The 144,179-nt window shown below is 49.1% G+C and overlaps 1 protein-coding gene across 1 annotated transcript; it reads left to right on the top strand.

Annotated features, from left to right (window-relative positions):
- The first annotated feature begins 44,781 nt into the window (after positions 1 to 44,781).
- Sh3pxd2b (SH3 and PX domains 2B) lies at positions 44,782 to 128,589 on the top strand. Its single transcript, XM_052196177.1, has 13 exons — positions 44,782 to 44,926; positions 72,540 to 72,620; positions 83,676 to 83,751; positions 90,396 to 90,472; positions 97,244 to 97,335; positions 97,831 to 97,856; positions 105,068 to 105,202; positions 109,175 to 109,279; positions 112,688 to 112,805; positions 115,563 to 115,789; positions 117,419 to 117,468; positions 118,638 to 118,763; positions 122,556 to 128,589. Exons 1-13 carry the CDS (start codon positions 44,852 to 44,854, stop codon positions 124,092 to 124,094), a joined length of 2,727 nt encoding a protein of 908 aa, XP_052052137.1. The 5' UTR covers positions 44,782 to 44,851; the 3' UTR covers positions 124,095 to 128,589.
- The last annotated feature ends 15,590 nt before the right edge of the window (positions 128,590 to 144,179 follow it).

Genomic DNA, 144,179 nt, shown 5'->3' with positions numbered 1-144,179 from the left:
TTCACAGTATACAACCCAAGGCCACACACGGGTGAGCAGGCTAGTGTCAGGCCTAGGTGAGCGCCACTGGCTCTGGAGTTCAAAGCTGTGGAACCGGCCAGACCTGGCTGGCTGGGTGGACGCCAGTCATGCCCGGAGACATCAGATTCCAAGCCCAACTTGGGAACAACAACAAAAGATCTTGGGCATCATTCTTGACTGATTAAAAAAGGAATATTGATCCCTGCTCCAAGCTGCTCTGAAGACCACTGGAGATCCCCCACCACTGCCTTCCAGGGTTGCAGCCCGTGCTTGCCCAGTTCCTCACCCACTATCTACTAAGGATTTCCTTCTTTTAAGGGACTAGTATTGTAGCAGATTATTTTAAATTTTACATGGTCATGAGGATATAACCATAATAACATGAGGATATAGCCATCAATAAAAGGTCGCTGTGACAGCCCACACAATGGAGGGGGCCCGTGAGGCAGAGGAGAGGAAGTGCTGGAGGCCCCTCCCGCCAAGCCGCCTCAGTGAGCTTCCTGCCCTCCTCACGCCTGTGCTCTGAGTGGAAATGCTGACTGCTGTCTCCTGGCCCTCTCCGCAGGAAGCAAATATCCTGGGGGGAAAGCTTGCTCACCCCTCCAAAGACAGAAAGACCGAAAGACTTCCCCGCACAACCCCTGGTAAATGTGTGTTTCCTGCCCACTCTCTACTGACCTCCAGTAAATACGACCCGTGACACACGACATACTGGCCTTGCGACATTGCTCCTGGCAACTGTCCTGAGCCTTCTGACACTGAGTACCAAGATCCTGACATACAGTGGTTCTCAACCTTCCCCTCTCCAAAGAGGCCGAGATCCACACGTTGAGAACTGTTACTGTAAGACCTCTCTAGTTCCATACTGCAGGAGCATACACATCTCAGTTTTCCGTCCACTTGTTCATGGTTACCAAGGTGTATTTACAGACACCCCCCCCCCCCCAGATATAACCCTCCTCTGCCTGTCCTGCGGGCTGAAGACCTTGAGGCAAGGGATCCGACTTATCTGAGTCGAAACTGCAAGGAGGCAGAACTACAAGATTGACTTATCAAGAGGGCGCTCAAAGAGGTCCCTGTTTCCAGTGGCTCGAAGGCTGTGTTTCTTGTGGCGATCAGAGTGTGCCCCTCTGATCTGGACTAATCCCCGCGGCTCTTGCCTCTGTGCCTTCTGAAAGCTTTCTTGGAATTGCCCCCTCTGTGTTTCCTCCTTTTTGTGGCCCTGTGCCGGCCTAGTTCAGCACTCAGCTCAGTGCCCTCCTGTAAGAGAGAAACAGGAGTGTTTCTCCTGTAAGAAACTCTACTCCCATACCAGATTATGGACTCCCCTCCCCCCAGCCCCATGCCATCTCCTGGTCAAATAGCCCTTTCAAGGGACTTGTCCTCTTTCTTACCTGAACTATAGCTCCTGTGGTTTGAACTGTGTCCCTTGTGTTCTCATGGTCACAGACTGTCCTACAGATCCCAGAACAAGGTCAGAGTCCAGGAGACTGGTGTGTAGTTACGACACCAGAGCTTGCCAGCCTCAGGGAAAAGCTGCTGCAGCCCCTTCCCCTCCTCCCCATAACTTGCTGATGGTCCTTCAGAGCACAGGCCTCTCTGTCCTCTCCTCTGAGGCTCACCCATCTCATTCCACTTAGAATGCTTTCCCCTGTGAGGCAGACAGGACAGGTTTCATCCCAGTCACCAGGAAACCCAGGTCAAGGAGAGGGTAGGACTTACCCCAGGTGCCCACACCCGAAAGACACAGGGCCATAAGGCAACCGGGTCTCACGAATCTTGGGTGAAAGATTCATTCAGCATTGGCCTGGGTTTAGTAACTGACCCCTCCTCCCAGGAGCACTCCCAGAAGCACAGTGCCTCCTCTTGCTTAAATTGTTTCTCAAGGCACTTCACTGTCCTGCCTTCAACCCCTCACCGCCACCCACCCCAACATGGCGGTGCCACCAGATGCCACCATTCCTATTGTTGAAGAGCAGCTGGAAGCCCCAGGAGCCTGAGTGACAACCCCCACAAGGCAGGGCTCCTAAGCAGCAGGTTCTGGGTCAACACTGTGTCAGATACCACATCTGCCCCAGCATGTGCCACAGTCCAGTGTGGCCACCACTGAGAGGCAAGGGACTCCAACCTAGTGACAGTTGATGCCTGTGTACTGGCTAGTTTCGTGTGTCAACTTGACACAGGCTGGAGTTATCACAGAGAAAGGAGCTTCAGTTGGGGAAATGCCTCCATGGGATCCGGCTGTGGGGCATTTTCTCAATTAGTGATCAAGTGGTGAGGGCCCCTTGTGGGTGGTTCCACCTTTGGGCTGCTGTTCTTGGGTTCTATAAGAGAGCAGGCTGAGCAAGCCAGGGGAAGCAAGCCAGTAAAGAACATCCCTCCATGGCCTCTGCATCAGCTCCTGCTTCCTGACCTGCTTGAGTTCCAGTCCTGACTTCCTTTAGTGATGAACTGCAACATGGAAGTGTAAACTCAATAAACCCTTTCCTCCCCAACTTGCTTCTTGGTCATGATGTTTGTGCAGGAATAGAAACCCGGACTAAGACAGCCTGTGTGTCCCTTAGAGTTATACCTGTACCTGTCATCACAACTCTGAAGTCCCACCCCTTTGGATACCTTTAGCTTCTTGTTGGGATCCGGGCACTAATCACAACCTCCCAGCCTATCCTTCATGCTGAGATAGACAGTTTACATCAGCGCACACTGGTTGTACCTGCTTCTCTGGGGTTTCTTATAGGTCCTCAAGGCTCTGCCTTTGTCTTACGCTCCTCTGAGCTTGTCCTCATTCTGGAGCAGACAAGATGAGGGCATGCTTAGAAACAGTAGCCCTGGGGCATCGGGTAGGGGAACCCTCCCATCTCACCCTCTTTACACTTTATGAAGTAACTGGGCTGCTTGAGGTTTTACTGGGGGGCCTCAAAAAGATCATGAAGTGGCCACCAACTCCTAAGTCCTCTTTATCATGATATGTTTGGGTGTGTGATTTTACAGGCAGCTCTCCCACTTTGAGTTTGTCTATCTTCCTGCCTCCAAGTATGCATGCATGTATGTGTATGTATGTATATGTGTATATGCATGTATTCATGCATGTATGTTCGTGGTTTTTTTTTTTTTTTGCGATAGGGTCTCAGTATGTAAGAGAGATCATCTTTAACTTTCAATCCTCCTGCCTTTGCTTCCTGAGTGCTGGGGCCATACATCTGTATATCCAGCCTGGCTCCAAACTTACATTTTTAAAAGATGTGGCAAAAAGCCATTTTTTTACAAATTGTATCTATATTTTATCTGTCTTGAGATAGGGAGAGGTGACGAGTGAGCCGATAGGTATGTAGAGGCGTGATGGTTAAGCCGATGATGTCAGATGATTGATGGACATGTGACAGAATCCCTGCCGCCAGAATGCTTATCTCTGTGCATATCTCATGATTTCACCTGGACAAATGCCAAGATGGAGAACTAAGGTGTGGCCCAGGATAACGGAACAATTTAGACCTTTGTTCGGTTGCTTGCTCATTGATTCTGCTTTTGATTTGGCAGGGTCTTGTGAAACCCGAGTTAGCTTCAAACTTGCTGTGGATCAGAGGCTAGCCTTGAACCCTCAATCCCCCACCTCCACTTTCCCCTCAGCCAGGATAACAGGAGCATGACACCTACTCCTCAGTGGCACCTCACTGGCACTGGAAGCATGCCCCTTCTATTCTCTGGCTATTTATCTGGTGCTAGGTCGCAGGTCACAGGTCATGGGACTCTCATGGAAACTCCCTTGGAGCAGAGCCGTGGCTCCCTATCAGAGACTGATAGCACTAATGGTTGGTGGGCTCTGAGGTCCTGGGACACACAGCAGAGATGGGTCCAAGCAGGCCTATCAAACACCCTTCGCAACCAAGGGACCATTCTCTCTGTCTGTAGCTGTGTGACCCCTTGTAAGTGACTCTGGCAGAGCTGAGCCTGGGATTTCTCAAGCATGAGACAGGGTGGAGACCATGTGATGTTGCACCTCATGTCTGGCAGCATTCGAGGAGATGATGGGGAGGGGGAGCCCAGAGAATGCAGAGCTGTGTAATTCCAACCTGCTCTGAACTCAGCTTTCCCCTGCTCACAAGGAACTGCATGGTCCTCCAGTGTCTGTGCAGAGGGAAGATGGCCGCCATGTCACAGGCTTCTACCACTATGCACCATACACAGCCACTCTACAACTCCCCACCTGCATCATACACAGCCACTCTACAACTCCCCACCTGTACCATACACAGCCACTCTACAACTCCCCACCTGCACCATACACACCCACTCTGCACCCCCCACCTGCACCAGACACACCCACTCTGCACACCCCCACCTGCACCATACACACCCACTCTACAACCCCCCACCTGCACCATACACACCGACCCTGCACCCCACCACCTGCACCATACGCACCCACTCTGCACCCCACCACCTGCACCATACACACCCACTCTACACCCCCCCACCTGCACCATACACACCCACTCTGCACCCCCACCTGCACCATACACACCCACTCTGCACCCCCCCACCTGCACCATACAAACCCACTCTGCACCCCCACCTGCACCATACACACCGACCCTGCACCCCACCACCTGCACCATACGCACCCACTCTGCACCCCACCACCTGCACCATACACACCCACTCTACACCCCCCCACCTGCACCATATGCACCCACTCTGCACCCCCCACCTGCACCAGACACACCCACTCTGCACCCCCACCTGTACCATACACACCCACTCTGCACCCACCACCTGCACCATACACACCCACTCTGCACCCCCCACCTGTACCATACACAGCCACTCTACACCCCCGACCTGCACCATACACACCCACTCTGCACCCCCCACCTGCACCATACACAGCCACTCTGCACCCCTACCTGCACCATACACACCCACTCTGCACCCACCACCTGCACCATACACAGCCACTCTACACCCCCCACCTGCACCATACACACCCACTCTGCACCCCCCACCTGCACCATACACAGCCACTCTACACCCCCTTACCTGCACCATACACAGCCACTCTACACCCCCCACCTGCACCATACACACCCACTCTGCACCCCACCACCTGCACCATACACACCCACTCTGCACCCCACCACCTGCACCATACGCAGCCACTCCGCACCCCACCACCTGCACCATGTGCACCCCTGTACCACCCCATCATTTCAGTGCTTTGAGCACAGGTGCCCGGTGCCTCGGGCCTCTGTGCCGCCCACTGCGCTGTCTGAATTATTCAGTGTCCTGCTTCCTTCTGACCGCAGCTCAGGGTTACCTCCTCCTTCTCAGTCCCCCACTGAAAGATCATCTCACCCCTGCGCTGGCCCTGCACTCTCTTCTTCCTCCATTTGTCTGTTTTATTATTAATTAAAAGAAATCTGAGAATTTCATATGAGTTGTGAGTGTATTTGCATGATTTTCTATTGCTCATCTCCCCAACCCCCCACTTCCTCTCAAGTTCATGGCCACTTTAATTATTACACACGCACCTGCACACTATGCAACCCACCGAGTTCATTTGATTGTGCTCGTATGTACACATGCTATGGGCTGACCACTCGGGGCAGGCTAACCTAATGGGAGCCTCACCCCTGGGGAAAACCAATCCTCTCTCGGCAGCCATGGATTGCCTGGGGCTCCTCATCTAGAGGTGGGACTGTGTGAAGTTCCCCGACCAATTGTTGTCAGGCATAGTCACTGGTGCTCTCACCATAGCCATACTGTTGAGAGTTGATGGCTGTGGCTTCACTCCCACACCCAGAAGACACAGTGTTGGAGGAGGTCTCCCAGTCCTCTGGCCCTTACAATTTTTCTGTCCCTCCCCAAAATGTTCGGTGAGGCTCAGGTTGAGTTGAGATGTCCCAGCGGGGCTTGGATACCCCACGGCCACTTGCTTTCTGCACTGATAGTCTCCATCTACTAGGAAAAAAAATAGCTGAGAGCTACATTTATCAGCTGGGTTGGTGTGCAGGCTGTGTGGCCCCAGCCAGGCCTGGGGGTGTGTGGGTGTCACGGGCAGGCAGATGGGCCTGGGTCACTCACCAGGCTGGGTTGGTGCCCAGGGTCCCTTTTTTGCCTCACAGAACTTAATCCTTCTTTATATAACTCTGTGTGTTTATTTTTGCTTGCCTCTTGGACATAGTGTAAGCCCTAGAGGGTGCATGCGGACAGGCTCCTGCACAGGCCCGCCACACTGAGCGTCCTGGGAGGCTCAAGAACTCCTGGGGAAGCAGACTGGTCCCAGGCTGGTCATACCATAGCTGTCACCTCTCTGATCATACAATGGTCTAACCCATGTGACAACATGATGGAGTGGGATATCCTGCTCCACTGTGTCTTCTGGATGTGGCGGGGAAGCCACAGCCATCAAATCTCAACAGTATGACTGTAGTGATGGCTGGCACCAGGGGCTATGCCGAAGCCATCGGGGGAGGGTCTCTTGGGATCAGTCGTGGGCTGAGGCATCACCCGGTTTCTCAGCCCAGCCTTCACCCTGCCCAGTCGGGCTTGCTGCTCAGGCTCCTTAGGGCCTGTGAATAATTGGTGACATGACATGTGGGTCCCTTCAGAGTCGCCCAGTCCCTTTCTCTGTGTTAGAAGAACCTTTCTCTGTGTTATTTGGGGTAGAAGGAACCTTTCTCTGTGTTATTTGGAGTCTCTGACTCCCTCTCCCTCTCTCCCTCTCCTTCTCCCTCCCCCTCCCTCCCCTCTCTCCCTCTCCCTCTCCCTCCCCCCTCTCCCTCCCCTCCCCCTCCCCTCCCCCTCTCCCTCTCTACTGGTGAATCACCCCTGCTAACCCTCTGCTCAGGGATCAGAGATGAGACTCCCAGGACTGTGGGAGGCTAGCTGGCAAAGCAGACCCAGGAACAGCATGCCCAGGCTGGCTTGGATCATTCTAGAAGCAATTCTAACTCACCCTCAGATGGAAGACAGAATCCCCATTCCTCCCCAGAAAGATCCAGACCAGCCCTGAGACAGACTTGTGGACAAACACATAGCCAGGACATCTGCCTGCCCCATTAAGAGCCATGCATGTGTTAGCTCTGGCTGTGGAGGGAGCCCTTACCGTCCTCACCCACCCCTTCCTCTAAACCTAGAGCAGCAGGGTGACCTACCTCCTCTATAGACCAGCCGTCAGAAACACGAACGTCTGGCTTATCACATGGCCAGCAAGGGGCAGGTCTGTCTGCCCCCAACTGTTTTATCTACAGCATCTGAAAGATGACCAAGAATTTAGGCAGGAATTCTGGAAGCCAGATTCAATTCCAGAGGACCCTGCCTGCTCCCAGCCTCCTCACCTTAAGTGAGGGGTGATTTCTTCTTGCTCCTGTCCACAGAAGCATCTGTCCACCCCACTCCCCACAGTGTGACCATGAACAGTCCATCTCTGTTACCGTCTGGATCGGCAATGCCCCGCACAGGCTGTTTTGAGGGTGTGTTCCCATCCCGTGTTTTTGGAGGCTGTGGATCCTCTCGGAGGTGAGGCCAGCTGCTGGAAACAGATCTCGAAGGGCAGGACTTTGAGAGCTGCACCTGTTTCTCTGCTGTGCCATGTGAACAAGCTGGCACTACACATTCCCGTTGCTGTGGGCACTAACTCCCCATGCCCTCCTCACCAACCAAGCTCTCCTTATTTACCTACCATGCCCTCCCTGCCATGATGCCCTGGACCCTCTGAAGCTATGAGGCAAAATAAAACTCCCTCCTCTTAGCTTTCTGTCCAGTCTTTCTTTCACCCCACAGAGAAGGGAAAAATAATGACTACAGCCTCACATTTGGCAGATGAGCCACCCGGCAGGCGTCAGAACTTGCGCATCCTGTCAGCTCGGCCCCTGCTCTGCCAGGCCGGAGAAACAGACCACTTGGCTTCCCTGCTTCCTTGTTCTGGAACTGCCCACTGCTCGTGAAATCGGGGATCTAGATGAGTACCGAAGCACGGTTGTCCAGCCTGGTGTGTGGGACGTCACTGAGTCTGCCACCACGCCTGCGCTCTGTGGGACCATTTCCTACCATTCACTCAGTGATCCTGTGGCCTCCAGGGCAGTGTGGTTTGCTGCCCACTAGCCTCCCAACCCTCAGGCCTCCCAGCAGGCAGGGAATCTCACTAGCATCACTCCACAGAGTCTAGTCATTGCAGGTCACCAAAAGTCAGGCCAGTAAAAGAAGCCAGCTGTCCTGATCTGTCCCACCCTGGGCAGCCTGCAACGCAGGATGCTGCTAAGAGGCACAGCCTCCTCCCCGTGCCCAGGGATGAAGATGGGTATCACTCTGCACACTGCGAGAAACCACACAAGGAAGGGCTGACCCACACCAGTTTCATCATAAGACCTAACTCCAAAAATAGTTGGGGAGAAACTCTAGGGTCCTGGATGAGGTGACCTTCAGGCTGGGGGCCCATGAGTTTTCCTTCTGTCTCTCGCAACCCAAGACTTCTGATGGTTGCTGCATGCGACAGCTGATTGACGTGTCAAAGGGAAACCTGATCTAGTCCTGAGTCCCCTTTACACAGGGAGAGCCCCAAATCACAGAGCAGAGGACTCAAGGTAGGGCGAGAGCCACAGGTTGGGAGGTGGTGTGGCGTGGTCAGGAGGGAGACCGGGGCCCTGCAGGGACCTGGCCACAGTGCAGAGCTGAGGAGGTGCTGAGCCCGGGTGCAGTCTCAGGCGGCCTGATTACCCCATTTCACTTGTCAAAGGATAAAATATCAGTTCCCTTTAAAGGCTTTCATTGGCTTTGTGACGTGCTTCTAGAACTGGACAAACTTCACCTCACAGAACAGCAAGGGTGTTGCAGAGGCTGGGGGGTTGGGGTGGGGCTGGGGGGGGAGGCAGACAGCGAGGGAAGAGCTGAAGGAAGCAGGAACGGAGGACAAAGATGGCATGGCTGTATCGGAGGCAGCTCCTCCTCAAGGCAGGGAGAAGGTGAAGGTTAGCAGAGAGCAGCTGATTGGACAGCACTGGCTCACTTAGGTAACAAGTTTTGTGCATGAGGATTAGGCCTGAGAAAACTTCACTGTCATGGCTGCCGGAATACCTGCTTGGGAGGTCAGCTGTTTTCCTCTTGACTCCTTGGGTGGTGGGATGCCTCTACCTTGGTTTGTGTATTGGTCAGGGTTCTCTAGAGAGACAAACTGACAGAATAAAATTGTGCTGTGATCCCAACTAAAAATTGTGCTCACACAAGCATGCATGCCCACAGGTGCACCTGCACACACAAACACATACATTAAACACACACACACACACACACACACATAGGGCCTATTAGAATGTGACTTACAGGCTGTTGTTCAGCTAGTCTGTCTAACAGCAGAAAGTCCACGAAGCAAGATATCTCACACGGTCTTCAGTAGATGCTGGAGCCCAAAGAAGAAGGCTCTGATGCCTGTGAAAGAATAGATTCACCATCGAGGCCAAGTGGTCAAGGAGTGAGCTTTCTTCTTCCATGTCCTTTATATTGGTTTGCAGCAGACAGTATAGCCAAGATCAAAGGTGGATCTTCCCACCTCAAAAGATCTGGATTAAAGGTGGGCCTTCCCACTTAAATGACTTAATTAAGAAAAGTCCCCAGCTACTTCGGTTTTAGTTGATCCCAGATGTAGTCAAGTTGACAACTGAGATTAGCCATCACAGCTTGGTGTAAGAGTCTGGGAATGACACTCCATGTTGACGTTTGATCTGCTGTGGGGGGGACCCCAAAGAAGGAGCGAGTTCACAGTCCTAGTCCCCCACATTGCTTCCTGGTACTCAGAAGTGAGGTAGCAGGTCTCACAGTCCCTGTTTAGTTGGGATCACAGCACAAAGCTCCTTGCTCCCACAGATCTCCAGAGAAGCCAGGAATGCTAAGCACACAGGATGGGAAAGATGTAGACTCTGTCCTTCCGTCCAGAAAGCTGGGAATGGAGGTGATTAATAGCCAGGTGATCTGTTGGGCCAGGCCATAGCAACCTGCTACAAGCAGGACTGGAGGTAGTTAGTAATCTAAATGACCATCACAACCAGCCCCTCCCCCAAGCTCCCACAACCAGGACCAGAAGAAGTGGCTAATAGCCCAAGTGACCTCTACGCTATCTGTGTGACTGACCCTTCCTTAGGCCTGTAAGCTAGTACAGGCAGCCTATCTCTAGAACCCAATATTTTAAAATAAATGACATGGACCCTGAGTTGAGTCTCAATGTAATTACACTTCCTTCCATACTGGGGATCATATTACACCTGGGAACTTTTTCCCAAATTATATTGTGTTTAAATGTGTTCGGAATAAAGCGTCTGGCATCACACTCCCTGAGTCTTAATCCAGGCCAATGGCATCAATCTAAACTGGGTGCTCATTCCCATCCACCCTTCTGTGGTCCATTTCCCTGCAGTGACCACCTACGGGGTCTCCCTCACCTTTTCAAGATGGCCGACTTCCCACCCTCACTGCCTCTAAATTGACCACTAGATATGCTTTCTACCCCTAGTGAAGCACCTGATAGTCTTCTATTTGGGGTGTGTACTGACTGTTTGCTGGGGACAATGAACTGGGTTCACAGCTTCACAGCCAGGTCTCACAGCAAAGACCCTCAAAGATTTGCCTGCACCCCCACACCAAAGCTGCTGCCTCCTTCCCAGGGCACTCTGAGGAGCCCCCAAGCTCTTCCTTCAGCTACAGAAAGTTCCTCCCTGCTCACCTGCTCCTCAGAGGCCATCCAATAAGGCCACACGGCGCTGGTCCTATACACTATCCTTTCACTGAGATGGCTCTCGGGGTGACAGCCTTCTCTTTCCAGGCACTATCAGAATTAGAGGTAGCTTCTGAGATCCAAAGGTGTGCAGCCAACAGGAGCTGGGGCCAGGCAGACAGTAGCCCCAGGCAGAGAGAGGGCCTGTGGCTACCTACCAAGAGGTCAGGAATCAGGCAGTCTCACAAAGGCAGGGGCCTCCTGGCACCTCTGATCTTACCACAGCAAACCAGAATGACCCAGCATTGACTGCTGACTTCAGTCACTGACTGCTTCCTACCCACAACAGCACAACACAGCCTTGGGAGATTGGTTTGGTTTGACCGTCTGTAGCCCAGGCTATCTTATAACCTGAATTCATCCTTCTGCCTCTACCTGTCCAACACTGGTACGATAAGCCTGTGCTATCACCCACCTGATGTGGAGGTGAAATCTTCCTGGGAATAGCTTCTGTAGGTTCAGTAGAAAGAGAAGAGTCTGCGTGAACCAGTACAGACCGGATTGCTCTTGTCCTTTCTCCAACCATTACAACTTAGCACCCACTTACACCCCGCTTCAGCCTGGTCCTGGAATGTCCCCCAAATTTTCTAGTTTGCTCTTTTAAAAGATTTATTTACTTATTACATATGTAAGTACACTGTGGCTGTCTTCAGACACATCAGAAGAAGGCATCAGATCCCATTATGAATGGTTGTGAGCCACCATGTGGTTGCTAGGATTTGAACTCAGGACCTTCAGAAGAGCAATCAGTGCTCTAACCACTGAGCCATCTCTCCAGCTCTCTAGACTGCTTTTAATTGTTTTGTATGTGTCTCACTTTCCCAAAACTTCTGGAGATAAATCTCTGGGACATAATCTTCTGGGATTTCTCCCTTGAAAAGTGACATTTGATTTCCAAACACATGACTCCCAGTTGTAGGAAGCAGGAGAGAAGCTAAAATCCAAATGAGTATATCGTCCAACCTTCATCAGCCTCTGGTCTGTCTTTGGATCAGCAACAATTGCCAGAACAGCTACTATGACTACATTAATTTTGGGATGTAGCTCCCCGAGGTTGTCTCCACACAGCAACTGTAGGATGTGAGGATCTTCCTTAAGATCTTGGATGTCAAAACCAAGAACAAATTCCTCTAAGGCCACAGGTAGTCATCTGCCACAGGTAGTCATCTGCCGTGGGCTCTGCCTTAGCAGCTGCTTCCAGTGTGAGTGGCCCCTGAGCCAAAGAGTGAACTGCCGTGAGCATCACCGTGATCAGCCAGCCGCTGAGGCTGACAGCAGTTAGAGCCATCACAACAGCCCTTAAATCCGGGTCATTCACATTCAGGCTGATCAATCAATGGATCTGAGCTTTTGGTTGTCTGAACTTTTTACTGTTGTCAGGTGGTGAGTCCTTGTGTATGTCAGCACTATCTCCATAACCCTCTCTGACAACAAAGCCAGTGACGCAGGCAGTGGATTGGCTCCTGCCCTTGCCGTTTCCGAATCTTGAATGGACAGTAATCATCTTAGATATACTTTTCAAAGACCATGGGGCAGTCACCACCGTGGACTTCTTAAATAACCTCTGTCTCCAACTTTCTGGTCTTCAAGCCATACAATAAAGTTTCTAAATTCTGTTTCATCTGTGTGTTAAAGCCAACAGACTCGCTGTAGACCAGGGCCGTGAACTTGTGTTGAAACCTGGTCTTAGCCGCTCACACCATCCCCTCCCACCTGACCTGGGAAGAGGGTTAGGCAGGCAGGGCGGCCGGTGGCACAGAGAGAGCTAGTTTGCTCTCTGTTGCTGTGATAAATGCTACGACCAAAAGCAGCTTGGGGAGAAAGGAGTTTGCTTCACCTTACAGCTTCCAGTTCATCATGAAGGGAAGTCAGGACAGGAACTCAAAGCAGGAACCTGGAGGCAGGAACTGAAGCAGAGGCCATAGAGGAAGGCTGCCTATTGCCCACAGCTTGCTCAGCCTGCTTTCTTAAGGGCCCCAGGACCCACTAGTGCCTAGGGAGGGCACCACCCACAGTGGACTGAGCCTTCCCACACGGATAGTTAAACAAGAAAATGTCCCACAGACTTGCGTACAGGCCAGTGTGCTGCCCACAATTCCTCCACGTCTTTCTAAATAATATTAGCTTGTTTCAAAAAAACCTAACCAGTGTGCTGGTGTTTGGGCCAAGCCTCTAGCCTGGCTCATTGCAGCGGACTTCCCTAGGTGTGGGACTTGGTGGGAGTCATGAGGTCACTGAGGGTATCATGGTGGGGATACTGAGACCCCCAATTCCTTTCTTTTCCTCTTTCATTCATATCCTGCCCTTAAGCCAAGCATGTCTGCCCCATGTACCCATACCCTGTGCCGGGACAGCGCCCCACAGTGCCAAACTCAAAGAGGGCACACAACTGCCGAATAAAGCCTCCACACAGGGAAGCCAGGATGATCTTCTAGCTCTGGGTTGATTATCTCTGGCATCGAGGGTGACTTCAGAAACCCCCGACAGGCCATCATGTGAGCCGCTGTCATCACGGAGCATGCTGAAGTACCCAGGAGCAGAAGGAAGCTCAGGTCAGCGCTACCACTTTCCATCAGGGATGGAGTTTCATCCCAGACCCTGCAGCCCAGACACCAGTCAGCTGAGAACACAGGGAAGCGCTGAGGTCCACATCACTGTTAGATGCTCCTTCTAGACGGAAGTACACAAAGTGACCTCAGTTCCACCTTTTCTTCCTCGGCTGCACCCCCACGACAATGTGCTCTGATTCTAAAATTAATTTTGAAAGAGACTACCAATAGGCGACCATTCTTCAATAATGACCTGTTACTGACATGGCAAAGCCAAAGGAAATTCTGGAAGTAGGTTCACCAAATGGGGTGGGATGGTCACCTTTCTGATGTCTGGGAAAGAGATGTCCAGAGTAGAGAGAGACAGACCAGAAGCTTGAAGAGGAGGCCAGTTTAACCTTCCACACCACAAGGCTGCACCCAACAAGCTGTGTCCTGGGGGCTTAGATGATTCCTGCAAGCCTGAGGCATTCTGGGAATAGGCCTTTTCCTTTAGCATTTGAGCAAAGGGAGGAGAAGCACATTGGTATGTTAGCATTTTGATCCCATGTCTGTAATTTATGAATCTGATAAACACTGGGGGGGGGGGGAGACAGGGCCTGACTTCTGAGAGGAGGCCAGCGCAAAGAAGCCTTGTGACATTTTTAAAAGTATCATATAGCTTGCATTTTAGTGGCACACAAATAAAATAATCACCCTATCAGCTTAGAGGAACCTGATTGAAGGTCACTCCAAGTCCTACTTTACCGGGGCGCTCTAGAAGGTGGCAGCTTTGCTCCCGCCAGAACCTCTCCAGGCCCTGGTAGTGCTTAAGGACTTACTGGAGCAGAGATCCATGCTTTATCTTTTGTTTTGTTTGTGTATCTTGTGGGGGTGGAGGAGGATGCACATAGGTGTGTGGGTCACCTGTGTTCATGTGTGTGTGCGTGCGTGTGTGTGTGTGTGTGTGTGTGTGTGTGTGTGTTTACCCTTACCTATATAGAAGTCAGAAGACAGCCTTTCATGTCGGTCCTCAGACACCACCTTTTTTGTTTTAACATGGTCTCACAGAGCAGGCTGTCTGTCTGTCTCTGTCTGTCTGTCTAAGCGCCCCAGATCTTCCCATCTCTGCTTCCCTAGCTCTGAGAATGTCAGGCACCACGCCTGACTTTTGGACGTGGATTCCAGGGGTTCAAACTCAGGCTCCTTGGTCATGTTTTTTTTAATACCTGTTGTATAAATACATGTGTCTACAATTTGCTTTTCTTTTACCAACATAATCCCCTAGCTCAAGCAAAACAAGAGACTTCTGTTGCTTACAAAGGAAAGCAGTCTGTAGTAATAATTTACAATCCTAATAAGCCCATATAAAAGACACACAACCCAGATATTTTATTTATGAGCCATATGCCGGGATTGGGCAGAGTTGTACTAGCTCACTCCCCAGCTACAATGCCCTGTTACTTGCTATTTCTCCAGGCTGCACGGTTCCTCCTCCTCCTCTTTTTCCTTCTCTCTCTCTCTCTCTCTCTCTCTCTCTCTCTCTCTCTCTCTCTCTCTCTCTCTCTCTCTCTCTCTCTCTCTCTCTTCTCCCTCTCTCTCTCACCTCCAGTCCCACCTTTTCCCCTTCCCTCCCCAATCACAGGCTCTAGCCTTTTATTGACAAGTTAAACTGGAGAGAAGATTCACAAGACATCACTTGAGTATGTGAGGATCTGCTCCTCACAAGACCCACACCCCACACCCCACACACACACACTTATAAACATCCCTGCCTCAGTTTCCCCACTAGTGGCATGGAGGCATCTCTTAAACGGCACGGATGGGTGCTGGTGTGCCCTGAACAGGCCTCCTCTGCTTGGCCTCCGAGGCCCTCCCTGATCCTCTGTGACTCACCCCTCCCCGCCTCCCTGTGGTCTGCTCTGCTGCTTCCACGGCTGCTGAAAGAGAGCTCCGTGGCTGTCTTAAAATAGCAGCCCGTCTCTCTCCCGTGTGCCCCTGGAGCAGCTGCGTTTGGTTTTGTCTGGAACTGTCTGGAAACTGAGACAATGGACCCAGGACACTGCCACCAATCCTCAGACATAGCAAGCTGTCAATCAGCTCTCAAACCAAGAGCTCACGCAGGGATCAGGTGATCTGCACCAGACATCCCTTCACAGGCACATGTTAGACGCCTAAGCTGGCGACAGCCGGTCCTCCCCTGCCCACACCGCCCTGTGGAAAAGGACACTCATCTTGGCTTAACTCTCAAGCAAGCACTTCCCATCCGTGAGACCAGTTAATGTCACAAAGCACCTTTCGGTGCTTTTCTTGGTGCGTGTTTTGTCACTACAGTGTTCCTGAGACTGGGGGTGGAAGAACAGTAGACTTGATTCGGCTCACAGTGCTGGAGGGTGGGAGGGCTGAGAGCCACGGGCCACACGGCAACATGGTGGAGGACCTAGAATATAAGAAAGCAGTAAGCTCGGCTCCTGTCTTATTATAAAGCCAGTGGTGCCACCTTGGGGCCCACTCTCCACTGTTTGACTACCGGGCAGGCGGTCTCCGGGGCGCCCTCTGCAGGTCACTGTAGGTAGGTACAAGGCTTTTCCAGTCACTACCTCCAGCAACACTATGCCTTGGCTCAACCAAATGCTTGTTAAATGTCTCTTTGTAGAACCGCAGTCAGACCTGTGGGATAGAGAAGACGGTTTTGCTCTTGGCGTCACCCGTGTAATTGCGGGGGTCAGTTCAGACACAGTGTCACTCTGGCGGGACTGTAGAAGGCATCTCACTGCCCTTGCATAGCTTCTTGTGTGCCAGGAGAGATTCCGACACCACACAAGGACAAAGATGTGTCAAGAGCTGAACTGGAGCCGTGAGCAGTCCTGGATCTGATGGGAGAGTCATGTTGAATGTGGCAGAACGATTCCGTGGGCCGGTGTACTGGGCTAAACAGACAGAAAGTGGGTTGAGCGCAAGTTTTTTCTGCTTCCAGAATGTCTATACGATGTGACAACCTCCTCTTCTGCCACCGTATCTTCCCACCATGGTGGATTATACCCCTCAGAACTATGAGCCACAGTAAAGCCTTCCTTAAATTGGTTGTGCCCGGTTGCTACAGCAACAGGGAAAGTGACTAATATTGAAAATTGGTGGGCTGGAGAGATGGCTCAGTGGTTAAGAGCACTCACTGACTGCTTTTCCAGAGGCCATGAGTTCAAATCCCAGCCACCACATGGTGACTCACAACCATCTGTAATGGAATCTGACGCCCTCTTCTCGTGTGTGTGTCTAAAGATAGCTACAGTCTACTTATAATAAACAAACAAACAAACAAACAAATCATCTTTCTTTAAAAAAAAAAAAAGAAAGAAAACTGGTACCCAGGATGGGGTGGGGAGTGGAAGTGAGAAACCCAACCTTGAGGGAGGTGTATGGAAGAGCTTAGAATTTTATTCTAGAAAGGCCCTGGAACACCATAAGCACGGACCAAGGAGGACATTTTGATAGGACCCTGGACGACAACAGTGCAGAGACCCAGCAAGGCTTTGGGGAAAACGCTCTATTGGTTAGTAAGTTAAGGGACATTGTGTGACATTCTGGCAAAGGATTTGACTGCATTCTGCCTACGTCCTGAGAACATGAGTGGGGTTTAATTTAAGGAGAACAGGCTGCTGTGTCTGGCAGAGGATGTCTCTAGACAGGAGACCATTCAGGAGCTCGCTCGAGCTGTGGTAAGGTCCTTGCTTGCTGCTCTGACTGAGGCCTCCCACGAGAGAGAGAAAAACCGCATCCGAAGAGAGATGAACTTGAAGTTTGGTTAAAAGAGTTTGTGGGTAGAGGCAGGTGGATTTCTGAGTGCGAGGCCAGCCTAGTCTACAGAGTGAGTTCCGGGACAGCCAAGGCTACACAGAGAAAGCCTATCTTGGAAAAAAAAGTTTTCGGGTAAGATTTAAGTTTCGGGGAAAGAGAGTCGTGTGACGCAGTGGGTGTAACTGTTGAAGAGGTGAGAGATGTTAAAGAGAAGCTGGCCCTGGGTGACAGGAGCGGTGCCCTGGGGGTAGGACCCACCCACCCCTTGAGGACTCCATACTGTGAATATGCAAGTTCATTTAAGAGGAAAGTGTCCAAACTAAGAAAGCCATAGAAGAGCAGGTTGCACCACTCCGGGAAGTGTTTGCCAGGGTCAGCGCTTCAAGAGGAGGCAGAAGAACTTGGTGGCAGCGTCCTCAGGGTGTGAAGAATGCAGGATTGCAAGAGTCAAAGAGCCTTTGCGCCCACCTGCAGGGGAGCCCTGAGAGGCTGCCGTGGAAACCCCAGAGCCATGCAACATCCGTTAAAGAAAGCTGCAGGCATGGCGTGGACCCAAGAGAGAGGCTGGGCCCAGACAGCAGCGCTGGACGACAGGGCTGAGCATGTGCCGTGGAGCTGAGATGTTTGCAACACAAGCCCCAGGCCCAATGTGGAGTTGCAGGATTCGGTGTCGGCCCTGCTGGGTGTCTGACTCACTTTGGACCGAGTTTTCCTTCTGCCCCATTCTTCCTTTAGGAGTGGGTGCGTTCACCCTGTGCTATTGTACAATGGAAGCCTATAGCTTGGTTTGCTTTGTATTGTTTTGGTTTTTTTTTAAGATTTATTTGTTTATCTATCATATATATGTACACTGTAGCTATCTTCAGACACACCAGAAGAGGACGTCAGATCCCATTACAGATGGCTGTGAGTCACCATGTGGTTGCTGGGAACTGAACTCAGGACCTCTGGAAGAGCAGTCGGTGCTCTTAACTGCTGAGCCATCTCTCCAGCCCCTGTCTTGGTTTCTTAATAGGAGGTCATAGTGAAGAGATTGAGTCTCAGATGAGAGTTGGAATTTTTCTCTTTTGAATAGTGTCGAAACTTATTGGCCAAGGGGACTTTGGGGGTTGGGCTGGATACGTTTTGCATTATGAGATAGCGGCATGCCTATAGGGACAGGGAGTGGAAGGTTATGGCTTAAAAACAGTGTGTTTGGGTGTCAGGTTGACAGGAGGTGGAGTTGTGATGGTTTATGCTGGTTATTAACTTAATGAGATTTAGAATGGAAGCAAGCCCCTGGGCATGTCTGAGACGAAGTTTCTAGATTGGGTTAATTGAGTTGAGAAGACCCGCTCTTCTGCATGACCTCTCTGTCCTGGTGGACTGACTCCTTGGAACCGAAAGCCAATCAAATCCTTTCTTCCTAAGCCATTTTGTCAGGTACCCGTCACAGTAGCAGGACAAGTAGCTAGTTCCCACTCACAAATCTCGTTAAAAACCCAGACCTCAGATGGGTATGGTACCTGTAATCCCAGGCCTCAGAGGGTTGGTGGGGGATTGTGAGTTTGTACTGTACTGAGGCAGGAGGATTGTGAATTTGAAGCTATGTTGAACAGAAACAAATGTCTTAGAAACAAGTGAATGAATAAATAAGTAAATAAAAATTTAAAAGAAAAGTTCTGGCCACAAAGAATAGGCTCCCTAAAGCTCCCCCCACCTCCTCGGCCATTGTTTTTAAAGAGAGAGGTTATTTCTCGCGTTGTCTTCACAAATGAAAGGCAGAATGAGGACTTGCTTCAGAAGAAGCCCATGTGGTGAAGAGTGAGGGAAGAGAACCTGGTTGCAACCTTTGGCCACAGGGCTGAGACCTATCACTATGACCCTGGTGTTTTTTCTTTTCTTTCTAATAATTAATTTTTTATTATTTTATAGCATTGGTGTTGTCCTGCATATATTTATCTATGTGAGGATGTTGGATCCTCTTGAGTTACAGACAGTTGTGAGCTACCACGTGTTGCTTGAAATTGAACCCAGGTCCTCTGGAAAAACAGACAGTGCTCTTAACCACCGAGCCATCTCTCTAGCACCCACCGTTGCATTTCTAATTGTTATTGTCTGACGATTTTCACGGTGATTTTAAAATCTCTGCAAGTAAGTTTCTGGGAACAAGTACTCTAATTTCCTTGTGTCGTAGATGAAGACGGCAAAAACTCAAGAGAGGTTAGATCACTGCTCTGTAAGATCACACTGTCTGCTTGGTTAGAGCACTGCTCTGTAAGATCACACTGTCTGCTTGGTTAGACCACTGCTCTGTAAGATCACACTGTCTGCTTGGTTAGATCACTGCTCTGTAAGATCACACTGTCTGCTTGGTTAGACCACTGCTCTGTAAGATCACACTGGCTGCTTGGTTAGACCACTGCTCTGTAAGATCACACTGTCTGCTTGGTTAGATCACTGCTCTGTAAGATCACACTGTCTGCTTGGTTAGATCACTGCTCTGTAAGATCACACTGTCTGCTTGGTTAGACCACTGCTCTGTAAGATCACACTGTCTGCTTGGTTAGATCACTGCTCTGTAAGATCACACTGTCTGCTTGGTTAGATCACTGCTCTGTAAGATCACACTGGCTGCTTGGTTAGATCACTGCTCTGTAAGATCACACTGTCTGCTTGGTTAGATCACTGCTCTGTAAGATCACACTGGCTGCTTGGGTCTCAGTATTCAAACACAGGTCAGGGTGAATTCAGAGTCTAGATTCTCCACAACAGCAGTCATGTTCTTAAAACCCACAAGATAACAACGTCTACCTGTGCAAATGTTCGAAAACAAGACCGAGATTCATTGGGTCAAATGACTGCCCAAGGACCGCGAGAGAGACTCTTCTGACATACAACAAGAGAGAAAGTTTCTTCTTGTAGTTTCTTGTAGCTTTGGGGAAGAGAAAGGTTGCTGCTCTTTCTGCATCCTCTCTTTCAGGATTGAGGCTGGCGACTAAAGCGGTAAAGGGGTGGGTCCTGCCTGACTGCTGTCTCTCCAGACACTGCTCTCCGGGCAAAGACAGGAGAGCGGTGGCACCAGGACCTGGCCCTTGCTCTCGGCCCTGTAAATCAGCCATCCCCTCAGGCAAAGCACCCAGTCGGCAGCTTACAACAAGGTGGGGGCCACTGAAGAGGAAAGCTGTACCCACGTAGACCCATCTCTGTCCTGTCTGCTTGGGAACAAAGTGGCAGGCAGCCTGGATCGGGTATAGAGCACGCTGCAGCTACAGGGGCTATGAAAAGGCGGCGAGCACCCCCGTGTGGCGAGAACCAGAACAACATCGCAGCTCCAAGCAGAACATCAGTGTCACGGCCCCCACCATGCATTTGGCTCTTTGCCCACAGCTGTCTCTCCACCCTTCGACAGAACTCTTCGAAATTTTAGTTCAGGTTCTGGGGGGCGGTGTCTTTTCATCTTTGATATGTGTCTTGCTAAGAAAGAACTGCCACACCCCTACGGATGCTTCTATCTGCAATTTCACAGACAAGTTACTCTCTTTCCATGTATTCAAGTTTGAGGTTTATTTGTGGTTGTTTTTATTTTATTTTGTGTGGTGTTGGGACCTGGCCATACTGGGCCAGAGCTCTACCAAGCTACTGAACCACACCCGAGTCCTGGCTTCTTTATGACACAACAAACATTTTTTGGGTACCAAAATCAAAACTGTGAAACCTGTAGATCCCATCCCCTTGTTTCCCTTCCTGTCCTCCATCCCGTGTCAGCCATTTGATATTTCTAGTCTATTCCCAGGAGGCACTCCTACCTTCCTCAAAAAGGAAACAATGTTACTTTGTAAACATTTTAGAAGCTACTCTACTGGCATTGTAGAAAGCCTCCCCCTTGGGTTGGATTGTTCTTTTGTTTTTTTTTAAATTTATTATTAATGTATATACATTGTACATAGTGCTGAGTTTTATGAAGATAATCTCAAAGATGTCAGGTACTTTAGCCAAACTCACCCTCCCTCCCAGTCTCCACACCCCCTCCCTGCCCTCCCTCCCTTAAAGTGTCTCCTTCTAACCTTCCCGCTGGTGTCTCCCTCCTCTCCCCCAACTCTCCTTTCTGCTTGATGTGCAGGTGTGTGTGTGTGTGTGTGTGTGTGTGTGTGTGTGTGTGTGTGTGTGTGTGTGTGTGTTTAGATAGAGATGGTTTTTGGATAAAACTGGTCAGTGACTGGAGATGAAAGTCAGCAACATAAACTAAAAGAAAAATCACCAAAATGTGTGAGAAAATATGGTGGGTTTTAACAATGTGGGTTTTAAAACCTAGCAACATCAAAGAAATTTTCAGCAAGAAAATAGAGACTTAGAAAGAAAAAACAAAACATAGAAAGGTTATAATGAAAACCCAGTAAATCGCCGGACAGTGGTAGTGCACGCCTTTAATCCCAGCACTTGGGAGGCAGAGACAGGTGGATTTCTGAGTTCAAGGCCAGCCTGGTCTACAGAGTGAGTTCCAGGACAGCCAGGGCTAACATAGAAACCCTGTCTCAAAAAAACAAAATCAAAACCAAAAATAAAATAAAATAACCAGAAAACCCAGTAAATCAAGTAAAAAGCACAATGAAAAATGTCACCAAAAAGCCACCAAGCAGAGGGAGGACATGGGGATGAGGACAAGGCTGACAAGAAATTGCATTCAAACACCAATGATAAAAAATAATTAAAGAGTTTATCATGGCCAGGCATGGTGGTGCATGCCTTTAATCCCAGCACTTGGGAGGCAGAGACAGGCAGATTTCTGAGTTTGAGACCAGCCTGGTCTACAGAGTGACAGGTCTTCCAGGACAGCCAGGACTACACAGAGAAACCCTGTCTCAAAAAACCAAAAATAAATAAATAATAATAATAAAATAAAAAAATAAAAAAAGAGTTTGCCCTGTCACCTGAGCCCTTTGAGACATCATCAAAGGACAAAGCCCAAAGGTCCAGCCAGGAGGAGGACTTGAAATAACACTGAAGGTCGTTCAGTGAACCGTAGCCCGCACTACCAAAACCTAGAGAAAGAAATGGACATGCAAGTCCAAGTATGACTTACAACCCAGACAGACACAGATAGAGAAGTCTCTATCTCCATAACAGGTTACAGACAAGATGCTAAATGACATGGCCAAGACGGATGGCTCCCAGGAAACCACCGGGGTGGGTAACAGCTATCAGAAGACCCTCACCGGAATCCTACCCACAGGAGAGAAAAACTTACACTTCCAGGAGGCTACAGGAAATAATAAACCACATTAGGACAGTAAATAAGAAATGAGAATTTGGAAAGCATCAGACATTACAAAAACTCAACAAAATGGTAGGATTTAATGTATACTTTTTAATTAAAAGCTCTGATGTGGATGGTCTCAGTTCTCCAATCAAAAGATACGAACTAGAACATTGAATGGAGAAAACACGGCCCATCTGTTTGCTGTCTGGAAGACGGCCTGCCGTGTTTGCAGATGGTATGATTCCATATCAGAGACTCTAAGGACTCCACCGCAAGAGCAGAGCTGAAGAGTACGTTCGTCAAAATGACAGAGTACAAAGCTACATCAGTAGCCACTGGGAGCATCTTCTGCCATGCTGGCTTAGTGTTTGTAGCGGTGGATGTTTTCCCTTCTCCTCTCATTGAGAAGGATGCTTTAACAGCCATAGAAACCTGGGCTGACAGCTGCTGTCTCTCACAGTCTGGTGCTACTGACTTAAAGTTCCTATTGAGAAAGTTGCTGTTACTCTGACAGCCTCACTGTTCTATGTAAAGCCGGGGCCTTCTGGGTTCATGACCTTGGCCAGCATAAAGACAACTTAGTGAGCATTTCAGTGTGATTTTCCATAGACAAGTTATACTCGAACATTGTGGGAAAAAATTAAAACTATTTTTGTAATCCCAACTGAACTCAGTAAATGTGTTATAGCAGCAATGACTCTCAGCAATGGAAGACTAATTTCCTCAGCCAAATGAATTACTTATCAGTAGACTGTGACCTTTCTGTATCTTCTTGCTTAGCCTGTGACCATTCTGTGCTATGGTGTCAACTTCTGAGAATTTCTAGGAAAATATAAAAGGTAGCATTCAGGGAGCTGGAGAGTAAACTGAGTAAGATCTATCAGGAGGATGAATCTCAGGTGCTCTTGCCCACGGGGGGGGGGGGGGGGGGGAATATCAGGTTAACCAAGAAGGCAGCCTACTCTCTTAGGATCCAGGCTAGACCTTTAATCACAGTACTCTGGAGGCAGAGTCAGGTGGATCTCTGGGAGTTCCAGACCAGCCTGGTCTACATAGTGAGTTCCAGGCCAGCCTGGTCTGCATAGTGAGTTCCAGAACAGACAAAGCTACACAGAAATACTTTGTCTCAAAAAAACCAAAACCAAAATCAACAAAAAATACACCCATACAGATATACTGCTGGCCTTACCAACTAAAAGCAAATTGCTTCTGATGGTCCTTATAGATAAATACTAAGAAAAAGGCATTAGCTAGATTAATTAGCTAGATCAATAGCTGCTTACTATTTACCAGGAGCTGGGTTAATCTGCTTAGGTAAGGACACCACAGCTGGTACAGCAGCTGCCATTAGAGTCACTACCTGACTGAGTTTCCAGTAGTCAACTCTCGGTCTCCACAATCCATCTGTCTTCTGCAATGGACAGATAGAAGAGTTAAAGGGAGATGTGGTGGGAGCCACCACCCTTGCATCTTTCAAATCTTGATGGTGGCACTAATTTCTGCAATTCCTCCAGGAATACGATGCTGATTTTTCTTCACTGTTTTCCCTGGCAGAGGCAGCTCCAAAGGCTTCCATTTAGCCTTTCCAACGGTAATAGCCCTCACGCCACAGGTCAGGGAACTGATGTGAGAATTCTGCCAACTTCTAAGTATATCTATCCTAATTATACATTCGTGGACTGGGGGAAATGACCACAGGATGAGTTTGGGGACCCAGTGGACCTACTGTGAGTCAGATTTCAGTCAAAATGCCATTAATCACTCCTTTAGCTGGAGGTCACTGTTTCTCGGGATGTCCCAGAATCAGTGACCATTCAGAATCAGTCTCCAATAGATCCTGGGAACTCTGGTTGTTTCCTTTCCCCAGTGTACAGATCCCCTTGTAAAGGGCCAGAGGTTCCTCTGGGGAAGGACTGGGGAAAGGCTATCAGTAAAATTCTAAGGTATTTTATCAAGGTCCTTCCTCAGAGGCGCCTGGCCATCCCTTCCTTTGAGGGATCTCTGAGTCTGCAGACTGGCTCATTTAGAAACTGGCTCACAGCTGAGACCCCCTTCTGCCATGATATGCTTGCTTTTCTTCCATTTGGTTGAGAATTTTTCTGCTTCTGCTAATCAAACAAAAGTTCAGTAGGATTCTTATCTACGTACATCATGCCTGGAGACACCATGATTGATTAGCCGGTACCAGAGGTCCAGCCGAGTCATGCTACCATCCAATCCACTTTGCCTGTGCTGCCCATTACAAGGCAGGGTATTTTGGATGTGGCTATGCCTATGCTGCCCATTATGATAACTACGATCATCTTGCCTTTGGTGAGTAAGTGCTGTCAACTGGCCCCTGCTACCTCTGATATACACACATGCTATGGTGAATACACACACATGCACACAATGTGCAAAAATAAAATTTAAGGAGGAAAGCAAATACGACATCTAACAAAGACCCTTGGCCTTCACATATACATATTCACATACATACACACACACACACACACACACACACACACACACGCATGCACAGAGATGAATATGTAATGTAACCAGTTGAGAGGGGGAGTCATGTGGATGAAGTAGCCTGTATGTGCTCTCTTAGCAGAACTCTTGTATTAGCCTGCACCTGGGTATTTTTGGATGGTTCCACCTCTGGGCAGTCCTTGGAGGGACGTGGGTACAGTATCCCACATCTGGGCAGTCCTTGGAGGGACGTGGGTACAGTATCCCACATCTGGGCAGCCCTTTGCAGTCAGAGAAATGCAGGAGCCTCCCTCTGTGTGCTCCCTCCAGACTACAGCTCCGTTAGATGGTCTTCTAGCTGTCACTGTGAAGGTCTCACTCACAGTTCTCCAAGACCCTATCCACCATCTGCAACTTTCAGAGCAAAGCCCCCTGATTCATGGTCTGGATTTCCATAGTGTGCACACCAGGGAGGGACGATGCCTCTGGAGTCACCAAGTTTCAGATGGAGCAGGAATCTTCAGTGGTTTCGGTACGAAGAAGAGAGGATGCTCTACTTGTGACACCTTCCCACACTATCCCCACCCTCCAACACTGTCCCCACTGAATGTACCTCTGGTGGTACAGCCACTGCACAGACATCCTCAGCCCCACCCACCCTTTGAAATGGACGCATTTCCGAGTCCATGGTTATCCTGGCGCTTCTCGGCCACACCTTACCCTAAACTTCTCCAGCCCACGCCCTTCTCTCCCCAGCGACTCATTCTCCTCCTAACCCTGGTGTTTCAGCCATGTCTGTCTTCTCTCTGTCCGCTCTTTCTTTGTCTCTCTGCCCTCTGTCCATGGCCTCTCTCGCCCCTTTGTCTTCACCCTTCACTCGTGTGCCCTCTCTCTCCTCTCATGGCCAAGGCCAGGCTGCTGGCCAGCTTCAGTCCACCGCTTTCTCTCTGCTCTGGACTCTTCTAGGTGCCTCTGGCTACAATAAAAATTCAAACACATCCCCGACTAGCTTACAAATACATGAGACTTGGACTGCAATTATTTTATTTGGCTTTGACTGGGGTCACCCCTCATATACTCACCAAACTGCTGGCCTGGCTGCCTCCCCAGCAGTGTACCCCAGATCCTTATTGTTCCTCCTGGCCACGGGCTCATGGGCCATCTCCCCTGATGGTGGCTTCCTCCTCTCCTCTTGGACTTCCTCCTCCTTCTCCTTGTCTCTTCTGTCTACTCTCTCTTCTCCACTCCCAACCCGGTAACTCAAAAGTCCCCTACCTCTAATCCCTCCAGTAATTTGCTGTAGCCAATAGTTTTAAATCAAAGAACAGAGTTTGCACAACAAAAGCCTGTAAACATGAGAATTCACTCATACGTCCAAATCTTCAGGTATAGAACTTCGCCTTATAGCACTTAATTAACAACAGACCAAACCGCAACACAGAAACCTCCTACATGACCATTCCTGGGGGGGATCACGTTGTCAACTTGCACATCCATAAGGACAGCACGGAGAAGACCCAGGACTCTCCTCTGTTTGGCTGTCACTTTCCTTTTGAAATCTGCTATCCTCACATCGCTCACCTCTTAAGAGAAGCTGCTCTAAACTGTCCCCAGTCTGTTCCTTGTGTGTGGGTGTCACCCATGGCCCCAGTTTGCTTCTGTTTCTGTAATGGATGCTCTAACCTAAAGCAGCAGGTTTATGGCAGTGCCTTGAAGCTATGGAAGAATGCTGCCTATGGCCTTGCTCTCCCCGGCTTGCTTTCTGTCTGCTTTCTTAAGTGGCTAACTCCAGCCTCCTCCTCTGGATGTTGTGAGCTTCCAATGTGATGATGTTTTACTGTCTATCTTCTCCATATCTGGTGCTCACTATTTATTCATCGACTTTTGGTTGTTATAGACTTAATAAACACATTCATGCACAACCCAAAGCCTGGCTATTGTAGTGGCTATTCCTGGTTGTCAACTTGGCTATATCTGGAATGAACTACAATCCAGAATTGGAAGGCTCACCCATGATCTTAGTCTGGAGGCTGTGAGATACAAATTTCTGACCTGGATCTTGGCTTGGAGATCTTGAGGCATAGTAGCTATGAATCCCAGAGATCTCAGGGAGAGGAGATCTCTGAGTTCAAGGTCATCTGGGATAGAAGCAAGTCCCAAATCCAGGCATGGTGGCACATACCTTTAATCTGGACCACACCTTCTGCTGAAGACCTACATAAGGACATTGGAAGAAGGAAGATTCACTCTTTTCTTTACCTGCTTGCCTTGTGGGACTGAACAACTGCTAGATCCTTGGACTTCCATCAACAGCTGCTGCTGACCATTGTTGGGAGTTGAACTACAGACTATAAGTCACCAACAAATTCCCTTACTATATGGAGACTCTCTGTGAGTTCTGGGACTCCAGAAAACGCTGACTAATACAGCTATCATACGTCACTCTCCAGAGAGCATACAGAACACCAAATGTGTCCACAGCCCAGCAATGTGCTCACGTATTCACTCTACTCTGGGAATACTATAGGGCGTATATCATGTCTGTTAGTCGGGGGAACCCTGGGCCTTAGTTCCAGAGCAGGAGGCAGTTGTGCGGCCATGCGTGCCTTTGGGGAGTGAGGACCCTCGGCCACTATGAGCTGTAGCCCTCTGAGGGCCCCTTGACAGTCACAAGCTGAAGCCCTCCTATGTCCTGGTCCCTGAGCAGGTGCCACACATGGAATGGAGGACTAGCGGATGCAGCCTGCTGGCCAATTCGGATGCAGTTATGGAGAGTAAGTGTGGCGTCGGCGTATGACAGACAGGCCGTGTGGGTACGGACCCCAGCTTCCTGATCTTGTTGATCCTGTCTTTATTAATTTGGCAATTTGCTCATTATTGGGTTTTTTGCATTAAGTTTTATTTTTTTTAAAGTGCTGTATGCATGTATTACTTATCTTCATTTCTGAGGTTTTTTGGAACCTACTTTAAATGCTGTATCTGAGACTCTGTTCTGCTCATGCTGCCCCCATTCCGACCTTATGTGATTATTTAATTCCTTCACAGGTTGTGGAGGGAAATAGCTGAGCTGATACAGGTGAGGAGCTCAGCATAGTTAGCTCTCTTCGGTTGACCATTCCAGAAGCACAAGGAGCAGCCATCAGCATCAGCTGACTAAGGAAGCCCGTCCATCCATCTGTCCGTCTGTCCGTCTGTCCGTCCATCATAGCTGCTGTGCTGATACTCAGCTCAGCGTCTCTATAAAGCCTTCACACTAGCAGAGCTCTCGGCTATCTGGAATAGAGATGCACTTGTGGCTCTGAACACACGGCTTGTGTCTAATGTAATAGCGACACCCTGTCAGGAACACTACAGTTCTTCACTCCCAGCCCAGAGCTCCTTGTCCCTGCCCACCGCCATGCCTTCCCTGACCCTCCTGCAGGCTCTGCTTTCCAGGATCCCCACCTGGTCCAGAGGAATGAATGCTCCTCAGTCACCTTTCATCTCTGCAGTCACACCTGTCTACCTCTCACACAGCCTGCTGATCCAGGCATGACACACAGATCTGCGGAAAGCATCTCTCACCTGCCATCCCAGCACTGAGGCAGGAGCATTGCCTTGAGTTTGAAGCTACCCTGGGGCTGCACAGTGAGCTCCTGACCAGCCTGGGCTGTAGAGTGTCTTGGGAGAAAACAAAACCAAATGCATTTACCCAAGTATTCTTCCAGAACCATCTTCTGTCAGGGCAAGAATGTAAGGAATATTCCCCACCCTGCATGTTACTGATGGGGGCTTTTAACTCGTAGCCATCCATCTTCCAACAATCATTGAATTTGCTCAGGAACTCCCTGAGCTAGCTTGCTTTGAAAAACTCAGCGACCAGTTTCTCCAATTGAATTACTCTTTGCTTTCTTACTCATCTCTCGCCCCCACTTCCGGATGAAGTCCCCTTGCTTCAGTTCTGCATCTTGGTTCTCTATGGCTCCCGGCCTGTTCAGTTCAAAAACAACAGATATTGATTTCCATTTCCGCTTAGGTCTTCCCGGTCATCTCTAGTTCCCTTTAATGGCTCCTCTGTCGAGCCTCCGGCTTCCTGAGTCCATTTTCCTTGTGACTGACTTCACGATGACAGCCCGGTGCCGCTGTCAGCAGCGCAGGCAGGCCTGGCTCCACTCCCAGGCAGCTGTTCCACTCCGTCCTTTGTCGGAGCCTCCTGAGCATCTCAGAGCCCACAGGAAACTCCGTTTGTCCTCAGCTCATCTGAGAAGAGAAGAGGGTTCTGGGACTGGCCGCACATCAGAAAAACCAAGGACCCTGGAATCTGAGACACATTGAAAAAGGTGTTGAATTAAAAATGGAAAAATTTTAAACTATTTGTTATTTGTGTGTGTGTGTGTGTGTGTGTTTGGCGCACCAGCCATGGACAACTTTCAGAAGTCGATTCTCCTACCTGGGGAGTTAATCTGAGAATCACCACTTGAGTTAACAAATCCACCTGCAAAAAACTGAGAGCAACTGGTCAACAAAGATCAGATCCAGCCTTATAGCAGTGCTGTTCACACTGGTCCACACCTGGAGACCAGCACTCACGGAGCACTCCCTGGGGGCTGGCTGTAATGTTACAACACACCAATCAGAACAGCCAGACTTGAAAACACCAACTGAAGAGAAAGTAAGGAGAGAGTTTGGGTTCCTCCTGCTTTGCTGGGGATTGGAATGAGGAACAGTATAACAGGGTATTGTTAAAGGGCACACACCTTAAATCTTGACACCTCAAAGGTGGAGGAGGTGGATCTATGAATTCAAGGGCCAGCCTGGACTACTTAGTGAAATCCAGGCCAACCAGTGCTACATAATGAGACCTTGTCTTGAAGTAACAAAACAGTATGTAACAACTCCAGGCAATAGTTAGGAAATTCTTACACATGATTATAAAATATGAGGATATTTCCATTGTCCCATGTTTGTGATCATAAGTAAAGAAAATGGACATAAATAACAAATAAAATATCATTGATTTTTAAAAATTATGTTAATTATAGATAACACAGGTGTTGTTCCTCGTACCCCATCCTTCTTTTATTTGTTTTTAAATTTTAATTTCTAGACATGGTCTTTCACTGGCTGAAATTTTCTGAGTAGCCAAAGCAGAACATCCAGAAAGCTCCAGTGGTCTGCTTGTCTGCTCCTCAGAGCTGTGACTGCAGTAAGCAGGCATCACCATGCCTGGCCTCGTTCTTGAAAACAGTTGTTCACAAATCTAAGTGATGCCAACAAGTGATGGCGTGAGCAAGCTCCTCGTGCTGTAGTGTCCCCAAGCCATAAAGTCAATTCATTGCTACTTCAAAACTGTAATTTGTCTGCTGTTATGAACTGTAATGTAAATATCCGATATGCGGGGTATCTGATATATGACCCCAAAGGGGTCGTGACACACAGGTTGAGGTTGAGAACCTCTGATCTGGACTCATCTTAGAAAGAAGAATCCTAAGCATCCTTTGGAAGGATGGTCCACATTAGGTTAAGTGCCAGGCTTGCCTGTGAAGTGGTGTCTCGTTTAGGTTGAGGTGGGAGGAGCTACCTTGAGTGTGGGAGGCACCGCCACTGTGCCCTGGTGTCCTGGACTAAATAAACCACCTAAGTGTCCTCATTTATCTCTGCTTCCTAGCCGCACACTCTGGGAGCTCTCATGCTTCTGTTGCCATGATTTCTCTGCTGGGACAGATGGCACCCTCAAACTGAGAGCAGAAACAGACCTTCCCTCTTGTAAGATGCTTTTGTCGGATGTTTCCTTGTTTCAAATTCTTATATTAAGTTGAAAAGCAGTGTTACATTGTTTCCTGTTTATTGGGGGTGTTTGACCAATATGCCAAAATTATAAAACTGTTTGCTTTAATTTGTCTTCTTGATTTGAACGTGATTTGGAATTTCAATAACTGTAGTCTCTTTTGCTTACATATTAGCCTTCTGTAATTTCAGTCACTGTTAAAGATTTGAAACATTGGGCTGGAGAGATGGCTCAGAGGTTAAGAGCACTGACTGCTCTTCTAGAGATCCTGAGTTCAAATCCCAGCAACCACATGGTGGCTCACAACCATCTGTAATGGGTTCTGATGCCCTCTTCTGGTGTATTTGAAGACAGCAACAGTGTACTTACATATAAAATAAATAAATCTTAAAAAAAAAAAAAGAGAGAAAGAAAGAAAGAAAAGAAAATGTCAGTTATTTAAAAAAAAAAGATTTGAAACATTGTGTTGATAAATTGAAGACACCTATTTAACTCACACAAATATATGTTTAGAGCCTGAAGGGGTGGCTCACAGGGAAAGTAAGGACTTGAGATAAGATCACGAGTATCCTAGGAAAAAAGCAGACATGACAACATCTGTGTGTGTAATCCCAGAACGGGGAGATAGAGACAGGAGAATTCCAGGCTTCTTGACAATCGGTGAGCTCCATATTCAGACTGGAGAGATGGCTGAGCAATTAAGAGAGCTTGTTGTTCTTCCAGAGGACCTGGGTTTAGTTCCCAGCACCCACTTGTGGTTCACAATCACCTGTAACTCCAGTTCTGGGGAGAGTCAGCGCCCTCTTCTGGCCTCCTGAATCACTGCATTCACATTCCCACAGACACAGACAGGCAGACACACGCACATACACACAAACTAATAATGAAATAAATCTTTTAAATTAGATAAAGGGGCTAGAGAGATGACTCAGCAGTTAAGAGAGCTGGCTACTCTTCCAAAGGACCAGTTTCAATTCCCAGCACCCACATCGTACTTACAACCATTTATAACTTCAGTAGCAGGGAATCTGACACCTTCACATAGACGTACATGCAGGTAAAGCAGAAATGTACATAAAATAAACATTTTTAAAAATTAGATAAGTATATAAATAGTTAATAGATGATAGATAGATAATAGATAGATAGGTAGGTAGATAGGTAGGTAGGTAGATAGATAGAATCCAATAAAAAGTCTAAGTCTGTAAGGTGACTTGATTTTCAAATTCTAGACAAATTTTGGGTTGATACCATAAAAGACTTGATAACCATCACATGTCACATGTCAGAAATCATAAAAGCTTTCCTACACTGGGTTCCGACTTAGCCATCCTAACTCTGAAAAGCAAATATAACTGTACTCGACATGAGCTCCTTGAAGGTGTCCTGAGCTGGAGATGCGTTAACCCCTCAGCCTGCTGAAGTTCTCAGCCTAGATGTACTTTGCATGATGGTGACTTTGTAAAGACACTGAGCTTTCTGGGAGAGCTACCCAGTGACAAACAGGAATTTGGAGTGCTGATCATGTCATCTCTACTGATTCTACAAGTCTTTCTCCTACACTTACCATCATCAGGTTCACCAGAAACTGCACATTTATATATAATATATGATATATGATATGTGATATGTAATGTGTGATATAGGATATAGGATATAAGATACAGTATATAGAATATAGCATATAATATATATTTCTGTGGTATAGAGATCTCTTGATATAGTTGTATCTTTTTAGAATTAATTTTATTTTTTGTCCTCTGTATATGAGTGTCTTGCCTGCATGTAATCTGGGTGCCACATGCATGCTGGGTACCTCCAGAAGGAATCAAGTCCCCTGGAACTGGCATTCCAAGAAGCCGTGTGCAGTCAGGTGAGTGCTAGGAATTGAACCTGGGTCATCTGAGAAAGCAGCAAGCCCTCTTTGCCGCTGAGCCCTAGCTGTATCTTTCAATGGCTCTCGAGAAGCCATTTCTTCAATGACATCACACCTGCCATTGATGCTTCTGGTAAAGAGAGTGGGTTGAGCCATATGTGGGGTGTGAGTTCTGCCATTCACAGGCAGAGCATGAAATTTAAGATTAGCAATTCTTTGCACCAAACACATGTTGAGAAATACCCCAGTGTCTCCGGTTCATCTGGCTATAGGCTAATGCACATAATATGGGTAACAGTTCTGTGTTGTTTGAACTCCCTGACTCTGGAAGCACACACACACACACACACACACACACACACACACACACACACACCTCAGATCCAGAAGTGTGTGTGTTACATGTCCTCCCAAGCCCCTGTCCTTAGGCAGATCCCTGGCTCTGTAGCTGGAAGAAGGAAGACAGCAAACAGCCCAAGTGAAAACCACAGTTCCCTGAGAACAGTTTCCAGGTAAGCTGCTTCTGGCAGGCAGACGAGTAAAAAGCAGGGAGACACTTGCTGGGAATGAAGGACTTGTCCGGAGGGGGAAGAAGACGGGCACAAGAAGGGGGAGGTATGATGAAAGTATATTATATACATATTTAAAGTGGGCTGGAGAGTGAGGGTGACTAAGGCTTGGAGCTACAGAAGGAACCAAACGGGGAAAGCCGTGTTTACTCTCCTGAGTCCTTGCCTCCTGGCCCCCACTGCACTGTGCTGCTTTAAAATAAACAAACAAACATATATATTCTTTCATTATCTGGGGGACTTAAACAGATGGCTGGCTCTCAGGACTGTTGTTTTGATTTTTCAAATCCTATTTTTAATGAGGGTTCTTAAATGCTTTAACCTCCTTTCTAGCCCACCACCTACCAGAGGTAGCAGAAAAAGAAAGGTTATTAGGATACGATGGAAGTGGACCTGTCTAGAAATTGTTCTTTGGAGCAAATCTCATCAGCTTTGTCAGGAGATCAGCAGTTCAGTTCACAGGAATCAACAGCGGCAGCTCGATCCACTCACAAACACTTCACGGATACACCAGCAGACCAGTTCGGTAGTGTCGGGAGAGAAAACACGAATCCACACCGATGGCAAGGCCTAGCAGAGACAGCCAGGCCTCAGTCAAACCATCATGAGTCAGCAGGAGGGACCATGACCAGCAAGGATGCCAGGAAGAGTTCTCTGCCACGCCCATCTCAATGACTGCAGACCAAGAAGCAGGGCACAGCCTGCTCTTCAAGCAAGTCTGCCACTGTCCGTGGAGTCCTGTTTGTACTCCCTCCAAACATCATGTGTCTTCCAGTGGGTCTTGCTCCACCACCTGTCTTGCCTCAGCACATGAGTCTGAGTTTAGCAAAACTCCACGTGAGTCTGTCTCAGCTGGCAACGCTCTGCCAGTTGACCCGAGTCCACAGAAGCGGCCAGAAGCCACCAGAGCACCACCAGAGGTTTTCTGGTGCAGGTCTCTCTATGGAGTCACGACAGACGAAGCTCAGCTACATGAGGTAAGGCGAACTAATACATGCCTTTCATTAGTAAGGAATCTGCCATCGTGTGTCCTGCTTTAGCAAAACATCACTTCCCTGTATGTGGATCAGTGAACTATTCCTTCATGTGTCTGCCCCAGCAAAACACCATCCAACACAACTGGCTTTCCAAAAAAACCACAAGTTTCTACTTCAGGGGGCCCGACAAGAGAGGGCTGCTGTCCCAAGTGACCCTTGTGGAGGCTTAACCCCAGGGACAAAGTGGGGGGATCAGGAAGAACTGGGTCTGGAGGAAAGAGAAACCCCACCTTGCTCTCTCCCTGCAGCTGGGCTGTGTGAATCTAGATCCTGCCACCCCAGGGCAGAGACATGATCACCTTCTACCACCCGGGCTCCAGGCTGTCACCTCTGACACCAAAGTGGACATGACATTTGAGGAGGAAGATGCTACTGCATCTGAAGTGTCCCCTGCAGACCTGCAGTCAAGTGTTTGTTTGCTTTGTATTTTTTACGTTGTTTGTTTGCACTAAACAGTTCTTTACTATAGAGGTGTGTGTGTGTGTGTGTGTGTGTGTGTGTGTGTGTGTGTGCGCGCGTGTTGAGGTTTTATCTTTTACTGTCTATTCTAATGCTAAGTACCAGCCCCCAAGACCTGGAATCTACAAATAGCCCCTGTGGCCCACCCCCAAGTTAATTCTGATTGGTGAATGAAGATGCCAACAGCCAATAGTTGGGCAGAAGAGACACAGCTGGAGTTTTAGGTTTCGTGGGCTTGAGGAGAGGAGGAACGTGAGGAAGAAGAACATGCAGGAGGGGAGGAAGGAGGAGTTGCCATAGGCTAAGGGTCAAGAGGGCGTGGCCCTGAGGGCTGCCCAATCGGAGTTGAGAGCGTCGAGGATGGACCATAGTAAGTAGTAAGTAATAACTCGGGGTTATCGCGACCATAGTAAGTAGTAAGTAATAACTCGGGGTTATCGCCAGGAAAGTAGATTCTGACAGCATGGAGGGTAAGCAGCTGCTCAGCTATTGTGCTGGTTAAGGCGGATTGTAAACATAAAGGCTGTGAGTGTGTCTTCCATTTGGGACCTCAATAACCAAAGGTGGGGTAGAAACTCTGGGCCAGGATTTACATAAGTTTCTACTACATGTGACCAATAGGCTCAAAAACCTAGGCCCAGGTTCCATATTGCTGAGGGGCATGGATTGGAACCAGATCAAAACCATCACGATGTTCTCTGTAAGGGTGGGTGCTGGCCAGCCAGAGGATGCAGCCCAGCCTCCCCCCAGCTGGAACTGCGGTGAGGTGCTGCTGCTGCACCCGGAAATGGTGGAAAAGTTTGGCTCTACAGAGTACAGACAGGAAGGCGATGGCCTGATGGTCGTGTGGTGGGAGGGCAGCCTAAGTCCTCTGCTGGTCTTTGGTTTTGCCACGCTCCAGATTCTGGTTTGGTTGGGCCATGCGCTCTGAGGAATCAGGCCTGCTTCCCTGAGTGAGACCCTTAGCTGAGTCAGCAGTGGGTGGGGCCCCCTGTCCACATGGGTGAGCAGGACACTGAGGACCAGGCCTGAACATCATGGTCACCCAGCACAAAACATCAACCTACGCTCCTTCCATATCCCTGTCTCTGTGTCATTCACTGAACATAACATACCAATTGAGACTCTTAATCTCAGGGTCATGGGTTCGAGCCCCACATTAGGCACCAAATACCGCTAGACTGTCTCTGTCTGTCTCACCAGCTCTCAAATAATGACACAGAGACTTACATTTGTTTTTGAGAGCTTGGTCTTATAGTGTAGGCTGTCTCCCAACTAGCTTGTATAACGTAATTAGCCCTTTTATTCTAATCTACCGTCTGTCACATGGCCCGTCACCTCTCCTTCAGTCCCGGCACCACTCTTTCCTCTGTGTCCAACTTGTGAATCCCCCACACCTGATTCTTTCCAGGAGCATCTATCTCCACCTGGATTCGCCGCCTTTCCTCTCCGGCCCTGCGATATGCCTTCAGCTCTCTATTAAGCCAGAAGATAGTGGAGAAGAATGTTTGCAAAATACTCAGGCAGGTGACGCTTCATGAAAATAACAATACAAAGTCCAGACAGGCCTCGCCTCTCTGCTGGTACAGAAATCAGCATTCGAATAATACAAAGACAACCTCCACGCGGTGCACAGGACGACCATCCCAACGATTCTCCAGCAACATCACAGTTGCAGTGAGCACCCAGCTCTTAGCTGGTAACACGAGACAGACCCAGGACTATGATCTTCTTCAACAGTCCCTTTCCTTCCTCAGGATATCCACCCACGCTTCCAGAGATGGCGGGGTCAGGCTGTCTGCGGCCAGAACTCTTGGCAGAGCCCAGCTCTGCCTCCAAACCTCTTCCCTATGATACTGTCCCTACCTGGGGACCTCCTGCGTCTCCAGTGCCAGCTTGCTCAGCCATTCACCACCCTCTTCCTCTTCCACCCACATCACAACTCCACCGAGCAACACCAGACCCTCAGGAGGTGAACCTATTGAGCAGCAAGTTTAAAGAGCTGTGCCCAGGTCCCCGTGTAGCTGAGGATCATGAAGTGACCCTCTGGCTCAGAGACACTTGCTGGGGTTCAGGGTCACTCTGGCCACCTACGGTATGCCTTGTATACTTTTATTTTGTCTCTATGAGTGAGGCAGGTCCTTGGTTCATCACTTGTTGCTAATTGCCTGCCTTCCCTGTTAGACTATGAGTCATAGGGAAAAAAATCCCTACCTGTTGCATTTGTTTCTGTCTCCCTTGTTCACCGTGTTCAGTGCTGGGCAGGTATTAAGTTCTCAAGTATCCAGTTGTCAAGTGAATGAATGAATGGCTCAAGTGAATGAATGAATGAATGAATGGGCTCCCAGAGACACCTGCACTTTGAAACCATGCTCTTCTGCAGTGTATCTGAGTAGACAAGGCTGAACCACAGTATGCATAGCCCACGGAGCACCCACATGGTTAGGTTGTCCTGGAAATGTCTAGAATGGGAGGCACTGAGGAACAATTATGAAGTGGTAACAGTTGCTCCTTGGGGGACTGTTTCGTGGACCACCTGGAGAGGCTGCCATCTTGTCTACACGAGAGCCACTCAGTGGCAGGGCGGGTGATGCTCACCATTAAACAGTTACATCTTGCTGCAGTGTCTCCCACTTCTGTAAAGGAGACACTGGTCACCAGGCTTAGCCTCTCAGTGGCCTTTGCAATATGTATTCATTGAACTGAAATGTAACCCAAAAGGTTTTTTTGTGAACAATACCGATCTTCATCTGTGCACATCCATACCTATCCACTCATTTGGTAAATATATCTACCAATCAGTTGCCAATGGCTGGCCACTCTGAGAAGACCCCTGTTCCTCTCGCAGGAAAGGTAGTGTCCATTTATTCCCTTTTCTAGGGGCCTGCAGGACTGGGCTGAACTGGGGATAACAACCGGGATACATTTGCATGTTGGTACATTTTGCTGGAGAGTCATGCGAGAAGAGGTGGCGACGATGCCAAGATCTGTGAAGAAAATGCGCGTGGGAGGTGAAGGAGGCTGCATTAGGAAAGTCTGCAGAAGGAGAGGACACTTAGACTAAAGCCTTAAAAGACAGGAAAAGCATTTCCGAGCAGTGAACAGCATGTACAAATGGATCCATTTCATGAACCGGAGAGAAGCCAGAGCGGATGTAGGAAGGTGTGACAGAGGACGGGACTCGATGAGGTCAGCAGGTCTCTGAAACCAGATTCTGCTAATCCCTAACGGCTGCTCTAAGAGTCTTGGTGCCTTTATCCTACGTGCAGCAGGAAATCACTGGGACATTTAAGCAATGGGAGAGTGGGGATGGGGAATACAATCTGATTTTCATTGGCTAAACACGCTCCTGGCTGAGAATAGAGAGCAGGCTCGGAAACTGCTGCTCACCGGAGGGAGGGAGATATGATATCAGGAAGACTCCCACTCCGGTTCTCAAAGGGACCTTTGTTTCTTCTCGGAGGCAGCCAGAGATGTTTGAGTTCACATCTCAGCAAACCATGCTTCTGTGCTGTGACCCTAGGCACCGTCTCTTAGTTCCAGTTTTATCACTGAAAGGAGAAAATTAATGCGCTGAAGATCTGCTGGGCTCACTTGGATAGGTCTGTGAGCTGGAAGCCATGACCCCCACAAGGCAGTGTCCATAAGAGAGCGAGTCGCGCGGAAGGGCGCCACCTGCAGGAGGGACTGATGTAGTGCTCCTCCAACCTGGTTAGTTCTCTCCAGGACAACTTATCCCTTACAAAAGCAGACGCTCATCCCCTGTCTTTCTGGATGACCATCTCATCAACATTCTGTTCTGCACACTTCCGCTATTGTAATGCCGCTCATCACAAAGTCCTCGCCAGAGGTCGGGGGGGGGGGACCTGACCTTGGACCTTTTGTCTTCCAAACTGTGAACTAAACAAACCTCATTTCTTTATACGCACCTGGCCTCTAACTTCCTGTTGTATATGGACCAGGATAGGTATGTTAGAAACATAGTTGACAGAATTTACATTGTTGTAGGTGACAGCTGGCTGGTGCACAGGAACAGTTCTATCTCTTTATAAAGTGAGGGAAAGGTGAACAGCGTGAGGCTGGAAGACAAAGCAGCAGGAGGGGGTTAGCCACTGCAGCCTCGAACACCAGCTACACTGAAGAACATCTGTGGGCAGGGGAAAGCTTCTGGGCAGGAAAGGATTGCAAGCAGTGCTCCCTTTAAGGAAATAAACTTGGTCACAAGATGGAGACGATGGAAGAGAGGCTGCAGACTCGCTCCCTGTCACTGAGACCACATAGCCTCTTGTCATCCCTATACCAGAACCATAAACCTTCATGGATGCTGTTCTTGTGATAAGCACCCCTATGGAGACAGGCATACAGACAGCACCTCAGAGAGATGTCTCTGTCCCCTCTCCATCCAACCATGTTCTAGAAAAGAGCTCAGTTCCATCCCTGAAGCTGCTGATGAGAAGGCAACAGAAACAGCCTTCAGCCTCCCGGTCCTGCTTGTCTTCAGTGTAGGGACTGGGAGACATACAGCCCGCCAGCTGCACAGTCATCAGAATCACTAAAGGACCGGAAGCTCATTCAAGCTCAATGCGCTGCCCCTCCAGTGCGAGGTCCTTCCTGTATGATCCTGCCACGTGGAACGCATCACTCTGTCGGCTCCAGCAGGGGTGTTCTGTGCTCTGCAGTGCTTGAGTTTGCAAAATGCCTTCTGGAGCGGGGATTTGGAATAGTAGCAGTTAAGGCTGGAGTCTAAGCTCTACCCCTGGCTTCTGCAGACCTGCATCAAAAGCAATACCCTACTCCCAATTGCCTCTGTGAGAAAGAAGAGCACAGAAGTCCACCTAGAGGCTGGTTTGTCATTAGCAAGGACACACTGGCCAAGCAGGCAGCCAGAGACAGACTTACAGAAGCATCTCTTGAAAATTTTCTGCAAGTCTGTGCAGGTGTGTGTGTGTGTGTGTGTGTGTGTGTGTGTGTGTGTGTGTGTGAATGCATGGGGTGTGCACACATCCATGCAGAGACTGTCTGCATCCCTCAGGTCTGAGTCCTCTAAACAGACATTTAACAAGCGCTGGAGTGTACTAAGTGATAGCAATGCTGGGGATAACCACGGTGCAGTTCGCTTTCACACCAGCCTGCAGGGAGCGCCCCAGAGACTTCGTGACAATCAGCAAACTACAGATCACTGGGAAATAGGGCCACTAGGTATAGACCTTCCCTGAAGATTTTTCTTTCTCCTTTTCTGTTAAGATATATATTTTATTTGTATGTCTGTGAATGCAGGTGCCTACAGAGGACAGAAGAGGGCACCAGATCCTCTGGAGTTGGAGTTTCAGGTTATGAGCATCCCTGGTGGCTGCAAGGAACCAGATTCCTGTTGTCTGTAAGAGCAACAAGAGGAGAGAGAGAGAGAGAGAGAGAGAGAGAGAGAGAGAGAGAGAGAGAGAGAGAGAGAGAGAACATTTTAAAGAAGATGAGGAGGTGACTCCACACTAAGGGCCTAAGGGCAGGTTTATTTCAGAGAAAACCTGAGGACCCTGTGGTGGTTTGCATATGCTTAGCCTAGGGTAGCAGAAAGGTGTGGCCCTCTTGGAGGAAGTATGTCATTGTGGGTTTGGGCTTTAAGACCCTTATCCTAGCTGTCTAGAAGCCAGTATTCTGCTAGCAGCCTTCAGATGAAGATGTAGAACACTCAGCTCCTTCTGCACCATGCCTGCCTGGATGCCTGCCATGTTCCCACCTTGATGATAATGGACTGAGACTCTGAGCCTGTAAGCCAGCCCCAATGAAATGTTGTCCTTATAAGAGTTGCCTTGGTCATGGTGTCTGTTCGCAGCAGTAAAACCCTAACTAAGACAGACCCCATAAGAGAAGGTAAGATAATGAACCTCTCTCACAGGCTAAGTTTTTTATTAGAACAGGAAGGGCCCAAAGTAGTCCAGTTGGCCGGTGGTGTTAAGGGTTGAACTGGAAAGTGCAGGAATGGTGTTAAGGGTGTTGGCTTGGGAAACTGAAAGCGTTAGGCACCAGGAGGAGGAGGCAGATCTGTCTGGAATGCTCTCACGGGGTGCTGGGATGGTGTTGCCTCCCAGAGCTGTTCTTGTTGGATCAACGTTCGTTGGTTTCTGTGCATAATGCACACTAGTGCAGGTGTGTCACCACCCATGTATGGAGGGCAGAGGACAACTTGAGAGAAGTCTCTTCTTCTACCACGTGGCTCCAGGGATCAAACTCGGATCAGCAATCTTGACAACAAGCTTCTTGACCCTCTAAAGTTTCCTCACCAACTACCACTTTTTTCCCTTCTCTTTTATTTTTTGTGTGATGTTCTAATTGGTTTTCTGTTTCTATGATAAAACACCACAATCGAAAACAAATCGTAGAGGAAGGGATTCACTTCATCTTCCAACTCCTAGGTCATCCATCACTGAGAGAGGTCAGGAAAGGCTGAAGCAGAGTCCATGAAGGAATACTGGTTACTGGCTAGCTCCCCTGGCTCGCTTTTCATATGCAGCCAAGGCCTAGGGAATGACACTGCCCACAGTGGGCTGGGTCTTCTTTATCCATTAGCTGTCAAGAAACTGTGCTACAGACATGTGCACAGGGCAATCTGATGGAGGCAACGCTTCCATTGAGACTCTCTCTTCCCAGGTGTCTAGGCTTTGAGTCAAGTTGACAAACTCCAACTATGACATGGCGGTGTCTCCCTGGATGTCTAGGTGTGTGTGGGTGCTCTTGCCTGTGTGAGCATTGGAGTGCAGAGGTCCACATATTTTTCTCTGTTCTTCTCTGCATTATTTTTTTGGAACAGTTTCTCTCATTGAATCTGAAGATCACATATTGGCTAGACTGGCTGCTTTGCAAGCCCCTAGGATCTGTCTGTCTCGTGTCCCAGGCCCTAGTGGAATGCTTACAGATATGGGCGACTGCACTTAGTTTTTTATACAAATATTAGAGATCCAAACTCAGGTTCATTTTTTGTTGTTGTTGTTGTTGTTGTTGTTTGGTTTGGGGGTTTGTTTTTTGTTTTTTTGGGGGGGGTTGTTTTTGTTTTTGTTTTTTGAGACAGGATTTCTCTGTGTAGCCCTGGGATATCCTGGAACTCACTCTGTAGACCATGCTGGCCTCGAACTCAGAAGTCCGCCTGCCTCTGCCTCCCAAGTGCTGGGATTAAAGGCGTGTGCCACCCTTGCCCGGCTCAAACTCAGGTTTTTATGCTTGCTCAATAAGTGCTCTGTCTCCAGCACTTGGGAACCAGAAGAGAGAGGTGACTGGTAGGGAATGAGTCTGGACATGTGATCAGAAGCTAAAAGAGATTCAGAGTAAGAAGGAACATGGATGGAGTTTGGGCAACACCAAAATTTAAGTTGAACCTGAGACTTAAGGGAGAGTTTAGCTGTTATCAGTTTACCTGGTAGAAAAATCGTAACAATACAGATACTTTCCATGAAATACCTCCCTCAAACAAGCCTCTGAGACTGTGGCAGTTCTCAGGCCACCTGTGGCTGAGAAGACCGAGGTAATCACCCATGCACACGCCCTGTTAGACACAGATCGATGGCTGAACACAAAGTTTGGAGTCAGACTATCTGCAAACATCGTGTCATCCCAGGAACGTTATCACAGGGAAGTACCTGCCTGTTTACACTTCTTCAGCCTCTCCATCAGCAAACAGAAAGGATAGCTGTAACTGACAGGGCTACAGGACTCTAGTAAGACAAGGTACCTATAAAGTGCCAGGCCTGCACCCAGCTCACAGCCGAACCTCAGCAAATGCTATGAGGCTGATAGCTGGGCTGGGGTAAGCCTAGGATCCAAGTGGGATTTCCCTCCCACTTGATTCACAACAGCAAGAGAAAAGCACTGACCTCCCCCCTCCCCATGTAAAACTCGGCAGAGTTTGAACAGGCGGTCTTTCCTGTCATTAATCATTGGGGAAATGCAAATACAAGCTACAGTGAGTCATTCCTGACACCATTGGGGTAGTGTGGTCAGTCAAGGACAATAGAAGAAGCAGAAAATAAGAGGAAAGGGGAGCGTAGGGGAGAAAGCTGGGCCTCTTGTGCGCTGCTGGTGGACTGGAGAGATGGCTGAGTGGCTAAGAGCACTGACTGCTCTTCCTAGATCCTGTGTTCAATTTCCAGCGACCACATGGTGGCTCACGACCATCTGTAATGGGATCTGATGCCCTCTTGTAGCACACAGGTGTACACGAGATAGAGCCTTCATATACATAAACTAAATAAATAAAATGGCCACCAGGAAGACAGGAAACAATGAACAAATCCAGGTAGGATTACCATGCAATCTAGAACACACTCTAAAGAACTACCAGCAAGGACTTTGAACAGATATCTGTATGTCAACATTCCCAACAGCCTTAGTCACAATAGCCTGAAGGCAGCAATAGCCAAAGAAATATGAATAAAGAAAACGTCTAAGAAACACACGATGAAACAGTAATCAGCCACAAAAAGGAAGGAGGTTCTGAAGCAGGTCTCACGGATGCAGATGCACCTTGTGGACGTTAACTGAAATGAGCCGGACACCGAAGGACTAAAGCTGCAAGACTGAACTGTTGTGAGTGACTCACACTCAGAACTCAGCAGGCAGGGGTGGGGGATGGAGGACGGGGTCAAGGATGAGGAGGGGACAGGGGAGATGATGACATCACTCCAGCTACAGGCAGCTGGTGGGGAGCAATATAACCTCCCCAGGCCAGACACACACACACACACACACACACACACACACATGGACACACACACACAGACACACACACACAGACACACACACACCACGAACACACACACACACACACACACACACACACATACCAGCCCTGGGCAGGAGCCCCAGAAGGGCTGGGAAGCTGGGAAGTAGGGAAGCTGGCAGAATCAGGGTACATTCAGATTCTACAGACTGTACTTCCACTTTGTTAGGGAGGCTTGCTTTGTGCAGAGGGTGAGAGAAACCAGAAAGTGCCTTAGTTTCTGGAGAAGGATCCAACTGGGTTTTCCCTCCTGCTAGAGATCTGGAGCACTGGAGGGAATTACCCGGCCAGGCAGGGGCCTGGTCCCAAATGGATGCTGCTTGCCACGCCACACTCGCTCCGCGTGGGTCAGTGAGAACAAGCTTAATCAAGAGTCCGTTTGTCAAGGGATGGGTAGCAGCAAGAGAGCCAAGAAGAGAGCCTGGGGCAGCACAAAACCATCTTTGGTACAAAATTGTCTTTGGTAAAGACAATCCTTCTCCTGCCTTGGCCTGGCACCAGCCAAGGAACCCAAACCCAGGAGCTGCGTTAGTGAAGCCCTTCCAGCCCAGCAGAAAGCACGGGCTAAAAAGCCAACAAGGCAACAGAGGGGTTTCCAGGGGAATCAAAATGAAGTCATCTGTAAGGCCTGCCTGGACTGAGGAGAGCTCTCCCTTAAGAGATTCCTCAGCTGACCTATGGATGGGAAAGTGCCTGAAGGGGAACCCCTTGCTTTATGGCTGAGAGACCACCTGCAGTCTGAACCTCCTATCCATGGTATTATGTGTGTTCATTCATTCATTCATTCATTCAGCCAGCCAGCATCTGTCCCTTACTGAGCGCCCAGTCAATGCTAGCAGGCGCTAGGGGAAAAGATGTGGAGCCACTTGTGGCTTTGCTTAGGGTGAGGCAACCCTGGGTTCGACCCACCTGCTCCTTGAATCTGGAGGCTGTCCTCAGTTAGGTCCTCTGTAAAGGACGATTAATCATCCCCACCCCGCGACTCCCGACTCCCAGGTGTTGTGAGATTTTTAAGCCGGCATCTGTGATAAGAAAAGGACTCAGTCCCCCACGGGGGACTCACTACCCACCCAGCACCTCTGTTCTCGCTCACTTTCGCCGCCCTATATGCAGGACTGTCAGGGCATTTTTGCAGTTTTTCTCTCCCTGTCACAGACAGTAAATCCAAGAGACCTGGTGACCACCGCTTCCCCCCTGAGCCCCCAGGGCTGGGGGCCAGAGATCGGATTCATAGCGACTGGCACGCCGCTGTTCGCAGACACCGGGCGGGTGGGTAAGCTTCCTGAGCCCTTATCGGGAATGCAGAGCTCGAGCAGGCTGCTTGGGTGCTTGGCTTTGGAGTCGCCAGGCCCGGGCGTGGGGGGCGGAGCGTGCCGTCCCGCCGGGCGCGGGGACAAAGGCCCGCGGGCGGACGTGGCCCGGCCCGGCCGGGCGGGCCCTTTAAGCAGGGTGGGCGGGCGGCGCGGGGGCGGGCAGGGGCGGGGCGCGGAGGGCGGTGGCGGCGGCGGCAAGTGCTCGGCGGCAAGGATCGCTTTGGCCCGGCCCGGCCCGCACGGCGCTGGGCGCGGAGAACGGCCATGCCGCCGCGGCGCAGTATCGTGGAGGTGAAGGTGCTGGACGTGCAGAAGCGGCGCGTGCCCAACAAGCATTATGTGAGTCGGCGTCCGCGCCACGCGGCGACCCCAGCCCCGTGCAGAACTTGTATCCTGCGCCCTCACCGCGCGCCCCGGGTCCCCGCGCCCTCCCTGCCGTCCGTCTCCCCACGCGCCCCTGGTCCCTGCGCCTTCCCCGCCACCTCCCCGCTCTCGCCCCTTGTCCCCGCCATGTCCTCGCAAGCTCTCGCCTTGCCCACCCGTGCAAAGTCTGGCCCTAGCCGCTGTTGGAGACGAAGCCAGAAGCCAGGAGAGAAACCCACGGAGGCGTGGGTCTCGAGCCACCATCCTACCCAGAGGCGCCCAGCCTTGTAGGACTAGCCAACCAAGCCCCTCATCCTTCTGGGCATGGGTCATTTGAGCGCCCCTTTCCTGTAACTTCCGCTTAACAATGTGGGAAACTTTCCCCAGGAGTAACCCCCCTCTGTGAAATGCGAATTTTGTTTGGAGCTGCTAAGGTGTGGAGGGAATGGATCCCTGGCGTCATTTTGCAGATGGGAACGCTGAGGCCCAAAGGCTGATGGTTTTCAAATGTGGAAGGTGGGCCTGGGGCCCACGGTGACCCTCAGGTGGGAAGTGGCCTCCCGGGCTGCTTGGGGACCTTGTCTGAGGTTGAGGTGGCCTTGGTTCCACCCCAGAGGTTCTGGGTGGTAGGACAGTGGATTTAGAGGAGGCCCTGGGGACTTCACTCCAGGCCTGATGGGGGATGGCAGCCCTGGCTGAAGAAGTCGGCTGTGGCAATCCTGGAGAAGTTAACCAGGAAGGAAAAAAGCAAGAGGGAGGGAAAAAAAATCCTAACAAAGAAGTGAGGAACAATGACTTGAGAGGGCGTTGGCTGGAGAAAGGCTGGCCGGGGGCCTCCCTGGAAACCCCTTTTGGATCTATTTGTTTAAGAGAGCCATTCTTACAAAGCAGACAGCTAGACATGCCTTCCCTGAGTCGCCCATAAAATTCTGGAAGGAGATGGCCGGGAATCCACTGCACTCTACAAGCAAGGGTGTGCTGTGTTCCAATGTATTGTTATTGGCTAGGCCTTCAGTACCTCAGCCATGGGCCAGCCAGCGGGGGCTGCTTCCTGGACCTGTGGTATCTTTAAATAGAGCTAAGTTTTCCTTGCTTCAGAGCTCAGCTAAATTGTCTTGGTTTCCCCACACCCCGCCCCCTTCCCCCCCTTAACTACTTCAAATGCTGCCAAATCTTGGTTTCTTGTTGGAGCCTGTTGAGTTGCCTCTTGGGTATGGGACAGTTTTCAGCAACACACCAACTGGAAGAAGTCTGAAATTCCACCAGATCCACCAAACCAGAATAGATAGAGCCACCAAGGACCCTCTTCCACTCTCCTGTGGTGGCACACATGTTTAGCGGTGGTTTTCAAGGCTGAGGCGGTTAACAGTAAGGAGCAGAGGAGGCCTGTTGAACCAAAGAAGTTGGTCCGTCAGACCACGCCCCTTCCCGCATCCCACGCACCCACAGAGGCCCTGGACAATGCTCTCAGAGCCTGGGGCCCACACCTCCCCGGCAGACTTTTGCAACTTTGAGGGGTACCCCTGAGGTTCCAGCCAATTGTTAGGGGGCTCCCTGAGGTAGGTCTGTGAACCCCACCCCCAGTTTGGGCAAGCTCAGATCTTGGGCTCCCAGATTGCTAACTGTTAATTCTTTGAGTCTCTGTGTCCTCATATGTAAGATGGCTCCTCCCAGGGGGGCGCGATCATGTGACCGACATGGGGTTTCTTAACTGCGGCCCTGTGGTGTCCATGCCTCTCTGATTGAAAACGTGCTGAAATCATGAGGGACCTTGTTCTGAGAACTTGTTCCTCTGCTGTGGACTTAGTCACTGCTATGACGAGGGGCCTTCTCCCTGCCATCCAGCCTTTGGTTCCCCAAATGGGGGATGGGGTATAGATGAATGCAGTCTGAGTCAGCCAGAGGAGCGGATAATATAGTTCTATAGTGGCGTTGTCCCAAAGGCAACAGCAGCAGGCTGGACTATGGTACCTGTCCCCAGTCTCCACATGCTGAAAGGGATTGGTGTGGAGACAGGTGTTGGAAGCCTGGCTGAAGTTCCCTTGCTTCTACCCTCTACACAGTAGCTTCTCTTTCCTCAGTTGTAACAACAACAACAATAAAAACAAACAAACAAACAAACAAACAAACAAAAAAACCAGCCAGCCAGGTATTGAGTGTTTCCTGTCCCCTTGTGGACCTTCTTAATCTGGTTTTCATTGTATAGCCTAGGACCTGAGGCTGGATACTTTGTAAAAGAAAATAAATGCCACCCGGGATGCTGGAAGTCCAAGATTGGACTGTCCCATCAGTTTGGCCTCTAGGAAGGGCTTCTTGTCCACATCAGAGTTGTCGGTGACATCATGGTGGGAGCAAGTGCAGAGGGAAAGATTATGTAAGGTAAGACTAGAAGCCAGAAAGTGGGGCAGGGGCAACCTCGCTCTTTTGTAGTATGACCCTTTGGGAACTGTGGTCCTAGAAGAGCTCCCCAATCTCTTTTAAAGCCGTGTAACCAATGACCTAACTACTTTTCCCTAAGCTCCGCCTCTTAGGTCCTGCCACTTCTCCCAGCATGACACTGGGACCAAACTTCCAGCACATAACTTTTGGGTGTGGACAGACCTATGCAGACCTTAACTGGGTGACAGCGTGTTCCCCTGTTCCACCTCCACATTAGGTTTGCAATCTCTTTGCAAAGGCCACCTTCTCCTGTGGACAAGGCCGGTATTGTCACTGTGCAGCCTCTGCCGTGCCGGTCCCACTCAGAGTCTGGGAGTCAGAATGGAGGTGAAGGGATCTTCTCAAAGGGACATGCCACCCTCCTTAACTGGAGTGTTTTCTAGCAACCTGTCAGCTCTGGGAGTCTTGTCTGACTGCCCTCCCCTACACTAATAAAGAAGAGTACCCTGAACAGGACATGTTGAGGCAGCAGTCAGGGTCAAGGACACGTCTTATTTTGTTTTTCGAGACAGGGTTTCACTGTGTAATACTCCTGGCTGACCTGGAATTCACTATGTAGACCAGTCTGGCCTTGAACTCACAGAGATTTGCCTGCCTCTGCCTCCCCATTCCTGAGATTAAAGGCATGCTCTGCCAAGCCCCAGCTGTCGTGACAGCTCTTTAAGGGTGGTAGACTCCTGTCATGTGACACCAGCGATGCAGAGGGACAGAATAAAGCCCATCCCGTCCATAGCCTTCTGCCTCTGTCAGACTCTGCTTCTGAAGGTATGTCAGATCATTTCTGTCTTTATATTTAAAATAAACCACAGTCACAGAGTGCCCTGTGTCCCCTCCCAGTCATATCTTTCCCCCAACCACTACCCTGCATGTTATTTACCATTCACACACGCTTGTTTTGTTCTTGGAGACGAGGTCTCACCAGTAGCCCAGGCTGACTTTGAACGCACAGAGCTCTGCCTTTACCTCCAGAGTGCTGGGATTAAGGACCGCATGCCTGGCCCGCACCCCCTTTTAAATACAGATTCGCAGGAGAGATGGCTCAGAGGTTAAGAGCCTTGTTGCTCTTGCAGAGGACCTGGATTTGATCCCCAGCACCCACATAGCCCTTCACAACCGTCTGTAACTCCAGTGCCAGGGCATCTGGATGCCCTCTTCTGGCCTCCACAGGCCACAGGACATGTCACATGACAGGAGTCTATTCATTCAAGAGGACATTCAGGCAAACATCTACACATCTAAAATAAAATATGGGTTAATAGGATAATTTTTTATTTGTTATTTAGCTGCTTTCCCCGGGTATCATTTACACACCACCACAGTGACCCATTGTAACCGCAGAGGTCACTGGCGTTTGTAGTAACCGAATAAGACTGGCCATCACCCCAGTCCAGTTTTATAACCCTTCTATCACCCTGTCTGCCATCAGTATCCCCCCTCCTTGCCCTTTACATGTTTTACCTGATAACTGACACCCCCCCCCCTCAATCTTGTCTTCAATGTTTGGAAACTATAAAAATCTTGCCCTGTCCAGATCTATGTTTATACCAAAGCCCCAGTTCATTTTAACTGCTGCATAGTATTCCATTTGTGACGATTTCCCTCTGTCATCTGTAAGGTCCTCTCCTACTGGGGACTCAGGGCTGCTCTTCCCAGTAGTCAGCCTGGTGGGAACTGTTCCCGTGTCTAGACCCAGAACAGGAACTATGCTGGACCCTGGAGTGTGTGTGACAAGGCCTGCTTGTCACCTGAGGAGCTGTGTCCCTGAGCTCCCTCTGCTCTCAATCAGTCTCTCTATTGTCAGACTTTCTAGTTGATGTCAGTCTGCCTGCCACACCGCAGTGTCCCCTGATGGCGCAGCAAGCCCTTCCTGCTTGCTGAGGCGGTCGGTTGGTTGAGTGGCCTTTTGTGCCTTCATTAGCCAGCTGAGATCCCTCCTCCCCATTGCCTGTGTCTCCCTTGCTGCTGGCTCAGTGTGTCTTTGCCTTTCATCTGTTCTTGATGTGGAAGGTTCACACGTTTGGGACGGTCATCTTTCAGGTGCTTAGATCAGCGCCCTCCGTTACCCCTTGAGGAGACTGTAGGCTCAGAGAATCTCAAATATGTGCATGAGGTCACCCGGCTGGGAGGCGCCGCATGGGAACCGAGATAGCCATGTTTGCCCAGGCAATACAGGCAGCCTTGTGATCCCACCATGAAGCTGGGTGACCTCAGGTGCTCACTGATGTTCCCTTTTCTGAGATGCCAGGCTCATTCTAGGCCCTTCTCAGCCCTCTGTCCATTCAGTTGGCTGATATCAAGTTATCAGCCCTAACTCCAGAGAAGCTCTGAGTGGATTGTCCTTAGAGTGAGAGATTAGCCAGGGCTCCCTCCTGAACTGATCAGGTACCAGGAGCCCCGGGGGCGACGGTGCCCGCTGAGTCAGTGTGGATCGTGCCTGTGTCCGGTGAAGCTAGACCTGTCCTCTGTGTTGTGTAGTGGTTTCCAGCCACTGAGCAGTGTGGACTGGAGACCTCCTAGCCATGTATGTGCACAGACCCACCCCTCCTCCGCCACCCCTGGCAGCCCTTTAATGAAAACCCTCAGAGCAGGGCCGCCAGTGTGTATGTTGGAAACAAACCAGCCTGGATGTGAGGTATGTGTGGCAGTGGGCCACCCTGCCCCACGTTGGCTTCTAGCTTTGTGAGCGAGGTGGCTTCTCTTGAGAAGATAGTGTGAGAATTCGAAGGTGCCAGAATTCTGCCAGAGGAAACTGACAGCGACTAGCGCATTACTTACCGACTTATCTCTGCCTTTGTGGAGGCAAAGCCTGGCTTTGAAGCCCATCGCTGCTGAGCCAGGAGGTGGCACTTCCTGCGGCATCTGAATGACCTGGGCTTAAGTCCTGACCCTCAGTGCTGAACCTGATGGCAGTGGTGGCCACAAAGACTCGCAGCCTATGGCTTTGATCCAACGATCTGAGGATGTGCCGTGCCTGCTTTAACTCTTCTCCTCTGCCCCGCGCCACCTGCCCAGGCTGGGCGCCACGCTGCAGCCTGAAGAGCCTCACCAGTCTCCGCTCCAGACGGTTCTGCGCTTCATGTCTGTCACACAGCAGTAGTGCCTTACAGAATTTTTTAAAAAGCTATTTCTTTTTATCTATTTTCTGTTTCTATTTTTATCTATGCGTGCAAGCCTGTGTCTGTGTGGATGTGCTGGTACCCTCGGAGGCCAGAAGAGGGCATTCCGGACCTCGAGTTACTGATAGTTTTGAACCTGGGTGCTGGGAACTGAACTTGGGTCATCCGGAAGGGCAACAAATGTTCTTAAATACTGAACCATCTCTCCAGCCCATGAGTAGAATGTCTGTTGCTCTCTTGAGGTTGAAAGAAAAAAATGTAACTGAGAGGCCTGTCACAGAAGCAAGCTGTGCCGAGGAGGTGGCAAGAAAGAGGGCTTCACAGGGAGCGAGACAGCTGTGCTCGCTGGTCCAATTCCCTCACCTCAGGGGCAGGCACCAGGCCCTCCCCTCAAGGGCAGGCCTGCTCCGAAGGAAGTGTCTCAGCTGCTCCTCTTACCCTCCGAGTCCCACAGGATAGCTTCAAACGGATTGGGTGCAGACGTTGACTCTGTGCCCTTCCATGCCTGTAGTGTGTGGAGAAAATCCACCAGGCAGCTGGGTTCAGATTTCTTCTCTGTCACTTTCCCTCTCAGTGCCCTCCTCTGTAAATGGGGTTGTTAGTGGCTTTGGTTTGAGGAGACCAGTATGAGGATTGTGACAACAGCGAGCCTTACTAGACACATCCATATATACTGTCACCATAGTTGTAGATTAGAGGCTGCCTAAATGCCCATCTGTAGAGAGCAGGATCCAGGTGCTGCGCACATGCAGATAGGACGGTGACACTTATGTGCCCGACCTCTGCCAGGGCATCAGCGTCAAGCTGGCTATGAGCACATGCTGGGGCCCTTCTCAGCAGATTGCCAGCGAAGGGAGGAAGTGGCCATCCACAGAGACCCAGAAATAGAGCTGATAAAATATGTTGCACTTTTTTTTTTTTTTTTGCTTGTCTGTGCTTTTTTCTGTTTTGCAAATGTTCCGCAGTGCACACATAGCTTTGATGCACACATAGCCTCGGTGCACACATAGCCCTGTTTTTAGTAAAAATAAAAACCAGCAACTGCTCATTTTTTTTTAAAAAAAAAAAAAAAAGAAGCTGTGCCAAGCTGAGGTGGCTCTAGCAGGGCCCTCACATCCTGCCGTTGGCCTGCGAAGTCGCCCTGGATTCCCACAAGAGCAGGGCCTCCTCAGATGGGCTTCTGCTGGTCACAGACACCCCCTCCCATTCCTGCCACATGAGAAGCGGTCCCGTGCGGCTCTCCAGCCATGAGCTGAAGAAGCAGCAGCTACGGGCCGTGTGGCATCCCACAGAGTGAGTGGTCAGGGCCATGCTTCCCTGACTACAGTGTGCCTTGCCCGGGGAGTCTAGCCCTTCATGCTGTCTGCAGCTAAGGAGAGGTGCAGAACCAGGCAGCCTAAAGTCCTGCAGACCCTCCGGTGTGATCCCTCTGGGGAGGTCACAGGCTACTGGAAAAGTCCTTCAGCTAGAGGTATGGCTGGATTCCCCGTCCTGAGGTGTTTTATGCATTTGAAGACTCCTCACCCCAAGTGCCCACACTAAGTCAGTGACGCAGTTGCTGCACTAAAAGGGACGGACTGGGGACTCTCCTGTTGAGCTACGTCTCCCATTCATGATGCTTGGACTCGCCTTGCAAATTACTCATCCATCTTAGTTACGGTTATTATTGCTGTGATGAAATGTCACGACCAAGGCAACTTGAGGGAGGAAATGGTGTATTTGGCTTACACATCCTGAGTCACAGTCCACTGAGGGATGCCAAGGCAGGAACCCAAACAGGAGAAGAACCTGGAGGCAGGAGCTGATGTAGAGGCCGTGGAAGGGCGCTGCTTGCTGGCCTGGTCCCCATGGCTTGCTTGGCCTGCTTTCTTGTAGAACTCAGGACCACCAGCCCAGAGATGGCCCACCCACAATGGGCTGGGCCCTCTCCCATCAGTCACTAATTAATAAAATGACCTATAACCAGATCTTGTGGAGGCATTTTCTCAATTGAAGTTCCTTCCTTTCCAGTGACTTGGCATAAACTAGGCAGTACAGCATCCTTTTCCCTTTGAGGAAAACTGGTGAATAGTCTTCCTTCTCGTGATTCAGTTGCCCTATTCCCTTTGGAAGTAGCCCCTGGGTAGTCTGTGTGTCAGTGAGTATTGGTAGTGAGGCAGCTCAGGGAAAACGAGACTTGTTCCGACGGCTGCATGTGGCGTCTAGAACTGGGCTCTGGTCTGGTGCTGTCCTTTGCTACCACTGCCTGTAAGATGTCTCTTTTCCAAAGCTGGTGGCTTTGCCAGGATTCAAAAGCATTTGTGCAGAATCCTTTGGAGCACAAGATACTGGGATGTTTGTCCTTGGAGTTTTTCTATCCTCAGAGCAGTGTCCCTAAACCCAGGCTCTGTGGTCCCTTTACTCAGAGCCCAGAATGGTAAAGTTGATTAGACCTTGCACCAAGTTGGCATTCCTTATCTCCTGGCTGAGCGTGGGAACAGGTGGCTCAGTGGCTCAGCAGTGGCACTACGGACGGGTGGCGTGGCTGCCCCCATCCCAGGACTCTGTCCCTTCCAGTTTCGTGCAGGCCAGGTTTCACCAGAAGCTGTGGACGCCCTGCACCATACTTAAGATGCAAGGCTCGTCCCTCTTGTTTGCTGGCCGAAGCCTTCTTCACAGGCTACAGGGAGAAGGGGCTGGAGGGAGGGAACTCGGCCGTCAACCCCCCTGCAGCCCTGTCTTGGCCCGTCCTGACTGAGCAAATGAAAACCCAGTACACCCAGTACAACATGAATTTTAATAAATACGCAGTACCTGGGCTGCCCTGATACTCAACCGTGACCCATCACCTAAATGAAATTAAGTTTTCCTGAACACTGTGCTTCATACACGGTTGCCAGAAATACAGCTTTGAAAACACAGCACTCTGGAACGTTCCTCCTGGGAAGTCCAGTGTGTCCTGAGAATTCATGGACAAGACACCCAGGGGCCAGGCACTCTAAAACTCAGGGACAAGGTCCAGATAAACAAAAGGGGCCTCCAGGAAAGAGGGCAGACAGACAGACAGGTCACCTTGGGCTGCTTGGCCCTAGACTCCAAGAAGACAAGCACAGAGGAGGTAATCTGAGTCTGAGCACCCAGCACAGACAGAGGACAAGGGGAAGGAAGGGTAGGCAGAGAAGAGGGGCGGAGACTGGGCAAGAAGAGGAGCTATGAGGAGTGGAGAGGGGAACCACGGAGAGGAGGCTACCAGGAGATCTGGGCTTCTGGGACCAGAGATGTGGTTGGGGCCGGGGCTTTTCACGGGCCATGCGCACAGTAAAAGCCATTGAGTGGAGAGAAGCTGATGCCAGAGGAGAAGCTGGTCTTCGGGCCTCCTGTTTGCATCCCGGAGTGGGAAGAGAGCATAAAGCCCATGTGGACAGAGGAGCCCAAACTCCTTGTTCTTCAGGGGACAGTGTGTGAGCCACTGGGGTGCTGACATTTGAGCTCTGTGCCCCATAACTGAGCCCGGTTTGCTTTCAGAGTTTAACAATATTTTTTTTGTCACTAATTAGTATAATATCGACACTAGCTGCAATTCATCTGACCGTTTGCTCACGTGCTCACGGGTCACACGTCTAATGCCACCGAGGCTGTGCGACACTGTTCCGAAATAAAAGGCTGATCCTCTGGAATATTGAGTTGTGAGTGATATGGGGTGGGGGGACCAGACTGGCCAACTTGAACCAGAGAGAAATCTACAGAAGCAGATGGGCCTCATTTCTCCGCATCTCTGACTAAATCGGAAGTGACACGAGCGCCCCCAGAAGCATCTGTTTCCACAGCTTTAAGCGGGATTCCAATTGGCCAGATCACCTGACCATCTGCCAGGTGGAGGTGGGATATCCTGTGTCACAGTCACACTTCTTATTTCAAGGAGTGGGCAGCAAGGGTCAAAGGGCGCTGGGGTTGGAAGGAGGAGGCATGGACTGGGGAGGCAGTATAATACATGCTCAACATGTGGGTTCTGTCCTAAGCCACTTCACACATGTGGAAACTGAGGCAGTTTGCCCAGCATCACACATGGCTATGGGTACCGACAGCTTTCCGCCCTCGCTGGAGGGACCTGCCTTAAAGCACAGCAGGTTGGCGTATCCAGTTCTGCTTAATTAAGCAGAATCGCACGGACCTCCGCCCACAGCGCTGGCCCACCGGCCAGAACCCACGAGATGGCGTCACTGTTTCCTCCTCCCTGGCCAAGGTGTGAATCAGCAGCTGTGGCTTTGGGCCACCCTTGGCTTCCAGTCAGTTCCACAGATGTGGCTTAATGTCTGCCCTGGGCCAGCTGGGGCTCAGGGCCAGAGAGTGGGGCAGCAAGGAGCGGACACAGAGCTGCCCTCAAAGAGGTCACCTCTGCCGGAGTGCATCTGGGGTGCAGAGGGGACAGGGCTGGGATCAGAGCCCTGGGCATTCGGTCCCCTGTGATGGGGATGGGCGCTTGGCGATGGGTGAGCCAGTGCTGTCTAGCTGAGGGTCCTTAGCATGGGCTAGACCTCAGTCACCACAGCCAAGATAGTCTTCCATCTTTTTATGATGTGACTGTATTTCCAGATAAATTTACTGTATTTCTATCATATTTTAATAGCTCCCTGCTCTTCATTATTGCTTAAAATCGTGACCTATTGATAGATTTTTTAAAAACTAATAAACATATGTCTATTCACAATTTTTATTTTTATTTTAATAAATGACATTTAACTTAGTTTATTTGGAATTGTATGTATTTTGTTGATTTTTTTTTAAATCTTCTCAAGATGTGGTTGTAAATTTCAAAAGCTTGCCAAATGAGCTCCCCAAAAGGATGAACAGTCCGTGGTAGAATCCTCAGAGGTTGAGAGCCAGGCGGTGTGGACTTAACCCGACTCTGTGACCCAGAGTTAGTGGCTTAGCCCCTCTGTTCCTGTTCTCTCTTCTGGGAAATGAGGGTAGGATAATGTCTGAGGTGACTTAGTCACGGAAAGGGTTTAGGTCACTTCCTGGCATATAGAAGTGCTGAAGAAACGGTTCCCTGTTTTCTTTTTAAGGATAAACAGTTTGAGTGCATGGTGTGAGGGAAGCGGGCTGGGGGGGGGGGGGTGCGGTGAGTGGGGAGTCCCGCCTGCAGCCAGTTCCCTTTTATGCCTTCACTACCATGGCCAGCTTTCTGATCAGGGAAATGGGTTTTGTTTGTTTGTTTGTTTTGTTTGTTTTGTTTGTTTTTAGACAGGGTCTCACTCTGTAGCCTGGCTGACTGCCTCCCAAGTGCTAGGATTAAAGGCTTGGGTTTTTTTAGCCAGCAACCCCAAGTACACAGCCAGCCTGGGAAGACCACACAGGAGTCTGTGCTCCAGATAGAGCGAGGGTGCAGTTCCCCGAAGTGCAGATTGACCAGTGTCTATGAGGGCTGGCAGGCTCAGATGTCAGCATTAAAACGGTTCAAAATAGCTTAAATATCTGCCGTGATATATACCGAGTCTCTGTGGACTAAGGAGCTTTTAAAAGTGGTTTGTTCAGAGCATGTTTAATGAAACAGAATGATGCTAGGCCTAATACGTGGTTTTAAATGCAAATTAAAACACATAAATTGTCTGGTTGGCTTCTGTGCCCACAGTTCTGTCCATAAGCTGGAACCAACCATGGTTTGAAAATATTGGGGGGGAGGAGAAGACAGACAGACAGACAGACAGAAAGAAAGAAAAAGAAAGAAAGAAAGAAAGAAAGAAAGAAAGAAAGAAAGAAAGAAAGAAAGAAAGAAAGAAAGAGAAAAAGAAACTATCAGGGTGGGGTGGGTGTTGCTGAGTTTTCTGTGTGGCGTGTATGGAAACTGTTTACATAGCTGCATGTCAGATTAGGTGTCTACAGCACCTAGAGATGCTCTGACATGGACGGGAGGATCCGGAGGGAGCCCAGAGCCACACCTTGAGGACAGTGAGGGATGACTGAGTACCGTGTGATCTCCATTAGCAAATCATTTTGGGCAGGGTCTGGGGAGTGTGCTAAGAGTGTTGTCTCAGTGGGTGGGAATGTGGTGGTTTTAAGGCCCCAGACTCTGCAGTTACTAGGCCTGCTTATTGTCCACTCGATGGAGTGAGTTCTTTCTCTCCCCACTGTAAAGTAGAAAGTGCAGCCTGGGCGCCTCCCCGCAGAGCGGAGCAGCAGTGGCCAGCCTCGGGCATCTGGTCAGCAGTCACGTGAAATTGTCCGGTTTTATGTATTATCCAGTTTTCCCTAGAAAGGGGAGGACAGGGTGGAGTGACAGAGGAGTCCACACAGAGCCCTAACTGGAATGGGAGCCGTTTGTGTCCACCAGGTTACAAGCGGGCAAGGCCAGGCATAGGTGACCAGTTGTACTCACAGAACCTGGCCTTGGAGAGCCACGTATACTCGATGCAGGAAAGGAGGCTTCCTGGAATGGCTGAGACGGAGCCTCATTGTGTCCTCCTTCATCCAGCACAGGATCTGACTAACGCTAGAGTCTGGCTCATTAACTATGAACCCATGCTATTGCCTGTTGTTGGGTTTTTTTTTTTTTTTTTATATTTTCTTTAAAAGGAGCCACAAAGGGGCCCTGCAGAAGAGAGAAATTAGCTTATGTGCTGTGTATATTAGTCACCTTTCTATGTCTGTGACAAAAGGCCAGAGTCTGAGTAACTTAAGAAGAAAAAAGTTGGGACTGGAGAGATGGCTCAGCGGTTAAAGAGCACTGGCTGCTCTTCCAAAGGTCCTGAGTTCAAATCCCAGCAACCACATGGTGGCTCACAACTATCTGTAACAAGATCTGATGCCCTTTTCTGGAGTATCTGAAGACAGCTACAGTGTACTTACATATAATAAATAAATAAATCTTTAAAAAAGAAAAGAAAAGAAAAGAAAAAAGTTTCTTTCCCTCACAGGTATGGAAACAGAAAAAGGATACTATGGCAGCCCTGCTAGGGCCCTGAGCTGTAAAACTGTTTTGACAGGACATGCCAGGAGCTGTCACGGATGCCCAAGATCAGCAATTGTTCTTTTTTAACTGTTTATTCTTGAAGAATTAATGGAGTCCTGGCAGAAGCAGTCAATCCCCTAGAGACCCAATCACCTGGAACTAGGCCCCGACTCCGAAAGGTCTCATGGTGGCACGTTGGGCACCATACTTCTAACCTAGGAACCCTTGGGGGACACAGCACAGCTCTGTTTTAGGAAGGCCTCTGTCTGGATGGCCCCTGGAGGGAATGGCCGTTGGCCATGAGCAGCAGGCTTTGTTGCCTCCCTTCCTGTCACCCCGGCTGACATCCTTGTCGGGTCCCATGGCCCTTCTTGTTTGGGGTGATGGCAGGTGCCTGGCAGGATGGGGGCCTTTAGCTCAGTTCTGTACATTTCCAGGCACACTCTGATGGCTGAGATGGAGTGGGGCGGTGACCAGTCTCATTGAACGCTTCCTGTGTGCTGGAACCACGTATGCGGGCGGCTAGATATCCATCACCGTGTGTCACAGAGGTGGGACCAAGGCTGAGGAAGGGACTTGGCCAAGGCAAGAGGGCGGCCAGAGGGCAGAATTTGGACTTACACGGTGAGGGGGCTTTCGCGTGCAGAACTCTGGGGTCTTAGGCACAGCCATGTTTACTGAGCAGCCATTTTGACAGTCTCTATAGCTCAGGTTGGCCTGAAACTCACCAGCCTCATCTGGCCTTGAATTCATTATCCTCCTGCTTCAGCCTCCCCGATGCTGGAATTAGAGGCACACGCCAGCATGTCCCACTCTGAGCAGTCCCTTTTGACAGTAAGGACGGTCAGACTGTGGCTGGCTCGTTTTCTGTGGACATTAAGCCTGCAGGCCATGTCTGCTCACCAGCCCCGTGCTCGGCTTTTCATAGTGACGTTGTTCACCTATCCCAGTCATGCCACACCATGTGGCCACACGTGTTTACAGGGTACATGATCACATCTGAACATGCATTCCTGTGACGACCAGATCAGGGGGCTACTATGTCCATGCCCTTAGACAGTCATCCTTGCTGTGTGGAAATGTTCCGAATCCATCCTTGTAGCTTCTCTGAAGTATACAATTAACTGCCACCTTCCCTCCTGTCCAGTCTTATCCTGTCCAGTAACCATCCTGTTTCCTCCCATCCCAGCCTGAGAGGAGGAAACCTCTATTGAGAAAATGCCTCCATAAAGTCTGGCTGTAGACAACCCTGTGGGCCATTTTCTTAATAAGTGATTAACAGGGGAGGGCCCAGACCATCGTGGGTGGTGCCATCCCTGGGTTCTGTAAGAAAGCAAGCTGAGCAAGCCATGGAGTGCAAGCCAATAAGCAGCACCCCTCCATGGCCTCTGCTTCAGCTCCTGCCTCCATGTTCCTGCCCTGTTTGAGTTCCTGCCCTGACTCCCCTCAGCAAAAGACTGTTACTGGGAAGTGTAAGCTGAAATAAACCCTCTCCTTCTCAAGTTGCTTTGGTCACAGTGACTCTTCACAGCAGTGGTAACCCTAATCAAGATAACGTGCAAGTGAAATCATGGTGTAGTTGTCTGTGCCTGACTCAGTCCACATGATATGATGTCACCCATCAAGGTTGTCATGGTCTTTATGTTCCAGTGTGTGCACAGCCCCACCTTGTCACCCATTTGTTCGTCTGCTACCTTCAAGCTGTTTCCTGGCAGCCATGAATAGCACTGCATTGAGAAAGGGGTCCCGCTGTTTCTTCGACACACTGATTTCACTTCCTCTGAAGATGTTTCCAGGAGCAGGCTTCTGGGTCATAGGGTAGTTCTATTTCTGGAACTTGGAGGAACCCCTGTAGTGTTTTCCACAATCTCATACTAGTTTACATCCCCACGAGCCATGCAGGAAACTTCTCCTCCTGCATCTCGCCAGCGTCTCTTATCTCTTCGTAGTCGCCTGCCTGGCTGGGGTGAGACGGCACCTCGCTGTGACAGGACTCTGTTTGTCTGTTTTGAAGGAATCCAGACCCTTGCCTATGATGCCTCCCTAATCAGTCCCTGTGTGACTTTGGACAAGTAGCATTGTCACCTCTCTGAATGCCGTTTTTGACTGCTATGAAATGGGGCAGATCATGTGTACCACCCCACAGGTCTCCAGATAGAAGACCTATCACCCCTTAAGACCTAGAGCAATTGTTTCTGACCTGGAAATAGTCCCCAGGTGCCATTAGCAGAACTAGCTCCCTTGTATTCTGCAGAGTACCCACAGGCCTGTGACCTATGAAGGAGCCCTACTAAGGTCTTCTCTATTAGACAACTGTTGGGCACTGGATTCCCTGTATGTGTCTGACTACATACTAAGGGTGTTGTTTCCTATGTTACACAGGCTGAGTACCATTCCCAGGTCTGTCACATATGGCTGTGTGACTGTGGGCAAACTATATACCCTCTCTGAGTCCAGAGCCAGTGGCATATCATAAAGGAAGTGGTTGTGTGGTGCACTTAGTGGGTGCTGTCATCGGCTCCATTGCCCTGGACAGCCCTGTCAGCACGGGGCAGCCCCAGCTGTCTTCAACCGTTCTTACACTGCCCAGGCACCTGGGCAGTCTTCAAGATCTCAGCAAGCCCTGAGTGCCTGCCCTGGAGTTGTTCCTAGAAAGCCAGCCTGCAGGTTGGTGTCTTGAGCCTGGGCTTTGGCGCCAGCACCACTGCTTGCCTTTGGAAAGTTCCTATGCTGCGCAGGCCAGATGTGTGCAGAGATGTGTGAGTTGGCAGCCGAGGCCCAGCTGGAGCCACAGGCCCAGGCCAGCAGTGTTTCCAGCCTTCAGTACTTATGGCAAGTTGAGTGCTTGGCCTGGCCAGTCCAATCACAGCTCCAGACTTTGGCCCTGAGTGTCCCCCTGACACGCAGGGACATGCACCCAAGTGTGACTAGCCCCAAGTGTGTCTATCCGTGCACAAAGATCTGTGGGCTGGCTTCTGGCTTACCGCTACTCCAACTTCTCCTGCTAGCATAACTTTCATCATAGGGTTCAGGTGTGCCAAAGGGAAGGATAGGTTAAGCCTTGGGTTGTTCTTGCCAGGCCTGGGCACTGACTGTGGCCAGACAGAGGATGGGAACCTCTAACCGTCAGCAGGCCTGAATCTCCAATCCCAGTACTCAAAAGAGTAGAGAAAGGAGGGAGGATCAGGAATTGAAAGCCAGCCTGGGCTACTTGAGATCTCCATCTCAAAACAACACAAAACAGAACAGCTAACTTTTTTAAATCTTATGTTCCTTTTTGAGATAGGGTCTGTTCGTATATCCTTGGGTAGCCTAAAACTGACTACATAGACCATACTGGCCTTGAACTCACAGGGATCCACCTGTCTCTGGCTCTTGAGTGCTGGGATCAAAGAGCACCTCCACACCTGATTGGTCTAATGTTCTGTGACCCCGGGTCTCCACCTGTGGGTTGTGACCCCTTTGGGGGTCAAATGATCCTCTCACAAGGATCACTTAAGACTATCGGAAAACACATTGTGAATCATAACAGTAGCAAAATTATAATTTATGAAAGTAGCAACAAAGTAATTCTATGGTTGGGGGTCACCACAACATGAGGAACTGTGTTAAAGGGTCGCAGCATCAGGAAGGTTGAGAACCGCTGGTCTGTGAGTTCTTATAGTGGCTGCCACAGTCAGGGCACTGCCTAGTTGAGCTCTCCTGAAGAACGCCCAAGCCCTCTCAGACAGCACTGGGCCAAATCTGCTGTGCAGTTTCTGTCTCCGGGATGCTGTTCATCCTACTATTGCTCAGAGCAGCCATTAGAGCAAGGCTCTCCCTCCACCAGGCTCAGCCCAGGGCTGCATTCTTCCTATCACAAAGCAGTCCTGTTCCGATTGCCCTTGGCGCTGAGCCATTCATTCGATCATTTCAGGAGCCTTGTGACTGTCCAGGCACAGAGCCTAAGAAAGGCCACTGTGATCTTTGACCGTGGAGCCGTTCGGGCATTTCATCTTTCTTCTATTGAATGATTTTAAAAGTTCACTGTTCCCAGGCCCTGGCAGAACTGTGGTAAGACAGAGTGGACCCTGCTGCTGGAGGGTCCTGTGTGAGTGAGTGACAGCCGTTCACATGGCTTGGGGCTCTCTGGTGCCTTGCTGAGATGGTGGCCCTGACACCTAGGGAGCCCAGAGAACTGAAGCCAACTCAGGCTATCTGTTGAGGCTCCAATGGGAGGGGACTTAGTGACCAAGCATGAAAGAGTGGAGAAAGTATCCCCAAGAGAGACAGTCACATGTGCTCCTGGGGAGGAGGGATGCATGGCTGAGGTCCCTACACCCTCACCGTCATGTGACATTCTCTGCTCTGCATAGCCACGTCCCCAGTCGCCACATAGCAGGACTATGTGTGTCTGCCTTGTGACCAGATGAAGCTCAGTAGCATGTGGGGCAAAGGGCTGGGCTTGCCATTTAGAGTCCTCTCCACCACCTGCATGCAGGTGTAACCACAGCCCTCAGCCACCAGCCCCTCCACCCCCCACCCCCTCCCCCCCACCTTACAGTCTGCTGAGCGGACAAAGAACAGCTGAGAGGGACCTAGCCTCCAATCTGGAGTATTCTAACTGGAGCGGGGCACTGTGGGCTCTTGTGTCTGGGCCCCACGCCAGCCATTCACTTAATTGAAATAAATGGAAAAGAGAGAGGGGGAAGGGGGAGAATGGCCGCCTGCCATCTCCAGCGTCTCTATGCAGGATGCCACCAAGAGTTTGGTGATTCCTGCTACTGAACAGGATTCAGGACAGGAACGCTCGGGCCCGCAGAACTGGGAGCCAGGACTTCAGAGCCAGGTGGGCTGGGATGGAACTCATCTGCCCTCCCCACGGGTTGCCCTCAAGTATGTGTGGTTTCCTCCCTACCCTGTCTCACCCCAAGGTGACCCCACTTTCCTGCCAGGTGATCTGTGAGGGCTAGGCCTGGTGGTTCATGATAGTAAACAGGCCCAGGTGCAGGGCCGCTCTTCCCTGCCCTGCATGCACCTCGACTTGTCTATCTCTACTTCCTCTGAGCACCCAGAGTTTTCTCCTAGCACTTAGTACTTTTCTGGTAGTACTCAGTACTCCCTCCTAGCATACAGCAGTCCCTTCTAGCACCCAGCACTCCCTCCTAGTACCCAGTACTCCCTCCTAGCATATAGCAGTCCCTCCTAGCACCCAGCACTACCCTCTAGCACCCAGCACTACCCTAAAGTACCCAGTGTTCCCTCCTGCACCATAAAGCACGTCAGCAGTCCTATCCAGGAGTAAATGGAACGTGTTTTCATTTAAGAGAAATCCACATTTCTCAGCACTTCCTGTGGCAGTCCCGCCGTGGGGTGCTGGGAAATCAAACAAACTCCATCGCGTTGCAGTTTCAGAAAGAGGCCGGAGGCGCCGACCTACATAGACCAGATGTTGGGCCGACAGCTGCAGAGAGTTGGCAGGTCGGAGCCAAAGGGAACCCAGGGTCTCCAGGAATCCTGCCTCCTATTAGCTCAGGCCCACACCAGGCCAGCTGCAGCCACCTCATCCCGCTCGTCCTCCCTCCACCCGTGCTCCACTGATCCTCCGATCCTCCACCCGGGGTTCTCCCAGCCCCACTCTCTTCCTCTCTGCCCTCCCTCTCTTTCCCCCTCTATCCCCACTCCTCCCATTTCCTCTCTCCCTCACACCCTTTCTCCTCACTTTCTGACACCTGTCACCCCTGACTCTGCTGTTCACATTGGGCCTCTTGGCAAGGGTAGCACGCGATGCAGGAACCCAAACTGGCTCCTCCCTGGATCTCTCAACTTGGAAACACAGCCAGGGTGGGAGCTTCAAGGGGAACTCACCTCCATTTTAGAGCTGATTTTTGAGATAGGATTTCTGTATTTAGCCCTGACTGTCTTGAAACTTGCAGACCAGGCTGGCATCAAACTCAGAGATACATCTATCTCTGTCTTCCACATGCTGGGATTTAAGGTGTAGGCTACCTCTAAGCCTAGCTAGGAATGATTTTTGATGGCTGAGGTCTGTAAACTCCTTAAACATATCACTAGGTGCTCCTAACAGGAAATGGGCTAATTTGGGTCACTTTAAGCTATTTTTTCATCCTTTGTGGAGTACGGCGTGGTGTTCAGGTGCATGTTTCATGAGCCCATTGGTCAGTGGGGTGTCCACTGCCTTAAATAGTTAATCCTTCCCACGTTTATTCACAGCCCCTCCTCTCGCTGTTTTAAAATATGCGAGGACTTACTGTCAACCACAGCCATCCTACCACGGAATAGAAACCCAGACTTTCTCCTTCTGTCTTACTGGACTACTGACCCTTTGATCAAATCCTCCCTTCCCTGTGCTTCCTTCCCTCTGCCTGGGATGGTTTCTAGGCTTTCTGGGCTGATGGTTCACTGGACTAACCACCGCCCATGAGCAGAAGCCATAGCCTCTCAATGATGCTCTTCAGACCCTCTGCACTGCCCCTCAAAAAAGCTGTACTCTTCCCTGGGGTCAAGCACAGCATTCTAGAGGGAAGACTCCAGCCCCAGCCCCAGCCCCTCCTGAGGGGAGCCCTGGCTTCCGGTTCCAACTCTCCTCTCCATAGACTGTGTGGCCCAGGACAGGGCCCTTCAACTTTCTCTACCCATAAAATAAAGGGTGGCCTGAAGCAGGGATTTCCTATATTAAAGTCTTGGAAGCCCCTACAGTCTGCCAAGGGCTTGGGCCTCAGCTGCAGGCTCCAGGATGGTTACCCATGGCACCACGGACCCACAGTGTCTAACAACTCAGTCTGCGGCAGGCTGCTGGTTACACCCTCTCCTCCATATAGAAGAGCTAAAAGCAGCATGCACTATGGAAACCGGAGTAGACAGTCCAGAGGCCCACCCACTTGGCCTCTCTCTCTCTCTGCAGGATCCTGGGGCGACTTGCAGGCCAGTTTGACAGCTGGCCTAAGAGTTCTCCAGATTCACGCTTCTCTTGAGCAAGCCATTGTGTGGAAAGCCCAAAGGTTAGCACAAGAGAGCTTGTAAGAAAATTCCACATCGTGGAAGTAGAAAGAGCCCACAGCTGGGGTGTAAACCTGAAGACAGTGAGCTCTGCGTTAGTGTGAGGGCTGGGTCTGTCGACGGAGTCTGGAGGGTAGCGTGCATTTCACTGTTCAACCTGCCCTCGTGGTAGACATTGCTAATGAAAAACAGCACCATCTTCCTGGTGTGTCTCTCTCAAGCCTCCTGTAGGGAAACCACCTCGGTTCCACTTCTTTAGATTATTTTTCAGTCACCCCAGGTCACGGTGGACCACCCACTGGCACAGAAAAGACAGGGATGTGCTTCTAACTTTAGAAATGCCGTCTGTGTCTGCCCGCGCGCGCGCGGCATGGACCACAGAACTCCAGCTGCAGAGAGAATGTCAGGGAATTCTGGGAACTCGGGGCCAGCCTCATTCTCGGCTCTCCCGACACCATCAGAGTGTTTCTGTGCCTACAGACTGCCTTGCTGTATATTCTTAGCCGGGCCTGGCTCTACTCATTTAGACAATTGGGCTACTTCTAAAGGGAAACTGTAGCCGTCTACCATAAATGGAAAAACAGTTACACTTGCTAGAAATAGGACTAAGAAACTCCTGGCCAGTGTGGCCTGCTCTGAGATTGTTGGTTCTTCTGATGGGAGACCAGAAAGTGCTGGAAAAGAGTCTGAGGAAAGTCAATATGCATCCACCTCTGGCACCCTGCATGCCCAGTGTGGTAACTGTCCTGTGACCAGCACAGTGGCCTCACCCAGTCATTGCTCTCAGCCTGGAGTTGAATCCAGGCTCAGAGCTCCCTAAAAATCCAGCAACAGTTGGAACTGCCCCTGAGCCTCTAAGGACCAACTCCACATGTTTGCTCTTCAGATGATGAAACGCTGAGATCACAGGACCTTGTGGGCCAAGCCTCAGCTGCCGGCCATCAAGCTGTCCTGGGGAGTGGCCTGTTTGTGTCCTGGGACCTTTCCAGGTGCTGCAGCTAGATGTGGGACCCTAAGTTGATGGGCGAGCATGTCTGCTCATTGACCCGGACCTCTGGGGTCCCACAGGAGGTGACTTGACTGTCTCTGTCTTTTGCCTTCTTTTGCCAGGGCCCAGCTCTGATTTCCCAAGGGCTGGATGCTAGCTTTAGTCTGTATTCTTGGAAGAACAAACCATTTGGTTTAGGACATTGAAAATGGGCCTAGGTCCCTACATGTTCTGTGGGGGGTCCTGCAAGGACTTGGGGCTCACAGCCCAGGTGTAGCCTTGCCAAGGGTGGTAAGGGCAAAGGACTGAACAACATTCAAAGAACATTTCCTGCAGATCCAATCCCTGGGCTGAGGTTTTATTCAGCATGTGCTTCATTTCTGCAACTTTCTATTGGCTCAGGAGGTAAGAATGACCAGCATCCTTGCCTGTTTTGCAGAGAGCACAAAGGTTCCAGAGACAGATGTCACACCCAATCTCACACACTAAGTACTGGTTGCAGACTGCACAGCTGAATCTACTGAGGTCAACTCTAGAACCTGCCATCCTGTGCTTGGCCTTCCTGTGCCACTGGCCACACTTGGACACAGTGGCCCTGGGGACCATGCCAGCCGAGGGCTCAAAGCAGAAAGTGCTTTTCAGTCTTCCCAGGAAGTGATGTCTTTCTGTCCCCACCCCACCAAGGCAGCACAGAAGTCTCTGCCTTGTAGCTCTTTATCTTGTGACTTTGGTTTTGAATTGTTGCTTTGCCCAGGCCCAGGCTGTTAGTCAAATACTCTTGTGACACCACATTGTTATGAAGAAGCCACGGCTGCTGGCCAGTCACAGGACTGAGGGGAAGAGCTGACACCACACAGTGGCTGAGTGGTGTACTGGGAAGGTCAGGTGGACACAGTGCATTTTCTGCTTACGGTGTTCAACTTAGGGGGTTATCAAGATATCCCCCATTGTAAATTGGGGAGCATTTGTACAGCATAAAGCATCTGGGAATACGGGAAGGCATTAATGCAGAATTTTTAGAAATCCCCCATATTCCTAGCTCAGAGTAACTACTGGCATGTGTGTTTACATGAACATACATTTATGTGTAGGTCTGATCTTATTTATGACATTTATCTGTGGCCCTGATCAGCACTGGAGGCTTTTGGAGATGTTTACAGGCATGGGCTTGCCCCAGTGTCAAAATTTACATCATCCAGGAAGACACGACACCCTTGGCTGGGGTTGACCAGGGTAACATTTAGCTCTCTTAGTTTGCCGCTTACCCCTCTATTGGTGCTTTTGCACCATCAGGTGTCCTCTCTGCACCTCTCTTATATTTGTGCTTTTAGTTGGTGATTTTACTATTTTAAATGGGCCCAGGTCTGGGGCTGAGATCCAGCCTGGGACTCTGGGTTGCAAAGGCTTCCTGGGCCTCGTATGGGGACATGGGTTAGAAAGCTTTGTTTAGGCTTGAGTGATGGAGCTCTTGGCCATTGAGTTCAGTGTAAATGAATTCCCTAACTGTTCCTCCCAGGAGTAAACTTTGTGCATTGACTAAGTCACTGTTGCTGGCAGCACTGTAGAACAGAGCTAGTATAAGTGGTAAGAAGCAGCTATCCGTGTGTGTGTGTGTGTGTGTGTGTGTGTGTGTGTGTGTGATGTGGCATGTGTGTGTGCACACACATGCATGCGTGCACACATATGTGTGATGCATACATATATATATATATATTCTTATGTACTATGCATTATTATTATGTACAGACATCCCTCAATATCCATGAGGGCTTGGTTACAGCCCCTCCACCCCCACAGGCATCAAAATCTTCAGATGCTTATGTAAAGTAGCATAATATTTGCCTATAACCTACACACGTCCTCCCCTGTGTTTTCTTTTCTTTCTTTTCTTTCTTTTCTTTCTTTTTTTGGGGGGTTGGTTTTTGTTTTTGTTTTTGTTTTTTTTGGTTTTTTGGATTTGGTTTTTTTCAAGACAGGGTTTCTCTGTGTAGCCCTGGCTGTCCTGGAACTCACTCTGTAGACCAGGCTGGCCTTGAACTCAGAAATTCACCTGCCTCTGCCTCCCAGAGTGCTGGGATTACAGGCGTGAGCCACCACCACCCGGCTCTCCCCTGTGTTTTCTATATCTGTAGGTCACTTACGGGGCTGACACTTGGTACCAATGGAGATGCCGTGACCGGTGTTAGGTTATATTGGTATGTCTATTATATTGGTAATGACGAGAAGATAAGATAAATGTATATGTTAAGTACAGACCAGCATCATTTTACCATTTCTACCTACACCAACAGAACCTCAGGCCAGCTGTGAGTCCCCCTAAAGCTGAGGGTCTGACTTTAGTATAAGAACTCTAACAAAAGCCTGGAGTTCTATTAATTGCACAAATCCCCTTGTCTTGCCAGAAGGGGAGCTAAGGGGGAAAACCCAGGCCCTTCTGTGCAGAACAGGAGGCAGAGGCAGGGCCTGGAAGCAGGATCATGAGCATTGGCCAGATCAACGTAGGCTCTCCCTAAGTCCCTATGCTGCAGTGACCATTACTTGCGTCTCTCTGCAAAGCAGATGTCTGCCCTGTGTGTGGCAATGCCTCCAGGCTTTGGCTTTTTGTGGGGGGGCTGGGCAGCTCAGGTCTTATTCCCTAGCAAGAGGACTGTCCCTGTGGGCCACTCAGCCCTGGCTATGGGAACAAGCAGGACAGGTAGCCTCACAGGTTAGAGTGACTTTGCTTCCTTTGTTCCTGTCTTACGAAAGTGTCCCGAGTGTGACCAGGACAGGTGGGTAGTCCTCAGAGGGAAGGAGTCACTCTGGCCCAGGCCACAAAATACTTCACACCATCCTTGAGCAGCCAATAACCTCTCAGTGGTAGCCCCCCAGCAGGGTAGGGTCAACCCAGAGCTCCTGGGGTGATCTCTAGCCCTACACAGAGGTAAAGCAGGCTCTCGGGCGTGTGTGATGGGCATTTGGCCAGACTCAAGACTTTTTTTAAATATTTATTTATTTATTTATTTATTTATTTATTTATTTATTTATTTAATGTTATGTTATGTGAGTGCTCTATCTGCATGTACACCTGCATGCCAGAAGAGGGCATCAGAACTCATTACAGATTGTTGTGAGCCACCTTGTAGCTGCTGGGAATTAAACTCAGGACCTCTGCAAAAGCAGCCAGTGCTCTTAACTGCAGAGCCATCTCTCCAGCACATGAGCAAGACTTCTTTCCAGACAGACTGATGTCTAGATGTGGAGTCTGGGGGTCAGGACTCCCCATACACACCAGGAAGAAGGAACAGAGCCCAAACTCATTCAGCATATAGGAATCTGTGCCCGAGCTTTGGTGAGGTTAGCTGGAGGTACAGATCTTCTGTGTCCCTGTCAGACCCACAGAAGCAGCTCCCCAGCAGGGCGGGGCCAACCAAAAGAGTCCCAGAGAGCAGTGTGTTGAGGTGAGGTCATCCCTCGGAGGGACAGGCCCACTTGCCTTCATCATTCATACCTGTGCTCATTGTGATGACCAAGATGGCGCCTGTTTGTCGTAATCGTCAGCTTGAGCACCTGGATGGCCTAGGAGATCAGCATCCCACACTTTTGGGTGTTTGGATTATGTCTCCAGAGAGGGCACTGGCCGATGGGTGCATTGCATCCATTGATGGATTTGCAATGCTGCGGCATTCGGTGTCGGCCAACTTAAAAGTGGCTGTCATCTGTGTGCCTCAAAGGCTGCGTTTGCTTTGAGCCCTTCCTGTTTTCCCTTTTCTCTGCGTCCTGCCACAGAGTGAGCTGCCCTGATCCACCGTGTCCTCCCTCTATGAAAGGCTGGCACCTCTGAAACCTGAGTCTAATCAGACATTCTGTCACAGGGATGGGAAAGCTGACACGGTGACAATTAAGATGGGGGGGGGGGGGTCTCATTATGTAGTCCAGGCTGGTCTTGAACCCCTAATCTTCCTGCTTCACCTTGCCAGTGCTGGGATTACAGACAGCACTGCCATGCCCAACGCTGTCAGTATTTTCCACTTCGTCCGTGCTGACCCGTGATTCACTATTGTGCACTCTTTGGTTACTATGACAAAGTGCTAGCGATAACTTACAAGAGAGGAGAGGTCCCTTTGGCTCATATTTTCAGAGGTCAAGAGTAATTATCTCCTTTACATTTGCATCCAGCATATATCATGGCGGGAATGTATGGTGGGTCATGTTGGCCATGAAATGAAAAGGACAGGAAGAAACCCAGAATGCCCTTCAAGGGCACGCCCCAATGACCTAACTTCCTTCTTCTGACCTCCAGCTACTGATGGTTTCATGGTAGGCTAGTGACCAGACCTGTAACACGTGGTCCCTGTGAGGGCACTTACCAAACAGTAGCTTGGTCTCTCATCACTATTTAATCTGCTTTTCTCAAAGGCTGGTGGCACTGCTGTCTCTTCACTGGCTTTCTTGCCATCCGTCTGTCCGTTTGCTCCAGGGATGCGTCCGGTCAGGGCTTTTCCATGTCTCTTGTAATTGAATTAGTTTGTCTGCTGGTGAATTTTTGAGGCTTTTAAAAATGCATCCCACTGTGTCTTTACTTGGCTTTCTTCCATACAGCAAGTACTTATCATGGAGTCCTTTATTGCCTGGTGTTCTCCCACCAGGACATTTCAGGGGGAAAGAATCTTATGATGCCCTCAGAGATCCTAAGTCCTGTCAGCCTGGCTTGGGTCAGGTGGCCAGGGCCAGGTAGTGCTGTATTTACCAGGGGTGGGAAACACACCTCCCTATAGCAAAACAGTGAGAAAGGAGGGAGGTAAGTGTCCAAGAGAAACTGGCACTGAAGCCAAAAAGAAGGGTGCCAGACGGGAGCATGGGGTGACCACAGCACGGGAGGAGCTGGGCACTCCTAGTGTGCACCAGGAGCCAGACAAGGCCCATAGCTGTTGGCTGGCATGTGTGAACCTCAAGGAGGCTTCTGTCTCCATTGCAGCATAAGGGCACCAGAGCGGGAGAGGCCGGTGCCTTGTGAATGCCCCATAGCCGCAGAGCTGGTGTGTGTCTGTCTTCCAACTCTGTATCCTCAGGACTGAGCATAGGACAAGCCCGTGATAAGTGTGTGACAGACTCTGGCCTGCCCATGGTCCAACAACTTCAGAATGGGAGCAGGAGCCAGGAGTGAATCGTCTGTGAGGGGCCTTTCCACGTGTGGGAAGCTGCTGTGTTGATTTTAAGAAAACGAAATATTTGGCGGTCTTTCTTAATGTCTTTTCTTTTTCTGTTAAACTTCAGTGGTCATGTCTTTAGCATCCAGGCAAACTTTGCTTGGGCATCTCCAGAGACAGGGACCTTTGATAGTGTGGTTGCTCTTTCTAGGCCTCAGTTTACCCAATTAGAAGGTCAAGTCATTAGCTTAACTGAGTTCTACAGTTTCTTTCAGCTTAAACTTCTTCAATTTCCAACCCCAGCACCATTATGTGTGTATATCTGTGTATGTATATATGTATGCATATGCACATGTACTTATCATGTGACTATCATATATGTCTATCATATATCACACACAACACACTTGGATTTTATCACTACACATGGCATGCATACTTCAGATGATCATACCATGCCGCATAAATGTGCATAAGTAAAAATGATAATTAAGCTATTTTATTATAATTATACAGATTTATTATAATTATACATAGATCTCTGTGGACCACATGGTAATTATTTGGCCCAGAGAGCAGGTATCTGTAGACTTAGCTTCAAGCTGAAATCGACATGGTCAGATTGTATTCTTAGTCTGCTGACGTGAAGAGTGAAGTCCCATGGCTGACCCCAGTTGGCCCAGCTCAGATCACATTTCACCCTCCTCTGGGTCACCATGGGTAGTGCTCCCTCTGTTTTTAAGGGGCCAAACAAGATGGGGAAGAGGTTCCCTGGAGAAAAGTTGAGGTGCTATGGTAATCAATGCCAACCAAAGCCAGCAAGGGCGACTGCTGTCCCCACTGAGGTACATACCTGCTTTCCAGCAGGTACCTCAGTTTCCCCCACACTTGTTATCATTATATTGTTTCATGCAGATGCCGTGATGAATGGTCAAGTTGAGAGACATGACTTTGATTTTTGTTAGATGCTCATACAGCCTGGGAAGCAGAGCGAGCAGGTTCTGTTAGCCCAGTTCACAGATGGAGAAACTGAGACTCAAGGGAACGTCTGAATTGGCCTGAGTCCTCACTGGTGCAGACATCAGGATGGCACAGCACTCGGGCTGTAGAAGAGGTGGAGGATTCAGGCACCCTGACTTCTCTGGATAAATGGGAAGGTTTTAAGAATTACTCTGGCAGAAGAGCCGCATGGGAACAGACAGTGCAGGGAGTGGCAGTGGCCCAAGCTGCCCTGTCCCATCCTGACACAGCTCTGCAGGCAAGAGCTGTTATTCCCCTTCTATTGAGGAGGGAGGGAGCTACGGCTTAGAGACAGCAAGGGACCGACTGGTCCAGCTGGTCCTTGGCCAAACTGAGATTGAAACACAGGTTTTCTGGCTCCAACTCCTCCTCAGTCTCAGGGATGAAAGATCCCCTTGGTCTGCTTTGTGTTGTTGCAATTGAATGGCACAGGTGCGTAATTGGTAAAGAATAGAGGTTTGTTTCTTGGAAGCTTGGAAGTCCGAGATCAAGGGGCTGGCATCTGGCAGGGGACTTTAAGATGTTTAACTCTCGGCAGAAGAGGGAAGGTAAATGTGAGTGTGGGAGAGAGGGTGCCTGGACTAAACTCACTTTTCTGGATTTGTTTTTTTGGGGGGGATTTTTTTTTCCGAGACAGAGTTTCTCTGTGTAGCCCTGGCTGTCCTGGAACTCACTCTGTAGACCAGGCTGGCCTCAAACTCAGAAATCCGCCTGCCTCTACCTCCCAGAGTACTGGGATTACAGGCATGCACCACCACTGCCCAGCTAAACTCCTTTTCTAACAAGCCCACTGGGCATCAGGACCTACCCCTGAGCTAATGCCTTTAACCCACTCGACACACCTCAATGGTTTACCTCCCATGCTCTGTCCCAGGGGGATGAAATTCCCAGAACCTGGACCGGAGAGAGAGTGCTCCAACCATGTTGTCCCCCTGTGGTTAATACTTGTCTTCTTGGTCCCTCCCTGCAGGTCTACATCATCCGAGTCACGTGGTCCAGTGGCGCCACAGAGGCCATCTACCGGCGCTACAGCAAGTTCTTTGACCTCCAGGTAGGCAGCTGTACTTGAAGACGAGGTTAATTGGAGGTCCATACACTGTGACTTTAGAGCCTCCTCTTCATGATCTAGACTCTGAATTGACATCACAACTTGAGGTATAAGGAAGGTCCTGACTGCCTTGTGCTCTGACCCACTTAACCAAATAAGGGAAGATTTATTTGTTGGCTGCCAGCCTGGAGTCCACACAAGGCTCTGGAACCATGTTCAACTGAGTTTTGTTTAGTGACCACATGGTGATCCGGGATGCTGAGTCTGTCTGGGCATCTCACACGCACGTCTCCCAAGCCCCACACTACTGGCCCTCACCTGGGCTTGAACCCTGTGCTCTTCTGCCTGGCTCGTTGCCTGGAGAACTCTCTACCAGCAGGGTTCCCAGCTTCTGGAAGCCTTGTGTGGCTTTATTCTCCGCTCAGAACAAGAGCCATCAGTTGTGTCCATCAGGAGCCGTCACCCAGTGCTGTGAGCATCTCTATACTGATGTTGTTGGCTTATCTGTCCCTTCCGGTCATGGGTGGGGACTCTATCCTCCTTGTCCTTTCTTTCCTTAATGTTTTTATTCAAGGCCTGGGACATGGCATGTGTTCATTTAGTGATTGGTATATGTTTGCATGTGTTAATATATGAATGGCTAGATGGATGGGTAAATGGATGGGTGGATGGATGGATGGATGGATGGATAAATTAATGAATGAATGGATGGATGGATGGATGAGTGAATGAATGAATGAGTGAGTGTACAGATGAATGAATGGATGGATGAGTGAATGAATGAATGAACCAATGAACAGTCATGCACTGCCAGTCTCACTGTGAGCTGGGTAACTCAGTAGGAGCTTACAGCACAGTAGGAACCATCTCCATTAGCTAATCCTGGGTTGGTAGCTTCACGTCAGTATCTCCAAAAGTAGGCAGCTCCAAAGAGGCTGGAGAAGCCAGTGTCCTTCAGGAGATGGTGTGGCAAAGTCCTCTAGACAACATCTGCCACAGACACCAAGGGGCGTTCCTGGCTTTCTGAACCTTTGTGCGTTCTCCCTACCATTTGGTGAGATGCAGTGTGAGCCTCCATCCATGATGGAGGAATGGCGTCTGCTCTACTAGTGAAGGACCAACTCAGATTTCCTTCACTGAGTATCCCAGGAGGAGAAGGCTCGCAGGCTTCAGGCACAACTCAGGGCAAGGTTTTCATCCTGCTGTCTGACCTGATGTCTCCTTCTTTGTCCCCACAGTGGTACTGGCTACATCCTCAGTTACACTTGATAGTAAATGACTTGATAGCAAATGACTCTAACAACTCTGTGGGAAAGAGTAACAGTGACTTCTGTCTCCATTTGGGTTTCATAGCTGTGAAGAGCCCCCATGACCATGGCAACTCTTATAAAGGAAAACATTTAATTGGGGCTGGCTTACAGTTCCAGAGGTTCAGTCCATTATTGTTATGGTGAGAAACATGGCAGTGTGCAGGCAGACATGGTGCTGGAGAGGCTGGAGATTCTACATCTTGATCATCAGGAGACTGTGTGCCACACTGGGTGTAGCTTGACCATAGGAGACCTCAAAGCCCGCTCCCACAGTGACACTCTTCCTCCAACAAGGCCACACCTCCTAATAGTGCTACTCCCTATAGACCAAGTATTCAAATACATGAGTCTATGGAGGCCATACCTATTCAAACCACCACAGCTTCTCATATGTCCTGGCAAACACTTTGCATGTCATAGGCTTACCTCTATGCCAATCAACAGGACAGCCAATGAATGGGCTTTCCTGAGTTGTTGTTCCACCATGGCATCAAGGGCATAGCCTGGGTTGGGAAGGAGAATCTCAGGTTCTCCCAGGGGCCGGGTAATATGAACTGCAGGTTTCCTTGACTACATAAACCCAAGCTTTTCCTGCCACTGTGGACTGGAGAATGTCCAGAGCCCGTGCCCCACTTCTGTAACGGAGGAGGGCAGACAGCAGTAGGCTCCTAACTGATTTCCCTAGTGCAGTTAAAACAGTCTCTCACGCTTTTGTGACCCACAGCCAGGAGTCGCTGCTTCCTGTAAAGCGACTGAGACACCAGTCACTTAATTATTTAAGGCATAATGAGCTCATCTGTGATGCTTTGTGTGCAACAGCATGCGCCACATCTAGCAGTGCCACGTACACCTATAATTTTCTGCTGCTCTGCCGCAAACGAGCGGAGTATAAATAAACAGCAGGGCTCTCCGTAAAACGTGGGGCTGGGGGTGCTGCAAAGTGGGGAAGTGCGTGCCTCGCACATGCAAGGCCAGGAGGGTGAACCCAGCCCACAATAAATAAGCTAACCACCATGTAGATCGGGCAGAGGGTGAAGGGAGAAGAAAACATGGAGGGAAAGGAGGCACGGGGCAGCGGTGATGACGGGCACCATCCAGTGCTCTGAGCAAGTGACGCACAGAAGCCCCGTGTGAGAGAACTACCTTGCCCTGTCACAAAAATGGGTGACAATGCACATGACCCACAGCGTTTGTGCACTGCTAGGCTGCTGCTGCTCTAGGCAGTGATGTCTACCTTGGGAGCTGTGCCTTGGCATATACTCAGGGGCTTCTTGCCAGCCTGGCACCTCCAGCAAGGAAAAATGGAGCTAAGGAACAAGAACAACCTGATTGTCATCCCAGGCGTTATGCACGTCTGCAGAGCGGAGCCCACTCGACTGGTTGGCACGTGAAGAGAGGAGTGGGGTAGATTCACAGGCAGAGCGGACTGTGGCCTGGAACCCAGAGGGAAGACTTCTGTGGCCTTGAAAGGACCCAGCCTCCACTGGCAGCTCCTGCCCATCTGTCTTGTGGCCTCAGGACCCTCTGACCAACCTGCTTTATTTTCCCATGGATGTGTTTAGAACAGCCTCTTCGACTGCCCATTGGCCAACGCCCTAAACATCCTCAAGTTAGCAGCTCTAGTCTCTGTCAGCTGTCTTTCCCTGCTGTCAGAAACCTGAAGTTCCTGGGTACCAGACTCTTGGGGGAGGGAATCTGGTGGTGTCCAGGATCCTGGGTCAGGCACCATAGCAGCCAGCAGTGGTGGGGAGCAGGTGATACTGGCCCAGAGAGTACCTGCTGGAGGAGGAGATGCCAGAGAGAGGTGAACGTGTCTAATGGCTGGCACTAGACTCTTCCTTAAGTCCCTATTCCAGCCTGACCGGAGGATAAAGGCAAACCCAAGTTCAAGGCTCAGCCTTCTCCTTTCGGGCCTCACTGGTAGTTCCTCTCTACATTTCTGAGCCTCCATTTCCTCAATGCCTCCCAACCCAGGGACTTGTTGTGATTACAAAATGAAGCAGACCTGGCTCAGTGTGTTAAAGGTGAGCTGTACCTCTCCGCGGATGTGACACCCATGGTGACCCCCTTTGCAAGGTCTGGTCACAAGTCTTCCCAGCCCAAATCCTGTGCTTATCACGTCATGTTCTTACTGACCTTGCTTCTACCACAACTTAAGTCAGGTTTTCTTCCCAGCTCAGTGTAGTGCTGACTGGGGCTTCACTGGGACAGAGTGGTCTGCCTCCGGCGGCCACCCCTTGCAATGGTGAATCTGTTCAGAGGCCCGGCTTCATCCAGTTCTAAGGAGTCCCAGATGGCATGGCGGCAGAGTGGGAAAGCCATGTGATTCCAGAGGTCTGGCTCAAGCTAGAAGCAGCCTTCTCTCCCCCATATCAACCCCAGAGGGGGAGGAGAGGTTGGGCTACTCAACTCAGCTGTCCCCAAGGACTCGGCAAGGAGACCAGCCCATGTGGGACCCTGACACCCCACATTAGACCCATTTGGCACATGGCCTTGATTTTATTTTTTAAGTGACTTGACTCTGAGTGTGAGGGGAGGGCTCAGGCTTGTAGGAGGAGCAGCTGAGCTGGCATAGAATAACAGAAAAAAACAGAGAGAGCTCAGAAGTCCTGGGCCCAGCCATGCTCAGTACGGCCTTGGGCCCACTCCTTTAATCTTTGTCTGACATGCTCGTTGGTGATGGGGGATAAGAGCAGTAGAAACAGCCAGCATTTCTGAGGCTCTGCTCATGGGCTCAGTCCACTCATTTCATCATCACAAGCAGTTTATCTGATGACACAGGTGAAAGAGCTGAGGCTCAGAGACGTTCGCTCCTTTGCCCAAGTCACACAGCTAGTCAGACAGGACTCAGACTGTGGGATACCAGAGCCCGTGCCTTTAGCCACTCTGCTGTCTGATGCTGCTCCTGCTGCCAGCTACAAGTTAAAACGGTGCTTGTGTTCAGAAGGAGCAATCCCGTGGGGCCCAGGGAAGTGGACAGTGGGCAGATTCTGGTTGTAGGTGCTGGGTTTCTTTTGGGAGTAATGAAAAGATTCTAGAAGCAGGTAAGTGGTCATGGTTGCTGGCTGTGTAAATACACAGGAACTGCCGAGTGGTATATTTTAACAAGGGAATTTTGTGCTTTGTGAGGTATAGCTCTTTTTCTTTCTCTCTTTCTTTTTTTAAGTGGGAACTGTGAGAACAGCCCTGGGCCGCTGACTGGGAATCGGTGCTGGCTGGTAGAATGACTGACAGGCCCAGGCTGCTTGGAATCAAGGCGGACACAGCACACCAGTTTCTCAAGGTTCCAGACTTGGGGATCTGACAGATGGGATTCAGTTTAGTTCTCCGCTTTCTGGCTCAAGGTCTAGTTTCTGTCAGACTGTCATAATGCAGATAGAACACCAGCTAGGTTGGATTTTCCCAGATCGTGTTCGTCAGCTGAATGCAGCTGAGAAGACCAAGGACTTTGGCTCTGGATGTGGCTGGACTCAGGGCTGCCAAGTCAAAGACTTGTCTCTCTTCATATCTGGGCCCCATGGGGAGGTATATGGCAGCACCTACTGTTCCAGCCTGTGTCTAGCACATCAGCACCATTAGTTTGGGAGAGAAAAAAAAAAGAATTTCCTTTATGGCTGTCTTAGTTAGGGTTTTACTACTATGAACAGACACCATAGCAGGAAATATTAAAAATGAATTGCCCCGCAAACTCTCTGCAACCATCCCGGACTGCCATGGACTCTCTGGAACTACTTGTCTCTAACTGCCCACACACCATTTTTCTGGTGTTTTTATAAGGTTAAAGATAGTAGGATAAAGCTTTTACTGTATTGGCATCTTGTAATTGTGATTATAATATACGTAAATCTAATTGGCTAACTAAGATTAAGAGTCGTGCTTTACCAGGTAATTTTGGTATTGAGAGCTGGTGGACCAGGGTGTGTGGGCAGTGTGTAGAAGTGAGAGGAACTCAGGTCCCCCGCCAGAGAGATGGCTAACAGAGGAATGGCCAAGTGAAATGGCCCAGCGGAGGCCATATGGCCCCTCAGGGCCGGAGGGTTTTCAGGCCTAGAGACCAGCAGCTCCAGAGAGTCTGCAGTGATCCAGAGCCACTGTGGAGAATTTGCTAGGGCAATTCGTTTTTAATATTTCCCACTATACACCATGATCAAGGTAACTCTTAAAGTACAACATTTCATTGGGCTGGCTTACAGGTTCAGAGGTTCAGCCCATTATCATCAAGGTGGGAGCATGGCAGCATCTAGACAGGCATGGTCAGGAGGAGCTGAGAGTTCCACATCTTCTGAAGGCAAACAGAAGAAGACAGGTCCTTCTGCACTGGGCAGAGCTTCAAAGCCCACCCCCACAGGGACACACTTACTCCAAGAAGGCCACACCTCCTAACAGTAGCACTCCCTATGGGCCAAGCGTATTCAAACCACCACAATGACCTAATCTCATGTTAGACCATAGGATGAGGTGTGTAAGGCACATGAAGACAAAAGCAGGATCAACAACCAACTAATGTACCTGGACACCGATTGCTGGGTTTTCCAGGAAGCCAGAACCATAGGTACCTCCTCTTCTAAGGTGGGGAATTTAAGCAAAGGAAGCAAAGTAAAAAGAGGATGCTCAGGGTAGGAGCAGCACAGCCCACACTGCCTCATGGGGATGGACACTGTCACCAGCCAGCAAAATTGTCCCCATATTCCTGACGTCTTAGAAAAGTTGGAGTCCTTTGGTCATCTCTGCCTCTGTGACTTAACATCTGGTTATGTGTCTCGTACACAGGAGGCTGGAGCAGACAGAAAAGACAAGACCCTGAGCTTGAAGTAGAAACAGTTGGTGTGAGGCCCGAACCCTTGGACGGGTCACTCAGCCTCCTTGAGCTTCACTTTCTACCTTAGTCTGAGCTGGTGCTGTAGAGTCGGATCAGGATGTCACGGAGGGAGTGGACACCCAAGCAAAGCCCTGGGGATGAGTGACTGGGGTGCCCATGATGCTCACAGCAGCACAGTAGAGCAAGGTGTTAATATCAACTACTCTTTGCTAGAACATTGAGGTGCCTTTCTTAAATGTCACCTCACTGAATCCCCCTTTACCAGTATGAGGTCAGTATCACAGGTATTTCACAAATAGAAACACTCAAGTTTAGAGAGGCAGTCACGTGCCCCAAACAGCAGGGATCCAACTAACCTCCCTGGAACCCAGATATGTCTAAAAAGACGAACTTGCCCTCAGCATCCAGCTCATGGGTTCACGGCCATATTTCCTCCCTCCAGCTTGAGCACCATGAGGCCTTGACAAATAAGCCTCAGACATGGGTCCACCTCACACTGTGTTCTGCAGCCTTCATACTCTGAATTCCCTCAGGTTCAGTGTGTTCCTCTAGAGGAAGGTCACAGAGACATTCTATCTCACAAAAAAAAACAAAACAAAACAAAAAAACAAAGCAAAACAGCTGATACTGATACTGGCTGTAATATGATTGACCTGAATACTGTGCTCTGAGCAGGACAAGGCTAGAGAAAAAAAGACAGATGTTTCACTCTACCTGCACAAGGTGCCCAGAGTAATCAACTGAAGGGAAGATACATTCACCAGGGAGGGTGGATGGAGAACCATTTGGTGCTCTGGCTGATGTAAAGCTCTGAAGATGGTGGAGGAGATGGCTGTCTGAATAGTGGATGCCCAATTAGGCCATGAAACTGTGCGCCCAGATATAGTTGAAAGATATTGTGTATTGTATATTGTAAATGTGTTACACAGTTAAAAAACATAGCAAAAACAATAACAACTAAAACAAACAAAAAACCAGTCTCCCATGCTACTAAGTTACTCCCAAATCAGTTTCAATGTAGCATTATTCATAGTCCCCGACAGAATGTCCCTCATTCCTAGATGGCCATGTAGGATGGACAGATGGATGGATGCCCCTGGTGGAGCTGTCTGCCCCAAGGGGACTTATCTGAGGGTAGACAAGTGGTGTATAAACCAGTGTGGGCATTCCTTAGCCAAAGGAAACATTTATTAGCCAATATGGACACACTGTTAGTTGTGTGAATACTCATTAGCCAGTATGGACTAACCTATATGGACACTCCTTAGCCCATGTAGATACTCACTAGCCAGTGTGGATACTTGCTAGCCAGTGTGGATATCCAGAGAGAGTTTCAGAAAGCATCAAGAGAACCGAAGTAGCCTTGTCACGTGTTTCCCCTTGTGTCTCAATATTGAGAAGTCAAAAGGAGATAACACTAGGCAAACCTATACATTTCAGAGCCTCTGCAGCTAAGACTGATGAGTTGCTTTTGAAAATGGAATGTGCTCTTCCTGTGTGCACAGACTATTAAGCCTGTCTTGTCTCAAGCCAGTTTTCCATATCCACATAATCCTGCCCCTGCTCTGCTGTGTGGTTTAAGGCTCTCTGCTCCCAGACTTAGAACTTATAGCATTTTTTTTCACATAGTTACTGTAAAGATCAAATGAAACTAAATGGAGAAGACTGTTAGCTGTCAGCTTCTGAGCTCTGTAAACTTATTATTGTTGTTATTATTATCTTATTTTATATTAGTAATGTGACTGCTAGTCATTAGAGATTTTAACTGTCCTTTGACGAGATCCCCTTAGGAGGTGGGGGTCTCTCTGTTGAATGCACTCTTTTCATTAAGCTTTTGTGGTTTTGGTAGTTTTAGGTTCAACATAAAATGTCTTGGAGAAGCTGGGCGGTGGTGGCACACGCCTGTAATCCCAGCACTCTGGGAGGCAGAGGCAGGCGGATTTCTGAGTTCAAGACAAGCCTGGTCTACAGAGTGAGTTCCAGGACAGCCAGGGCTACACAGAGAAACCCTGTCTCGAAAAAACCAAATCCAAAAAACAAAACAAAACAAAAAAATGTCTTGGAGAGTTCAGAGCACTCTTGGGTACCACCTGCAGTCTCCTGACTTCCCCACTGTTTTTTGCCAGTGTTTATTGAAAACCTGCTGTGTGCCAGTATAGAAAACTCTTAAAATGAATCCATCTTCCCAAGGAGGCCCGCAGTGGTCTTGGCAGTTGGGGAAGGACACTGGACAAGTATTACTGTCCCCATGCAGGATGGAGGAGGGGCCAGTGATGAGCAACCACAAATAAGTGTGGATAATGGATCCCAGGGTAGCCCAGTGGTTACCATTATTGTAGCTCTCTTACGAGCATGTACAAAGCCTTTGGTTCCATCCTTAGTACTGCACATAATAATAAAGAAAATCCATGAGTAAAGCCTCTTCCCCAGGCTTCTGGAAGCTCGCATACCCCAGCTGCCCTGTGAGCCCAGCCATCCTGAAGCTGGCCCACTCCCCAGGGTACTGTGCAAACTAGCACAGAAGAAGCCAGGAGCTCCAGCCTGACATGCACATGTGCCCCCTGCCCTCTCAGTGTCTTCGTGGCATTGCAGAGATGAGGTCCTGCAGTGACAAAGCTCCACTGAGCTGCAGGCTCTGACCTTTGCCACACTGTGGGCTGCGGGCACTGGGCCCATTTCTTGGCCTCCCGGACCTTGAGTGCTAGTGTCTACAATGGGGTGGGGTGGATCCTGCTGAGATGCAGCGCCTGCCTGCTCCTGGGCACACTTCCTCCTTTACTTATTTATGTGCTTACTCCCTCCAGGAGCCTCATTCCTCCTTGGCATTTCTAAACTTCTGTCCTTCTATCAGAGAGACAGTCTGGGGAGTCGGGGTGATGTCCCCCCCAAAACACAGTGGCAGGGAGGCGTCTCACCTGTCAGCCTTTCTTGGCTGGCTCAGGACTCCTTTCTGTCTGCTCTGGCTTCCTGCCTACATGTGGGTTAGGATAGATCAGGTTAGAGTAGGATGGCTGCTGTTATATCAAGTAACCACTAAACTCCAGAGGAGGCTCAGTCGCAGAGTGCTGCCTTAGCATGTGGCAAAGCCCTGGGTTCAAATCCTAGCATCAGAGACAGACAGAGACAGACAGACAGAGACAGACAGAGACAGAGACTGAGGCTGTCATTTGCATGATTGAGCTAGGCATGGTGGTGGCAGCACATACCTTTAGTCCCAGCACTCAGGAGCAGATCTCTATGAGTTCAAGGCCATCTTGGTCTACACAGTTAGCTCCAGGATAGCCAGAGCTTACGTAGTGAGACTGTCTCAAAAACAACAACAACAAAAAAAACAACAACAAAGCAACCTACCAGCTAGCAGGGTAGCCTGATCACAGATGGGCAACTAGGCCAAGGGCTGGACCATGATGAGCAGGGTTGCTAAGGCTCCGGGCCCTCCCTCTAGGACTGCAGATGGCAGAGAGGTCGCTGTCAGGGAGTATGTCCTTCACGAGAGAGGGAAATTGACAACAGCAAACTAAGACCCAGCTGTCAGCCTCCACACTGAAGTGACTCCTGTGGCTGATCATGGGATGTGGCCCACTTCAGAGGGATGGAAAGGTACCATTCAAACCTGGGTTCAGAAACATGGGACAAATCTGTGGATGGTTTGGGTATTGCTAGAGCTCTAGAGCGTAGAGCTTGTTATAGCAGCATATCCTGACCCATCCTAATTCACACATAGCCAGGAAGTCAGAGCAGACAGAAGGGCCAGCCCAGGTTGTACTACAGTGCAAGGCTGTTGTTACAGGGACCTAAAGGGAAGACCCTTAAAGTTGTATCAGAATACACAAGAGGAAGTGGCAGATTCTTGTGATTTTTGAGTAGCAAGGCAGAGATTTCACATTAGTTTCTTTTTCTAAAATTTATATGGGTGTGTATATATGTTTGTGTATGTATGTATGTATGTATGTATGTATGTATGTATGTATGTATGTATGTATGTATTTTTAACAAAGTCTCACTCTGTATCCCTGCCTGGCGTGGAACTCATTGTGGAGACCAGACTGGCCTTGATCTAGATCCCCCTGCCTCTGGGATTAAAGGTCACCACTTTCAGCTTTGCCTCTTAAGCTGTCAGAGTCAGCGGCTGGTCATGGTCCGCCCCCAGGCTCTGTCCTCAATCCCTGTCGGTTTCATGGTATCTGATACACTACTTCCCAATGACCAGACTATTTACCAGGCTCTTTGCATGTCTTCTTGGCTGGGAAGAAGGCATACAGCATAGGACCAGGCACTGGGCTCTGCTGAGCAGGTTCGGGGTTTCGGAGTGGGTCAGGAATAGAATGATATCATAAACCTCGGTTTAAAGATGAAGGGCATTTTAATACACCTGCTGCTTCCCAGAATGCAGAGCGATCTGGTGTTTGTGAAACAGAAGTCCTTAGGCTATTGTTTACGTTCCAAGTCCCATTGGCTTAAACTCTGGCCTGGAGAGACGACTCCATGGTAAAAGCATGCTTGCAGAGCATGCATGGTAAGAGTCCTTGCTTGCAGAAGAACCATTTTTGGTTTCTAATGCCGTCATCAGAGAGTTACAACAGCCTGTAATTCCCGTTCCAGGAGCCCTGACATTTCTGGCCTCCGAGGGTACCAGCATTGCATGTCAAACAGATACACTCACATGTACACATAATTTAAAATACATCTTAAAAAAGAAAACAACTAGTAATGGTCTCTTGCAGCTTTGAGCTTTCGCAGTTTGGAAGGTGTGGATATAAACAGTTGCTTTCACCACGTAGGTCTCAGATCCAGACCCATCCCCATAACCTCGGGTCTCTGAAAAGTGGGACAACGTGAACTTCTAATACGTCAAATCACAAATGTAAGATGTCAGAGATCGTGTATTCTGTTTTGTAAAAGGTTTTTGCTTTTCTTCCCTCCATTTAGATGCAGATGTTGGATAAGTTCCCCATGGAAGGAGGACAGAAGGACCCGAAGCAGAGGATCATTCCATTTCTGCCAGGTGGGTAAGGAGCACGCTCTCTGGCAGGGCAAGCCTGGTCACTTCTGGTCCCCAGAAGAGCACGGAGCTCATCTTCACATCACTGTTGGGGGAGGGGCATTGTTTTCCTCCTAGCTTGCTTCTGTTGCTATGATTAACACCACTACCAAAAAAAATGGCTCTCAGAGGAAAGGGTTTACTTCATCTTCCATTTCTCTGTCACTATCATAGGGAAAGGTAAAGCAAGAGCTGAAGCTGAGACCAAAGAGGGAGGCCATGGCTTGCTCAGCTTGCTTTCTTATATAGTCCAGGACCACCTGCTCAGAGGCGGCGCCACCCACAGTGGGCTGAGCCCTCAACAATTAGCAGTTTAATAACATGACAGGCTGGGGGTGAGGGAGAAAGACTCCCACAGGCCAGTGTGATGGAGGCATAGACATTTTCTGACACTTCAGATCCTTCTAACCTCCTTGTCAGAGAATGCTGTCTTCTTAGAAGGGTTCCTGTAGTTCCCAGGCTGAGCCAGGATACTGTGAGGCATGAACTAGCCCAGCAAATCCACAGGCTCTGCAGATTACAGCAGACATGTAAGGATCATGGTACCAAGCGCCTCGGGTGCCAGCTGTTAAACCAGCTGCTGCCAAGGGAGTAATGCAGTCTTGGCTAGCACGCGTGTGCACACCCAGCTCCCCACGCCCCCAGCCCCAGCCCTACCAAAGAGCAATGTCAAGACTTTAGATGAAAAAGAGGGATTATGCAGAACAGAACCTGCTCCAAGTTCCACCAACTGCTACTTACAGCTGACGTTGGATGCCAGTACCGCTCGCTAAGTGAATTTACATTACAGCCCGGTTCATTCCCAGCCCTACAGGTAGTCAGCTCCACACCCCTGTCACAAGGGCAGAACTGGGGTCCAGAGAAACTATGAACACGTGTATAGATGGCAGATCTGGGATGCAGACAGGGATGTTAGCTCCAAGCTTCATGCCTGGAGTCACTTCCGACTTTGTCACCTTGGGGGCACAACACACACCCCCAACTCAGTAGCATGTGAATTCTACTCAATTCTTTCAAAAATGGAGATGAGAATGGTGCTGTAAAGATGGTGCCAATGAAGACTGTGTAAATGTCTGACAGGTCACTGAGGTTATCGCTTACTCAATGTTGTTACCCATGTATGACAGGCACATTGACATCACCCCAGATATCCACAGTCTGGAGAGCTCACCATCTTCCTGTTGTATTCCGTAGCTGCCTGCAGCTACCACGAACTGGGTTCCTGGAATAGAAGCTGAGGGATAGATGGGGAAGGGATGAAAGAAAGAGGCCAGGATGATATTTTACCGATCGAGGCCCCAACTTTAATGGCGGTCAGACTTTTTAACAGTTTAGGCAAATCCCTCCCCCAAGACTCCAGGCTGGCTCGACTGCTCCGGCAGCTGGGTGGGTCACCTGCTTAATTCAGGAATTCTTAGACCTGGAGGAACAAGGAGCTTAACCTTCACTCTGAGCTTCTCCACCCTAGGATAGAAATTCCTGCTGTAACCTACTTCCCTATTATGCCCTAACATCAGATTCCTGCCCGAGGCCAGGAATTGTCCTTGGCCAACGTCAAGTTCCTACCATGTGGCATGATACCCCAATATGGCTCTGTACATCCTCCATCTTCCTCCTCTCTTGGATCCCTGTAAATGTTTTGTTTGTTATTTTTTTTAACTTATGTGATAAATTTCAGTAAGTCTCAGAGGCTGAGGCTGAAGCCTAGTCCTGGAAGCTTCTAGCCTCAGTACAATCTAATCTAGACCTAAAAATCTCAGCCTCTGAGACTTACTGCTGAATAAGCTCACCCTTTCTAATTCTTTCTGAGCTCCGGCTGACTGGTTCAACCTTGCTGTTCTGGTTCAAACTCCTCTCCAAGCTGACTGAGTCAACCTGGCTTCTTTCTCTCGGCCTCTCCTGAATTGCTCTGCTTGGCCTCATGCTACCTTTGACAGTATGTTTCTAATCTTCTGGCTCCTTCTCATTCTCTGGTTCATTCTGTCTTCACCTGTGTCTAGCTTGTTCTCTCTCTGCAACCTGTCTCTGTACAACTGTCCCAGGGAAACGCCCCCTCGCCCCCCCCCCTGCCCTGCTCTCTTAAGTAGCCTCCTCTTCCTCTCTCTTCCCCTGAGCACTGGGCACATCCCATTCAGTCAAATCTTTCTCTGATTAGTCTCTTTGTCTGCCACTGAATTAGACATCCGCTTTCAAACATGAGTGCTTCCTTCTACAAAATAACTTTACCTTCATTGTTTGGGACTAAAGGTGTGTCACCCAAGGGCTGAGCCACACCACAACTAGAAACAGGTTGTGTTCCTATTGTTGTTGTTTTCCAGGAAATAATATAATCTCAGGTTTCACAGTGTTATCTAATATCCTGCCTCGGGTCTCTATTCACTCTGGTGCCCATTCAGAAGGTTTTCAAGCATCATCAGCCTGGCTGGGTTGAGCCAGTGTTTACCAGACCCCCTCTGCTGAGAGAATCCTTAGCAAAAAAAAAAAAAAAAAAAAAAAAAACCCTAACGTTTTTTAGTCTCTCCACTGGGAAAACATCAACCACACTGGAATTTTCCCCCAGTGGAGAGAACCCCATGTGCCAGCTACAAGAGCCAAAACTCGGGACTGCAAAGCACACGCTTTGGAGTCAAACCTCTTCAGCCCCGTGATTTTAATCACCACCCCCAGCCTCCCCCCTCCCCTGCTCCTCTATTTCCACATCTGTTAAATAAGACAATGACCCAGCGTTTAGCTTCTGGCACAGACTGGGCTCTCAGCGAAGGCAGTAAGAGAGGAGAGTTAGGGGGCCTTTCTTTGGGGGTTCTCAGTTTTGTATTTCGGAGTCATTTTGGAATGAGCAGAATGTTCAAGTTCAGCCAGGTCCTAAAAAAACAGACTTTCTTCAAGAAAGAGAGAGGGAGCTGTAAGATGTAGATTTCTTCTGGATGAAAGAAAGTCGGCTCTGGAAAACTTCCCAAGGCAGAGAACTCGAGCCCGACCCTCTCCCCAGCTCTTAAAGTCTTTTGTGGTTACGTAATACTTTTCCAGCAGGAATCCATGAAAATGCTGTTCACAAGACCTAGCCCCTTTGTCCCTGTGCCCACTTCCAGTTTAGGATTCCCAAGGGCCCCAGGGCCTCTGGCCCATCCCTTCTGAGTCCCCCTCTCAGCTATTCCCCAAGCCAACACTGTGGGCAGGAAGTGGGTCTCCTCTCCTGAGGTCAAGTCTCTAGCCAGACTGCCTTGTCAGCAAGACAAAGGCAAGTTTCATGTTAGCACAGAGGCGGGGAAGGGGCCAGCGGGAGAGGACTTTCCATCCCAGCACGGGCTGGGGAGGCCAACTTGGCAGAGGATGCGATCTGAAAACTAAGAATTACAGTTTGGCTTTCTTCCACTGTGGAAAACAAAAGCCGCCCATTCCCACCAAAGCCTTTCTCTCTCCTCAACACCCTTTCCACTCCAGTATGGAGGTAGCCCCACCGTCCTTCTTTCCTCAGTGCCACAACTCGGCATCCCCACATTTTACCAGAGAGGCACCACCAACAAGAAGGAGCCCTTGTGAGCCTTAGCCGGGCTGCCTGGAGCCTGGCCTGAGCGTAACCTGGCTCGGACACGGCTGGCTGGCCCCAGAGATCTACACATGGGAGAAAGGATTAGCATGTTCTGACCTAGAGTGTCACGCACATGCTCACCCCTTGGGGGCACACAGTAATTATTCTTTTGTAAGGTCTACCATGGGCCAGGCTCTGGGTGTGTTGTGGAAGAGACCCCAAAGACAACAAAAGAAAGCCCCATTCTTCCTGTTCACAAGCTCCAGAGGTGATTGGCTCCTAGGTGCACCATGTAGGAGTGATTGGCTGTAACCACCTAGTGAGCTTTTCTCCCACCTTGGAGTCCCCAAGGTCCCTCCAAACCCAGGGAGGAGTTTCCACCCACTGAGCTCCTTCTGGGTGAAGCCTTGGCACTGGTCTCTGGCTCCCTTTGCCTTTCTATTGCTTTGATGAAACACCAGCACCAAACGTGAATAGAGGAATAAAGGGTTTGGCTCGTATGTCCTTGTCACAGTCTACCACTGAGGGAAGTCAAGGCAGAGCCACAGAGAAAGGCTACTCATTGGCTTGCTCCTGGCTCATTCAGCCATCTGTCCGAGGGTGACACCACCCACAGTTGATCGGACCCTCCCAAATTAATCATTAGCCAAGACAATACTCTATAGGTTTGCCTATAGGCCTGTCTTATGGAGTCATTTTCTTATATGAGGTTTCCTTTTAGATAACTCTAGCTTGTATCAATTTGACTAAACAACAACAATAACAATAGTAACAAATTAACTAAAACAAACTCTGGTTGTGTGGTAGCTTTGAGACAAGTCTGTTCCTTGCAGTGCAGGTTGGCAATAGCCTCATGCCAGTTGTAAATACTTTGAACCCACTTATTACCTTTACAGCCTGCCTACCACTCTCCTCTCTGAGGTACAGATGGAATTGCCACCAAATGAGAATACATCAGTTCTGGGGTTGGGGGTTGGGGAGGCCTCTTCCAGAAAGCATTTGCTGCCAGGGCTGCTCCAGAGGCTCACACTCCTTCTTAGCCATGAAGGTTCACAGACTGTGGCACTTGAGAGGAGTGTAGATTGTGAACAGCCTTCAGAGGCCTGTAAAACTTGGAAGTGTGGCCATTTGATTGTCACAGTGGCTGGGGCTGGGAAGGCCACCAGCCTAGACATGGATTTGAATTGGAGATGCTCGGCACCTGGCAGGGTTGGGGACAGTCCTTCCCTGGGGAGGATGCTGTCTTAGGCAGGGTTTCTATTCCTGCACAAACATCATGACTAAGAAGCAAGTTTATTCAGCTTACACTTCCACACTGTGTTCATCACCAAAGGAAGTCAGGACTGGAACTCAAGCAGGTCAGGAAGCAGGAGCTGATGCAGAGGGATGTTACTTACTGGCTTGCTTCCCCTGGCTTGCTCAGCTTGTTTTCTTATAGAACCCAAGACTACCAGCCCAGGGATGGCACCACCCACAAGGGGCCCTCCCCCCTTGATCACTAATTGAGAAAATGCCCCACGGCTGAATCTCAAGGAGACATTTTTCAACTAAAGCACCTTTCTCTGTGGTAACTCCAGCCTGTGTCAAGTTGACACAAAACCAGCCATTACAGATGCCCCACCCAGATTCTCAGCAGGGCCTGTTGCCCCTTACCCTTCTAGGTTCCCATGGGGACAACCCATCGAGGAAAACAGGCGCTCACACTGTCCCTCCTCTTTGGGAGAATGTTTTTATGATTCTGAAAACAATAGATATGGGAAAGCTTAGAGAAGAAAAAATGACCTGTCTTCTGTCTCTCAGAAGACAAAGCTCTTCAAACCCTTTTGATGCACTATCTGCTAGATCTTTCTTTTTAGCAAGCACAGGTAGATCAGAAAGGCACAGAACCATTAGACAAATAACACAAAAGTTTATCGGGCTTATAGACAGGAGCAGAGATATGAACGAAGGGAGGGAGGGAGACTGTTTCTGCTCTGAAATGCCCATGAGCCTTTGGGTCTTGGGCTGCCCAGGCCGAGCTTGGAGACATTCTTCCTGCAGGACTCTTCCATGTGATTTCACATAGATGCAGAAGCTAGAAAAGGGACCTCATGGAAGGACCACGTAGAAGCGTGGTCACCAGAGCCTGGTGGAAAGTGTTGCAAGAGGATGGAGATGGTTAGCAGCAGGTGAGGGGATGGCTGCCCACAGTATAGCACAGTATGGCACTGGGACTGGGTGCTACTAACTGGCTATTTCAGAATACCTGGAAGAGAGGTGTCTTAGGGTTTTACTGCTATGAACAGACACCATGACCAAGGCAACTGGTATAAGGACAACATTTAATTGGGGCTGGCTTACAGGTTCAGAGGTTCAGTCCATTATCATCAAGACAGGAACACGACTGCATCCAGGCAGGCATGGTGCAGGAGGAGCTGAGAGTTCTACATCTTCATCTGAAGGCTGCTAGGAAAAGACTGACTCTTCCACACAGGGCAAAGCCTCAAAGCCCACACCCACAGTGACACACCTACTCCAGCGGGGCCACACCTTCTAATAGTGCCATTCCCTGGGTCGAGCATATACAAACCACCACAAGAGGCTTATGCATATTTATTCATATTTTCAACAAGAATGAGAAATGCTGCAAGTGAGCGCCATGCCAATCATCCTGATCATTTGCATTAATTGCACATATCATAGTTACACAGTGTAGCCCATAGTGTGTATAGTGACTGTGCTAACTACTATGCTTAACCTACTCCTGGGCTGGCTGCAGTGTGATTCCATCACAACGCATGTGCTTAGCGTGAACAAGGCTCTGAGTTCAATCCTCATAAAACTTAAGAAAACAAAACAAAACAAAACAAAACAAAAAAAAACTCTTACACTCATTCTCCCCAGCTATTGCACTAGAGCAGTGCGGTTTTGAGGGCTTTTAACCTGGGCAAGGTACTCACATACCCAGGTACAGCCTGGAAATACTGAGGGCAGCCAAGAACTTTGGTACCACTCGGGTCCACCCTCAGACAGCCACTGCAGGTGGTCAGGGGTGGGCCACACGTCCCTGTTGTGCTGAGTGTGTTCTCATCTCCTGCAGGCAAAATCCTCTTCCGCCGCAGCCACATCCGGGATGTAGCCGTCAAACGCCTGATACCAATTGATGAGTATTGCAAGGTAAGCTGAGATGCCAACACCATCTTCCCTCGTGGGTGTTCTGTTTTGTTTTCCTTTCTGAGTGCCAAATGTTCACTCGAGGGTAGGAGACAAAACAGAACAAAAACATACAAATCTGCCCCGCCCCCATACAAGCACAGAATCAACCTGAATCCACTTTCAGTGGCTGTGTGGTATGGCCCTGGGCATGAATGTTCGGGTCAGCGTTCAGCCGCTGTTACTGCCGGAGCAGCCGGCCTCTCACCCCTTGAATGCTCCACCGGAGGGAGGCCTGCCTGTTGGTGCTGTTGGGTGGGATTGGTGAGGAAGGAAGCATGCTGTCACTTCTGTTATTGTCTCTGTTAAGTGAGCAGAGTAAGGTCACGGGATGCAGACGCCATATGCAGTCACCAGTTGTCTCTGTATGCAGAGGTAAAATTAAGAACACACTTCTACTCATGCTGGGGAACTGCAGAGATGGCTTGGTGGGGAGCACGGTTTCTTCTGGAATGTGAAAACCTGAGTTTGGTTCCCCAGCACCCATGTCTAAGGGCAGATGTGACAGCCAACATCTGTAATCCCTGTGCTGGGGACTAGGAAAGAAGAGAACCTCAGGGGCTCAGTGACCATCTGGCTTACCTGACTTGCTGATATCTAGGTTCACTAAAACAGTGTCTCAAAAAGTAAGGTCAACAGTGACAGAGGATGACACCAGGGCAGCGTCTCACCTCCACACATACACAGACTGGGCCACAGCCCGAAATCAAATAGCCAACACTGGAAAATTTTTAGAAGAAAATGTGGAGGAAACCTTCTTGACCCTAGTTTAAGCTATGAGTTTTTTACTGTGATACCAAAAGTAACAGTCCTTAAAAATATTTGGTCAAGACCTACTTAAAAACCTCTCTGCTAAAAAACAACAACAACAACAACAAACAAAACCACTAGGAAATGGAAAAGATGGGTCACAGAGATAAGTACAGATTGAGTGAAATATTTGTAAATAACATTTTAAAGGATTTTCTAAGAATACATAAAGAACTTATACTAGGTGGTAGAGCACATCTTTAGTCCCAGCACTCAAGAAGCAGAGGCAGGTGGATCTCTGTGAGTTCGAGGCCAGCCTGGCCTATAGAGTAAGTTTCAGGACAGCCAGGGCTACATAGTGAGACCTTGTCTTGAAACAAAACAAATAAACAAATAAACAAATAACAAGAAGAATATCAACAACCTATACAACCCCAGAATTAAAAGACTTTAAGACAAGGGGAAACCTCCAATAGCACCCTCACCCAAGAGGAAACTGAGTTTATAGTAAACGTGTGAGCAGGGCATGGTGGTGCACACTTTAATTCCAACACTCTGGAGATAGAGGCAGGATGAACTCTGTAATTTCAAGGCCAGCCTGGTCTATGAATGAGTTAAAAGCCAGCCAGGATTACACAATGAGAGCTTTTTTTTAAAAATAGATAGATAGATAGATAGATAGATAGATAGATAGATAGATAGATAGAATAAATTTCTAAATTAAACACATGAAGAAATGTTTAGCATTGTAAACCACTGGGGTCATGCAGACAGGGATTGAAGATTGGTACTAATCATGGGACAGTTGTGCCAGATGATATCAAAGATCTGGCAAATAATGGGGCAATTTCTGGAAGGCTGAGACACAAAGATCACAAAATTCCAGGCCAGGCTGGGTACTTAACAAGAACCTATTTCAACACACCCCGTGAAGCTCATCACACAGTCAGCCCTGGGTCTGCACATAAGATACAGCTTATGTCCGCACAAAGGCCTGTGTGCAAACCTTCCTAGCAACAGGAAGTCCTAGTAGCCAGATGTAAGGGGCAGTCTACAACTTGATGATATCAAGTGAGTAAATCTGGGTAAATTATATGACCCAGATGAATCACAGAAACATGATTCGAAGTGAAAGAAACCAGATGCAGGAGATGACCCACCAGTGAAATGTGCAGACCGGGAGTTTACAAGCACAGGATGCAGATGAGCCGTCTCCTGGGCCCTGGGAGTATGGGAGGGAAGAGGGACTGAAAATTGGATGTTTGGATGATAGGAAAGTTCTAAAACTGAATTGTGGGGATGAGGATAGAGCTCTATAATTTACTAAATACTTACTTACAGTAAGTTTGTGTGATGTGTAAATTATACTGTAATATGAAATTTTTTATACCAAAGGGGGCAGTGTTGGGACAGATGACCACTCTTGGTCAGGAGGCATCTAGGAAGGGCTGAAGATCATTCTTGATGGAGTAGTTGGCTCCCAGTCAGACATGACCTCCTCACATCCCTCCAGTGACTATGTAAGGGAAATTTCCAAATTCTCGCTGTATAGATGAGGAAACGAAACCCCACAGCTACTCACAATGACCACATCAGAGGGCCCAAACTCAACACTCTGTACCATTTACTGCCTCTGTAGAAACAAAAATGCAAGAGGTTGCAGTGATCAGGCCTGTGCTGTGCCCCAGTGCTATCTATGGTCTGAAAGTGGATTGAGACTGTCTCTCAAGAGGTTTTTATGTTGGATGTTTGACCTTCAGTGTGACAGTTTTCAATGTGGCAGAACCTGCAAGACCTGGGCTTAATGCTGGTCTCAACTGAATTAGTTTTCTAGAGAGCTTGCTGTTGTAAAAATCAAGACTATCTGGTACTCTTGGTCTCCTCTGTATTTCTTCACCATGTTGTGACACAGTCATGAGCTCTAGCCAGCCCCACAGTTGTGAGCTAAAGAAACCTTTATCTCATACAAGGCCCAGCCTCGGTTTACTTTGATATAGCAACAGAAAACAGATTAACTTAGGCAGACGAACTCCTCCCTCCTATCTTCAGAAGGATGGGGAGCAGAGATAAGCACTTTACTACTACCTTCCTACTCCCAGAGGAGAGTTTCACATCTCCCGTGTCCCTTTTTAAAACTATAAAGCTTAACATTGCCATTCGGAAGGTAGCATCCCTCTGTCCAGGCCCTGCTGGCAAGACCTCCAGGTCCTTAGGGTCACCTCACCCTGCTGGACAAGTCCTGCCTGTACATTCTCCTGCCCACACCATCCCGCCCTGTTTTCTCCTTAGCATACCCAATTCTCTCCAGGTCCAGCTGCATTCATGTCCAGGGATTTCTCAACCTCTGGACATTTTATTCTGAAAAGGAGATTTTAGAACTTGGAGCTGTAAAAGACACCAGCTGCCTGCAGCTGCCTTTGAAGTGGGATGTCACAGAGATCGTGAATTAACCACAAGGAGGAAACTGCTTACGTTATACCAGCTTTGCAACAAATCAGAAGAACAAAGCCAATAGTTTGATATTTTGGGTGCCTAGGTTTCTTGGGTCAGTATCATAGGACCAGTACTCCTTGGAAGGGGTCTTCAGTTCTAGATGCATAAGCTATTCCTAACATTTAGACATCTGTTAAGGACATTGTGAACTGACTTAAGGCAATGGGATCTATCATACTGAGCTAAATTTTAGTAGAAAGTGGTAATTCCCAACAGATAGAAATAGGCAAGGACTGGTGGTAGCCAAACCTGGCTGCCAGGCATATAGTAAAAAGCAAGAGAGAGCTCTGCTAGATCTGGAGTAAAGTTACCAACTGGCACTGGATAAAAAAGCTGTTGAAGAGCCCAGAAATAGTCCTGTGCATGGTAGACAGGTAAACACTGACAGAAGCACCTTTGCAGGTCATTGGGGAAGGCTGGGTTCCTGGATAAAGGGTCTTTGTATGGTGAGGAGGTGCAGGAGATGAGTAACCTCAGACTCACAGCAGTGGGATCGTTTCCAGGAACTTAAAAGTCGTCACTATAAGAGGCAGTGTACAAAGATTTTAGAAAAATAAAAGCTTCCTGTCTCTAGGTATGGAGGGACTATTAAGGTCACAAAAAGTACTGACCACAAAGATGTGTTTATTTGGCCACATTACATCTAAGAATGTCTGTTTATAAAAAGACACAATGAGACACACGTGACTCCTGGGTTGCCACCAAGATGAACGTGTATTGTCACACAACCTTATAAACAGTTACTCAGTTTGCTATGGGGCTGATGAGATACCAGATGTCTTTCTAGCAGCCCTTGGCATGACCGCTGCCCAAGACAGATGCAGCATGTTCTGAGGAAAGCCCAGCTAAACCCAGCCATAAAGCCCTCAAGGAGAGACCCAGCCCACCGCTCCACTGCGATGTGGGAGAGTCATGGTCTCACCAGCTTCTGTTCACACAGGGGCCAGAACATCAGATTATCTCTAGAACACACCTCACCTCACTTCTCCAGTAGAGGAAGACGATCATTCCTAATAGCTGCCATGCCGGTAATTACAGGCTGTGGGACTGATCCAAGACAGGCATGGCTGACACCTTGAAGTCCTCATTTGAAATGAACTGTGTTTTGTTTGAGTTTTGATACTGGGAGTTTTGGGTTGGTTAGTTGTAGATGAGGCTGGCCTTGAACTCACAGAGATCTGCCTGTCTCTGCTTCCCAATTACTAGGATTAAAGGAGCACCACTTACGACCCACTGGGACTGTGAATTAACCTCAGGGTCTCATGGATGCTAAGCAGGTGCTCTGCCACCTAGCTATCCCTTCAGCTCTAGGACATCTGAGGACAGCCTGGCCTGGCTCATTTCCTGCTGCCGTAACAGAACATCTGAAACTGGATATCTAATAAGGAAGAAAGGTTTCTTTTGGCTCATGGTCCTGGAAGAGCATGGTGCCAGCAAGGACTTCTTACAAAAGCCAACTCATGGTAGAAAAAAAATGAGCAAGATATGGCATAAAGGCTTGATTTATACAATGTACTGCCTTCCCCATCCCCACCCGGCCCACCCAGAGCAAAGCCTTGTGCATTAAAGAGAGCATTAGTTTATCTTGAGAGTTCTACTGCGGAGCCTGTTGCTGTCACAGACTAGGTAGATGTATGGTATCTGTCACACCACGGGGTACAGTTCAGCTGGCATCGTGTCAGCAACTCCCTAATGTGATTTAGCTGCAAAAGCTACAGGACTTCAGAGGAGAGACCACTGGGCAGGAGAATGTAGCTCTGCTCCCTTGCAAAGGTCAGTCCTGGTGCCAGGGGCAGAGTGGGAGCTGCTTCGTGGCAAATGAAAATGATCAGCGAGGGGCTGGGGAGATGGTTCAGCAGGTAAGAGCACTGACTGCTCTTCCAGAGGGTCTGGGTGTGGTTCCCAATGTCTACATGGTAGCTCACAACTGTCTGTGATTCCAGTAACAGGGTATCCAGTGCCCTCTTCTGGCTATTATGGGCACGTCACACACATGGTGCATAGACATACATGCAGGCAAACACTCATGGACACAAAATAAAAAGGAATAAAATCTCAAAAACATCATCAACACGCCATATATCAGCGTCTCTCACCCTGACAGGTAGCGAGTGGACAGGGAGCGTGGAGGGGCTTCCGGGACCGTTGCCCACTTCACACTGCGTCTTTCCACTTTAAGCTTGGGGAGGTAGCCCATCCGGGCTGAGGTGGAACTCTTAACTGGAGAAGGAGAGAATCCCTCAGAGCCGTAGGTGCAGTTCCATCCCGGAGTCCCCTTGTGCACCTCTGCGGCATGCATCTGAGCCTGGTGCTCTGTGCTTCCATGCAGGAGCAGATCACTGGCTTGGTTTTAGAGCTATTAGACAGAAAATACACGGCACATCTTATGACTCAGGCTACACAGGGCCGGAGGTGCAAGAGAGGCACCCCGGAGCACGGCCTAGAAAGCGCAGAGTCTCGCTGAGCTGTGGAGGCTTCTGTGGGGGGTGGGGTGGAAATCCCTCACATACATGTTTGCACCCCCGCCTCTGTCTGTAACCTGAACCGGCTCTATCAGTCACAGGCTATCTAATGCCCTCTTCTGGAGGAGCCTTTTGCTCCATCTTCCCCATCCAGCGCTAAGAGAGGAGGAAGGTTTAATTAAATATTCGTTGGAAAATGCAGTGTTCATTCTGTGTGGTGCCACCTCTGGGATGAGCAGGGTATGCCTTGTTCTTTTCCAGTACGGCACTAGGCAAAGAAGATACCTGTTACATACTTGCATGAAGACTCGTTGGTAGGTCAGCAGACGAAAAAACGCCCATGCCCTTCTTTACCCTCACCTGGCTTTGTGCAGCCTGCCGGTAGATGCAGCAGGTCTCTGTCATGAACCAGCTGAGCCACTCCACAGATGGTTAGGAACTGGTCCATGGTAGGCTGGCATGCTGACCCTCCATCACCCGGAGACAGCCATCCACCCTGAATCCAAATTGTTGGGCTTTACAGGCCTCAGCTTGGGAAATTCAGAACCCTCTTGGAGCCACTCCAGATGTTCTCCAGGGGTGTAGTAGAGAATGCAGACAGCAGAACATGGTAGATAAAGATGAAATGAATGGAATTCATACTGTTAGTGAAAACATCACTTTCCAAAATAGCATGTGTAGTAGGAGCTGGATTGTGGACATACGAACATATATGTTTCCACGGATGCCAGCAGAATGTATTATCTCCATACATCTGGGAGAGTGCGTGTGTGTGTGTGTGTGTGTGTGTGTGTGTGTGTGTGTGTGTGTGTGTGTTCTCCAAGTTAAAGGCATAGGCATCACCAGGAAGCTTGTAAAAAGTCCCTGATGTCAGGTCTCACCATAGGCCCACTAAAGTTCTGCTGCACCCCAGTCTCTTCGTTAGGAATCCCCCTATACAATCCTGATGTCTGCCTGAGTTTGAGAAGTGCCGGGGACAGCATTCTCGACACCCTCTCCTTCCTCAGACTCACCCCTGTCTCTGCTTTAGGCCCTGATCCAGCTGCCCCCATACATCTCTCAGTGTGATGAGGTGCTGCAGTTTTTCGAGACAAGACCCGAGGACCTGAATCCCCCCAAAGAGTAAGTCAGTCTGTGGACTTCTCCAGGTGACACCTCCCTCGCTCATCCCCTCCTTCTAGACCCACAAGGTCCCAGAGTCAGCAGACTGCAAACTAAGCCAGAGTTCATTGCCTCGGCCCTGCAAGGCCTCACTGCCTGTGGCTTCACAGCCACTGTAAGTGGGTAAGAGTGGTCCCATTTGACAGGCAATGGAATCTGACTAAACGTCCTTAATCCGAAGTAATTGTGCATGACCACCATGCTTATCAGAGAGTGTGAAAGCTGAGAATCTTTCCTACGGTCTCCACTCCCCAAATGCATAGACACCTTGGTCCAAGGATCCAGAACACTTTGTCAGGTGAAGGCAGAAGTGAAGAAAGGGTCTCTTATAAAAAGTTTGGGTCATCCACTCCTTGAGGATGCTGTGGGGTGGAGACTGTCATCATCCCAACGGGATCTCAGCCCAATACAAAACAAGGACTGACCGACTCTTTCTCACCCCTGTCTCCTACACAGGGAGCACATCGGGAAGAAGAAATCAGGTAAGCACAGATTCCATTTCCTTCCTTTCGTTCCTGCCATGTGCTTGGGTCGGATTCCACGGTGGGAACACAGCAGTGCAGTGGATGGATAGACAGAAGGATAGATGGACAGATGAATGGTGATTAGGTATGTAGCTGGATGGGTGGGTGGATAGACAGACAGACAGAGGGATGGATGAGCAAGTGGATGAGTAGTTGCATGTGGAGATGATCGGCAGAATGAATGGATGAGCCGGTGATTGATTGATGGGGCCTATTTCATCCTTGGCCAAAACCAATACGAAGTGATGAAACAAGAGTACATTCGGGTAGTAATGCCGCAGAGGGTTCTGGGTCTCCATTCCACTCCGTACAAAGCAATGTGGACACTCAGAGCCTTCTCCAGCATTGTGATGGTGAGAGGAGGAGGGAGGGATAAGATAGGGACCCTGAGTCACGGGAACTGAGGGCGAGCTTTCCAGAGATCAAGGGAATGCCAGATTGAGAAGCCACCATGCACTGAAGCTGGGAGGTGGCCTCAGCAGATCTGGGCCTGGTCCCTTGATGGCCTCCGCCACAGCTAGCTTCTAAGCTTTCTTCAGCCTACTGCCCTGGGCAGCCTTGACGCCTGTCACTCAAGCCCTCCCTGCTGGGCTCCTTTGGTACAGGAAGCTTGCTTCCGCCTGCCTTTCTATTCTTGGGATGATGCCGCTCTTCTGGCAGAGGTGCTCATGGAAAAGAGAAGGTGTGTTCTAAAGATGACAGCCACTAGTCCCCTCTTCTTACTACCCATGATCCTTCTGGCCCCACAGCCAATGTGGGTTTCAGAGCTTCTGGGGCCCTGGCCTTTAATCTCTTTGAACTCCAGGAAGTTTGAGGGACTCCAAGCATGGGCAAGAAGGGGCACAGGCAAGGATATGTGTACATGTGTGTTGAGTGGCAAGTGTGTGCATGTGTATGTGGTGTGTGTCTATGGTGTGTGTGTGTGTGTGTGTGTGTGTGTGTGTGTGTGTGTGTTGAGTGGCAAGTGTGTGCATGTGTATGTGGTGTGTGTCTATGGGGTGTGTGTGTGTGGTATGTGTGTGCATGTGTGTTGTGTGGTCTGTGTGTGCATGTGTATATGGTGTGTGTGTATGTGTGTGGTATGATGACGGTGTCTCAGTTTCCTCATGTGTGACATCCAGGTCTGGGGTGTGGCTCAGTGGTAGAACATTCACCTAACAAGCACAAGACCCTGACTTCCATTTAAGTGCATGCTCACACATGTGCACATACACATACATACCACACACACATGCACATACACACACCATACACACATGTGTGCACACATAGCATATACACACATACACATGCACACACATACCACACACACACATACCATACTACATGTATACAATACACACCAGGTACACGTGCACGTGTGTGCGCATGCGCAAACACACACACACACTCACACTCATGCATGAGATGTGTTTTGTAAGATTGTCAGAGGGTCTTCAATAGTAATATCTGATTGATGCTGTTTGATTATCCCTCCTATGACTCGAACCTGTAGATGTCCCTGATAGCACCAAGAGCAGATTCACACTTCAGGCCTGTGATCTCCCTCTCCTCCTGGGAGCAGGCCTGGGTCGGTTTTCCGGTCTGATCGTGGTGGAAAGTAGAGACAGAAGCCATTCCTCTTTCCTCTGCCCCAGCCTGCTTTGCCCCCTGACTGCAGCTGGCTCTCCTTTGGGGTTTAGTGGGCACTGGCCACACCGTGGCATCCTGCTAAAGCTGCAACTGGTCCTCAGCCAGGATAATGACACATTTCTTTTCTTAGCAAAGATTAGTGAGCAGCTGCCGCTCTGGGCTGGTCATGGAGTTTCTGGCTTTGCTTAGGCAGAGACTCCCCTGGAAAGAGCTGGGGTGAAGAAGAGGGGAGAGGGAAGAGACAGCTCTGGTTGGTGAAAATAAGTGTCCAGTTGGAACAGGCTTGATGAGGGACCTGTCTGGAGAAGAGAGCAGAGGCTCTAATTTGTGGTGACTGTGGCTGGCATCACTTGCCCGCCATGATGGGGCAGGTTTATTTACAGTCCCCCTGGCTGGAGCACGGCGCCTTCTCTTATTCAGACCCAGAACCCTCCACGGGATCTTCGTTTATCTGACTGGTAGACACTGCCTTGATTTTAGAGACGGTTTTCTTGACCGAATTTTGAAAAGATTTAAATTAAAAACAGACCTTTAGCATTTTTTATGCCAACCCCTGGATGGGAGAAGGTTTGTCTGTCCCCAGTACTGCCCAGTCACAGCCAGCTGGCTCCTGCAGACTTGGCTTATGTGGCCCCGAATTCTGCTCATCCCACAGGAAAAAAAAAATCTCACCACAATTGAGAAGGTTGTCTGATGGCTTGCAAGAGCATTTCGTCTTGATTTTTGCTTATTTACAGATTCTTCCGACATGCCTGGCAATTTTGTGAGCTTATGGAAGGGAAAGTCTCACTTTGACATTTCTCATCATTTTAAAAATTCAAGACAAGACATGTCATCAGAAAGAAAAAAGAACACCTAACTCAAAAGTTTCTCTGGTAGAGTAGGCAACTGTGTGGCTTAAGAATCCTTTTTAGCATTGATGACAAAAATAATTCTTCTACCGTTCCTTTATCTGACTGGTAGACACTGCCTTGATTTTAGAGCCAGTTTTCTTGACTGAATTTTGAAGAGATTTAAATTCCTTGTGTAACATAGTCATGTAACATAGTCTATTGTTTGTTTGTTATTTGGGGGGTTGTTCATTTGTTTGTTTTTGTGGTTTTTCGAAACAGGCCTTTTGTGTAGCCCTGGCTGTCCTGGAACTCACTCTGTAGACCAGGCTGGCTTTGAACTCAGAAATCCGCCTGCCTCTACCTCTCAAGTGTTGGGATTAAAGGCATGAGCCCGGCTAGGAATCTTTAATTGCATCTGCAGCAACATCTAGAACCTATTTGCCTCAGTTAAAAGAGCTAGCTGTTCCTGGTATCAAGCATAATGGGGCTCAGTTGCAATATCACACTCCACCAATAGGGGTCTCTACATGGCACCTGCATGGTCTGAAGTCTCTTTCTTTTTTAAGATTTATTTATGTATTTTTATATATGTGAGTACACTGTTGCTCTCTTCAAACACACAAGAAAAGCGCATCGGATTCCATTATATCATGTGGTTTCTGGGAATCGAACTCAGGACCTCTGGAAGAGCAGTCAGTTGCTCTTAACCTCTGAGCCGTCTCTCCAGCCCCCTGAAGCCTTACTTAAGCCTCCTATCTAATCACCTGAAACCATACATTTTGTCATCAGTGTTGATAAGTGGGGTATTCTGCGTAAAAGGTAGACAGCTTGCCCTGGAAGCAGTTCCCTGCTCTTGCCTCTGAAGCAGGCCTCGGCAAAGGGCTGCAGCCTGAAGCCCAGACCTGGAGCACTGAGACCCGTGCTCTGCTGAGCTCCGCTCATGTCACCAAAGGCTGGCACTCTGCCCTCTGGGCATGGCTTCCCATCTCATGGTTTCTGTTACTCAGTATATACTGAACTCCTACTGTGTGCTTGACAGTGCAAGTCCCCAGGGTGTATATAAGACAGGAAGTCATTTAAATCCAAGTTTGAAAATATTCCATTTGTTTATTTATTGAGCTCCATTAGGTTCCATTCATGGTCTAGACCATGAATTGACAAACTTTGTTCTAAAGGACCAGATAATATACAGATAATTTACACATTACAGGTCACATGCAGTCTGTCACTAACAATAATATTATAGTAGTCCTCTCTCTCCTCTTTTTTCCTCTTTCTCCTTTTCTTCCTCCTTATCCACAAACACTTTAAAGATACTTCAAAATGGGCTGGAGAGACCGCTCAGCGGTTAAGAGCACTTCCAGACTGCTTTCCCGGAGGTCATGAGTTCAAATCCCAGCACCCACATGGTGGCTCACAACCATCCGTGATGAGAAACAAATAATAAAGAACCTATGGGCCAGAGCGAGCGGGGCCCAGAGCGAGCGGGGCCCAGAGCGAGCGGGGGGGGGGGGGGGGACAGAGCGAGCGGGGACAGAGCGAGCGGGGACAGAGAGAGCGGGGCCCAGAGCGAGCGGGGGCCCAGAGCGAGCGGGGGCCAGAGCGAGTGAGGCCCCGAGCGAGCGGGGCCAGAGCGAGCGGGGCCAGAGCAAGAGGGAGAAAGGGAAGGAGAGGGAGAGATTAAAAAAAAAAAAAAAAAAAAAAACAACTTTAAAGTAGATGGGACTAGAGAGCTGGCTCAGCCTGTAAGAGCACCTGATGCTCTCCTGGAGAACCCAGGTTGAGTTCCCAGGATCCACGTGGTGGCTCAGAACTGTCTTTGCTCCAGTTCCAGGGATCGGATGCCCTCTTCTGACCGGCAGGCATCAGGCAGGCACCAGAACCTGATGCACACACTTGTAGAGAAGATACTCATACACATAACAATAAATACGTAAATAAATATTTTTTTAGAAGCCTGCAAACCAGAGACGAGTCCGTGTGGATCCCTGCTAAAACATGGGGATCTAAGCCAAAAGAGGAAACCGTGCAAGAGGAGACAAGGAAGGGGCCAGCGGGACGGCTCAGCAGTTAAGAAAGAGTACTTCAGTTTCTAGCACCCACGCCAGACCACCCACAACTGAACATAACCTCAGCACCAGGCTTCCTTGGGAGCCTGCCCATGTGTGCGCATACCCACACATTTACACATAACTCAAATTGATTTTAAAAAAATTTAATTAAAAATCAAAAAGGAAAGGAACAAAAGTGGGTGAGGCAGTGCCAAGCTATCAGAGGGGTCACCACAGGTGCCCTTGAGGAAAGGAGCCAGGGATGCCAACGGCTGGCGAAGACTGTCTCTCACAAAGAGAACATCGTGTGCTTCAAAGTCTAAGAAATAGGAAGCGCTAAGGCTGCTGACTCAACGTGGCTACATAAGGCGTACAAAAATGAGAGAGATTTGACTGCTGCTGGCAGAAACTTCTAAAGGATTATAGCTGAAATGATTCAATAGTATTCAATAGCTGGGGCGGGGTGGGGGATGTGTTCTAGTGGGTTACCAGGCAGAAGGAGCAGAGCTATGCAGGCACTGGGCTTTCCTTAAGTGAGGTGAGAGTCACAATAGCAGAGCTCTGCCTGTGGAGGGTGATTGAGCCAGGTGATCATCTATCTGAAGAATCGTGAACAATATGGTGGATTGAGGCTGGCAACGGAGGCCGGTCAGGAGACCGAGAGTGGTTGGCTCCCATTAGCACGAGGGCTTTCTGGTCCCCAAGCAGGTTCTGCTCTGTGTGGACTCTGCTTGGCGCTGTTGAACTTAAAGAGCCTTCATTTGCAGTGGCCAGGAACTGCAGAGAGGCAGCACCTTAGACTCATCGACTCCTTGCATTATTGGGTCCTGCAGGAGCAGAGCCTCCCAGGTCAGCCTAGCAGGAGGTTCTTCTCTCCAGGAGGGTCAGACTACCTGGTCTCAGACCCCAGCCTGCGGAGCTGTCTGGCTCCGGTGGACTGTTGACCTGTGAGAAGGTAGCGAATGACAGAGACCTACAAATAGTGACAATAACCTCTGAGAAATATGAAGAAAGGACACAGGATCCTGGGGTGGACCTAGGAAATGCCAAGCAGAGAAAGCCAGAAGGCCGCAGACATTACCTTCTTCCCTAGCTATGGTCCACCATCCATTTCCACATCTGGGTATGATACAGAACACTTACTCTCCTCAGTGTATTTTTATTTCTGTAACAGGCAGTGCTCACCTCAAGCACAATGATACCGGAAAGGTTTTTGATGGTTTGCATCCCATGGGCATGGGGGAGGGGCGGGGGAGCATTCTTTTCCAGGCGCTCTCCCATCCAGCCTTCTTTGGCACCTCCATCCTGCATCTCTCCTCTCTCCTCTCTCCTTCCCCTCTTGCTCGCTCCACTCAGGTACAGGTGGTTAGGGTGCACCCCGCTCGGATGCCTTCCTAGAAGGATCAATGACCAGAACCCGCTCACAGAGACAAGAAGCAGGCGTGCATGTGCACACACACACACACACACACACACACACACACACACACACACGCCACGCTGCCTCCTTCCTTCTCTTTGACGTCTCTGAACGGAGATGTTCCTTTTAAGTCTTCTGTGGTGTGTCTTTGTGAGCATACCCATCTGTCGTAGTGGGCAGCAGGGCTTCACAGCTCCGGGGTGTGACGCACACACTGCTCACCAGGGAAGCCGCCTGCCTGGAAGCTCTTCCCACACTTTCCCCTCCTGGGACCACTGCCCAGCTCCAATGCCACGATCTCCTCCTGCCTAACGACTTCACGCCCCCTCAGCCTGGGAGCTCTCTCCCCCGCCAGCCTCTGCCTCGCTCCACGTGGTAGCCAGAGATACTTGTCCAGCTGTCCATCTCGCCATTCTCTTCCTAGAAACCTTAATTGACTCCTCAAGATTTCAAAGTCTGAACTCACTGAGTCCCCCGCCTCAGACCAGTGCTTGCCGTGGGGACTTCTCTCAGTAACAGGCCTACCACCTGGCAGATCTCTGCCTCCCACCCTCATGCTATATCTGAAGGCCCTTCTCCATCATGGAAGAGCCCACCTGCCCCAGTCCTCCGTGACTCCTCACAGGCCTCTGCTTTCTGCTTGGGAAGTCTTGCTGGCCACTCGTTTGGTACAGCTTTGCCTTGCCTGTTCATTCTCTGACATCCTGGGTATCCAAGCTGACATAATTTGATCTCTCATTCATATGTATGTATGTACATACTTACATATGTATGTGTGTGTATGTATGTATGTATGTATGTATGTATATATGTATGTATATATGTACATATATCTTCCATGTGCTTATCTTGAGTTATTTGAGACTGGAAGGCATCCATTCCATCTATGTTTGTGTCAGTGGTCCCCAAGGACGTATGTATGTATGTATGTATGTATGTATGTAAGGCCCATGAGCTTGTAGGTAGGCTTAGGATGAAGTTGGATAGATGAGACAGGCTGGGTAGGGACTTGAAGCTAATTTAAACCATCCCCTCAACCTTCCGGCAGGCAGCCCGCTTGCGGGCATATGCCACATCTTACTTACTTAGAACCCACAGTGCTCTTGGTACACTTTAGTGCCTGAGTAAGAAAATGAACAAGAAGATACAAGGGTAAAGAGTCGGGCATGAGACCGACCCTTTAACAAAGACGTCGGGGCTAATGGGATATCTAATGACCTTTGCTGTCCTCAGGGAGTGACCCAACTTCAGTGGACCCTATGGTCCTGGAGCAGTATGTGGTGGTGGCAAACTATCAGAAGCAGGAAAGCTCAGAGATCAGCCTCAGTGTGGGCCAAGTAGTGGACATCATTGAGAAGAATGAGTCAGGTAAGGACCTAGACCATCTTCCCCGTACCCTGAACCATTGCCAAGCCCGCACAAACCAGAAGCCATGTGGAAACTCCAAAACAGAGAAGCAGACTAGCCTGGCAGGGCTCCCCAGAGTCACTGAGGGCTCATAGCCACGGTCTCGGAGCCTGCTGGGTCCGGTGTTACCACTGTTTGAGGCCTGCTCCCATAAACAGTCCTGGTTCTCAAATATTTTGGGGGGGGGTGGATTTGGTTTTTTCGAGACAGGGTTTCTCTGTATAGCCCTGGCTGTCCTGGAACTCACTCTGTAGACCAGGCTGGCCTCGAACTCAGAAATCCTCCTGTCTCTGCCTCCCAGAGTGCTGGGATTGCAGGCATGTGCCACCACCGCCCGGCTCAAATGCTTTTTTTTAAAAAAAAGATGTATTTATTTATTCTATGTAAGTATACTGTAGCTGTCTTCAGACACTCCAGAAGAGGAGGTCAGATCTCATTACGCATGGTTGTGAGCCACCATGTGGTTGCTGAAATTTGAACTCAGGACTTTCGGAAGAGCAGTCAGTGCTCTTAACCGCTGAGCTATCTCTCTAGCCCATACAGTGTCGAGTGCTCCTTTAAGAATTTCCCCATATTGATTTCCCTTGGGAGTTCCCAAGAAAGCTGCAGATCCGAGAGAAGGGCCCCATAGAGACTGCATCTCAAAAACAAATTAGAAGAAACTCTTCAGAGAAGATGGGCATCTGCCTGTCTCTCAAGCCACCTGCCGTCCTAGGGCTACTGGCCACATCCATCGACAGGGAGGTGATTGAGACAGGGGACTTGGATGCCACTGGGACTCTACACAGCACACATTAGTTTTGCCATCCACAAGACACAGAAAACTGCCAGGGAACTATTGAAAGAGTAAATGATAAACTGTAGGAAGGGCACCTAAACCTGAACATGGCATACAGCATGAGCTCCAGAAGTGCAGGTTTCCTTCCTCCCCTGTTACAGAGCAGCCATCACACCATGCAGGGAAAGCCAGAGGTGCGCAGCCCCTCTCTCCAGTGGGTTCCCAGGAGCTGTTGTTAGGGGCCTTGATGCCTTCAGGGTCATTGTCAAGGATACAGGTGAAGGGATACGCAGTCAGGTTCTGAGAGGCACTGTACTTCCGAGGTCTGTGATAGCCCAATGGTTGCTTAAAGTCCCCATAACTGTGGGAGGACAGTGCTTCCAGTACCCTTCAAGTTACCTTCCCATTGTTCATGTGAATCATGAGATTAGTGTTAGCCAAGCAGACCCCAACAGTGCAATCTAGGAATAGTCCCTGCTTCCAAGAATACCCAAAGACGGTGTTTCCGGCATCCTCTGGGTCAGGTCACCATTAGTCATGAGGCTGGCGTTAGACAATAAACCTCCATAATTATGCAATCTGGAAGCCATTACTTTGATGACCTAGAAGGAAGGACTACACTGATGTCATCTCAGTGCCCTGTACTCATCTCTTTCAAGGTCACTTCTGTGCCCATAAAGGATGTGATGGTTTTTCTCCCATGGCAGACAACGCTCGCTTGTGCAGTGGAGATTGTCCAGAGATTGTCTGTCGGGGCAGTTCTGTTCTGACACTGCACACCTAGTGGTGTGTTGGATCCCACAGACCCAGATTCCCAGGCCAGCCTTACTTAGCCAGGTGCAGACCAGTGGTTCTGTCTGCCCTTCCTACAGCTAGCTATCAAGCATGGTCTGAACGGCCCCTTCTCGTCAGGGATACGCTAAAGGGTACAGGTGAAAGGATGCATAGGCAGGTTGTGGGAGATCCACTGTGCTTCCACAGTCTCTGGGGATGCTGCCCTCCAGGAATTTCTGTGCTCAGCAAGCTCTTCAGACCCCTGGGGTTCTCGGCAATTTCATTGCAGAGTCACAGTTGACAGCCGTGTTGACCTATGACTAAATAAAAGGGGTCGGATCAAATGCTAATAGACAGCGGAGCGGAAGCCAGCCTGCTCATGCTGGCTCTTTTTATTTTTTTTTATTTTTTTATTTTTTATTTTTTGGGCCTCTGTTTATTCCAGAGTATGGGGTAGGAACCTTTCCAAAATGGGATTTCATAATCTAGTATCAAAGTGGGTCAGATAATTTAATTTCTTTATAACCAGGGGCTCCGAGGTGGAAAAGATTAAAACCTATTTTTAGCTTCCACAACTTCCCTTGAGAGAGGGAAATCCTCGCTTCCATGCCTGCCTTGAGTGGAAAAGGCAGATGCAGGGAGGCAGGCAGGAGAAGGACCCAGGAACTGCACCCCAGGCTCCTGAGGCCTAAAGTGCTCCAGTCGTGTTCCAGACACTTAAGTCACGAGAGCTATGGGACTGGTGACCCACGGTGACAACTGAAAAATACATGTCACCTCGCCCTAATCCCTGTGCTATCACCCAAGGAACGAGACTCCAAGCGACTCACTATTTGCCCCCAGGTCTCTACAGAGCTAGATTTCTGCTGTTCTTAAGTCTGCATCATTTTTAGTTCCCGAGAGCAATGTATGCAAGCTATATGGACAAAAGATAGCGGGGAGGTGGGGGGCACAAAGGAAGAAGTGCCCATTCTCTGGGCCACCGGGGTGGGGTGCTAGGAAAGATGGGAAGCGGGAAGATGTATTGGGCAGATAATGCTCAGGTACCTTATATAAACAGGCGGGGTGTTTGCTTCTGACCTGCCCACAGCCTCCCTACACTTTACATCCTCTCTAGGTGACATTATGCTTCCTGTAATATAGATACCATGTGAATAGTTATTATACTGTTTGTTTAGAGCAGTGTGAGTTGTGACCCCTTTGGGGCCGCATGTCATATATCCTGCTTGTCAGGTATTCACATTACAATCCACAACAGTAGCAAATTTACAGCTATCAAGTAACAATGAAACACTCTTAAGGTTGGGGAGGGGGGTCACCATAACACAGGAACTGTATTAAAAGGTCACAGGGTTAGGAAGGTTGAGAACCACTGGTTTTAGAAAGTAATATTAAGGCTCTATGCATTCAGTACACATAGAGGGGTTTTTAGGGTTTTTTTAAATTATTAGTTCATGGTTAGTAAACACAAATGTAGAAACCACAGATCCTGAGGGTAAAACATGAGCATCTTTAGGTAGCAGCCATTGGGCTCACACCAGCCGGTCTTCAGAGAGCACATGGTGTGAATGCAAGGCCTGCTGAGTGTCACACCCGCAGCCAGGCTCCTCTTGACATGCACCGAGTGCCTTCGGAGGTCTGTGCTTGTGGGATCAAATGCAGACCACAGCTGTGCCGTGTACACGGTCACCTCTATTCTCCTCCTTGTGGCTCGGTTTCTTTGTAGTGCAATGAAGGTGATAATGTGGCAATGGCCACTTGCATCAAATAATGCAAGTACAGTGGGCAGTCCATTGCACACTCTACTGATGGCAAACTCGCCATAGTCTCCTTGGTCAGGGCAACCGCCCTCACCTCTGTCCCAGGCTTGGGAGCAAGTTTCTCTTCTTGATAGCTTCCCCCCCCCCCAATTTGTAGTTACTCCTGTAGTTATTCCTGGCAACTTCGTTCTACCCAGTGAACTAGAATTTTTTTTTTTAGCCCAACCTGAACACTAACTGTTGAGGGGCTGAATACACAGCCAGCTTCCACACCTGTGGATTCTGCGTCCTTGGATTCAACCAACCGTGGATAGAAAATAGTCAAGGGAAAAAAAAAAGAAATGATAGTGCTGAACGTGTCCAGAGCTTTTCCGTGTCATGAATCCTACACGTTCACATCTAACTGTTCACAGCTTTGACATCTTATTGGCAGAAATCACCTGCAGTATGTGTAAAGTCTACCTAGGTGTGTCCAATACCCTTTACATGAGGGACTCCTATGTGCAGATCTGCTGCCTTCCGAAACACCTCTGGAATGGTCCCTTATGTGCCAAAGGACAGCTGGATTATTGCATTGTCGTTTTGCCCCACTGACAGTACCCTGACTCTTCTTGCTTGCAGGTTGGTGGTTCGTCAGCACTGCTGAAGAGCAGGGCTGGGTCCCTGCAACCTGCCTCGAGGGCCAGGATGGCGTGCAAGATGAGTTTTCCCTCCAGCCTGAGGAAGGTAGGAGAGCTTCCTCCCCTTCTTGGCGGCCTCTGCTCGGGGACTGATGGCCTACTAGTTCAGGATCTAGAGCCTGGGAGCACGATGGGATTAGGACTATAGGGCAAGCCTGTACTTCCTCATGGGCGTGTGGAAGCTACCCTCAGTGAGCCTTACCAAAGCTGGGCTCTCACTGCTTTATGAGATACCCCCGCAGCCTGACTGCTGGCACCCCACTACTCTCTAACATGGCTGTGGTGACCACAGTACCAAACTGTATTTAGTCATTTGCAAAAATTTCAACTCCATGTGTTTAAACACATCTGATTTTTCTGCTGGTTTAAGTGCCCCCTCTGTCTCCCACACACTTCTTTTTCCTAGGGACATTTCATGGTAGGTGTTCTTTGTTGTGATGCCTGACACTCCAGCAGTGCCCACAGCTAAGACTTCCTCTCCCCCTGGGAGCTTCCTAAAGCGGAGCCTCCCGCCCAGTGCCTCTGATAGCACACAGAGCATCTGGGAGTCAGACAGACCCGAGTGTGACTCCTACCTCTGCCGCATACATCATAGTCTTGGGCCGGAGCCCCCCTCTAAGCCCCATCCTTCTCTGCTGAATATGGGAGCAATGGAGGTCTGTGTTCCCATTCTGTCTAGAGTGGGGGGAGGTGAGTGTTGTTGGGTTTCAGTGGATGGCTCTGAGGTAGCACAGAAACAAATCAAGTATGTTGGGAAAGGGGGTAAAGAGGGAGGGTCTAGAACCCCCAAACTTATACATCCAAAGATTGCAGTGGCTTTGCATTTAATTGGATTACAGCGACACTCTGTGGAGTATGTGCTCTGCCTCAGTGGCCCTCCAGAAGCTGGGGTAGGATGGAGCAAGCTAGCACAGGTTACCACAGAGCGAGCTCAGATTAAAGGGAGGGGATACAGGGCAGGCAGCCTGTGTCCCTTACAGTCTGTGATGGCACGCCTGAGAAGGAACTAACGTTTCACAGATGTGGAGCCATGCTCAGAGAGGCTCTGAGATATTCCCACACAGGCAAAAGCACATTTTTCTGCAGGTTTAGCATTTTCTTCCCCACTACTGTGACAGTGTATCAATATACTCATTCCAGGACCAGGGTGACTACCGGGCACCTCTTCCCACCGAAGCTCCTTCCCCAGGCATCTGTCCTCTCTCGGATGGCTGGGTCTGGGAGTGGACTTAGGTAGATCTCTCCCAGGAGAACACTGCTAGGTGCTCCGAGGCCTGCAAGCCCTGGGAGTACACTCCTCTTAACTCTGCCTTCTGCCCTCCCTCCACATGCTACCTGGCCAGTTTCCTGGAGGTACTGCTCTCTGCCCCGGTCTGTGGGTCGCCGCCGGACCCTGGGGGACTTATATGCCATCAGCTGGCGTCAAGGTGCCTGCCCTCGGAGATGTCTCTGCATTTGCTGCTTGAAGCCAAGTCCCTGCATCTGCATGAGCTCCCTCATGGGACTGCCCATGCCTGCTGCATGTAGTTAAAAAAAAAAAAAACATGGTCTTGTCAATCTTGTGTGTACAAGCATGCAGGATGGGGAAGAGTGGGCCAGGGTATCTGACGGCCTTGAAGCTCGGAGGTGTCCCAGTTTACGAAAGTGCCGAGGTTTTCTGTGATGGTGACTGGGCAGCCCTGTTACTTTTACCAGACTGGTTTGAGTCACAGGAGAAAGCCAATTGAACCAGATAAAGCCAGGTTGGTGGTGAGTGCCTCACACCTGCATTCCTAGCACTTGAAGACTGGGACTGTGAATTTGAGGATAGCTTGAGCCACGTTATGAGACTCTATCTGTTTTTAAAAAAAAGTGTGAAAATAACGACTTTTATCACTGAAAACCCAGCACTAGCTCCAAGCAAGGTTGGATGCTCCCTCGCCACCTCCTCTCTATTCCATTCCATTTCACACAGTCTGATTCTTTGAGACCCTGGTCCCAGGAACCTATCAGGGACAGTCGCCAAAAAATCAGCTTCTTCTTCAACACAGGTACTAGGACTGTCCCCTCTCACCTCCCAAGAGTCCTCCCACTGTGTGCCATCCCTAAACCAATCACAGCAGCCAGGCCTTGCGGTACTGTGACTAGACCAGGGTCACATGCCAGGGACGAGCCATCAGCAGAAGGACAGGCTGCGTTCTCGCAGCCCCAGAGCTCAGGCTGGTGTCTTTCTGCAGCTCTAGCATCCAGAGCTTGAGAAGCCTCCCAGCTGGAGCCCGAGGAGACCCAGGGCTCATGGGTTTGAATGCACTCAGGGCCCAGTCAGTCCCCTTCCCGCCTGGACCACACAAAACTACTGTGCTAGGCTGGCAGAATCCTTCCTTCCTTCCTCCTATCCCAGCTCAGTGCCTGCCGAGTCAGCACAAGAGGAAATAGCTGACCATGCTGAATACAGGATGTATGCCACAAGTCTGCACCACCCCCTCAGAGCTGCTCAGCAGGCCATTTCAATAAATAAATAAACGCCTGTGTGCTTCAAGCGACTCTGCAGCAGCTGGCTGGTAACGGATGCCTCAAGTGTTTTCCCAAGAACCACTCGTGCTAAGTCATGGCTGGCCCAGCCACTCATCTATGGACCAAATTGTCATCTAAGAACTGCCCTCTCATCTCCTTGCTGGGATCCTCTGGGTCAGGTGTTCATGTTTTTCTGTGACACTGGGGATGGGAACTGCTCCCTTCCTCTCCTCAGCACTGTGCCCAGAGGCTGCGAGTGAGCAGGATCTCTGGGCTGCTGATGTAACACTGCGGGAGGCAGCTCTGAGGGAGGACGGTGGGCTGTCAGGATGATGCTGTGGCTTGTGAGGAGAGTCGGGTGGGAAGCAGCCCAGCCATGGGGGCAGTAAGGATGGTTGGATTGGGGCTGCAACCCGGCCAATAAAAAGTCACCATCTAGGTGATGAGACATGCTCTCTGTTGTCCCTTCAGTGGTGGCAGTTCTAGCTTTATCTCTGAACTCTGACCTCAGGAAGAACTAGGAGGAGCCCAAGGAGCTTAACTCCCTCCAGGGTGAGACTTCATAACGTGCCTCTTCTCTAAACAGAGGCTCATTCATCAAACAACTGCCGGCTTTTCCAGGTACATTCCAGTGCTGGAGACAAAGACATGACTGAGATAGACCAATCCCTGTCTTCATGGAGATCATATTCTCCTGAGCAAGGGAAGTGAAGTGCAGATGGAGGGTCAGAATGTTGCATGAAGCCTTGGGCCGTGATCTTGAGGCACAGACTGGCTGGATACGAGGGTGATTCTTCAATGCTGAAGGGGTCAGGGGGACCGGGGCCTCTAAGAGCTCAGCGTACCTGCCTGAGGAGCCCAGAAGTCTCAGAGAGAATTTCCCTCTGCGTTGATTCCAGTTCACAGCCAGCCTCCTGGCTCCTCCTGTCTGTTCCTCACCCATCACCCTTTGTCCCCGCAGAGGAGAAGTACACAGTCATCTACCCGTACACAGCTCGTGACCAGGATGAAATGAACCTAGAGCGAGGGGTTGTGGTGGAGGTCATCCAGAAGAACCTGGAGGGCTGGTGGAAGATCAGGTACCTGCCTGGGCCTCCCCCTGTGCTTGGGTGGGCTCTGGGTCTCTCACGAGCTCCAGCTTCACAGAGTCTGTGAGCAACTACAGGCAGGTGACATTTCTGCCTCAGCTATGATTACACCTTGGTGCAGTTTGGCTTCCCTCCCTGCCCATATCTTTTCTGTGAAGTCTAAACAGACAAGAAGATCTCTGAGCTCCCCAAGCCTCAGAGAGTGGAGTGCTGTTGTATGTTTTACAGCATAGCCCGGGCGTGTAGCAGGCCACTCTGTGAAGACTGTGTAAGCACACTGTGCTGTTGGCAGAAGCCGCCCAATAAAGCCTTTCTCAGAAATCACCCCATCATTAAACGACATGTGTCACAGTACCATAATACAGACTAACGGCCTGGAACCTCATAGCTCTGGGGTTCAGGAGGATCTCAGCCTGGCTCAGCCTTTGAGGCAGTTGTCAGGATGAGCATAAGGGTCATCTGAGGCTGGAAGAATTGGAGCCCATACCCTCCTCACCCCAGAGCCCGCTCATCCTCCATTTTGCGCTGCCTGTGCTATGGCTTTGTGCCCCAATGCTGGCCACAGGAGGAGGATTGTGTTGCATTTTCAGCTCCATTTTTCCACTTAAAGCAAGACGTCTTCCCTCTCAAAGGGCCTTTTATTTCTATCTCCTTGTAAATTTGCCTCCAGCTACAAATGACTTTTTTTCACCAAAACCCAGGCCATTTCGTTTTTTAGAATAGTTCTTTCTTTCTCTTTTCTTTTCCTTCCTTCCTTCTTTCCCTTCTTCCTTTTTGAAAGGGGGCCGCTATACATAGAGTGCCTGTCTTGGAACTCACTCTGTAGACCAGAGATCCGCCTGTCTCTGCACTGGAATTAAAGGTGTGTGCATCATGCCTGCTCTTTTTCTTTCTTTTTTTTTTTTGTTTTTATTTTTGAGACAGGGTTTTTGTGTAGCCTTGGCTGTACTAGAACTCACTCTGTAGACCAGGGTAGCCTGAAACTCAGCACTGCCTCCTGAGTGCTGGAATCAAAGGTGTGCACCACCACTACCTGACTTCTTTAAGTGATTCTTAAGGAGATTTTGGCTCTGCCCTGTGTTATGACTAGTAAGCTGGGTTTATTCCCTTTTCCCCAAAGGTATGGGCACATGTTTGGAGAGGTACTAGTAGTAGTAGCTCCTGGTGGGGTTGGCTGATGTCTATGGTGTAAATACCTGCCTTGTGGCCACTTTCAAGTCATCAATGAGATAGATATGGAACGCCCTAATGTGGAGCTCGGAAGATCCCTGTGCAGTGGGCTCTCGTGATCCAGAGTGCATCTGCTCCAGCTCATCTCAGGTCCAAAGAGGTCTCTCTAGTTATTGTTTTGAAACCTGAGTTTCGTCGTGTGAGAATTAAATGATCTTTGCCCTGATATCCTTTGTAGGGACAGCGAGTTGGTGTGTCAGAGTCCCTGTCGTTCTTTAGTGCAGTGGCAGTGAATATGGAACTACTACGTCATTCACATCTCAGTATCTTTGTGTCAACTGGCCTCTGTCCTGTCAGTGTGAGGCTGTACACCAGGAGCAGGGGCTGCTAGGAAAGGGCCAAGAAGAACAAGTTAAGAGCTCTGAGTCCATTCCTGCCACAGACTTGCTTGTAAACTCAAGTGAGGTATTTAATACCAATGGGTCTCAGGCTTCATGTCTTTAAAACAGACCCCAATTCCAGATGAAAATCCCTTCCCTGAAATGCATGGGACCAGAAGTCTTTGGGATCTGGGATGTTTTCATCATTAGGGAATGTTGCCTGTGTGTAATGTGATGTCTTGGATTTGAGGTGGTGTATACACACAGCCGGAAGGGGAGTTCATGCGAGTCTAGTGCAGCTGCATTTTGACTGTGATTCATCACACAAAGTCAAGTGTGGAATTTTCCATTTGTGGTGTCACATTGGTGCCCAAGAAGATTCACTGGGAGATGAGGGCCATCTTGCCAAGGTTGGCTGGGTTCAAACACATAAAAAGCTATAAAGTGTGTAGGGCAGGACTAGAATAGGTGCCAAGAGTGCTGGCTGTCACCGTCATGACCATCATTATCACAGTGGTACCTCAAGAGGACAGCTCCAGTACAGAGCTTTACTGCTGTTCACCCACAACACGGGACGCCCGTTGGCAGCTCGTCCCCTTGGCTCTCACTTCTTCATTGAATTCACCAATACCCAGTTGCTCATACCCAAGGGCTTGTGTTCTCACCAGGAGACAGGAAATCCACAGCCAGATGTACTTTGCAGGTTTGGGGATTATAAAGCGTATACAAACCAGAGGGCTGTCTTGGAGATTGGACCTTATTTGAGGGTTAGAAGAAAACTCGATGACATTAAGTAAAACCTTGGAAGAGGAGCAGGTGCCACTGGGAGGGAGAGGAGGGAGCTTGTTAGGTAGAGACCCACCAAGAGCAGCGCTGTGGGGAGGTGACTAGAGCAGCGCTGTGGGGAGGTGACTAGCAGAGGTGCATTTTGGAGACTTCAAGTGGAGGGGTTGGGTGGGACATGGTGGTTGTTCAGAGACACAAATGGAGAGCAGGTGGAGAGGACCTAGAAGGCCAAGCTGGAGGCTTAGGCTTCATCAGAGGGCAATGAATTGCATGGAGCCTTTGGCCCACAACAGTGAGAATTCCCTGTCCACCATCCTGGACCAGATGCACAGAAGCGCGACTTCATCCCATCCCCGCAACCCCCAAAAGCCCCGTAGACCAGCCTGACTAAAATCCTTCCCTTTCCTCCCAGGTTCCAGGGCAAAGAGGGCTGGGCTCCTGCTTCCTACCTAAAGAAGAGCGGCGGGGAGCCCTTGCCCCCAAAGCTGGGCCCCAGCTCACCTGCTCACTCGGGGGCCCTCGACCTGGACGGTGTTTCCCGGCAGCAGAATGCTATGGGCGGGGAGAAGGAGCCACTCAGCAACCAGAGGGATGGCCGCTTCGAAGGTCGCCTGGTGCCGGATGGTGACGTCAAGCAGAGTGAGTGTCGCCCACCCAGCTCAGACAGCTGAGGTCTACTGAGCTTAGGGCTTAGGGCGCCTCCCTGTAGCATCCCTACCGTCTGATGCTATCCTGGAGAGAGCAATAAAAGCTTGGAGACTTTGGGTAACTCACCAAGACCACTGGACCAGCAGATCACAGAATCTGAGCAGTGCGCTCAGTTCCTTCCCTAGATTGTTCCAGTGAGTCCTGGCGATCATGCCGCTGGAGTCTCCTGATTAGCGCTCTGGCTCCTCCTTTGAGGGACTGCTTCTTGTTTTACAGAAAAAAAAAAATCAGAGAAATGAGACCAAGGCTATTTACCTGGTGACAATGCACCTGAGGGTGAAACCAAGACCTATACCCCTCTAATCTTCTCCATGGCCTTATGTGAACCTGAGGGAGAAAGGCTGACACTATATTGGGTTTGCTTCACCCATTTTGCTTTTCAGAGCTTCCCTATTTATATTTTACTAATTGTATCCTACCCACACTGAGAGCAGGGTTACCCAGAGCTGTCTGCATTGTATCTGGAACTGTGTCCCCAACAAGCTGTGCTGGTCCTCAGGGCAGTGAGAATCGGTGGAGAAAGGACTCCACTCCTCACAGAAATGAGGGCTGAGCTTTATGCTCTCTGAGCAAACCTAATACCAAGAGCTTCACGACTGCGACGGTCATGACAGGGCTTCCGGCCAATCCCAGGTTCTGACATTCTTGATTTCTCTTGGTCAAGGGCTTAGTCCCTAATAGTAGGGGACCGAATGAACATTTGAAGTAATGCCACTTTGTTAGGACGTTCAGATGTTAAGTCAAAGTCTCCTCCCCCAACACATATGTGTACACACACACACACACACACAGAGAGAGAGAGAGAGAGAGAGAGAGAGAGAGAGAGAGAGAGAGAGATGCACACCTTGATTAACAATGGCTCATTTGATCTAGAGACTCATTTCCATTCTACACAGCAGAGCAAGTTTGTGTCTACAGCTGAGATAATACTTGGTCTGTTTTGTGTTACCCTCATCATCCAGTGTGGCCCATCACTGTCCAGCCAGTGAAAGGCAGGGAGGGGTAACATAGCACAAAGGCCCCACCTTCCCTCATGTTCCATTGGCAACACTAAGCTACACAGAAGTCTAGAAATGGTAGTCCTTATAGAGGCGCTAAATGTCTTAGCTAAGAGTCAGGTATTTTCTAATATTATAGAAGATGAGGAACTAGGGTATTTCACGTTACTCCTGCTGCCAGGGAGCGGTAGGTATCCATTAGGCTGTTCCACTGAAAAGGACCCATGGCTCAGAGTCAAACAGTAATTTTGTCCTGTGCTGGGAGCCCATGAATCTGGGCCCAGTCCTGTATAGCTCTGAGTCCATGTTTTATGCCCGGAGCTAACGGCCTCCCGTTACTTGGGGATCGATGCCGATCATCTATTGGAATATAGAAAAGGTCCAGGCGAGGCCATGCTGACGGCGGGTCCCAAGACAAGCCTGAGAGCAGTGCCAGGCTGTTCTCGCATGTGGCTGCTCCTGGACAGCGGGGGGAGGGCTGAGGCCCCACCTGGCTCCCACAGCTGGGACTCTGTCTGTGGAGCTCTGTGTGTGAATGAACTGAAGTCTTGTTTCCCCATAGGATCACCAAAGATGAGGCAAAGACCCCCTCCTCGCCGGGACATGACCATTGTAAGTACACACTTGCCCCAGAGCTCATCTCCTTGGCCTGGGACTTGTCTGGGGCGCCCACTAGACCTCACATATTCCAGTACTGTCCAAGCAGTTCTTCTTGACAACAAAGCAACCTATGTGTACCAGGCCTAAGGTTAGACAAGGCACAGGTTTATCAGTGGTGGAATCTGTTATTCTGATCCATTTTAACTCCAAAGGTTCATTTACTTATTTATGTATAAACATAGTCTCCCTATATAGCCCTGGTTAGCCTGGAACTCTCTATGTAGACCAGGCCTGACTACAACTCACAGAGATTCGCTTGCCTCTGCCTTCTAGAATAAATGGTTTTTACCACCAAGCCCTACCTAGAGGTACCTTCTTAACCAACATAGGCTGGGCATTCTTAATCCAAAAATCCAAAATGCTTCAAAATCTTGACACTTTGAGCACCAACATGACACCAAAATTGGAAAGAAAATTCCATACCTTGACCTCACATGACAGATCACAGTCAAAACACAGGCACACTAAAAATATCACAAAATTCTTTACTCTGGCTAAATACACATGAAGCATAAATGTATTTTGTGTTTGAACTTGGATCCTATTCCTAAGAAGGCTCACTATGTATACAAATATTCACTATGTATACAATATGTATACAAACTATAAAACACTGGTGATCACAATCAATTTTGAAAGGGATTGCTTGGGAAGGGGGCTCTTTGAAAATATCTGCCATTTCTTGGGTATCTGTCCAGTACCATAAATACACCAGCTGTGTCTGTCACCCAGTAGCATATTTAATGGTCATAGCAGATGTACCGAGCCAGTAGTGTTAGGATACCCATTCTACAGGAGATGAAACAGAAGCTTGGCATGGCCCTTCATCAGCATTCCAGCCCACCTGGGTCAAATTCAAAGGTCTGAGGTCTTCCCATAGCCTCGCTGCCTCTAACACGCAGACCCTTTTGTGTTCTCCCAAGTTCTCATGATGTGCCCGGATGTTGCTTGTAACTGTAAAGTTGAAGGGCCAGGGGAACCGCAACTAGGAGGTGACAGTCAAGTCCCCTTCGTTTTGCCCCTCAGAAGCTAATTGGGCTTCCCAGCACCCCTTGATGTAGTGTGCTCCTAGTCCCTTCATGCCACCCTGACTCAGACAGTCCTGTATGTAATCCCGACAGCCTCGAGGCCTCAACCTGCCAAAGCCTCCCATCCCGCCCCAGGTGGAAGAAGAGTATTACACCATCGCCGAGTTCCAGACCACCATCCCAGATGGCATCAGCTTCCAGGCCGGCCTGAAGGTGGAGGTGAGCATCTGCTGCTAGTCTCCTTCTGGGCATTGGCTTCTCTTGTCTCACCTCCTGCTATGGGGGAGGGGAGGGGAGGTTAGTGGCTTTATTAAGCTATGACTATATCTTCATAAACATATCCCAAACTACTTACCACTTTGAGTGTACAAGTCATTGGTTTCTTTCCTTTGGAGTTGTGCCACCATTGCCACACTCTGGTTCCAAAGCTAGGGTTCCATAGGAACCCTGTCCCACCGTTGAGCATTGGTCTTCCTTTTCACATCAACCCACCGTGGGCCTTCTGATTAGAAGTGGAATTATACAATATATGGCTGCTTTAGTTTGGGTTTTATTGCTGTGAAGAGACAGCATGGCCAAGGTAACTCCTCTAAAGGCAAACATTTAACCGGAGCTGGCTTAACCACTTCAGAGGTTCAGTCCATTATCATCACACCGGAAGCACGGTGGCATGCAGACAGACATGGCGCTAGAGAAGGAAGTGCAAGTTCTGCATCCTCATCTGCAGGTAGCCAGGAAGAGACTCCTGCCAGACTCAAGCATATATATGTATGAGACCTCAAAGCCAACCCTCCCAGTGTCACACCGCCTCCAACAAGGCCATACCTACCCCAACTAGACCACACCTCCCAATAGTGCCATTTCTTGTGGTCCAAGTATTCAGTCTATAGAGGCCAAACCTATTGAACCTACCACAGTGGCCATGTATGGCTGGTTTATATCTCCTTTTCTTTTATAAAATTGTATTTATTTTTATGTGAGTCAATCCATGGAAATAATTGCAGGAGGTTAATTGGCTTCTAGAGACTAATGAGCCAGCCACAGAGCAGCATCCAGTCTCTGTGACCCCAGCCTGCACCCTCGTGGTTGCTACCTACAGTCTCCCATACAAGGACAGGACCAAGGACAGAGGCTAGCCAGGCTGTGCTGTTAGTGTGGTGTCTTCCCAGTTACTCCCCAGTCATGCGCCTGCTCCCTCCCCCACCTCCTTCAGTGCCACACCCAATGTCTCTTACCCTTTGTAGATCTCTGTACCCTCTGAGAAACTGTGAGGAGTCACCGAGGACCCACCCCTTCCCCCTGCTTCCCTCTGAGCTGGGCTGCAGATCCACAGCTTTCTTCCTTGCATGTGCTGCATAATGACAACTGTCCGTTCCCTCTTGAAACCAGAAGCCCACACTGTAGGCTATGAAGGGCGTCTTCCCCCTAGAGAGCTGAAAAAGCACTATGTGGTTTTTTTTAAGACATAGCTTTTATGGGCCTGGGGACGGTTCTGTGGTGGAGCATAGGTCAGGTGTGCACACAGACTCTGGATTCGACTCAAGAAAGGAAGATAGAGATTCCTTGATGGTGTCTTTCCTACCTTTTCTACTAACACACAGGGATGAGCAGTAAGCGCTGCTGCATAAACTCAGATACAGCTCAGATGCTGCCAGGGATCCTTGGGGTTTCAGCAGTGCATCGGAGGCACTGGAACCTGCACGCAGTGGGGAGGTGTCACATCGTTTCCTTTTCTGACCCTTCTTTATTCTTGCTCAAGCTGGTCCAGTGACAAAGTCATGTCCATCCTTCTTCTCCCCCACCCAATCAATGTAGCACTAGCTGTCCTGGAACTCACCGTGTAAACCAGGCTGGCCTAGAACCTGAGAGGCGTGCACCGCCATACCCAGCGTGTCAAGCAGTCTTTAACAGAATCGTAGCCACCACCTACCTGGAGACTTCTGCTTGACACTCCCCCCACCCCCTACCCCCGCCAAGATGTTGACAGTACCCACCGTGGATTTTTAGGGAGCAACTTTCACAAAAGCTTGGGGCTTAATCAGTTGTTCTTTCGTGCGTTGAGCTCCATACGCCGGTTTCCGCTTTCCTCTTTTGCTTCCTGGTTCATATCTGTGTCATCTCAGGCTTCCATTGTTATCGCAGAGGCTCCTGCCAGCCAGACTCGATGAGTGTCAGCTCACTGTCTGCACTTTACCTTTCAAACATGTCTTCAGGTGGCAGTGTGGAGGCCGTGGGTACTCGTGCAGTTCTTTGGCATCTTACCTACTTGCTAACTAAGCCTGACGGGAAGCCTGGGAGATCAATATCGGCCTGTCTTACAGATGAGACCCAGAGGAGTGGGCAAATGCTTGTCTAAGGGTAGAGCCAGTAAGGGATGGGGTAGGCCTTGAACTGTGGTCTGTCTAGTTTTAAAGCCCAAGTTCTTTCCTTGCCTCTCGTCCCTGCGACTTTGCATCGGTTTTCCTCATCACAGCAGTGGCTTCTCTCTATAAACAAAAACACAGGAGGTAGGCATAGATAGGCTCACCTCTAATCCCTACACTCAGTAGGCAGAAGCAGTCCAACCTCTTCGTGAGCTGCTGCCAACCTTGTTTTCATAGAAAGCTCCGGGCCAGCTGGGGCTATGCAGTGAGACCCTATCTCAAAAGAAAAAAAACTAAATAAAATCCTAATGGCAAGAGTTTCTGCTACCATCCTTTCCCTTGGTGTCAGTGTGACAAAGCCACACTGGTAACTTCTCTTTGTTATCGTCTGTTTGCCCTCCCTCACGATCTTAGTGTTGGAGTTGAATTGCTGCTGAAGGCTGTGAGCCCCTGACCATCCCCAGCACTGCCAAGTATTATAACAGACTGGTCACCTGTCTGTCACTCCTGCTAGCCTCACTCTGTCCTGCCAGTCCTCTATATCCTCTTCTCAGCTGCCTTCCCTGTAATCTGCTAATGTAACACATGAGTGCCTCTGCACGCCTTCACGACCATGGCATGCTTTGGCTTGTTTGAATATTAGCAAATCTCGATGCTGTTATCACCACTAAAGTGGCAGAGCTCTGAGCGGATACCCAGGACTTTGGGGTCACACGTTGGGTCTCCTGCTATCCTTGCTGCCTGGCCTCTGCCCTTTTGGCTCCTATGACAGTGTCTTGGGCCAGGCACTGCTCTTCCTGAGGGACAGGGACAAGCAGTACTCAGAGCCCAGCTGCCTGCCTGCCCCCAGTCCCCTTCCTCAGAACCCTCAGCCCAGTCCTCTGCTCTCCTGAGGTTCTGCTCTGCATCTGTAGAATGGCATGGCTGTTCCTAGATCACAGGGAGGTCAGAAGCATTAGCTTTATTGCGTGAAACACCTGCCTGGGAATCACAGGTGTTAGTTTTCTAGGACTGCCATATTCTAAAATACCCAGATGGACTGGATTAAACACTGTGATTTACCTTCCTATGACGCTGGAGCTGAAGCCCAAGATCAGGGTGCCTGGTTGCTATCTCCTATGGCTTCTTTCCTTGGCTTACAGATAGCCTCCCTCTTGTGCCCTCACACAAGTAATCCCCGCTCTGTATTTACAAATCTTGGGCCTGCTTTCATGACCCATTTCCACCTAGTTACCTCTTTAAAGACCCTATCCAGATGCAAGGATATCTGGAGCACTGAAGGTAAACGCTTCACTTGGGGACCTGAGAGCACACTTCCTCCTGTCTCTCCCAGTTGATGTAACTGTTCATCTCCAGCCATTTACTTGGGTGACACTGCACCCGAAAGACACAGGAAACATCATATCTTAAATAGCATCATCAACTTCAGTTCAGGAACACCACCATTCAGTTCAGTGGGTACAGGTACCAGAAAGAGATGCAGAGAAAGAGGGGAAACTCCTTATTCCACCAGCCTCAGTAGCCCTGCGTGTAAGCGTAGCACATCATTGACCTGAGAGTTTTCCTGGGTTTAAAGATCCCTATTTTCCCATATGGCATAGCGACCATAAACACCAGACACTAAGAGCTTTTCCTGTCCCCCTTCTAGGTGATTGAGAAGAGCCTAAGTGGTTGGTGGTACATTCAGATGGAAGATAAGGAGGGATGGGCCCCAGCCACCTTCATTGACAAATACAAGAAGACCAGCAGTGCCTCGAGACCCAACTTCCTGGCCCCCTTGCCCCACGAGATGACTCAGCTCCGTCTTGGGGATACAGCTGCCACGGAGAACAGCACGGGTCCAGAGGCAGTGGGGCCCTCCAGACCCCTGCCTGAGGCACCGCACGGTGGTGCCATGGACTCGGGGATGCTGTGGTCCAAAGACTGGAAAGGAGGAAAGGAGGCCCCAAGAAAGGCCTCTTCAGACCTGTCTGCGTCAACAGGATATGAGGAGATCTCAGACCCCGCCCAGGAGGAGAAGCCCAGCCTCCCTCCACGCAAAGAGTCCATCATCAAGTCAGAAGAGGAGTTACTGGAGAGGGAGAGACAGAAGATGGAGCCGCTCCGGGGCTCCTCCCCCAAGCCCCCTGGCATGATTTTGCCCATGATTCCAGCCAAGCATGCCCCGCTGGCCCGGGACAGCAGGAAACCAGAGCCCAAACCTGACAAGAGTAAGTTCCCACTGAGGAATGACATGGGGTTAGAGTGTGGCCACAAGGTGCTGGCCAAGGAAGTGAGAAAGCCCAACCTCCGGCCTATCTCCAGGTCCAAAGCCGAGCTGCCTGAGGAGAAGGTGGAGCCCACCCCTCAGAATCTGTTCTTGAAGTCTAGACCTCAGGTTAGGCCCAAACCAACTCCTTCTCCCAAGACAGAGCCAGCTCAGGGTGAAGACCAAGTGGACATCTACAACCTCAGGAGCAAGCTCAGACCTGCCAAGTCTCAAGAGAAAGCCTTATTGGATGGAGAAAGCCACCATGCTGCTGGGGGCCATGACACAGCCCTCAGCAGAAGCTTCCTTCCCAGGGAGGGACCTGGCCGTGGCCAGGACAGGTCTGTCAGACAGGATGGACTGAGTCCAAAGGAGACACCCTGCCGAGCCCCTCCCAGGCCAGCCAAGACCACAGACCCTGGGTCCAAGAATGTGCCCATGCCTATCCAAGAAGCAACCCAGCAAAGACCTGTGGTCCCACCTCGGAGACCCCCACCCCCCAAGAAAACCTCCTCATCACCGTTGTCATGTAGGCCCCTCCCAGAGGTCAGAGGGTCACAGCGTGAAGAAAGCAGAGCCCTTCCTGCTGCAGGCCGGGCCCTCCTCGTCCCTCCGAAAGCCAAACCCTTCCTATCCAATTCCTCAGTGGGCCAAGATGACATTCAAGGCAAAGGTAGGCTGGGGCCACGCATCGCTGGCAAGGTGGGAGAAACCAGAGAGAAGGCAGCTTGCTTCCTCGGTGCCGATGGCCCAAAGGACTCACTGTACGTGGCTGTGGCCAACTTTGAAGGAGATGAAGACACCAGCAGCTTCCAGGAAGGGACAGTGTTTGAAGTCCGGGAGAAGAACAGCAGTGGTTGGTGGTTCTGCCAGGTCCTCAGCGGGGCTCCTTCCTGGGAAGGCTGGATTCCTTCCAACTACCTCCGGAAGAAACCCTAGTGTCCCCACCCTGCCTGGAGACCCTGCTGTCCCTGCCGGCCTCCCCCACGTATTTAATACGCATCTTAATTTATCAGTCTCCACACCATTTTGAGGAAGGTGGCCATTGGAGCACTGTGTCTCCTTCCTTCCCAGAGTGGAAAATGCTTGGTGCAGAGATGTCCTGTAGCCTGGGGTCTGATTCTCCTGTTGTGGCATCAAAAAGTCTCAAAAGCCGCAGCCTTTGCTAGGTAGAAACCATGTTACCATCCTTGTCTATAGTAGAACCCATCCGCCTAGACAACATCTTGTCATCCAGAAGCAGGACAGTGACACAGACCTCCAGAACTGACACCAGTCACCTGGAGGACTTCCAGACCACACCTCAGTGCTCAATTGTGGCATAGAGGGACGGCCCCCACAGCTGGTGACAACTCGCTCTAACTTCTCCATGTCACTAGAAGCCCTTGCTTGGTTCACTGTCCCCAGAATACCTGGTGCCAGGAAGAACCAAGTCCCAAGAGAATCAGCTTCCTGGCTTTCTGCTTCTAAGTCCTGACCAGAGGCGGCTGCCCCGAAGTGATCCTAGAGAGTCATTCGGTCATCCAGCCTCCCAAATGCCCTGGGCCATGATCAGTCCTAAAGCAGTGTGTTTAGCTTCACTGCTGAAGCCTCTGGTCAATGCAGGATTTCTAAATTCCAATTCGTGCCCTCCTCCCCCAGTCCCTAGAAGAAGACTCTCCATGTTTGTTTAAGTAAGGGGGCCAGCCCTTCACAAGGCACACAGTCTGTGAGTGTTTCTTTGCCCAGTAGGTGCCAAACTGCCCTTGGCCTTCAGGTTCTAACCATCAACCAGCCTCCCCTGTTTTATTGCACCCATTTTCTAGATGAAGAAACTGGGGCTCTACAGGCCCCAGGACATGCTAGCTAGGAAGTGGCTGGAGGGGGCTGGAGTCCAGGCCTGCCTGATCCCAGCACCCACGCTCTTCTCCCTGCAAGAACAACCAGTGAGGGAAGTGCTGGAGGTTGACTGGGTATCGCGCTAGATGGCCTGGGGGCTTCTTTATGTTATGAGCAAAGGGACGGTAGTGACTTCCCTGGACTCACAGCTGCTTCTGCAGGACAGGGTGTACCCTGGATCTTTAGTAGCAGGTACAAAGCTTATAGTCTGATACCCTGTGTGGAATAGGAATAAAGGAAACTGAGGCACTGTCCCTTGGTGACATGAAGGAGACTCTGGTGGAGAAGGACCAGCAGCTGGGTCTGTGCCAAACTAAAAATGACAGTAGCCCAGGGCCTGCAGTCTCCTGCCTCAGCAGCTGCTGCTTCCTGTAGAACAGTTGACTTTTTAGTGGGCTCTTTCCCTGGGAGAAGCCCAGGGTAGCCCTTACCTATTTTGACCCATAGACAGCTAAGGCCTCAAGAGGTCCACTTAGTTATTGCTGAGCTAAAATCAGGACCCAGATTTCTAGCCTCCATCCCAGACCAACTTGTACCGATGAACGGGCTTCCTGTGAGAGAGGGGTGGGATTGGGAGGGCAGAGCCCCATCCCATCCCGCAGTCCCCGCAGAAGAGGAGACAGCCCTGTCCTGGTCTGTGCTCCCCCAGTGTTCATTTTTTTTTTTTACTGTGGTTTGGGAACCACGAAGCCCCCTTTCCCAAGATGCTTGCAACTTACTTGCAGTGCCAAAGATTTTGTGCAAGCAGATTCCTTCTGCACCCCACCCCCTTCCCAGCCCTCTCTGCTTTCCCCTGACCCACCTGGCGCTGTCCCTCTCTTCCACTGCTCAGCCAGCAGTGCCCCCAACCCCCACCCCCAGCGCTGGGCCTAGGTAGGAGGCACCTGAAGGATGCTCAGCCTGTGCCCTGGGCCTCGGGGGAAAGCGGCATTTAGGGAGAGGGGAGGCTGAGAGGGGCTTCAGCTCCTCCGAAGTAGCTCTTCAGAGCCTCGTGCACATGCCCACACTGTGCGGGAAGCCTCGTGGCTTTATTGTCATTGGTGGCTTTTGAGTTCAGACACCTTCATTTGAACAGCTTTCTGAGGCTGTTTAACATACAGGCCTTTGAAGAGGCAAAGGGGTTTTGTTGTTGTTGCTGTTGCTGTTGCCATTTTATTTTGTTTTGTTTTTCTTGTTTGCACTTGGCTGTCTGTAACCTTCTCAAGTATTTTACAAGTCCCTTCTATGCGGCAGATGCTGGGTAGACCGGGGAGTGGTGGCGGGGCTGGGAGGGAATCACCCTGCGCTGAAGAACTGAGCTTTACCTACTAGCTCCACTAAAGAAGTTTCCTGCCTCCTTCCCTCCTCTCTGGGGTCAGCTGAGGCAGAGCAGACAGGCCTGCCTTCCTGTGGGCAACGGGAGAATTTGCCTTTTGTCCTATCCTTGTGCTGACGTGAACTGTATGTGTGCCAGGTGTCTTCTCCATTCACTGTCCTTTTCTCGGGTCCCATGCACAGCCCGAAGACTTCTGTGGCAAGCTCTGGTGGCCATCGGCCATCGTTCTTATCCCTGCCCTGGGCAACTGGAAGCGAGGGGATCTGCAGAGCCAAGTCACTCACCCGGTGTCCCTTGCCTGGGACTTAGCTTTCTAACATCCAGGACTGTGGTCACTCCGCTGGGGGTGGAGCATATGCCAGCCTCCCCTCCACCCTGCCTCGGAAGACTTCCAAGGCCAGGGTATCAATGTCTGGGCCAATCACAGATCAGATCACCAACACAAAAACCTGTGTCCCTCCCCCACAACTAGCCTTCATGATGTGATGGCAGGGACCACCCCAGTATGTCATGGGAAAGTTAAGGTGTGGAGAGTGAAGTCACGTCCCGCCTGGTCCAGGTACAGGCCACCGGCAAAGAACTGTTACAGCCCTTGTGGGCCATCTAGTGACCCAGTCTCTGAATTTAGATGTCTCTCCCACAATCCCCTGGCCAAACATTGGTCATAGGCCAGGTGGCCCCTTTTGGATGGGCCCTGCTCGCTGGCTCTGTGATTGCATGTTTCTCCCTGAGAGTAAGCCTAGTACCCTGGGCTCTGGAAACCTTGGCTTAAAAACAGCCACTTGCTAGATTGAGACTTTGCTTATATTTTCTGGCCAAGTCACTCTTGGCCATGTATGTTAATACCATGGCCCCAGGCTGAGGCCGGGGGAGCTCTGTGCTGCAGCTGCTTCATGTCCTGCCAGGAAATGACAAGAGACATACTAGGCAGGCGCTCACAGTCATGTTTTTTGAGCCTCTGCCACCAGACTGCTCCATAGAGTGGATTTCTGTGGCACAGTTCTTGACCTTAAACTGTTTCCGAACCCACTGGGGACTTGGGTAGTGGGGACACCTGTGCTTCAGTAAAGAACAGGTGCCAAATCTCCCCCCAAGAACTTCGGACAATCTAGTGTTTATCACTGAATTCCTGCCCTTGCCATCTAAGAAGAGCAAGCTGGAAAGGCAGTGCAGCCAGAAAGCACCGTCCCGCCTGTGTGGGGCCAAGGCTCAATCCCCAGCACCACAGATAAACGAGGACCTTCATGGCTTAGCTCCTGTCCTTCCATTGAGCCCAAGACTCTTCAGTGTCTTTGAACAGTGTGGCTATCTCAGCCCCTTCACTGGCTGTCTAAACTTTCCTTCAGGGTTTTTCCTGTATACTACAGACAGCCAAATCCTACCACAGACCAAAGATTCCCTGAAGTCAGAGGGGCGTGGACTGAATGGGTAGGAAATTAATTTGTATCAAGGCCCGAGGGTTTGCCTTTGCCTGGAAGAATTGCTCCTAACTTGCTAAGGTTCTAGCAGCAGGACTGACCCAACCCCAAACAGAGCTGTACAGTTAAGACAATGGTTCATACTCCTCACCTGCTGAATAACCGTCCTACAGACCAGCCCTCCCTGCTCTAGGAAGTGATGCCTGGTCCCTGGTGCTATCGAGTTGAGGTACCAAGCCCCTCATATGTGAGTGTCCCATCTTCTTCCCTGTCTCCGTACTCCTCCAAGTAAGCCCCCTTAGATCCTATCAGAACGAGGGCTTAGCTTCTGTCCTTCAAAAGACCAGACCCGGTGCCATCGCCTCTGGCCTTCTCTCTCACTTCTGTGCTTTTAAGAGCAAAGGTGCCCCACCAGGCTTACCGCAGCAATAAACAATTCTAATGCAATGGAGGTGCCCACATTATGCCTACAATGCCTTTGTGCCCTGTACTTACTAGTAGCGCCTCTCTTACATACCAGGGAGTGGGACAAACTGTGGTCAACTTAGCCATACATGGTTCCTCTTTCAGGGGCACTAAGGGGCTGGGTTGCTTCTAACATCCCTCCAGAAACAGTGGGTTCTAGACAGCATGGCCCACTGTATTCACGTGCCCACAGCTGGTGCTGGGGACCCCTGGGTTCTCAGCCCTCCTCACACCCCCTCGGCCAACTGACAGGTCCTGGTGGTGGCTTTTATTTCCCATGAGTGTTTAATGTGAGGGGGCAGGGGATGAACACCTAGCCGTAGCATGTAGAGACTGTATACCATTAGACTTTTCTTTTTTAAAATAATAAAAGGCTTGACTGGTTTCAAGCTTCGTTGTAAGAATGGAGTGTTTGTGGACTTTATTTGGCTGAAAGAGGTGCATGCCCTGGTGTCTGGACTTCATGTCCTGGTGTCTGGACTTCATGCCCTGGTGTCTGGACTTGAGCTATTTGCAACTGAAGACAGAAGCTGTTTAAGCATTGCCCAGGAACAGGAGGGACTCTTTCCTGGGCCTTGGCAAAAGACTGAAAGTCTTCTATATATGCTGGAGGGGGTGGGCAAACCCACAAGAGAGAGTCACCTTATATTTGGGGGGTGTCTCAATTCTACCTAAAGAGTAGAAACGTCACATGTCCAGGGAGTCTTGCTCCTACTGACAGTCTCCTGGTGAGCAAGAGTGTAGAAAAGTAGGGAAAAGGGCAGCTATACTTGGACTACAGGACTGTCCAGGTTCTCTGTTCACAAGAGGCATTTATTGGTTTCTCAAAGGCAGAGCCAAGGCAGTCTTGGGAGGAAACCTACGGTCATTTACCACCCTCCAGCCTAGTATTTGTGGACCCCCCCCCATTTTATCATTTTTCATAACACTGTACCAAAGTGTGTTTATGGAATATCTATCTCACAACGTGACATGAACAAAGGGTTCTGTGGTCCAATCTAGTTGGTTATTCTTACATGTGGAGCCTTCCATGTTCCTTGGACACATGAAAGTACTAGCAATGGAAGATAAAGGTGCATCAAAGCTTGATGACATTTAACCCATTGTTTCCAAAATATATTTGATGAGAGTCCTGCTGTTCGTGAGACATTTTAGAATGCCAAACAGCACATACTCTGCCGCAGAGCGTGTTAATCACTGCATTGTCACTGTACCCTGTTGCTCCTGCGCCCCCGTCTGAAGCCTCTGGCCTTCACGATCATGTCCTACCTGGCAGAGCAACCTGGATGGGTGCGAGGGCTTCTATTTAGAGAGAACAGCAGATTCACTGATGTTTCTCAGAACCCTCTGAATGCTCACCTGGAGAGCTCTGTAGAAGTCCCTCAGAGAAGGTTCTAGATGCCCGAAGGTACTTACCTTGGAAGTTTGTAGTGACCTGATGATCCTGGAGGGCTGAAGGCCAGGCCACACTCAGGCTGCTGTGAGCACGGACTCCCTACATTCCTATCCCCTGCGTCTACCGGGGCACATTACACTTAAGATTTACCATCTTGCCAGGCGGTGGTGGTGCACACCTGTAATCCCAGCACTCTGGGTGGCAGAGGCAGGCGGATTTCTGAGTTCCAAGGCCAGCCTGGTCTACAGGGTGAGTTCCAGGACAGCCAGGGCTATACAGAGAAACCCTGTCTCAAAAAAAAAAAAAAAAAAAAAAAAAAGATTTACCGTCTTGGCTGCTTCCGGTGTAGTTCCCTGGCATTATACACATTGTTACCCAGCCGTCACCATCTGGCCACAAAGCTTTTCCACACAACTGAGATCCCATGCACACTAAACACGATTCTCCATTCTTCCCTCCCCACGCCCCCCAGCCCCGACTCTACCTTCTCTCTGTGTACATTGACTCTCTGGGTACTCTCCGGTTGGCCTTTTACTTTTTTAAGATTTATTTTATTTATTTTTTATGTATATGAGTACAGTGTAGCTATACTGATGGTTGTGAGCCATCATTCCGTTGCTGGGATTTGAACTTGGGACCTTCAAAGGAGCAGTCAGTGCTCTTAACCGCTGAACCATCTCTCCAGCCCCCAGTTGTCCTTTTGTGCCTGGCTTATTTCACTTAACAGTGTCCTCATGGTCTATCTGCATACCAGAATCCCTCCCTTTTAAGGCTGAATAATAACCCTTTATGCATCAGCTTACACTTTCTTTAGCCATTTTTCACTGAGCACTCAGGTTACGCCTATCTTTTGGCTGCTGTGAAAAAGGCTGCTATGGACACAAGTATGAAGCCAGGTTTGTGACTCAGACCTGTCATCCCAGCATGTGGGAGGCTAGGCAGGCAGCCTGCCAAGAGTTCTAGGCTAGTCTGCAATACATAGTGAGTTCCAGGCTAGCCTGGGCTATAGAATAAAACTCAAACACAGGGGAGCTGGAGAGATGGCTCAGCAGTCAAGACTGTATACTGCTCTTGCAGAGGATAAAACCTCAGTTCCTAGTGTCCATGTTGGGTGGCTCATAATCCCCTGTAACTCCAGAGGGGTCTCACTCCCCCTGGCATCCATGTATTGAGACCTGTGGTGCATGGCCACGTGCACACACACACACACACACACACAAACACATAATTAAAAATAAATCTTATGCTGGGTAGTCGGGGTGTACATCTTTAATCCCAGCACTCAGAAGGCAGATACAGGTGGATCTGTGAGTTTGAGGCCAGCCTAGTCCAAAACAGGCAGAGCTACACAGAGAAATTTTGTCTCAAAAAATATGTATATACATATATGTATATATAATTATGATTTTTATTTATTTATTTATTTTGGCAGAGGCAGGTGGATTTATGAGTTTGAGGCCAGCTTGGTCTGCAGAGTAAGTTCCAGAACAGCCAGGGCTACACAGAGAAAACCCTGTTTGGAAAAACCAAAATAATTAGTAATAACAATTAACAACAACAATAATAATAAATGTACAAAACAAGGGCTTGTAGGATGGCTCAACAGGTAAAAAGCTTGACACATAAGCTTGATGAGGTAACCTCATAAATCCAATCCCTGGAACCCACAGGGAGTGGATGGAGAGAACCAATTCCACAAAGTTGTCTTCTGACATGCACATGGGCACTGTGGCACACACGCATGAAGGCACACACATTGATAACAATAGTGTTTAATTTTTAAAGTATACAAATACCTGTTGGAAGCCTTCGCTTTCATTCAGAATCATTGGGTCACATGGTGATTGCACGTGTGTATGTGATCTATACTGCTGGGTACAATTGTTCAGAGGTCAGAAGATAACATCACGTATCACCCTCTACCTGCTCCATCTTCTGTGATGAGACAGTGCCTCTCCTTGCAACTGGAACTCATCCATTTTGGCTAAGTCGGAGCCAGTGAGCCCTTGGGAACTGCCTCTTTCCATCCCACGGTGCTGGGATTACAGGCACTAAAGGCCGTGCATGGTTTCTGTGCAGAGCCTGGGGGTTTGAAATCAGGACCACCTGCTTTCACAGCAGGTATTTCTTCACACTCAACTATCTCTCCCACCCCTATGTTGAAGTATTTGAGGGACCACCATAATGTTCCCATAGCTCCCCATTCTTAGTTTCTAATCACATCCCTGAATGAAAATGATTGTTCAGATTCGAGTTTGTACCAGCCTAGAGATAGCAAACTCCTACACCCCTAGTATTTAGATTTACACCATTTTACTGATGGTACCAATATATAATATGTATATACACAACCCAGATGCAAATGTCCTCCTTGTGGCTATAAAAGAAATCAAAGATGAGCGCCTTGGAACTGGAGAGATGACCCAGCAGTTAAGAGCACTGGCTGCTCCTCCAGAGGACTTGAGTTTGATTCCCAGCATCCAGATGGCCACTAAGAATCTCTGTAACTCCAGACCAAGGGGGTCCAGTGCCATCTTCTGACCTCTCAGGGCACCAGGCACACACACGGTGCACAGACATATATGTAGGCAAAATACCCATACATATGAATAAGTATTTTTTGAAGATATGACCACCTTTAAAAGCCACTCACAGCTATGAAGACTGTACCTAAGCAACACTAACAACATCAATGTAGCTACTCACCTCCAACATTTGTGTATTATAAACACGTACATGTATTTACATATATGTGTGCATAAGTTATGTATGCCCTCCAACTTCACTGCAGTTATTTCTCTGCATACCGACAGATGGCGCCTTAGTGGGGCAGGTGCTTGGAGTCTTTCTAGACATGGTTTCCCCGTGAGACTCACCTTACTCTAATGGCAATACTGGAGAAGCTTCAGTAATGCAGCATGCATTTCACCCTCGTTGAGCACAAATACATCACTTTGGTATGAAGTCACACTTTCGCCTTTTCTCCAGGACAGGAATAGAAAAAAACATCAGAAACTAGTACCTATTTCCTCTTTCCTTCCTTCCTTCCTTTCCTCTCTCTCTCTCTCTCTCTCTCTCTCTCTCTCTCTCTCTCTCTCTCTCTCTCTCTCTCTCTCTCTCTCTTTCTGAAACAGGATTCCAGTGCGTAGCCCTGGAACTTCTATGTAGACAAGATTAGCCTTGAGCTCAAGAGACCTCCTGTCTACCTCTGCCTTCCCAGTTCTGAGATTAAAGGCTTAACACCCACTCAAGTATTTTCTTGACCACTTTTTATTTTTTGAGACAGAGTTTCTTGCTGAACCCAAAAAACAAATCAGCTAATCAAAAACAGTGAGCTAGGGTGGATGGCCAGTAAGTTTCAGAGACTTACTGTCTCCAACCTCCTGGGGTTTCCAGCATGGGCTGACATGCCTGAATTTTGACTTGCGTCTGGAGATCTGACCTCAGGTCCTGTATTTGTGTACCAGACACTGTATTGGCACAGTCACCCCACCCCACCCCCACCCCCATCTAGAGCTCTCCATCTCACACCTGAGAGCATGTTCAGGAAGGTGAATGCCCAGACCACAGGCTCACAAGGCTAGTGTGTGCCCCACTCACCGATTTCATCATCAGCTAAAGCATCATCCTACTGGGCTGAAGACTGAGAGATGCTGTGGAGACAGCAAAGGGCTTTGCTTACAGGAAGACCAGTATAGAAGCCTTCCTCTAAAAACAGTCTCTGTCTGCCTATGGGGGAGGCCTGGTACTGTGTCCATCTGAGACAGAGCTAACCCCTCCCCTCCAACAGGGAGTCAGTAACATCTGTGCAGAACATGCTCTTGGCTGGGCATTTCCCTTGTACACACATCAGCTAGGAATGCAGGCCCCTTGAGCAGGCCCCTCCTTTATGGCCCAGACTCAAGGCAAACAGATTCCTGGAGCAGGGCTGCCTTGGAAAGAAAGGCCTGGACTTGGAGCCTCTATGGACAACCCTGGAACTTCTATTTGTGCCTGAGAATGCAGGGCATCCATCTTCTTCCTGGAGTCTACTCTAAATCATGTGTGTTCCTGGGAACCTGGGAAAGAAGGGTGTGTTTATAGTGTAATCAGAAAGCCCCCTTATGAGGGTCAGGTGACTCTGTGGGAGGTTATAGAACAGCTGAAAAAAAAAAAACCAAAACTAAACTAAAACCCAGTGACTGAGGGACACAAAGCAGGAAAGAGGAATCTGTTTGTATGATCCTGGAAAGGCCAAAGCCCTGTGCATGACAGCATTGTTATTAAAACTTGACCTGAGTGGCCCTGTACCCATCACTGCTGTCCCCACACCCCGCGTGTACCAGTCATTTTTCAATATTGTATTATAAATAGATTAACTTAGGCATTAAATGTGTCACTTTAACAGGAAGCTTTATCTCTGTGACAATAATTGGAAAGCTTTGTATAGTTTGAAAAAAAAAAGTAAGTCCATAGAAAATGATCTGGCATGTTCCAGCAGTTAGTTGCACAGTAAGGATTCTGACTTGGAGGCTTGCTCATTCTCCACCAGGACATGGGGAGTTAGCATGTTCTAGGAGGCATTAAAGACAACACCAAAGGCAGGTTGTACAGTCATTAGAACAAAAGACTGGCGAGGTCAGTGGGAAGTCCCAAGTGCACACAACTCAGCACTAGCCATGCATCTGACCTGCCCACATTCACCTCCCCACACTTTTAAATATGTTGGATTCATTTCCATGCCTTGGTCAGGTCTCAAGGGTAACAGCAAAGCAACCAGAAGACAGATGTGGTAAGAAATGAGGCAGAGGGAAGCGGCTCTCAGAAAGTCAGCCAGGAGCCAGGGACAACAGGTATATTTCAGATTCTCCAAGGGACAGGTGAACAGGACCGACCCACCTAAGTCACCTTTCCTGGGTTGAGAGATAAGTATTCAGTGGAGTCTATGGTTGAAATGATTTTGATTGCAATTAAAATTATCTGATCATCTTTTCAAAATCCTACCTAAAATTAAAATAAGGGTTTTTTTCGACTTATTGTGTTAAAGGAAACAGAGCAAGAATTCTCTCCAGAGATTGTAGCTTTAGCATGTGTTACACTGCATTGTGACCTGTTGTTTATGTCCCTGTCACCTCCATCAGACTGAGTGGGACCTTCTAGGCAAAGGTCTTCTGCTACTCCTCCTCTCCATTTGCAGAGTGTCTGGGAGAGACCTGGCTTCTCATCTCCCACTGTTTTTGCTCTGTCAACAGGCCCAGGTCGGACAGAGTGGAAGAAGACAAAAAAAGAGTCCAGACAAACCCTAGTCTGCTTCTGGTTTGTTTTCTCGGTGTAACACAGAAGTTAAACAAACAGGTTAAGAGACCTGAGATTTTTGCCAGCAGAACACAGGCAATGACAGTACTTGTGACATAGGGTTAATGTCAAGATTACATTTCTTAGCAGGACTGGGGTGATTCACACAGCTCTGGGACGCAGTTGACAGCAGCTGCCACTACTATCCTTACTGTATAACAGATTGAAAATGACTTAGCTTGTTTGATCCGATTAATAAACTGAGCTTGTGCAGGGCGGTGGTGGTGCACGCCTGTAATCCCAGCACTCTGGGAGGCAGAGGCAGGTGGATTTCTGAGTTCGAGGCCAGCATGGTCTACAGAGTGAGTTCCAGGACTGCCAGGGCTATACAGAGAAACCCTGTCTCGAAAAAAACCAAAAAAAAAAAAAAATCAAAAACAAAACAAACAAACAAACAAAAACAACAACAACCCTGAGCTTGTACAGAAGTAGCTGCAACGACATATATGATTGTTTTTGTTTTGTTTTTTTCTTTCCTGTGTACCTGCAGCTCCTCTATTTGCTCAACTTTCCTCAATTATTTATTTTAGAGATTTATATATTTATTATATACAAGTGCACTGTAGCTGTCTTCAGACACACCAGAGGAAGGCATCAGATCCCCATTACAGATGGTTGTGAGCTACTATGTGGTTGCTGGGATTTGAACTCAGGACCTCTAGAAGAGCAATCAGTGCTCTTAACCGCTGAACCATCTCTCCAGCACGACATATATGATCTATACATGATGAGTATCTTAGAACCCAGAACCACCTTGAAGTTTAGCTTAAGATACTTGCATATTGCACAATGAGATATATTAAGGAAGAGACCATGCCTAATATAAAATTCATTCTTGGCTCATCTACACATAGCCTGATGGCAATTTTATTTTAATTTTTTTAAACTTTGATTTTTTAATTATTTTTACTTCTATGTGTACTTATATGGAGTGTGTATTTGTATGGGGGGAGGGGCACATATGTATTGCAAGGCGTTCACCCTTGAGGAGGATGCTGGGTATTCTGTTCTACCTTTGAGCATCGCGTCTTATTCCTTTGAGATGGGGTCTATCTCAGTTTCACTCCTGCTTCTGTAATAAAATACCTTGGCAAAGCACCCTAAGGGGAAAAGCAGCATTTGGCTCACGATTCAGGTACAGCCCATCACTGCGGGGAATTCAAGATGGCAGAAGTTGAATGGCTTCTGCTGGTCAGAAGTAGCTGGTCATCTATATCCTTAGTCAAGAACAGTAAATTAACACATGCATGGTGCTCAGCCCCTTACGCAGCCCAGGACCGCTAATGTTATAGTTCCATTCTATTGTTGTAAACAAACAAACAAAAAACACTCTTAGGAAATGAAAGTGTTTATTTGGCTTACACTTCCAGGTCACAGTGTCCATCACTAAAGAAAGTCAGGGCAGGAACTCATGGAGGAACACTGCTTACTGGCTAGCTCTCTGATTAGGCTTTGTTCTATAACCTATGGCCACATGCCTAGGGATTGTGCCTCCCATAGTGGGCTGAGCCCACTCGTATCAACTCAAAACAACACTCGAGACAAACCCCCACAGGCCAATCTGATCTAGGCAGTTCCTCAGAGGCTTTCATAGAGACTCTAGGCTGTATTGGAGTTGTCAAAACTAACAGAGAACACCCAAGCCCACAGAATGGTATAGTGAACCTTCCCACATCAATTAATGTGATTAAAATAATCTCTCACAGACATTCTCAGAGGCCTTTCTCCCAAGCGATCCTAGATTGTATTGAGTCAACAATTGAAATGGAACTATCACTGTGTTTTTCTCACTGAACCTAGAGCTAGGCTGGTGGCCGGAAGACCCCATGATCATCTAGCTCCCCCACCATCAACCCCGCCCTCCACACCCAGATTTTCAAGTAGGTGCTGGGAACTTGAACTCAGGGTCTCATGCTTGTCTAGCAAATGTTCTTACCCACTAAGTCATCTCCCCAGCTGCCTCCTGGAAACACGAACAGTGTGATCCTGTGGAATCTCCCAGTTTTGGCATCATTCGATGCTCAACAAGTTTATGACTTTAGAGTGGTTCAGCCTTCACATGAGTATCATCAAGGTGCTCTGTACTTGTACACATGTGCACATGTGTGCACACATACAACGAGTGAGCTGTTGTTTGTGTAGAATGGACATTTGTTGAGTTTTGGCTTCCTACAACCAATTTTTTCCTTCATGTAGCATGCACCCCCATTTGCCTCTGAGGAACCACTTTCCCTTCATTCATTTAGATGGGACCAGTTTCATTCATTGGTGGGCATGAGCATGCGTGGCCTAGATCTAGCCAGTAAGTGTAGCCTGGTCTACAGAACTCAAACCACGCTAGTGGGCTGGCTCCCAGGACCTTTGCTGCACAGTTTGATGGTGGTGGTAGAAAAGACTTGTTATTTTCTCCTTCTTCCTGCAGCGTCTGAAGTTTTTGCTTCCAGGTCTACCAAGCAGGCACAATTTAGTCTGCATGGTGTTACGCTGTTGTTTCATGGATGGAGCTCACCTGATAAAAGAAAAGTAGCCTTGAAGTGACACTGTGTAAAACTCTGGTTTTGGTAGTCAATCAATGAATCCCTGACAGGTTGCTTTTTCAAGACAGGGTTTTTCTGTATAGCCCTGGATGTCCTGGAGCTCACTCTGTAGACCAGGCTGGCCACGAACTCAGAAAACTGCCTGCCTCTGCCTCCCAAGTGCTGGGATTAAAGGTGTGTGCCCTATTCACCATTTGCGGCTCTGATGCAAGCAAAACGTGCCGTTGATTATGCCTGATCCTGTGTTCTTCTCAGCTCACGTGTGTCCTTAGTGCAGCTAGTGTCTTGATTTAGTTTGTGGCCTGGGACTGAAATCAGCACCAAAGTCTTAAGTTCTGGAGAGTGACAGGGAGTTGTACCTGACCTGGGGGTAGATGGCCGGCAGAGCGCCTTGTGCTGGCTATCTGCTAGGATCTATTACTGTGTATTTAGCAGATCTGCGTATATATTATAATAAAAGAATGTGAGACAAAAAAAAAAAAAAAAAAAAAAAAAAAAAAAAAAGGTGTGTGCCACCACCACCCAGCAGACAGGTTGCTTTTTATTTAGTCAGTTTAAGTTGAGTTTCAGTCACTGGTCACCAAAGAACGACAATAAACACAGAGATTTACATTATCTCAATCTTTTGTTCGTTTCAACCGGATTCATTTGGAGATTACCTGTGGTACCAATTCAGTGCCAATTGAGTGATAAGGGTGTTGTGGGGATGTGTGGAGGAGTCTGGGGCCAAGAGATAAACAGGACAGTCTCTGCCCTTGTTGATAAGGCCTGCTCCTTTTAACATAATTGTAGCCATTTTGTATTTAGTCTTAGTTTCGCTCATAAAGTGAAATTAAATTTAGGTTCTCAGACTCTGCATCCCAGAAGTAATTATTCATAGCTGACACTAAAAAAATTCTCCTAAAAGGTCACAGTGCTATGGGCGTGTTACCCATGCTCTGCTATCTCAGTACTCTGGAAACCCCTAACCATCACATTACTTACCTCACTTAGGACTGATCAGCTTAAAGGTCGGCTAATAATACTTTGTCCTGTTAGCCAAAATGTAATACTGCTTGTAATCCCTTGTCTTCTGTGCTTGGTTTTCCTATAAAAAGCCTACCCTAAGAGCAAACCAGTTATAGCCTTGCTTCTGGGTCCTCTCTGTGACCCTGATTGATCAGCCTGAATTAATCGTTCAGTAAACCTCTATCCTGAGATCAGTGTCCAAGTGTTCAGTGTGCAGATATTCTGGATGCCAACATTCTGGGGGATCATCTGGGATAGCCATCATCTACCTTGAGGCTACCCATCAGATAATTTTGGGGGGGGGTTCTAGATAGGGTTTCTCTGTGTAGCCCTAGCTATCCTGGAACTCACTCTGTAGACCAGGCTGTCCTTGAACTCAGAAATCCACCTGCCTCTACCTCCCAAGTGCTGGGATTACAGAAGTGCACCACCACCGCCCGGCTTCCCATCAGATACACTAGGAAAGCCAGTCAGCACCTCCATGAAGCGATAAGTTACCCTTTCCTATTTTGGTTTTGTTACCAGTGTGGTCTAGACTCTGGAGCTCATAGAGGAGAAGCTGGACACAACATTACTTTTTGAGTCCCTGGACGGAGCATGCTCTGGTTTCCCTCTGGGTGATGGGGGACAGATCACAATCCACCCCTTTGGACTTGGTGGAGTCTCCCAACTGGGAGTTCCAACACCCATCGTTGTGCTGATTTTTAAAACTAGTTCTGTCAGTGTCTGTCTTTTGCTTTCAGTTTGTTTGTTGTCCTCTCTATAACCTTCAGTTCTATTGAGGTGCAATCCTTTTACCCTTGGCATCCATCTGGAAGCAATTCTGCGTCATTTCCAGGCTTCCTGGGGGCCACCAACCTGTCTAGTGACCAAGTCTTTCCTGGTAAACTCGGGGCTCTTTGTGAACTTGAGTGACTGTCCTTCAGCATCCGAGAGGTCTTTTAAGACCCCTGATCTCCCTCTGATCCAAACCATCATTCTCTGTCATCTGGGTCACCCTGGTCAGGCCCCTTATGTCATTGCCCAGTGGTATCTGTTAGCAGACCATCCCCATTGGTGGAAGAGTCAAGCCCCTCCATCACCACACCACGATGGAGAAGGCAGTCATCATCTCAAACACCCTCACTCTTTCTCCGCTAAGCCTGCCACTTGTCACCCACCTCCCATTCTCTGTCATCCGGAGGAGGATGACACGCCACTCCCTTATCAGATGCCCCAATACCTGAGGCCCCAGTCATACCTGCAGCACCCTCAGCACTCTGTCTCCCTCCTTCTCCTCTTCCTCCTCCTCCTCCTCTTCAACCTCCTCATCTGCCATAAGTAGTCCACCATATTCAATAGGTTACCCTCTTTGTCTCCTCGACGGAGGCTTTCCCTTTATGTGCCATACATACACACACACACACACACACACACACACACATACACTTAGGAGGAAGAAATGCCCTTCTGGGCCTATCAACCTTTCTCCACTAGTGATATCTGCAACTGGATGGAAACCCCAGGGTCCCATCTCTCTCCTGGAGACTATTCTTCATACCCACCAGCCTACCTAGGATGTTATCCAACAAGCCCTATAGACTTTCTTCACTCTTGGGATCACATTGGGTGGGAGGCCCATAAACCTGTTCCTGGGGACAACAAGGCACCAATCCTTACACCATTAGCAGTCATTTCTCCAGTCTTAGGAAACATTGGCAACCACCCATCTGCTTTGTTGACCGTTTAGGGTTGACTGTTTTTGACACTGCTCACCAATGGAGTCCTTTGGGAAGTGGCCTTAGGTGTGTATAGTGGTGCATATCTGTAATGCCAGCAGACTAAAGGAAGCAGGAGGATCACAAAGACCAGCCTGAGCCACAAAGCAAGACCCATCTCAAAAGGGTTAACATTTGTGACTCACTTCATTCACACAGTGTGGCACTTCAAAGCCCGTTTGGGTTGTGGCGTGTACAGCTGGTGTTACTGGCCAGACCATGCTTGGTTGCCTGTCATCATTTGAAGGGTGTTTGGGTGGTTTCCACCTCTTGGATATTCTGAGTATAGCTGCTATGAATATTCATGCATAAGTTATTGTGTAGATCCACGTTTTTCAGTTGTCTTGGATATGTACATAGGAATGGAATTGCTGGTTCATGCAGCAACTATAAATATAACTTTTTGAGGAATTACCAAACTCCTTTGCAAAGAAACTGTACCCACTTTCGCTGATGTCAGTGGTGTGTGGGGGTTGCCAACTTCACCAGATCCTTCACCAGACAGTTGTATTGTCTGTTTATCTTTTTAATTTTAGCCGTCCTGTTATGATGCATTTGAAATGGTATCTCGCCATGGTTTTGATGTACATTTTTCTTTTTAAAGAAGATTTATTTGTATTTTGTATATGAGTGTTCTGCCACTATGTATGTCTGTGCACCACATGCACAACTGTGGTCTCCGAGGCCAGAAGGTGTCTGATCTCCTGGAACTGGACTAACATATGGTTGTGAGCTGCCAAGTAGGTGCCGGGAATGGAACCAGGGTCCTCCAAAATAGCAGTCAGTGCTCTTAGCTACTGAGTCATCTCTCCAGACTGATTTTCATTTTTCTAACAACTATGATGTTGAATAATTATTCCTATGTTTATGGACATTCATACACCTTCTTCTAAGAAGAATTTATTAATTAAATTCAATAACTTACAATCAATGTTTGGGAAGGGAAAGTGGGAGGAAAAGGAGAATTTCATCTACATAGGGAACTTGAGGCTAGCCTTGGCTACATAGGATCCTGCCTTAAAAGCAGAATGAAATTCCTTAATATTCCAATTAGATTGTCCTTGTGTAGAAATTCTTGATACATTACAGATATCAAACCTTCATTGGTTATACAATCTGCAATTTTCTCCTATTGTGTTGCCACTTATAATCTTTTGTATGTGTGTGTGATGTATGTGCTCGGTGTGGCTATGTGTCTGCTGGTTCCAATGTGCATGTGTGTTTTGTGTGTACAGGCCAGAGATGAGCACTGGGTGTTTTCCTTTTTCTGTTTGTTTGTTTTGGTTTGTTTTGGTTTGGTTTGGTTGAGACAGGGCTTCTCGGTGTAGCCCTGGTTGTCCTGGAACTTGCACTGCCTCCTGAGTGCGGGAAAAGGCATGCCTCACCACTGCCTGGCTTCTGTCTTACGTTTTGAGACTCGGTCTCTCACTGACCCTGAGGCTCAATGGCTAAACTCTCTGTGCCTTCCCAGTGCTGGGATTATAGATAGGGGGCTTTTTGTGCAGGTGCTAGGTCGTCATGCTTTCTCGGGGAGCACTGTTCCAGCTGAGCCTCCTTTCCAGCCTTCTTCCCAAATCTGAAGCATTCTCTCTGTTTTGAAGCCCGGGCTGTCCTGGAACTCCATAGATAGACTAGACTGGCCTTGAACTCACAGAGATCGGTCTGCTTCTGCCTCCTGAGCATTACCACACCCAGGACTCTGTTGTGCCCTTCAGATGATGCCAACTGGTTTGTTTGTTTAATCCTTTCTGTATTTTTCACCCTCTTTGCCATTGGGGTTGAGCCTCTGTCTCCCTTGCTTTTTATGTAGCACCTAAGGAAGCACCCGCCCCCCCCAGCCCTAGGGAGTGACCGCTGTGTTTCTTCTAAGACGCCTATTGCATTAGCCTTTTTTTTTTTTTAGATCTTTAATTCCTTGGATTCATTTTTATTTAGGATGTGATACAGGAGCTCAACTTCATTCTTTTGCATAGGAAATCCAATTATCCTGTTATTTGTTGAGAAGGCTATTCATTCCCCTGCTGAATTGTCTTGGATCCTTTGTGGATGCTCAATTGACCACAAACAACAGGGCTTTCTTCCTCCCATTCGATGAGTGCAGTTTTAATTAACGTGTATTTCTTTCATGTTTGAGTTATATGTTTAAAGCTTATTTTAGTTTTGTTGTGTATGTGAGTTGTCTGTCTGTTGCTTTTGCCAAATTTTTAACAGGAAATCTTTGGACTCCCTTTCCCTCTGATTTTGAAGGCTTTCAAATATTAGAAAAATCCATCCTTTTTCTGTGACTCTCAAGAAGAAAGTTTCTCCTGGTCAGTCATTTGTCTTCTAATTTGGATTGTGATAAACTTTAGTCATGTGAGAAGCTTTATTTTATTTTATTTTATTTTATTTTATTTTATTTTATTTTAGTCAAGTGAATCAATGGCTTTTGCTACACCTGGCTCTGCAGTATATTTTCTTTTCCTGCAGTATATTTTAATAGCCTTTCCCTGTACCCAAGTTGTAGAGTAATTCAGCCACCCTTTCAGGTAGTTCTTGACAGACATTTAATCTTTTATTTTGTGACTCGAACAGTGATCCAGTTGGTACTTATCTTTGTTTGTGGGTTTGGGAATGAATCTTAGGATTTTCCAAATGGTTTTCCACTCACTCCAATACTTATTAAATTTTTACCTTTCACATGATGTTTGGTAGATCAACCATACTCCAGTGGATGGTCCCACATCCGATACTATGTGGACAGCACAAATCGGAATCTGTGGCCTATAAAAAGATAAAAGGAGAATACAAGGTTGGGAAGGGTCCCAGTAGATGTTTTTCTCTGGGAGGAGTTAGGGAGAAGAGTGACGTATGGATATAATCACAATACATTGTGTGCATATATGAAAAATAACTCAAAAAATAAAGAAATTATATTTTAAAATGCTATCTTTTAGGCTAAGCTCAGTGGTAGAATATGTGCCTAAATCCCCCTGTGTGAGAATAAGACCATTATCACAATTTCTGAGCCAAATTTGAAGCAAGCTTTATTAAAGATTGGCCAGGCCCATAGACACTGGCCAGGCCCATCCCCATGATTCCCGGCGAATGGCACCAGTCAGAGGCTTATAGAGGCAAAACCCACAAGGCTACATACTTCCTACCTTTGTCCAATCAGGGGCAAGCATACATCCTGACATACTTCGTGCCTGTATACCTGCTGTCTGTGCGTGATAAAGTACATATCCTGTGTAACTGGTGCAACCATGCTTGTTTACAGAATTGAAAATACACACCTTGATATCTTATATGAACAATAACCTCCAGGATCCAGGAAGCTATCTGTCCTTGGGCAAGGGGGCTTACAGGTTAGAGGCATTTTTGTTGTATAGATATCTTAAGCACAGTAATTTAACCTTAAAACATATGCACACAGAATCAGAGTTCCAGCCGGGTCTGGTAGCTCACACCTGTAATCCCAGCACTTGAGAGACTGAGGGAGGAAGTTGACTGGGAGTTTGAGGACAGCCTGGCCTACCAAGTGAGACCAAAGAATAAGGCAAAACACAAAGCTCCATCTTTATCATGTACAGTGCAGTACCAATCTACCTATCTCATTTAAAATCATTTGGTAGTTTTATTTGGATTGGGCTAACTTTATCTGCTAATCTGGTAAGAAAGAAGAATCATCCAGTTAGAGGAAAAAAAGAGTGTCTTCTCTGTTGAGCAATCACTTCTGTATCTTCCTCATATACATATCCCCATGTTTTATTATCATAAATTATTTTCCTATGTTGCTAGGTATTTCTTGTACACTGGACACTGTAGAAGTCTTTTGCTGCTGGTTTGTATTTGCTTTGATTTTCTAAGTTTTATCAGGTACAGTCATGGCATTGGCGAGGAGAGGTAATTATATATATGTTTACCCAATTGTTTT

This window comes from Apodemus sylvaticus, chromosome 10 (genome assembly GCF_947179515.1).
Source record: "Apodemus sylvaticus chromosome 10, mApoSyl1.1, whole genome shotgun sequence".
Taxonomy (NCBI): Eukaryota; Metazoa; Chordata; class Mammalia; order Rodentia; family Muridae; genus Apodemus; species Apodemus sylvaticus.
The sequence above is the reverse complement of the archived record's forward strand: the minus strand, read 5'-3'. Positions and strand labels throughout refer to the sequence as shown.

Bases quoted from the DNA above. Each gene is read 5' to 3' on its own strand.
- Sh3pxd2b (XM_052196177.1), top strand. From the start codon at position 44,852: ATGCCGCCGCGGCGCAGTATCGTGGAGGTGAAGGTGCTGGACGTGCAG. The intron at 90,473-97,243 runs GTAAGCTGAGAT...TCTCTGCTTTAG, and splicing joins CAATTGATGAGTATTGCAAG to GCCCTGATCCAGCTGCCCCC. The intron at 112,806-115,562 runs GTACCTGCCTGG...CTTTCCTCCCAG, and splicing joins GAGGGCTGGTGGAAGATCAG to GTTCCAGGGCAAAGAGGGCT.